The sequence below is a fragment of the Pteropus medius genome, unplaced genomic scaffold, assembly GCF_902729225.1.
Source record: "Pteropus medius unplaced genomic scaffold, Ma_sr-lr_union100, whole genome shotgun sequence".
Taxonomy (NCBI): Eukaryota; Metazoa; Chordata; class Mammalia; order Chiroptera; family Pteropodidae; genus Pteropus; species Pteropus medius.
Window position 1 is genome coordinate 127,583 of NW_024348532.1, and position 117,021 is coordinate 244,603.

The 117,021-nt window shown below is 50.4% G+C and overlaps 8 protein-coding genes and 2 pseudogenes across 33 annotated transcripts; 7 read left to right on the plus strand and 3 right to left on the minus strand.

The window, feature by feature from the left end:
- Positions 1–707: 707 nt before the first annotated feature.
- LOC120616496 (leukocyte immunoglobulin-like receptor subfamily A member 5) lies at positions 708–5,762 on the plus strand (annotated as a pseudogene).
- Positions 5,763–19,034: 13,272 nt separating this feature from the next.
- LOC120616471 (leukocyte immunoglobulin-like receptor subfamily A member 6) lies at positions 19,035–57,674 on the plus strand. Of its 11 annotated transcripts, none has more exons than XM_039879859.1 (11): positions 19,035–19,147; positions 19,362–19,397; positions 19,562–19,849; positions 51,617–51,922; positions 52,145–52,426; positions 52,714–53,013; positions 54,389–54,505; positions 54,862–54,901; positions 54,981–55,015; positions 55,241–55,287; positions 55,949–57,674. In XM_039879859.1, the coding sequence occupies exons 1-11, from the start codon at positions 19,075–19,077 to the stop codon at positions 56,087–56,089; spliced, it is 1,665 nt and encodes a 554-aa protein (XP_039735793.1). In that variant the 5' UTR covers positions 19,035–19,074; the 3' UTR covers positions 56,090–57,674. The 11 variants fall into 11 exon arrangements, with proteins under 11 accessions (XP_039735793.1, XP_039735803.1, XP_039735795.1 ...); XM_039879869.1 differs by lacking the exons at positions 51,617–51,922; positions 52,145–52,426; positions 52,714–53,013 and adding exons at positions 20,004–20,309; positions 20,532–20,813; positions 21,101–21,400 and having other exon boundaries at positions 19,772–19,849; XM_039879861.1 differs by lacking the exon at positions 19,562–19,849 and adding an exon at positions 51,180–51,467.
- On the plus strand, positions 32,221–38,058 carry LOC120616478 (leukocyte immunoglobulin-like receptor subfamily A member 5). The gene is given in 9 exon segments (XM_039879885.1): positions 32,221–32,781; positions 32,933–32,972; positions 33,144–33,226; positions 33,229–33,423; positions 33,562–33,821; positions 35,535–35,577; positions 35,679–35,731; positions 35,935–35,987; positions 37,983–38,058. Coding segments are annotated over 8 exon segments (720 nt in total). The 5' UTR covers positions 32,221–32,747; the 3' UTR covers positions 35,947–35,987; positions 37,983–38,058.
- On the minus strand, positions 57,435–62,312 carry RPS9 (ribosomal protein S9). Of its 2 annotated transcripts, none has more exons than XM_039879888.1 (5): positions 62,160–62,312; positions 61,793–61,914; positions 61,455–61,577; positions 58,654–58,840; positions 57,435–57,685 (listed from the first exon to the last, which is right to left on the minus strand). In XM_039879888.1, exons 2-5 carry the CDS (start codon positions 61,887–61,889, stop codon positions 57,508–57,510), a joined length of 585 nt encoding a protein of 194 aa, XP_039735822.1. In that variant the 5' UTR covers positions 61,890–61,914; positions 62,160–62,312; the 3' UTR covers positions 57,435–57,507. The 2 variants fall into 2 exon arrangements, with proteins under 2 accessions (XP_039735822.1, XP_039735823.1); XM_039879889.1 differs by having other exon boundaries at positions 62,155–62,251.
- A 4,445-nt stretch (positions 62,313–66,757) lies between these two features.
- Positions 66,758–72,217, minus strand: TSEN34 (tRNA splicing endonuclease subunit 34). Of its 5 annotated transcripts, none has more exons than XM_039879875.1 (5): positions 72,040–72,217; positions 70,952–71,198; positions 70,491–70,722; positions 70,085–70,290; positions 66,758–67,254 (listed from the first exon to the last, which is right to left on the minus strand). In XM_039879875.1, the coding sequence occupies exons 2-5, from the start codon at positions 71,192–71,194 to the stop codon at positions 66,868–66,870; spliced, it is 1,068 nt and encodes a 355-aa protein (XP_039735809.1). In that variant the 5' UTR covers positions 71,195–71,198; positions 72,040–72,217; the 3' UTR covers positions 66,758–66,867. The 5 variants fall into 5 exon arrangements, with proteins under 5 accessions (XP_039735809.1, XP_039735807.1, XP_039735808.1 ...); XM_039879873.1 differs by lacking the exon at positions 72,040–72,217 and adding an exon at positions 71,334–71,574; XM_039879874.1 differs by lacking the exon at positions 72,040–72,217 and adding an exon at positions 71,334–71,573 and having other exon boundaries at positions 70,085–70,342.
- A 320-nt stretch (positions 72,218–72,537) lies between these two features.
- MBOAT7 (membrane bound acylglycerophosphatidylinositol O-acyltransferase MBOAT7) lies at positions 72,538–84,557 on the plus strand. Of its 6 annotated transcripts, none has more exons than XM_039879852.1 (8): positions 72,538–72,912; positions 73,526–73,604; positions 73,752–73,881; positions 74,447–74,573; positions 76,400–76,559; positions 77,662–78,022; positions 79,816–79,992; positions 83,575–84,557. In XM_039879852.1, exons 1-8 carry the CDS (start codon positions 72,553–72,555, stop codon positions 83,960–83,962), a joined length of 1,782 nt encoding a protein of 593 aa, XP_039735786.1. In that variant the 5' UTR covers positions 72,538–72,552; the 3' UTR covers positions 83,963–84,557. The 6 variants fall into 6 exon arrangements, with proteins under 6 accessions (XP_039735786.1, XP_039735787.1, XP_039735790.1 ...); XM_039879853.1 differs by having other exon boundaries at positions 72,538–72,795; XM_039879854.1 differs by lacking the exon at positions 72,538–72,912 and adding an exon at positions 72,919–73,060.
- On the plus strand, positions 80,193–80,308 carry LOC120616503 (uncharacterized; annotated as a pseudogene).
- A 147-nt stretch (positions 84,558–84,704) lies between the features above and the next one.
- Positions 84,705–95,178, plus strand: TMC4 (transmembrane channel like 4). Of its 2 annotated transcripts, XM_039879850.1 has the most exons (15): positions 84,705–84,917; positions 85,323–85,536; positions 87,221–87,366; positions 87,476–87,708; positions 87,824–87,945; positions 91,398–91,545; positions 92,069–92,236; positions 92,405–92,568; positions 92,826–92,952; positions 93,220–93,317; positions 93,620–93,803; positions 94,166–94,296; positions 94,396–94,551; positions 94,754–94,832; positions 94,923–95,178. In XM_039879850.1, exons 1-15 carry the CDS (start codon positions 84,839–84,841, stop codon positions 94,989–94,991), a joined length of 2,118 nt encoding a protein of 705 aa, XP_039735784.1. In that variant the 5' UTR covers positions 84,705–84,838; the 3' UTR covers positions 94,992–95,178. The 2 variants fall into 2 exon arrangements, with proteins under 2 accessions (XP_039735784.1, XP_039735785.1); XM_039879851.1 differs by lacking the exons at positions 94,166–94,296; positions 94,396–94,551.
- Positions 95,179–95,460: 282 nt separating this feature from the next.
- On the plus strand, positions 95,461–99,663 carry LENG1 (leukocyte receptor cluster member 1). Its single transcript, XM_039879880.1, has 4 exons — positions 95,461–95,668; positions 96,652–96,831; positions 97,444–97,700; positions 98,328–99,663. Exons 1-4 carry the CDS (start codon positions 95,537–95,539, stop codon positions 98,545–98,547), a joined length of 789 nt encoding a protein of 262 aa, XP_039735814.1. The 5' UTR covers positions 95,461–95,536; the 3' UTR covers positions 98,548–99,663.
- On the minus strand, positions 98,583–114,598 carry CNOT3 (CCR4-NOT transcription complex subunit 3). 5 transcript variants are annotated; one of them, XM_039879849.1, is made up of 18 exons: positions 114,313–114,598; positions 109,798–109,872; positions 109,622–109,689; positions 109,328–109,402; positions 109,097–109,186; positions 108,863–108,991; positions 108,686–108,781; positions 106,573–106,792; positions 106,352–106,485; positions 106,024–106,080; positions 104,365–104,734; positions 104,161–104,284; positions 103,099–103,297; positions 101,552–101,651; positions 101,262–101,460; positions 100,894–101,026; positions 100,172–100,297; positions 98,583–98,957 (listed from the first exon to the last, which is right to left on the minus strand). In XM_039879849.1, the coding sequence occupies exons 2-18, from the start codon at positions 109,820–109,822 to the stop codon at positions 98,859–98,861; spliced, it is 2,244 nt and encodes a 747-aa protein (XP_039735783.1). In that variant the 5' UTR covers positions 109,823–109,872; positions 114,313–114,598; the 3' UTR covers positions 98,583–98,858. The 5 variants fall into 5 exon arrangements, with proteins under 5 accessions (XP_039735783.1, XP_039735779.1, XP_039735782.1 ...); XM_039879845.1 differs by having other exon boundaries at positions 106,573–106,795; XM_039879848.1 differs by having other exon boundaries at positions 109,798–109,875.
- Positions 114,599–117,021: the final 2,423 nt, after the last annotated feature.

The following is a 117,021-nucleotide window of genomic DNA, read 5'->3' on the forward strand; positions in this document are numbered from 1 at the left end:
TCCCCCATATAAGTGTACTAATCCACTCACTACTCCTGGAATCAGAGGGCAGAACCACAGAGTGAGGAGACGGCTCTGCCCAAGGGACAGGGATGCTGTGGAGTTAGATGAGCAGAGCCTTGTTCCTGGGAGGGTGTTATTAGGAAAAGGAGAAGTCCGTGAAGGGGCTGTGACAGAAAGAAAGGCACACTCCGGGACCACAGAGGGTTCACATTTTCTTTTTCATCTCCCTGCATCTCCCCTGCAAGCTCACTGTCACAGGGACGCCCTCTGAACTGCACAGCTGGATGCTAAACGTGTGTCCCTGCTGTTCCGAGCTCTGCTGGGCACAGGCTCCCACGTCCTTCTGAAGCATCTCCAGGGCCTGGGTGACCACTGTCCACAGCAAGGACCCCACAGGGATATGCTGGTGGATGGGGTGAGGGTGAAGGAGCCCATGGGGGAGGCGCTAGACGGAAGGCCAGGCCCTGGGTCCCCTCACGTGGAAGGGGCATCTCAGGAAGGCTCTGGGTCTCTGTGCTGCTCCATCTTGGAAACTAAACTCAGACTCCTGGGGGTGTTCTCCTTTTCCTGTGGTGCTGCTGGTGTGACAACTCTATGACAGGGAGGGTCAGCCACTGAGTGGCCACGCTCCCCGTGTCTGTCTGTATGTCTGAGGGCTTTGTGGTCTTCCCAACCTGCACAGGGGACCAGAATGAGGACACACCATGACCCCCACACTCATGGCCCGGTTCTGCCTTGGTGAGATGAGGATGGGAGAGAAGCCATGGTCCGGGGGTGCCCCACCCCACAGCCAGGCCATGGGCAGTCAGGGGAGCCCAGGACTCAGGAGGTTCACGGGGAGGTGAGGTTCGCTCAAGACTAAGTCTCTCATGGGGACTCTCTTCCAGGGCTGAGCTTGTGCCCGAGGTCCCGCGTGTAGGCAGGTGCGTCTGTCTCCACGGGTCCCTGGTCTCACTTCCTCACTGGGGACAAGGGGCCACCCCCAGGCAGCTGGAGACGGAGACAACATTCTGGGCTAATGGATGAAAGATATCTGGGAGGTTTGGGGCTGAGAGCTGGGGACTGAAAGTGAGGACTAACTATGACCCAGTCTCTGATTCCTTCCAGGGACTGTCTCCAAACCCACCATCTGGGCTGATCCAGGCCCTGTGATCCTCTGGGTGGGCCCTGTGACCATCTGGTGTCAGGGGACCCTGGGGGCTGAGGAGTTCCACCTGGATAAAGAAGAAAATTCAGCTACCTTGAACAGACAGACCCCATTAGTGCCCGAAGACAAGGCTAAGTTCTTCATCATACAGATGACAGAGCACACTGCAGGGAGATATCGCTGTTACTATCTCAAAACCACTGGCTGGTCAGAATGCAGTGACTCCCTGGAGCTGGTGGTGACATGTGAGGACACTCAGGGTCCCACCTCAGCCTCTGCTCTCAGGATGGGGGTCTGTTCTCAGGGTGCCCCCCTCACAGCCACCCTGCGGGAGTGGGAAGGTGTTACGCCATTTACATGCTTCCTCCCCCTCTCCTAGGATCCCACAGCAAACCCAGCCTGTCAGCCCTGCCGAGTCCTGTCGTGACCTCAGGAGGGAACGTGACCCTTCTGTGTGGCTCAGGGCAGGGTTTTTGCAGGTTCATTCTGACTAAGAAGGAGAACACAGGTCCCCTGGACTCTGAACTCACAGCGACAATACAGTGGGTGGTACCAGGCCCTGTTCCCTGTGGCCCCCCAGGACTCCCAGCCACAGGGGGGACATTCAGATGCTATGGCTGTCACAGGAACCCTCCAGATGTGTTCACACCCCAATGACCACCTGGAGCTCCTGGTCTCCGTGAGGGAGTCCTATCTTGACCCATCTTGGTTTTCAGGCATCAGACAGGTCACTGGGGTCTCTGCTGGGAGGGAAGCCCCATGTGAGAGGGTGGGGTGAGGAGACATGGGGGCTCATGGGCCAGAGACACAGAGTGAGGGCAGTGAGACCTCAGTGAGACCGGGGACCAGGATGGGAAGGGGTCGGGGGAGGAGCCAGGCCCTCCTTCCACAGTGTTTGGGAAGCCGTCCCTCCTGACTCGGCAGGGCTTTGTCACGGCCCTTGGACACTCCAGGGTTGCTCTGACGTTGGCTGTGACAGATTTGCTCTATCTAAGGAGGGAGCACGTGACCTCACACTGCACCCTGCCCAGCAGCCACAGGCTGGGCTCTTTCAGGAGGACTTCCCCCGGGCTCTGTGACAGGCTCCAACAGGGGCCAGTAGAGGTGCCACAGTGGACGCCACCTCTCCTCTGAGTGGCCAGCCCCCAGTCACCCCCCTGGATGTCCTGGTTGCATTTGAGGAGGCAGGTGGGTCAGTTAGGGGCCCAGACTCTGCAGTGACCCTCCCAGGGGAGCCCAAAGGGTACTGGCCAGACATGTTATATGGTATCTCCAGGGAGGGAGAGAGACAGACAGAGATGGGGTTCCTCAGAAAGGTGTGATGGTCCTCAGGTCAGGACCAGGCGGCCGCAGCCCCTCGCCCACATTCCTCTCTCTAGGGCAGCTCGGTGCCTCACCACCCTCTCAGTGCAGCTGAACCTCAAGGTTTTCTCAGGATTGAATATGACTCTGCTTTGTCGTTCATGGAGGCTGAGGGACACTTTCCATCTGATCAGTGATGGGGCAGTGCAACCCCTCATGCTTCTTAGAGAAAAATACCGAGCTGGGCTGTTCCAGGCAGAGTTCTCCATGAGTCCTATGCCCTCACTCCACAGGGAACCTGCAGGTGCTATAGCTCAAACAACATCGCTCTGAGGGAGGGCCTGACCTGTCCTTTCTGGGCTCAGTCACCCAGGGCCCTGTCCTCAGGAGAGTCTGGGACAGTAATAAATGCAGGGAACAGGGGGACTCCACAGAGGAGGACCCCCCATGAGAGAGCCCTCACACTGCACGCTACCGGCCATGTCATCTGGAACAGACCTGGCCCCCATCTCGAATCCCTGCAGAGGCAGAGTAAGATGCCATGGCCCCGGGAGGAAGTAATGAGACTAGAGGAGGGGACAGTCCCACCCTCACCTCCTGGTGTCCCCATCTTAGAGCCTGAGCCCTGGGGTCCCAGTCCCTACTGGATACTCTCCTGTAGAAAATTGTGTCCCCCGTGGGCCCCGCTCTGCACGGCCCCCGTGTTCCCCTGAGGCCTTTGTGTACCCATTGCTACCTGAGACTCAGAGGGACGTGCCAGGCTCCCTGGGTCACTGGGGTCCTGCAGGACGTGTCCAACCCTCTTCTGCTCTGTGGGCCTGTGCACACGTGTGCAGTATCGCTCTTTTTCTGAGGACTTTTATGCAGTATTTCAATAGATGAACTTACAAATTTAATTTATCATATATGGATTCAACATTCAAAAACAAATCATTGTACTGCCACTTTCACTGGGATTAGATTAAATTATACAATCATCATGGACAATAACATCCTGTTAATATCAGGTCTCCCGATCACACGCATTCTCAAATGAGGTTTATTAATGAACTTCAGAATTACTTTGAAACTTTTTTATAAAATTGAGTAAATTCATGGCCTATCTTAAGGATTGCTCAACATTATAATTTCTAAGTAAGATGTTTGAATTTTTTATACTTTCTAGAACACAGTAAGTACACATGAGGAAGCTGTTGGTTTGAGCATAGTTAGTGCATAGTTAGATCTGTTAATTTTCTATAGATTCTCTACCTTTTAATTGTTTTTCAATTCACCACTCTGACGTGCCGATACAATTATAAAAGCCATGGGTCAAAGGAAATGTCATTTCTTTATTCTCAGTTGTGTACCATTTTTCTAGCTCCAAACTCCATATGAAATGATGACAGAGTAAAATAGTCTAGGCTTTACCTCAGAAAAACAACTTAATTCTCACCCAAAATTATTCCAGGGCAAACTTATTAAGAAATCAAAGCACTGTTGACCTGGCCATGTTGATCCATTTCCCGTTTTATTAACATTTTATTTTGATTGCTTGCTTTTCCCGAGAGTTAAACATCTCCTGAAAATTATCTTTTCTCTTTGATTTATAACCACAGGAAACATATTACAAATCTTCTTAATTTCAACCATTTGGATATTAACCCTACTGAAAAATAATCATTCATTCGTATTTTCTGATTATGCTGATTTTCTCTCTTAAAGTTTGAAAACAAAAGCTGTGGACTTGCTCAGGTCTGGACCTTGTTAAATAAAGAGGGGTTAGAGGTTGTCTTTGGGGATAATTATCAAATGATGAGTCATCCACCCATGAAACCTTACCTGACTTTCTAGAGTTTGTCCAACAAGAGAGATGATGATGGCACTTCCCCTCTGAACACTTGTCTCTGACCTATCACCAGTTTACCATCGCCCTGTGTGCCAGGTTCTTTTTGTTTGCCCCTCCCACATTTCACAGACATGACTGTATTCCTTGTTGATGAACAGACTCTGACCTTTCTGGGGACCTGCTTTCTTGTAACCTGTTTTTTTCAAGTAATTGACCTGACTTGTCCTGTATGGACTAATTCACATATATCATTTATATACACACATATCATACATATGGGTGTAGCATAGGTATGCATGTGGATATATAATGTCATATATAGATATGCATGTGGACATATAATGTCAGTATTTATGTTAATAGTAGATAAATATGTAATTGTGTATACAGATATATAACTGTATACGATAAAATATATACATGATATATTATAGACACAACGCATCTGCAGTATATATCTGTGGATGTAGTTACACATATATCTATTGTTTTATAAATACAAAATTTACATATCTACAAGTATATCTACAAATATCCTTACACCCATGATTTTTATCTGGTAAATCTACCATTGCTGTTATTCTCAATTATATAAAAAGTGAATTCATGAAACAATAAATGGATGAAAAGCTCCAGGTGAGTGTTAAAATTCAGGCCCCTGAGAGGAGGATCCTGGGTGGGGTGAAGCAGATCCACTCCTGACATTTACCCCTTTGTGCTCCTGATTTCAGGAAGCCCTGATGCCATCCCCTCTTCCATGGGCCCTGGGAGCCTCAGCTGGATGGGAATAAGCTTATGGGTCTTGTGCCTCAGACGGAACACAGAATGCACCGCGCTCGATAATTTCTGTACTGAGACCATTTTTCTCTCCAGTCCTGAGCTCTGGGACAGCTAGCTAACTCTTATCAGAGTCTCTGCATTGGTTTTGAATTCAGACGACAGGGAGGTGAGAGAATCCAGTGAGGAGACACAGGGGACCTGGCAGGGCAGAAACAGGGTTCATTAAGAAGTGGTGTGACAGCCATGATAGAAGTGGGGGCACCGAGCACACAGAACCCAGGAGGGAGGTCGTGTCTCCCCAAGTCCTCACTCACACCCCCACTTCATGACCCCCAGGAGCAGCTGACGCCATCACCCCATCACAGCACCTGACGGCCCCCAAGACTAGTGAGAAACCCTCAGTATGGGGTGATGCGGGCGGTCTCGTCCTGTCAGGGGGCGGGTGCCCATTCAGGATCCTGGAGGACTGTGGTCTATACGACCTCTGTGACCCCTTTGTCCACAATTCTCAGCTTCCCAACCCCAAACTACACGCTGGGGAATCTCATCCAGATACGTGTGATTTCCCTGATCCTGCTGGTCTTCAGGGTGCTGCTGTTTCAGGCTCGACCCAGCCCAAGGGGACCCAGTGGGCAGCAGGAGGTCAATGCAGGAGGAGATGATTTTGCCGTTCAGAGTGGTGAGGCCATGGACTTCACCTGATGATCCAAGAGGTTCTGAGTCAAAATCTGGTACATAAATTAGGGGAGCTGTCTGCTGAGACTGTCAGGGGTAAACGTGGTCTGAGTGCAAAAAAATTATCTGGGGTGTCTGTAGAAGGCTCTTCCTCTATTAAACTGTGATGCTCTCCCCCTGCCATTGTTGACTCCTCTTGACTGTACCCCCTGCCTTGTTTTTCTCATTCCTATGACAGAGGGCATGTCTCACTTTGCAAATTTAGATCCTCACTTTTTATACCTTCATGTCTGGTCCACTGCCCTGTAATACATTTTGCTTTATTTTTATTTTCCACATTCACTGATGTGTTCTATTTACCTCCATCTCTTCAGGAGAGAAACAGAATGTGTTTTAAATAATTGAATAAATGGATGAAAATCAGGTCCAGTTTGGAACACATACATCCAAAATCATTCTCTAAAACCCATCCTGGACCCAGCAAGCATGGCTGTCTTCATCAGATGGTACCTGGTATAGATTTCCAGATCTATTATCAGTTTGAATGAACACACTGGTGTTTAAACAGACAGCCAGGTAGTGTGTGGGTAAACCAGCTCTAAGCAAATGTCATTAAGAAAAAAACCCTATTTGTCACATGTGCCTATTTTTTTGGTGAAAAGAAATGGCCATCCTCAAGGTGCTAGTGCGAACGCATTAAATGCACAGTTGGGATAGAATGGATAAAATGTCTTTGCAAGTGAGTACGATCCAACCTCAACACACTCACAGATGATCTTGCTGTGCAACTATGTTTTCTTCTACCCAGAAGGTCATGGTCATTTCCATCTCAATGTTATGTCACAGTTTCAGTGAAACTACGATTCCAAAATCCTAACACATCCACATGAGAGGCAAAGGAAAAATCAACTGCCAAATCAATAGTGAGAGAAAATGTTTGAGTGCCTGGCATCCCAGTATGTTACTGGTAAGAGTACAAACTGCTTCATTCGGGTTGGGAAATAAACAACTCTTACCAGGTATAAGGAGGAGCCACACAGCTCTGGCCCATAGCTTAGACCCTAGAGGAAAACGTGTGTGTGTATAGACGAGATACTCTTACAAGAATATTTGTAGTGGTGTCATCCATTTTAGACAAAAACTATAGAAATAAATCTCACAATGAATGCATATCTGTGGTTTACATACATGCAATGGAGTGTTGTTATATGGCAGTAAAAAGGCACGAACTCAATACAGATAAATTTTCAAACATGATAGTGAATAAATGAAGGGAAATTTTAAGAAGCATGCATGTATGTAATGTCCAAGAGGAGACAACACTTGTTGTTTAGGGAGGGATGACAAATTTTAACCCTATAAGGAAGGAAAGTTTCCCATGCAATCCATTATGTTTGTAAAGTATGAGGAGACACTGGAAGATCTTGTTCAAGACAAAACCACAGAATCTTGTGAAACGGAAGCTATGTGCTCTTTGACTGTCACTTTTTGAGTCATAAGCTCACTTGTTGTTATGGGTCAATAACACATTTCTATTTATAACCTGTGTTGACTCTCCATACAACTTAGTGAGGTGGGGTTAAAGGAGGATGGAGAAAACTGTAGCCTTCGCATGACACTGAATAATGTGATATTTTATCCAGATAAACAATGTTACCCCGATCTGTTATATCAAATATGTCACGTGTTGATATTATGGTTCCCTCAAAACGTGATCACCTTTTGTCACCATATATATGACACTTGAAACCTATATAATTTTATTTACCAGGGCCACCCCAGTGGATTTAATTTAAAAAAAAAAAACATGATTGCCACCTGCCTGACAGCATCTCCTGAATACAATCAGACGATGAGCCTCTCTCCCCATTTCTTAGTGAGAAACTGGGCCACCAAGCAAACGCTTTGCCCGATATCACAGGATGTGCAAATGACAATTTAAAATGGATTCTGTGAGTTTCTGAACTCTTATGATCCATGAATCAAACATCACCTCCTCACAGCTGACCTTCCACGATGCACAGACTAGTTGCATCTTCTATTATCTCATCACCAATCTCCAAGATTTATTCCATCTCACATATGTTATCGTGTGTAATCATATATTTTACTTGCTTATTTGACATCCATCACATCCCTGAAACTAGGATCAGAGAACAGGACCCATGGAAGTTCAGCACATATTTCAGTTTTCAGGATTGGTATGTTGTGTGAAATATAGTCAATATTTGTGTGTAACTTTTGACAGAATGGATTGGTTAGTGGATTTATTGTGAATGGGTAAAGATAAAGAAAAGAATATTTATTTAGTGTGCACACGCTCTCTCACACACACACATACACTGCAATGGGCACTAAACCAAGCCAACATCCTTTCCTGCTGACTTTTTCTTTTATTTCAGTAAATTTGGTTCCTCTATCAGCTGGCCGGCCCAGGGATTGTTTATTTTGAACTCCAAGAAGCTGGGACATAAGAAAGAGCTTACAAACTAAAAATGAGACAAGTAAGTCCAAAGTAAACCTGTAGCAAGCGGATCAGCTACATAATTTGCTGCCCAGTGCAAATGAAAGTGCAGGTCCCCATGTGCAAATTTCAAGTTGGGGACACAAGAGCATTAATCTAACTTGGAACGTCGTCTACTTGCACAGTTCACCACCCGTGAAGTGCATAGAGCACATGTGATACAGACCAGCATTTTCTGAGTGCTTCCTGGGTGCCAGGCCCTGGACTGGGTGCTGCAGATACCCTCACCATTGAGTCTTCACATAACTGTTAGATGGAGGTCATCTTCTTATTTGTAAAGATGACCTCAGACTCATGAAGTAATTTGCCTAAAACACACTGGATTAGGACAACCGTCAAAACTACACACAAGTCTCTCTCCAAGCTCCTGTCTGGCCCACCTCACTCCCTCCTGACTCAACCCTCAAAGCATTATCCCAGGTAGCGAGTAGTGAGTAGTGAGCAGGACTCTCACTCCTGGCTTCATGGTCCTGGTCAGGGTTCCACCCCCATCTCTGTAATGTCAAGGCCGGCAGCTGTGTGCAGGGGATGCCAGACTCTGGGGTTAGAGTTCTCTTGATTCCGTTCCCAGGTGGAAACTTACTGGACATTGTACTTTGAAGAGCAGACACAGAATCCTTCAGTCTTGATGTCATCATCAAAAGCAGAGATGATATTTGGGCTGTGGAGAGTTTCCAGCAGAAGCAAAGCTCAAATGGCAGGCCCTGAAATACTTGATACCCACAAATATACCTGGATCAGGTATAAAAAGTGCAGACCCTTAAGAGAAGCTCCATTTCCTCAAGGCTGTCTCTGCATCGAGATTCTAAGTCGGCCAGCCTTGTCTTCTAAGCACTGTGAAGATTACCAGCCGTGCTCTGAGCTCAGGATAGACGTGCATGTTGAGACCGAGACCGGAACAATGATTGCATCTGCACAATGACTGTGAACATTGTAAGAGCCCCCAACAGAAATACTTCCAGAGGTGGTGATGACGGGACAGGTGCCTGGATAGCCCACCTACCCACCCTCCACTTTCTGTTTCTGCACACACACAGAGTCCATGCGCATAATCAGCCCTCCTGGCAGTATCTGGGGACAAGCCTTGAGTCACAGGGGTGCTGAATCTCACGATATCTCCACAGATATATCACCATAATAATGGTCAGTGTCTTTCACATAACAAGGCTACATGCAATTTTGTGAAGTTTCAATTGTAATGAATTGGTTCTTGTATAAGTCACATGAGAATGTTAGTAATATTATCCACAGTTTCAAACTGAGGAACTTGAGGTTTGGAGATTGCGTAGCAGGCTCAGAGTCACAGAGCCTAACTAAGCATGGAAGACTCAGGAATAAGCTTGGGCTGCCAGATCCCAGAGCCCAGGTCTTGAAAAACATGCATTTCCACCCTGAATTGGATTACTGGGGATGTCCTAACATCGCCACACACCAGTTGGATTAAGCAACAGAAATTTATTCTCTTACAAGTCCAGAGATGAGAAGTCCACAGTCAAGGCATCAGGAAACCCACATTCATTTCATAGGTTCTAGGGAAAAATCTCTCCTGATCCTTCTAAGCCTCTGTTGGCCCCAGGCACGTCTTGGTTGATGGCAGCATCACTCCATCTCTGCCTCCGTCTTCACATGGCTGGCATCGTCTTACATATCTCTGTCTTCATATGGAATCCTCTTGCTGTGTCTCTTCTCTTCATCTGATGGGATGTTGAATTACTGTCGACCCTCATGCAGTAGGACCTTAACATAACTTGATTACATCTGCCTGCAAAGACCCTATTTCCAAATAAGGTCCCTTGCACAGGTGCTGAGACCAAAGACTTCAATGTATCCTTTTAGGGACCCAAATTCAACTCATAGCAGCATCCGGAAGAAAAATATACATGGAAATGAATTTTTGAAAGAAGGCACCATACTCATACATTAACAAAACAAAACAGGTGGAGGTCCTATTTGAAGCAAATTTGGGAAGACCTAAATCAATGGATAGACATCACAGGATCATGGCTCGGAAAGATCAACATTGTGAGATGCAAGACTCTCCAAGGAGAGCTACAAATTCAATGCAATGCCTAGCAAAGTCCCAGTGGGCTTTTCTGCAGAAATGAAAAAGCCAACCCTTCTATTCAAGTGGAATTGCAAAAGACCCCGAATGGTTAAATAACCGTGAAAAAGACAAGTTGGAGACCTCACACTTCCCGACTGCAATACTCAACACGAAGCCTCAGTGATCAAAACGGTGTTGTATTGGCATGAGGACAGACCTATCGATGCATGGATAGAAGAAGACAAGAAATAAGCCTATTCATAAGTTTCGTTGATTTTTGACAAGGGCGCCAAGACCATTCAATGGGGGAAAGAACAGTCTCTTCAACAGACTCGATATCTGTATGCAGAAGAAAGAATTTGTACCGTTACACACGTCATATACAAAAATCAACTCAAAATGGATCAATGCCAGAGCTAAAACTTGAAATAACAGAAAAGTTACAAGTAAAATAAAGCATAAGAAGGAGCTAAAATTATAAAACTGTTAGAGGATAATATAAGATAAACCTTTACAGCCTTAAACTTGACAGTGATTTCCTAGCTATTACAGCAAAAGAACAAGCAACAAAAGAAAAAAGTAGATGAACTTTATCAAAAATGAAAATTTGGGAGGAAAAAAATGCCGTGGGCGATACAGGCTCTGTTCATCCCTCTAGCAATCAAATCGAAGTTGTGACAGAAGCAAGGAGCAAACAGCAATGAAAATCACTTGGGATCTAGACAAACAAGCCATACAATTAGAGAGAAATCTAAGAAATCTAAGAAATTACACTGCAACGGCAGAAGGTAGTACAGGGCGAGGGCGTGAGGCTGCCGGGTCTTGAGCAGGTGAGACGGAAGCTGCGGCAGAGGCGGCAGCAGCTGCAGACGCCTATTAAAGGGGCCGTGTTTCGCGAGTGACAGACCTGCTCTCTCTGAGCAACAGTGCCAGTTGGGCTGCGCAGGGGGCACCAGGGACTTACAGGGGGACACTGAATTGTCAGAGTGAGGGCCAAGGCGAGACTTGCTCTGTACAGAAGTGCAGGCGGTATCCATTAGCTCTGCCCCATCCCAGTGCATGGTCTCAGCACTGCCATAGTGGAGACATCATCAAACTGGATAACAGGTTGCTCCACTCAGAGGATTCCCCGAAACTCCACCTCCCCCAACTCGCGGCCCCACCCAAGCCACATCCAGATGTAGCCTTAGCTAGTCAGGTGCTCTTTGCTGAGCAGGACCTAGACTCATACCGGTAAGTGATGACCTTGGTTTCTGGTGTGGCCTTTTGAGGCAACTATAAGCACAGCATCTGTGGACTGCTTGCTGAATTTTAACAGGTGGCCCCAGAGGGGCACAAACTGGGGCTAAATTTGGCCTGCAGCTAAATCTGTACCACTGGACGCCTACCACTCAAAGCCACACAAATAAGACTGGGAGACTTAAGAGCTTTGCTTAGTACATAGAAACATACAGAAAGGCAGCCAAAATGGGAAGACGAAGCAGAAACCGTATGAAAGAATCATATGAGAGAACAGAGCACAGATCTAGAAATAATGAAGTCAAGCAGTCTAACAGATGCAGAGTTCAAAACACTGGTTTAAAGATGCTCAATGAACTTATGGGAGTGTAGATGAATGCAGTGAGAACTTTAACAAAGAGATAAAAAACATAAAAATGGAAATGGAAATTATAAATGAGAACCAGTCAGAAATGATGAACACATTATCTGAGATGAAGAGTGTATTAGAGGGAATCAACAGAGTGGATAAAGAATAGGATCAAACCAATGCTATAGAGGATGGGGTAGCCAAGGACTCTCAATCAGAATGGCAAGGGGAAAAAAGCCAAGACTATAATAATAATTTAAGGAGCCTATGGGACACAATTAAATGTAAAAATGTCCATGTCATTTTCCTTCAGGGGTACCTGAAGAAAAACAAGAAGTTGAAAAGGTATTTGAAGAAATAATGATGTTAAACTTTCCTAACCTGGTGAAGGAAATAGACATATAACCCCAAGAAGCTCAGAGTCTCAAGAAAGAGGAACCCAAAGAGGCCCACAGCAAGACACAGTATAATTAAAATGCCAAAGGTTAAATACAAAGACAGAATCTTAAAAGCAGCAAGAGAAAACAGTTAGTTATCCACAAGGGTCCACCCATAAGATTGGCAGCTGATTTCTCAAAAGAAATCATGCAGAACAGAAGAGCTTGGCAGAAATATTCATTGTGATTAAAATCCAGGATCTAGAACACTTTATCTAGCAAAGCTATCATTTAGAGTTGAAGGACAGATAAAGAGCTTCCCAGACAAAAATAAGCTAAAAGAATTTATCAACACCAAGCCAGTATTACAGGAAATGTTGGAGGGACTTCTTTAAGAAGAGAAAACATGTATCAAAAACAGAAATAAAGAATGGTAATAACTACATTCCTATCAAAAATTCTGTCAAATGGAAAAGAATTAAGTGCTCCAACAAAAAGATGGAGTGGCTGAATGGATAAGAAAACCAGACCCCTACATATGCTGCCTACAGGAGACTCACTTCAGATTAAAAGACACACACAGACTAAAAAGAAGGGGACGGAATAAGATATAGCCTTGATAGACCTAGAGAGTATTGCGCTCAATTAAATAAGTGAGCTGGAGAAAGACAAATATCACATGGTTTCATGTATATGTAGAATCTAAAGAATGAAATCAGCAGCAACAACAAATATGGAAACAAACTCACAGATATAGAGAATATTTAGAGGGACACTAGATGGGGGGTTAGGGGGACAAAAGAGGCAAAGGGATTAGGAGGTACAAATGGATAATTACAGACTGGACATGGAGATGTAGAGTGTAGCATGGAGAAGATGGTTAATAATGTTGTAATAAATATTTAAGGCGGAAGAGGGGTACTAGATTTAGTGGGGTGATCACTTTGAGTATTATGTGGACCTCTGATCACTATGCTATACAGCTGAAACTGGTATATTATTGTATGCAAACTATAATTGAAAAAACTCATTGAGTTGTACAATGTAAATACAAGCAACTAATGGTCTATTATACTTCAATAAAGATGGGGAAAAATTAAAATTTGTGTGCATCAAATGACACTATAAAAATAAAATTGAGATTCTTTACTAAGGAAAAAAGATTGTAAAAGACAACCCACAAAACTAGAAAAAAATATAGGCAAATTATACACTTAAGGATCCTTTAATAAGCGTCCAGTATTCACAACATATAATGAATACCTTTAACTCAACAACAAAAAGACAAACAATCCAATTTCAAAAAAAAGGTCAAATGGATTGAGGAGACATTTCTACAAAGAAGATATGCAAATGCTAGAATCCTAAGAAAAGATGTTCAGTCCTAAGAAAAGATCATTAGTCATTAGGGAAATGCAAACAAAATCATAATGAGATACCATTTTGCACCCTCTAGATTGATGTAATTTTAAAAATTAAAAAAAAGAACAACAACAAGCTTTGGTGACAATGTGAAGAAAGTGGAACCACATACATTATTGGTGAGAAAAGGAAATGATTCAGCCTTCAGCTCCTGCGAAAATCAGTTTGGCAGTTCCTTAAATAGTTAATCCTAGAATTACCATATGAGAATGCCTTCTAGGTATATAACTCAAAGTTTTCGTTATGCAAAATAAATAAGTCCTACAGATGTGCTGTAAACACATCGCCTACAGTTAAAGATATTTCATTGTGCACGTAAAAATTTGTGACAAGGGTAGATCTCAAGTTAAAAAAGAAAAAAGAATTAAAACAGGTATTCAAATAAACACGTGTTTATAGAAGCACTATTCACAGTAGATAAAGGGTGGAATCAGCACAAAAGTCCTTCCACTCATGAATGGATAAACAAAATGTGTTGTCTCATATCACTAGAATATTATTTGGCCACAAAAGGAACGAAGTACCAACGCCTGCTGTACTGTGGATGAACATCGAAAACATGAAGCTATGTGAAAGAATCCAGACATGAAAAGATGCATGTTCTAGGGTTCCATTTTTCTGCAATGTCCAAGAGGAGGAAACTGATGAAGACAGAAAACCAACTGATGGGTTTGTCAAGGACTGAGCTGGAGGATGAAATGGAAACTGACTGCTTCGTGGATTATTTTGAGGTCATGAAAATCTCATAAGTAGGTAGATGTGGAGATTGCAACAAAAAGTGAATTGTATACTTTAAAGTGGTCAATCAATACTGGATGTCCTAGAGAGTACAACCAGGCAAGAGAAAGATGTAAAAGTCATCCGGATAGGAAATGAAGTAGTCAAACTGTCGCTATTGGCAGATGACATGATTCTCTATATAGAAATCCCTAAAGAACACTTCTATAAATAATAACAATACAGTAAAGTCTCTGGTTACAAAATCAATGTTCAAAAATACATAGCGTTCCTATACTCTAATAATAAAGTGTCAGGAAAAGAAGTGGAAAAAATAATTCCTTTTGCACTTCCAACAAAAAGAATAAAATATCTAGGAATAAATCTAATGAAACATGTGAAGGACCTATATAATGAAAACTATAAGACCCTATTAAAAGAAATCGAAGTTACAAAGAAATAGAAAGATATTCCGTGTTCTGGATTGGAAGAATCAACATAGTTAAAATGACCTTATTATCTAAAGCATTATACAGATTTAATGCAATCCCCATCAAAATCTCATCAGAATTTTTTAAAGAAATAGAAAAAAAAATCATCAGATTTGTATGGAAGTACAAAAGACCCCGAATTGCCAAAGCCATCCTGAGAAAAAAGAACGAGGCTGGAGGCATCACTCTGCCTGACTTCCAATTATACTACAAAGCAACAGTAATCAAAACAGCGTAGTATTGGCAAAAAAAAACAAAACAAAACAAAAAAAAATAGACACATGAACCAGTGGAACAGAATCGAGAGTCCAGAAGTAAACCCATATCATTTAAGCAAATAATTTTTGAAAAAAGAAAAAACAAACCCAAAAACATACAGTGGAAAAAGAAAGCCTCTTCAATAAGTGGTGCTGGGAAAACTGGAAAGTCACCTGCAAAAGAATGAAACTAGACTGTTGTCTATCACCACTCACCAAAATTAACTCACAATGGATTAAGGACCTGACTATATATATAGCCATTCTAACAGGTGTGAGATGGTATCTCGTAGTGAGTTTGGTTTGCATTCCCCTAATAGCTAGCGATGTTAAGCATCTTTTCATATATTTATCGGGCATTTGTATGTCCTCTAGGGAGAAGTGTCTGTTCAGGTCCTCTGCCCATTTTTTAATTGGTTCATTTGTTTTTTTGTTGTTATTGAGTCATAAAATGACTCAATAAAATGAAACAATAAAATGCATAGAAGAAAACATAGGAGCTATACTCATGGAATTTGGACTTAAAGAAGATTTTATGAATTTGACTTCAAAGGCAAGGAAGTAAGAGCAAAAATAAATGAATGAGACTAAACTAAAAAGTTTCTGCTCAGCCAAAGAAATGGTCAACAAGGTAAAGAGACAACCATCCAAATGGAAAAATATATTTGCAAGCAACGCTTCTGATAAGGGCTTAATTTCCAAAATATACAAAGAACTCATATGACTCAATAACAACAAAAAAACAAATGAACCAATTAAAAAATGGGCAGAGGACCTGAACAGACACTTCTCCCTAGAGGACATACAAATGCACGACAAATATATGAAGATGCTTAACATCGCTAGCTATTAGGGGAATGCAAATCAAACTCACTACGAGATACCATCTCACACCTGTTAGAATGGCTATAACCAACAGGACAAGTAACAACAAAATGTTGAAGAAGATTTGGAGAAATAGGAACCCTCATACACTGCTGGTGGGACTGCAAAGTGGTATGGCCACTATGGAAAACAGTATAGAGGTTCCTCAAAAAACTGAGAATTGATCTACCATATGATCCAGCAATGCCTCTACTGGGTATTTACCCCAAAGACTTGAAAACTCATATCCAAAAAGATATTTGCACACCAATGTTCATAGCAGCATTATTCACAGTGAACAGGACATGGAAGCAACCGAAATGTTGTACAATAGATGCTTGGCTAAAGAAGCTGTAGTACATATATACAATGGAATATTGCTCAGCCATAAGAAGAGATGAAATACTGCCATTTGCACCAAGATGGATGGACCTCGAGATAATCATGCTAAGTGAAACGAGCCAGATAGAAAAAGCTGAAAATCACTTGATATCACTTATATGTGGGATATAAACCTAAAAGCAACGAATGAACAGGAAAAACATACAGAGACTCATGGACATGGACAATGGACTAGTGATTATCAGAGGGAAGGTGGGAGGGGGAAAAATTAAAAAGTAAAATGTCAAAAATAAACAAACAAACAAACAAACAAACTAGTCAATTTTATGTTACGTGAACTTTGTATCAATAAACAGACATGCAAGTGAAAAGGACATGATTCCCTATAGGTCTGCTATACTTTAGAAACTGAACCGGATCCCACTGAGTTTTATGGGAGGCAGGATGCCCACCAGGTCAGAGGTGCCCTAAGCGACTCAGTGCTTGGGGTTAGCCACAGATGGGATTTTCACCTTCACTTGAGCACTGGGAGAGTGTGGGATGCCAGATGGCTCCACCATGCCTGCTCCCTTTAAATATGCGCTCAAATGCCATATGACCGAGCATTTGTTACACCTTCTGACTTACCCGATGGCTGGGAGGGCAGATGTGGGGCTTCCGAGGAGCCCTTTCCACCATGAGTCTCTTATTCCCGTGTCATCCTTGGCTCATGGGCATAAATGACACCAGACTGAGGCCCATCACATCTCAGGCTCTACCGACCCTCATAACAATGCCAAAGGTGATATTGCATCATTTCTACATTGAGGAAACTGGTTCAAAGTAAATGATCCATAAATGTTTCTCCGGTTGTAAAATAAACCCCATGACTTGTCTCCAAATAGCGCCCTTGCCCAAGGCACAGATAGAATCCAAGGGGTCGGATGAGAAGACTTGTCTGGGGAGGAGGCAGAGAGGAAGCAGCCATGACTCAGGTCTTGGCGAGAGTGACTAAGAGAAGGTGCTGCTTCGGGTAGACATGAGGAAGTCAGAGAGAGGGAGTGTGAGGGAGACACCCACACGGGGACAGGAGGGACATGGTGGTGCACTCCGAGAGTCAGGGACAGTGTTGGGAACATGGTCTCATCCCTCTCTGTGCTCTTGGGGTCATCTATCCTGTGATGGCCCCAGTGGCTCCTCCATCAGCCAAGGCAGAGTCAACAGCTCTACTCTGGGCCCTTATGTGCAAGACCCAGCCCATCACCACCATCAAGCCCAGCTGAAGGGACAAGATGCTTCGATGGTGCAACTCCACCACCTCCGTCCTGGCCTCTCTCCTCCAGTCCCTCACTCCCAGCTGAGGTGTTTATTCTCGCGGCCCCACACTTATCTGGCACTGACCACCCCCTGCACCAAACCTTGCACAGGTCTCCGCCTTATTCCAGTAATGTCCAAGTGTCTCTGCCTGATAGTCCATGCGGTTGGAGATGGGCTGAGCTAAACTCTGCAGCCCCAGCAGAGCCAGCTCCTCCCCACACAGCAAATATCCCAGCGAACACCTCCCCTCCCCAGACACACCACTACCTGGTCGTGACCACCCTGCGCCTTCTCCAGGTGCTCTCTGAGCCAGTCAGAACAGAGCGGACTCCTTTCCAAAGTTTCTGGACCATGACAGGAAGAGAAGTCTTCCTGCCTCTTCCCACTCAGCTGCAAACGTGATTGTGTTAAAGGATTTGTGTAACACGCTCTCATAACCACTTGGAATACTCATCACCTCATCACCCAGGGGTAGCATTGGTATTGAAGTTTTATTACCGTGATCAATACAGCTCTCCTACACAGTGGCAGCTTCTCAAAACAGCAATCTGTTCATACTTTCTGTGACCGACATTTTCTGTTACCTTAATGTAAAACCTAGGAGAAATTGCAGGGCGCACAAGAGCCTGAGTGACAAGGCACAGCACTCCTGATGACTCGGCTCTTACGGCGGTCACCCTCCTCCTGGCCGAGGGTGCCGTCCCCTCACCGCACATGTGCTGACCCCTATCGTGTCCTGCTCTCTCCTTCTCCAGAAGGTCCCCGCACTCTGGGACTAAGGTTGCTAGACATCCACCTGTCATTGAATCTCTGTCCTCTATTTGGCTCATCCCCAAGAACACACCTAACCTATAGCCAAATTATCCATTGTCTAAACGTTTGCATTGTCTTTGTCACTAATCAGAGCTCCATGCGTTCAAGGAAGGACTCGGTCACCTTCAGCAGTGAATCTCACACATGGACAGGGTGACTGCTCAGCAAACAACAGTTGGTTGCCAGGATGGTGGAAGGAAGGAAGAAACTTTGCAATTAGAGAAGCTCGGGAAAGGGAAGTGACTTGCTCAAGGTCATGCAGATTCTAGAAAGGCAGAGGCAGAGTTGGAACAGAAATTGGGCTGCTCCTAAGTCCTGCCCTGAGTCCTCTACCCTCATGTTCTGGCACCAGCCCTCCGGATTTGGGTTTGGCATGAGGTGGAGGCAGAGCGTGTGGGATCTGGTGAGACTCAGAAGTGGTCTCAACAGTCCCAGAGGCTGGAGTCTCCTCAGGCCACCCTTTAGGGAGAGCAGAACGGGGCTCTGGAAGGAGCTGTTCCCCTTCCTTTGAGGCCTGAAGAGGAAGCCGTGATGTGTCACAAGACGCCTGGGCCTTGTCACACCCTGTGTGTCTATCAGTCGCGCTGGAATCTGTGGACTTTATATGCCACCTGCACGACCAGGAACCAGGGGAGGCAGCTCCATGACTCTGACACTCACTGCCCTTCTCTGCCTCGGTGAGCTTTGGGGAAAGAGGTGGGATGAGGTCACCTCTCCTCCCAGGTCCTTGTCCCTGAGAGACCCCAGGACTCAAGGAGGCTCTGTGGGGACGGCACTTCCAGAGGAGGAGACACTCTCAGCCCCAGGTCTGGCCCCAGCACCCAGGGGCCCAGAACAGGCCTGGAGCTTCTGTGTAGGGGTGGGGACTGTTCTCATGGGACTCTCTTCCAGGGCTGTGTCGGGGCCCATGGGACCTGGTACAGGCAGGTGAGTCCTCCCCCAGACCTCCTGCTTCAGCCCCAAAACAGCAGCTAGGGGAGCACGGCGGGTCTGGGCTGATGGTGACCAGTGGAGGTGGGGCCTGGAGTGACAACTGGGGAAACTGAGGGGAGAAGGGTGCCCCTGACACTTCAGGTCTGATTCCTTTCCAGGGGACCTCCCCAAACCTACCATCTGGGCTGACCCCAGCCCCATGGTCACTTCAGGGAGCCCCGTGACCATCTGGTGTCAGGGGTCTCTGCAGGCTGATGCCTACCGTCTCTATAAAGAGGGGGGCTCTGGACCCTCAGCTAAGAAGACCCTAGAGGAATCCAGCAACAGGACAGGTTTCTCCATTGAATCCACGAGCTCCTCTACTGCAGGACGGTACCAGTGTGCATATCACATCAGCGGGAACAGCTGGTCAGAGTGGAGTGACCTGCTGCCCCTGACGGTGACAGGTAAGGGGATGGGGCCTTGTCCCCTCCCCACTCTATGCTCCTCCTTGTGGGCAGAAGGAAACAGAGTGTGGCCTCAAGGAGACCTCAGCCCTTAGCCCACACCTGGGGTGGGGGTGACAGTCCTCCTTGAACACAGCTCCCTTCTCTCCCTCAGGCTTGTACAGAGCACCCTCCCTCTCAGCCCACCCAAACCCTGTGGTGGCTTCAGGAAGGAACATGTCCCTCCTCTGTAGCTCAGAGTTCACATCCGGCACTTTCCATCTGCTGAAGGAGGGAGGGGCTGACCCACCGCAACACGTGGAATCTAAATGGCAGCCTAACACTAGGAGGTGGCAGGCCCTGTTCCCCATGGGCCCCGCAAGCACCTCCCATGGAGGGACCTACAGATGCTATGGTTCTCACAGCTCCTTCGTCTATGAATGGTCACAGCCCAGTGACCTTCTGCGTCTCGAGGTCACAGGTGAGGGGACCACCACTGCCCAGTCCCATCTCCTTCCTAGGCCCAAAATGACTGACCTAATCCTCGTGTCCAGTGGATCCTTGGGAATCATGGGAGTCAGTGACACTGACCTCCTGAGGACAGACCACAGGCGGGAGGCTGGGGAGGGACTTGTGAGAACTCTGCAGCCCCAGTAAGCAACGTGGGCGTGTTCCCTCAGTGCCACTGTTCTCTCCTCCCCAGGTGTGCACAGGGAGCCCTCCCTCTCAGCCCAGCCGGGCACGCTGGTGCTGTCTGGAGACCGCCTGATCCTCCAGTGTCACTCGGAGGCCGGCTTTGGCAGATTCGCTCTGACCAAGGATGAGGGGCTCACACCCCCACAGCGTCTAGATGGTCAGCACAGCCCTGACTTCCCCCTGGGTCCTATGACCCGCAACCTCGGGGGCCAGTACAGATGCTACAGTGGACACAACCTCTCCTATGCATGGTCGGCCCCCAGCGCACCCCTGGACATCCTGATCACAGGTCAGGTGCCCTACCTGGCCCCATGTCCTGACTGTCACCTCAGGGCACTGGGCCCAGGGTCACCCTGGTAGTGATGGGGAGGGTCCTGAAGCAGAGGCTGAGATGGGACGTGGTCTCTGGAGAGAGAGCGAGAAAAGGGTAGGGGCCCGGAGATAAAAGACGCCCACCCAAGGGACTGAGAGGGGATCATAGCCAGAGTCCCTGGAGAGGGACGTGGTCCCTCAGCTCAGGGTCAAGGACATGTGGAGGAGGTGACTCTAATACATCATGACTTTCCTCACCCCCAGGAATGTACAAGAAACCCTCCCTCTCTGCCCATCCTGGACCCTCAGTGCCCTGGGGAGGGAAGGTGACCCTGCGCTGTCGCTCTGAGACCTTGTCGGACACCTTCTACCTGCACAAGGAGGGTTCCCCTGCTCCTCCTCAGCGCTTCCGTCCGCAGGATACAGCTGCATCCTTTCAGGCCAACTTCACCATGAATCCTGTGACCTCAGCCCACGGGGGCACCTACAGGTGCTACAGCTCACGGAGCACCTCCCCCTACCTATTGTCACACCCCAGTGACCCTGTTGAGTTCGTGGTCTCAGGTGAGGAGTCCCAGCCCCACCCCTTGTATCTCATGGTCCTTTCAGAACCCTGTCCCTAAGGGAACTCTGGGCTGATGTGGGAGTGAGGGGGTCACAGGAGGGTCAGCTGGAGGGGTCTCTGGCCTCCCAAGGGTTGAGCAAAGCCAGAGCCACCCGCATCCCTGCCTCTTCATCCTTGTTACTGAGGCTGACAAGTCCCAGAGGGCAGAGGAACACTCTCGGATTTCAGGCTAACCAACGGAGAAAGGCCTGAGGTGGCCTATGCCAGTCCTCCTCCAGTCTCCAGGCCCACAGGTGTTACAGCTCAAGGAGCATCTCCCCCTACCTGATGTCACACCCCAGTGACCCAGTTGAGTTTGTGGTCTCAGGTGAGGGGTCCCCAAGTCCATTGAGGTGCCAGCCCCTCAACTCACAGCCCTGTCCCAGGAGAGCTCTGGGCTTGGATGGACATGAAGGAGCAATAGGGAGGTTGACCATAGGGGCGTGTGTAGGGAGAGTGCAGAGTGTGGAGGGCCGACTTTGGGGACAAGGACTGTTGCCACAGATGACATGAAGAGGCAGGCAGGGCCCCGCATCCTCCTGTTCCCACTCCATGCAGTTTTGGGGTCTGTAGACCCTCAGTAAGATGTGGTACAGAGGGTCACGTCCTGTCAGGGTTCAGGTGCCCTGGTGCACGTCTGGGATCTTTGAGGACTGTGATCTGCATGACCTCTGTGACCTCTTTGTCCACAATTCCCAGCCTCCCTCCCCCAAGACTACACGCTGGGGAATCTCATCCGGATGGTCGTGGCTGCCTTGATCCTGCTGGTCCTCGGGGTGCTGCTGTTTCAGGCTCGACCCAGCCTGAGGGGACCCAGGGAGCAGCAGGAGGACAACGCAGAAGACAACAAACCCACATTTCAGTGAGGCAGATCATTGAAAATAAATCTTGCATGATCAGGACGTTCTAGAAGAATATATGCAACACAAACTGAGAGAACTGTACAGAACGTCAAGAGCTGTAAACATTGCTGACACGATGACAAACATCTGGAGTGTTGCCTGTAGAGAATCTTCTGCAGCTAAGCTGTGGACAGTCCCTCCCTCCCATTACCGAATTTCTTGAACCATCCCCTTCTCTTCTCAGTCCATCGCAGGTTTGGATTCACACTGTCACGCCTGGTCCGCTTTCGTATGTATGTATGTATGTATGTATGTATGTATGTATGTATGTATGTATGTATGTATGTATATACACACACATATATATTCTTCTTCATTTTTAATAGCCACGTACCTTGATGCATACTTTTCCTCAGCTCAGAACCCAGAATCTGTCTTAGATAAGGGAACAAATGGGTAAAATCAGCTCCAGTTTGGAACAGATAAGTCCAAAATCATTCCCCCAACTCCCCTCTGGACACATCGAGCCAGGCTCCGTTCATCACATGATAGATTCTAAGAAATGCCTTCAGTTTGGATGTGCACACTGGTGTTTGAAGTGACAGCCTGGTGGTGTGCTGCTAAACTGACTCTCCGAAATAAGTTTTCAGAGTGCCAGGAGTTGTGGTATTTGCATATTTGTTTGAGGTAAATACTCCCTTCATGGCCAATCTGAAAATGCCAGTGTGAATGCAGTTGGGGTGGAGTGGATAGAATTGTCTTTTGCAAATGAGTACAATCCAGCTGTAGCACATGTCATGGATAGTCTCACCATGCATGTATACTTTCATCTCTATGAAAGATCATGGTTAGATCCATCTCAGTGCTATGCCAGTTTCACTGAAATTATGTTGCCAAAACCTAGTGCATCCATATGAGTGGCAAAGAGAAAACAATGGCCAAATCAATCGTGGGAGAAAATATTGAGTGCCTGGAATCCCAGTACATAACTGGTAAAAGTACAAACTGCTTCATTCAATTTAGAGAATAAACATTACTAGTTAAAAGGAAGAGAATGCAGTTCTAGCCTACAACTACAGACACTAAAGGAAAATGTGTGTGTGTGTGTGTGCGCACGCGCGCGTGCGTGTGTGGACACTTTCATGAGAATATTGACAAGGGTGTTGTGCATTTTAGACAAAAACCATAGACATCAATATCACAATTAATGAATGTTTTGTTACATATGTAGTAAAATATTTTTTGTCAAAAATGCTCAAACTGAAATGCTAAACAGTAACACGTAACTTTCAAACAAGATGTGAAAAAATAAAGGGAAATTTTAAGGAGCATGTGTGTATTTTATTATATACATAAAGTTCAAACAGAGAAACATGGTTTATGGAGGCTGAATTTTGTTTCACCCTTTAAATAATGGAATAAACAGTTTCCCGTGCCATACATTATGGTGAGAAACTGTAAGGAGACGTTGGGCGGTCTTGTTCCAGATGAAACCATGGGATCTTCTGGAACACAGGCCATGTTCTCACTGACTGTCATTTGTTGACTCATAAGTCTACCCGTTGTTATTGGTAAATAACGCACCTGTTCATAACCTATGCTGATTTCTCATACAATTTAGTGAGGTGTGATTGAAGGGAATGGAGAAAGCCATAAGCTGCACTTAACTCTGAATATCAAACAAAGTTGGACTGTGACAGCAAATTCTTCATATGTTGGCACTGAGGTTCCCTCAAAACAAGATCCCTGTCTACCTATTCAGCCTCACCTGAGTCTAGTCACATGTCTCTGAACACACGCTTTGCCACACATCCCAGGATATGTAATGAGGAGTTTAAAACAGGTTCATGTGAGTTTCTGAGCCTGTCACGTGCCATGAATCTGAATTGAGGTGAAGGTCGCCAATATGAACTTGGGGTTATTTCATAGTGGGGGTCCCTTGTCTTTGATTTGGGGTGTCAGAATTGGTAGGAACTCTTATCCCACCATCCTGCTGACCTCTCTCTGCTTTTTTTAGGTGGACATTCTCCAAGTCTTGATATGATGTAATTTCATCATGCCGTTTCTTTAATGAGTCATAAATTTAAACAAGTATTACATGTTTTAGTATTTGGCATATTTCATGCAGTAATTAGATTCTTTCATAATTTCTCTTTATTGCTGATTGCTAATTAAATTGCAGCTTTCTCAGGGAACTTAATGCATATGCCATCAACCTGGAAATAATTGAAGATAAGTTTATTTTTGTCTACGAAATACTTTAGGAGCAATATGGGCCTTAAATATATGCATTCCTTCCTTGTTGCTATACACATAATAACATATTATTTACTTCCTTATTTTGACACATACAAATCATTTTCTGCATATTTACACTACATAATGAAAGCTTTATAATATTTATACACATTGGATACATATTATTTACTTACTTATTGTTATACACATTGGATAACATTATTTACTTACTTATTTTTGACACATTACAAATCATTTTCTGCATATTTATACTACATAATGAAAACTTTATAATATTTATACACATTGGATCAAGAATTTAAGTATGCCCTTTGCTCATAATATTTTTCATCCCATTTATCTTATAAATTTAGAAGATATTCTAAATCTTATAATCTGATAAAGATATTTGTCTGAATCACCAATTACATATTTACTTATGCTTTATGTACTTCGTTGATGGTGATTGGAGAAATGTTTATGAGTGCCGTATCTTCAACATATATCTATTATTTAAGAAGATAAAATAATTTTTCTTCCAAAAACATTTTTGCCTTACATTCCATTTTGTGGAATATTTCTACAGTATCAGGTAATTTTACTAAATAACAATAACATATTCTCTATTGATTTCAAGTGTTCTGTAATGATTTTCTTTTAGATGAGATTTTATTGTTAGTATATATCTGTTTTTTTCTGAGTGGGCATATGTTGATCTAATCCTTAAGTCAGTCTGACTAATTTTTTAATGTTTATTAGTAAATGAATAACCTTGAGTAATTATCACCATTTTACTTAAGCGTTGCTTCATTATGGATTAAGATATCCTGCATTCTCATACTTTCTTTTTGAATTTCCAAACTGCTTTTGTTATGATCAAGACTTATTTGCCTTATATAATTACATCACCCAGTTTGGAGGTTATATATTGTATTTTCTAATGTTAGATCATTATCTCCATTTATAATGTTGGTATTTACATTTACAATTGGGAAGAATTTTTAAATTCATCCTCTTCTTTAGATAAGAAAAGAACGTTGTGAATTAGCTGAGCTGTTAGTACTTTCTTTCAAAAGCAATCCTGCCCCACCCCGTCTTTCTCTAACAACACAAAGAACCCACACTCCTAATATTTTGATTTACTTTTCTTAAATATAAATAAATATATATATACGTGTATGTACAAATATTTTTCCATGCATATTTGTTCTCACTTATGCATCTCACCTTATTTCGAATCTATATTTTCAGCTTAATTGCGTATTTTTTTATTTATTTTTATTTATTCTTATTATTTATGCCTACAGCACCTGGTCTTCCTAGGTGGTCTCCCATTCAAGTGCTAACCAGGCCTGACTCTGCTTAGCTTCTGAGATTAGACATCGGGCTTGTTAAGAGTGGCATGGCCATAGACCATGGACTATGACTCCACTGGGCCATGAACCCAGGACCTTCTGCGTGTAAAGTAGACGTGCTGACCACTATACTATGGAACCATGTCCTTAACTGAGTATTTTAATATTGCATTTTGTGAGTCCGTAAACAATATAAAGTCTAAGACATGTGTGTCTGGAAAATACTTTATTTTCACTGTATTTTTGTTAAGATAGTAGAAAAGATTTTCATGCTTCCAGTAGAGAATATGATCCAACTATGAGGAGGGGAGAAATATTTAATGGTTAAAGATCTACCCCAACTCTCCGCATCCGTCATGGAGACAGAGCCTGATATGGGAGATTTAACATGTGAGACATGAGATCAAAAAGGTTGGAAGTGCCCCAGGTTCTTTGTACTTATGGATTTCTCCCTTCTGACCCTTTCCCCTTTTCCCCCTAACAATAATAATTTGGGGAACTATAAAATTCTTCAATCACAATAAAATCCACGAATGGACTTTTCCCTATCTTTAGTATTTTTCTTTCATTTGAAAGTCAGCTTGCATCAATTTCCTCCACTTCCATGAAATATGAAGACACACACTTGACTATTAATATATTTGTGCACCCTAGTCCTGAGTGTTCTCTCTGCTTCTCTGAAAACTGTGCAACCATTGGCCTCTGGAATTGTGGCAGTGTCATCCTCACTGCTCTTCTCCTGAATGTCATACCATCACCACCTTCTCTTGCTGTTCCCTGTGCATCTTGGTTTTTTAATTCCAGTCTCTCTGTCTTGCTTCCTACAAATTTCCTCAGAGTTGTATTCCAGTTTCATAATTGTATCTTTAGCTGTGTCTTCTCCTCAATGAAAGGAGTATTTTGATTGTGTTATTTTAAATATTTCTTTATTTCCTCTAAGGTATTTGCTTAGTTCATTTCTAAAATTCCATATTCTTCTATAATATAACCCCTGTTTTGTTCCAATAATTCATTTTTTCTTTATTATTTCAGATATTTGTTTATACATGGTTGAAATAAAATGAGTTTCATGTTTTCGTAGTGTTCTAACTCCTCAAACATAATACCCTTATTGATAACTCTGCACACACTCACACCTGGGCAGACGCCAATGCCACACCAGACAGGATGGAATCAGTTTCACACACACGGGGGACGTGGCACGTTCAGACTGGGGGCTGGGTCCAGGGAAAGAGATGGCCCATGGCCCATTCCCAACATGGGAGAGGGGACAACACTGCCTCCAACTCTCACCTTGAGCCCAGATCTCCTCCTTCCTGTGAGGACCTGAATTCTGCTCTGTGTACACAGATGTGGGCACCTGCACTCTGATGACCCCTTGCTGAACCCAGGTGCCAGTGGCCACTCAGCTTTAGACTCTTTTGTTTGTTGTAGATGCCTGGAGATTAGGAACTTTCCTTTCCCTTTGTGTGCTTTGACTGTGGTACCTATTTCAGAAATATTGTAAATAGGACTTCTCAGCATCAAGACCAGATGGGGCTCTTAAGTGGGCACTGTTATCGTCCACCCTGATGACACATGGAGTCTGACAACTTATTCCATTCATGTCTCACCCCAAGCATCTTAATCAAATCTGGAAAAAAAACAAGGATGATCCCTCCATGTCCCAGGCACCACTGTCCCCACAACCACTCTGGAGATGGGGGCTCATGGCGACATGATGCAGATGAGGAAACAGGGGCTCAGAGGTGGATGTGGCTGCTCAAGGTCACATGGAGTGTAAACAATGGAAGAATATTTAAATATCACCTTTGTCCCACAATTAAGAGAACTACCCACTCACTATCCTCTAAATCAGAGGCCAGGACCACAGCTCTGCCTGAGGGACGATGGCCGCTGGGGAGCAGGACGACTCAGAGGCTTGTTCCCAGGAAGGTGGGTGGATACTGTCATTAAGGAAAAGAGATTTCTGTGAAGGGCTTGTGACAGAAAGAAAGCCACACTCTTAGGATCCCAGAAGGATCGTGTTTCCTTCCCCACCTCCCTGCATTTGCCCTGCAAGCTCACTGTCACAGGGACACCCCCTGAACTGCACAGCTGGATGGTAAACGTGTGTCCCTGCTGTTCCGAGCTCTGCTGGGCACAGGCTCCCACATCCCTCTGAAGCATCTTCAGGGCCTGGGTAACCACTGTCCATGGCAAGACCCCATAGGGAGGTGCTGGTGGACGGGTTGAGGGCGAGGGCACCCATGAGGGAGGTCCTAGAGGGAAGGTTGGGCCCTGGGTCCCCTCACTTGGAAGGGGCGTCTCAGGAAGGCTCTGGGTCTCTGTGCTGCTCCATCCTGGAGACTAGAACCAGGCTTCTGGGGGCGTTTCCCCTTCCTGTGGGGCTGCTGATATGACAACCCTATTGCGAGTTGGGGAGAAACAGACTCTGAGTGGCCACACCCTGTGCATCTGGCTGTCTGAAGGCTTCATGGTCTCCCCTACCTGCACAAGGGACCAGAGGGAAGACATGCCGTGACCCCTACCTTCAAGGCCCTGCTCTGCCTGGGTGAGATGAGGACAAGAGGAAAGCCCTGGTCTGGGTGGGACCCTGCCCCACAGCCAGGCCCCGGGCAGTCAGGGGACCCCACGCCTCAGGAGGCTCACATGGAGGAGGAGTTTCAGCTCAGGACTCAGGACTCAGGACTCAGGGTCAATCTCTCATGGGGACTCTCTTCCAGGGTTGAGCATGGGCCCGAGGATCTGCATCCAGGCAGGTGAGTCTGTCCCCTGGGGTCCCTGGTCCCATGTCCTCATTGGGGACAAGAGACCACCCCTGGGCACCTGGAGATGTAGAACAGCAGGTCATGGGCTGACAAGTGGGGGATGTCTGGGAGGTTTGGGGCTGAGAGCTGGAGACTGGTGTTGGGGACCACAGGGATGAGGCCGGAGGGCACTCACCAGAGAGATCAGACCCCAGGATGTCAGGAGGGATTTTTCCCAGGCTAGGGGCTGACACTGAAGCTGGAGGAGACACGGAGCCGCCCCACCGTGCACCTGCCTCCCGGGGAAGGGGAGGGGAGGCGGATGCTCTGAGGACCTATTAGGTCCTCGGAAGCTCAGCACCTACAGGTCACCCACAGTCCTGCACCCAAGGCCCTTCCTCCATCTTCAAAGCCAGCAATGGCAGGTCAAGCCCTTCTCACGCCGCCTGTTACTGACCCCATTTCCGTCATCGCATCTCTCTCTGACCCTCTCCCCCTGCTTTGTCTATCCACTTTTAAGGACCCTGTGATTACAGGAGGGCTCCCCAGAGAATCTTTACACCTCAGTTCCTTGTTTCAGCACAGCTGCCAATTCTCTTTTGCCAGATCAGTGATTTACTCACGGGCTCTGGAGATTAAGGTGTAGGGTCTTTGTGGGGCCATGGTCCAGCCCACAGCGTGCTGTGTTCTAGAAGTCACAGCACGAGTTCTCGTAAATCTTTGTTATATTCATGGCCACTTTGTTCTCCAGATACCATTAAATAGTTTTCTTTCTCTGTTTTCTGTTTTTTTATTTAATTAAAATATATTGGACATATGCCAATGTATAAATCTAAAGTGTACAAAATGTTAATTTGATACATTAATATATTCTAATATGATTGCATTGTTGTGCTAATTACCACCTCTATCATGTTACACAATTACCATTTCTTTTTAGCAGCTGGAATAAAGTTATAGTCTCTTAGCTAATTTGGTGATTATAATACAATATTTTTGTCCGTATTCACCATATGACGCATAAGATCTACAGGACTTATTTATTACTCATTGCAAGTTTGTCCCCTTAACAGCCACTGCCCAACCCCCCTACCCCCATTCCTTGGTGACATCCATTCTAAGCAATGTTTTTACAAATTCCCCCTTTTCAGGGTCCACATATAAGTAAGATCATATGGTATTTGTCTTTCTCTGTCTGGCTTATCTCATTTAGCATAACACCCTCCAGATCCATCCATGTTGTCACAAGATTCCCTTCTTTCTCATGGCTGAATAATATTCTATTTTGTGTACAGATATGCCACATCTTCTCTGTCCAGTCATTCACTGATGGGCACTTAGGTTGATTCCATAGCTTGGCTATTGTGAATGATGCTGCAGTGAATATGGGAGTGCAGCTATCTCTTCGGTACCCTGTCTCATTTCCTTTGGATATATGCACAGAAGTAGAATTGCTGGATCATATGATGGGTGTATTTTTTTTTTTAATTTTTAGGATCCTCTGTACTGTTTTCTATAGTGGCTGCACCAATTTACATGTACACCAATGGTTCGAAGGTTTCACTTTTCTTCACATCTTCACCAATATTTATTACTTCTTGTGTTGATGACAGCCATTCTGACAGGTGTGAGGTGGTATCTCGTCGTGGTTGTGATTTCCATTTCCCTGATGATGAGTGACACTGAGCGCCTTTTCAGGTACCCGTAGTCCCTTTGGGTATCTTCTTTGGAAAAAAAAAATGTCTATTTAGTTCCTCTGAACATTTTTATTTGGATTGCTTGCTTTTGTTATTGAGTTGTATTAATTCTTTAAATGTTTTGAGTAGTAACACTGTAACCGATATATGGTTTGCAGTTTTTTCCCCATTCTATAGGGTTTCTCTGTAGGGGTGGAGTCCTATACAGCACTCACTCGCTGCTCTCCCTAGGGGGAGGGATAGCATTGAATACTTTCTCCTTGCCCTCTCAAATGCACCTTCATTTTCTTAATTCACCACGTAAGGTCAAGATACAGATTTCATTTTTAGATGCATACACCCTAACGCTTAGTTGGTCTTTGCTCATCTCTGTAAAGTGTTCAGTTATTTATCTCTCGAGGTGTAACTAGGCATCATTCTCACTTCTTTCCTTCTGTCACTTACAATAGATATGACATTGACCTTGCCCATTCTAGTCCCCAAGTATCTTGAATTTCCATTTCCACTTCCATTTCTATGCTGTATTCTGGATAATTCCCTCAATATTGTATGCCACTTTCATAAATGTCTCTTCAGCTATGTCTTGTCATTGACGGAATGAATTTTTTTAATGTGTTCATTCTATTGGATTTTTCATCTCTAAAATTTCTAAATCATTCCAATAATTGCTTATTTTTCTGTACTATAATCCATATTCTCACCTTAAAAATTCAGTATCCCCCTTTATTTTTTCAGATATGTAAACGTGTTTAATTTTAAGTTATTCTCATATTTTCCTATTGATTCTATTTCCTCGGGCATGACAGCGCCCATTGTCAGTAGTCCATAGCCCTCTTTGTCGTCATTAGGATTATTCTCCGTTGTCCGCTCTTGGAAGCCTGTCCTCCTCACACACCTGAACTTCCGAGAAGGTTTCCCCCCCACCCCCCAGCTGTCTAGGGAGTCAGGCTGACAAGGGGCGGGGGCTGGAGTAATTGCAGCTTCTCCTGCTCTGTGGTGTTCACTCCCATACTTAGCATCTGCTCAAAGTTGTGTTAGGCAGGGATGGGTCAGTGCTGGCTTCATGCTCACGTGTCAGAAGAAACTGCAGTGAGTCTGTTTCACACTCTCATAGGGGAGGTGACTCAGTGCTGACCATGGACCCGTGTCAGCGAGCAGAGACATTCTTGTGCCCACCTGCAAACACTAAGCAGGAGGACCACAGCTTCCAACTTGTACTCGGAGCCCTGACCTGTCCTTCCCATGAGGGCCTGGGTTCTCTCTCTGTGTCCACACAGCTGGAAGCCTCCATTCTATGGCCCCTTTGATGGTTCCTGGCTCTGGCAGCTACTCAATTTTGTTCTCTGTTCTATCTTGTGTTTCCTGTTCATTTGGAGAACTTTCATTTCTCTTTTCCTACAAACGACTATTTCTACATATTTCAGAAATATAAATAGCAATTACTGGTATTCAGAGCAGCTAAGAGCTCTTGTATAAATTCAACAAATCTTCATCTTGACTGTGGAGTGCAACACCATGACCCTGTTATGTCTTAGCCCGGTCTGATAGTTGAGAGTGACTGATCCCTCTCCTGAGCCAGGAACCAGTGACAACTACCACTGCTGAGGACTGGGGCCATGACAACATGATCCAAGCAAGGAAGTAGACAAGGAAGTAGATAAGATGTTATTGTCCAGAGCACACAGGCAGTGGAGGATAGATGAATATTTAAATAAAGGTCATCTTTTTCTTAAAAATTAAACCTCTAACCCAAGTAAAAGTCCAGTAAAGCTTACATGCAGAACCACTGGATGAGGTGACACCTCTGCTGAGGAACAAGGGACATTGAGGAGCAGGAATGATTCAGAGGCTTGTTTCCAGGAAGGTAGAGTGGATGCTATTGAGAGAGAGAGAGAGGCGATAAAGGGGGCTGGGTCCACAGAAAGGTCACGTTTCCTTCCCCATTTCCCTGCATTTTCCCTTCAAGCTCGCTGTCACAGGGACACCCCCTAAACTTCACAGCTAGACGGTACACGTGTGTCCCTGCCATTCCGAGCTCTGCAGAACACAGGCACACACACCTTCCTGAAGTGTCTCCAGGGGCTCGGTGACCACTCGGTGTCTACAATGAGGACTTCACAGGGAGGTGCTAGTGGACAGGCTGAGGATGAGGGGACCCCATGGAGGAGGCTCTAGTGGGAAGGATGAGACCTAGGTCCCCTCACCTAGAAGGAGCATCTCAGGAAGGCTCCAGGTCTCTGTGCTGCTCCAACCTGGAAAACAGAGCCAGGCTCCTGGGGGCATTTCCTCTTCTTGTGGGGCTGATGTGACAACCCCGTGATGAGAAGAAACAGCCTCTGAGTGGCTACACCCTGTGTGCCTGTCATCAGCCTGAGGGCTCTGTGGTCTCCCCGACCTGCACAGGGGATCAGAGGGAGGACACGTCATGACTGCCACCCTCACGGTTCTGCTCTGCCTCGGTGAGCTGAAGACAGGAGAAAAGTTCTGGTGTGGAAGGGACCCCACCCCACAGCCAGGCCCTGGGCAGTGAGGGGACCTGTCAGGAGGCTCACAGGGAATAGGGATCAGCTTGGGACTCAGGGCCAGTCTCTCACAAGGACTCTCTTCCAGGGCTGAGCGTAGGCCCAAAGACCGACGTGCAGGCAGGTGAGTCTTTCCCCAGGAGGCCTGGTCCCACGTCCTCGCTGGGGACAAAGGGCCACTTTGAGCAGTTGGGGCTGGAGACAGCAGTTCTGGGCTGACAAAAGGGGGACATCTGGGAGGTTTGGGGCTGAGAGCTGGGCACTGGGAGTGGGAACTGTCTGTGACCCAACCTCTAATTTCTTCCAGGGACCACCGTCTGGGCTGAGCCAGGCTCTGTGATCCTCTGGGGGAGACCTGTAACCATCTGGTGTCAGGGGACCCTGGGAGGAAGAAGTTCCATCTGGATAAAGAGGAAATTTCAGTATTCTGGTACATGCAGAGGCCACAGGAGCCCAGGGACAAGGCCAAGTTCTCCATCACACAGATGACAGAGCACACTGCAGGGATATATCGCTGTTACTATTTCAGCCCCATTGGCTGGTCAGAGCATAGTGACCCCCTGAAGCTGGTGCTGACAGGTGAGGGGACGCTCAGGGTCCCACCTCACGCTTTGCCCTCAGGAAGGGGGTCTGTTCTCAAGGTGTCCTCTTCACAGCTCAGCCCTGGGGGAGTGAGGAGGTATGATCCCATTTACATGCTGCCTCTCCCTCTGTTAGGATCCTGCAACAAACCCAGCCTATCAGTGCTGCCGAGTCCTGTCTGGACCTCAGGAGGGAATGTGACCCTCCTCTGTGTCTCGGAGCAGGGGTTTGACAAGTTCATTCTGACTAAAGAAGGAGACCACAAGCCCCTCCTGACTCTGGATTCACAGCAACGGCCCAGTGGGTGGTACCAGGCCCTGGTCCCTGTAGACCCCGTATTCCTCAGCCACAGGGGGACTTCTAGATGCTATGGCTGTTACAAGAACACCCGAAAGGTATGATCACTCCCCAGTGATCCCATGGAGCTCCTGGTCTCAGGCGAGGGGCCCAAACCTATTTCCTTCATGTCTGTGTGGTTAGCTCAGGACCCTGTCCAGGATAGCTACCATCTAGAAAGGCAGTGGAAGGGGCTCTAAGGAGGGTTATCACGATGCGGCTCTGTCCCTCAAAGGGATGGGGAACAACAGGGCCCTCTCACCCCTGCCCTTTTCACAGATCTACCACCAGAACTCCCTAGGTATGTGGAGTGACATCCTTGTGGGGGCCATGGGGCAGGAGAGTATGAACAAATACAGGTCGCCATGAGAAGCTATCTCCAGGCTCTCAACCTTCTTTTCCTTTACCCAAAACTCTCAGGGGACCCTGGTCCCTCATCCACTGGACCCACCTCAACAGCTGGTGAGTCACTGGGGGCTCTTTTCTCAGAGTGGGCACAGACTACCCCAGGGCAGTTCTAAGTCTCTCCAAGCATCTAATGCCCCTAAGATACTCAAGGACAGGCTTGTGTCCCTAGGAGTGGTGCTGGGCATTAGGGAGAGATGCCAGGGTGCACCACGGGGCCCCAGGGGTCTGAGGCCAGCAGATGACAGGTGGGGAGTCAAGGCAGAGGGAGATGTTGGGGTGAAACCAACTGGCAGTGGGGGTCTCAGTGCTCCCAGAGGTGGTGACTGCACAGTTCCTTGTCATCTGGGCCTCAGTTTCACCCTGTGTAATAGAGGAGAATCTTCACTTGGATCTCAAAGGATATCTCAGTTCTGACCTGCAGGACGCAGCCCCACGTCTGCAGAAGTGAAGGACAGGCAATGTAGTGTGTTCAGGTGGCAGGGAAGCACAGAGCAATGACACAGGTGACATCCCAAGCACTTCCCTATCAGCCCTGTGTGGTGCTCAGCCTGTTCTTATCCAAGAAGAAACATTAAATTAAATAAAAATAAACACAGGCTTGGAGACCAAGCTCTACAAAACTGAAATCCCAGCTCTGCATTTCCTGGCCATGGGACCGTGGACAAGCCACATTCCCTCTCTGAGTCCCAGCGTCATTGTCTGTGAAATATAAATGGCTCCTGCTGTCTCATTCACAGGTTTGTCTGGAGATTTCGGTGAGGCCCCAGAAGTAGAAGCCCTCAGCATGGGTGGCCCCACCCTGTGCTTAGGAAATATCAAATCCCTCCTCATGTCCCCTCCTAGATACACACAGAGAAAAGTCCAGGCAGGCCCTGGTTGGGAGTGTGGGGTCTGTAGAACAGAGGACGGATCTTGGCTAGATATAGGAATTGAGGAGGGCACAGAGTCCAACCCACGCAGACCCTGGCTCTGAGTGGTCCCATTTAGGTCCCCCAAAGTCTCTGATGGGTTGGTGAGTAGAAGCCATGGTGTGGAAGTTGCACTGTGTGTCCCAGCTTTGTCCATCCTTAAGACAACCCGGTAGAAACAAAGCATACCAGCCTTCCAGATCTTGACTTCTAAATACTATCTTCTATTAGAATGAAGAGATTTAACAAGAATAGACTTAGACTTTTGAAGATGTTCTTTCTGTTTCATAAGAATTTTTTAAAATCATCCTCACGACTTTCTCATGTTACCATTTAGTCTGATTTATGTTGAATTTCAAAGGACCCAGAGTGGGGATCAAAGCCTCTGAGATCTCAATGCAACCCTCGGGGCCGGGCTCTGGGGTAGCTTAGAAGCTCATTTCTAATTTTGTGCAGGTGCTTCAGACCCCAAAGTTCAGACCAGAGCACTGCAGAAAAGGTAAATTCCCCTCAAAGTCCCTCCCCCGACTTCCCAGCTCTGCTTATGGCTCTCTCATCACTGCCTAACTCTCCTGTGTTCTGCCCCTCCACTGCCTGTAGCTTCTGCTCCACCGCTCAGGCCCAGGAGGAGAACCGATGTAACTGGGGAGGAGGTGAGGTCCTGGAGGGAGATGGGGCACAGGAGTAGTTGAGAGGGTTCTGGGCTTAGGGGAGAGGAAGCATGAAAATTTCCAAATCTGTGTGATGCCAGGCACATCCCTGACCCTCAATGGGCCTGTCCTAAGATTGAGAGAGGTGGGAGGGACCTCAGAACTTCAGGAATCTTGGCGTGAGATAGAGCCTTCTTGTTCTCCAGATACTCCCATGAGGGATCCCCAGCCCAAGGAGGACAAAGAGAAGGGCAGTTGGGTAAGCCCCCTGCCCTGTTCAGGGGCCCTGCACAGGCTCATTAATAAGGTGCATCCACGAGATGCTTCTCTCTCCTCCTGTCACTCAACTCTCAGCAGTATCAGACTTTGCCCTTCCTCCTGAAAGATGGTACATGCAGGCTGCTGAGGCACACTTCTCAGTGGCTTTTACTGATGCCACTTGGGCCTCTCCTTTTTGGTTCCCCTATTTGGGTCCTTTGTTTTTATATAGCACTTTCGTCAACTTTATTGAAAATTTATACTATGGGATTAGTTTGACTAAGCATTGCTTCGTGGCATAGAAAACCCCTTCCTCCATAAATCCTTAAAAGCAATATGTGGATTTAATTAGCTGTTAACTGTTTGTGTCCTTTTAACGGTTGGTTGTCCACGTCTCATAATGGTAGTGCTGCCATGGACAGTTGTACAGTTTGCGCACTGCACAATAAGACTTGTAGGGTTCAGGACCCTACTGGTGGGGTCTGAGCTGTGTGCCTTTTCTTATTCACACAAAGGCCCCCTATAGCCTAGCCCATCAATGCACATGGATCCTCTGCCTTCCTCTTTCTCTGTTTATGCTCTTCACTCTGGTCCCATGGGTTTTGATGCAGTGGAGCTAATGTGCCTTGGGTGCCATCACTGGCATTTGGCTTCTCCCACAGGAAGTCCACCCAACTATCTTGCTAACCTCACTGCGAGACAACTCTGTATTTTATATTGTCAAATTTATTTAACCCCAGGCATAGCTGGACCATCTCTATGCTCATGAACTCACAATTATTTCTAACCCTGACCTATTGCCTGAGCACCAGCCTCATCTAAATCCCTGTGAGCCATCTCTATTGTCTACCCAGCAGGCATTTAACACCACACATACAACCATTAAATCTCCCCCAAAATAGTTGTTTCTCACACAATGTTTACTACTTCCAAGAACAACCAGAAGTCTTTCTCAATTCTTTCCTTTCTCTTGTCCACCTCCCCAACCCCAACCACCAATGTCTAGAGACGTTTTGTTTGTCATAGCTGGGAACAGAGTGCCAATGGCATCTAGAGGCCAGGGATGCTGCTAAACATCCTACATGTCAAAGGACAGTTTGGCAACAAACACTCGCCTGGCCAGAGGTGTTTGTTCCTCTGAGTGGAGGAACTGTCATAGCTGAAGTACTTCCTTCACACTGCCTTTGCTCACCAATCACACCACCACTCCATTTTCTCCCTAACACTTGTCACCATCCCAAATTACTTGTTTCCTTGTTTGTGGGCTGTCCCCAACCCAGTGACCATGAATTCCCTGAATGCAGGGCCCTTATCTGTCTTCTTGGCCCCCTGGCAAATGCCTTGTCTCTCTGACTCTCTGTCTCTTTCTCTGTGTCTCTCTGTTTCTGTCTCTATATAGAGAGATAGATAATAGATGTCTACAATATATAGCATTTATAGAGTATGTGTACTCCCTCGATATATATGTATATAGTACTCATATATACACACATGTGTGTGTTCATGCATGTATATTGGGTGAAATGAGTGAATCATAAGCCTAACTGAATGTCCTTCAAGACCCCTCGTTCCCCATTCATCTGTTCATTCATTTTTTCAGTGACTCAACAAATACTTATTAAGAATCTCTATTTGCAAGTCTCTATAAACATGAATGAAGATATATCTGAAAAAGGGATTCTGGCTTCTGGGTGGAAAATGAGCAGAAGAGGGATGAGTGGAAGCGAGGAGAGTTCCACTCCTCACTGTTGTCCCCCATCAGAGCCCAGACAACAAAGACCCCCAGGGAATGACGTGTGCCTAGCTCAGCTACGGAAAGCTCAGACAAGGGGAGGTCATGGTGCCTTCCATTCTGTCAGAGGGATTGCTGGACATGAAGGACAGACAAGTGGGAGAGGACAGACAGATGGACAGTCAGGTGGACCCTTCCTGCTCCCAGTGCCCTGGTTTCTCCCCACCCCAATCATACACCTGCCTCTCACTCTACTGCCCACAGGATACTCCATCTGATGCCCCCCAGGATGTGACCTATACCCAGCTGAACCACCTGACCCTCAGACGGAAGACAATACCCCCTTCCTCCACATCAGAGGTACCCCCAGATGAGCCAAGCATGTATGCTGTTCTGGCCTTCCACTAACCCAGGAAGTGCCCGCACCACACACCCCAGGGAGGGGCCCTGGAGGGACCCCTGAAGGCACAGGAGCTGCCTCAATGGACACTCAGCTAGTGACCCTGAGCCTGGGGACCTTTTGAAAGCAAGCAGGACAATCCAAGTCCTTATAAGGCACCTAATTCTGTAGATAAGATAAATATGAGCCCTATATTTTTGAAAATAGGCCAATACACTTCTATATAACCAGCAATTGAGAGAAGAAAACCACAAACGAAGACAACTTATTTTACTTAAAAGAGAATGTGACTCTTGTACATCAGCACATATTTTCACATGACTGGTAATGCAAATGTTAAACACCAAAATCAACTGTCCCTAACGGAAATTGTTAGAAAGAAAAGAGAGTCTGGAACCCCACGGCCTAGGCAAACGTCTAAAGAAATTGGACAAAGAATCGCCAATTCATCCCATGACGGTGGGTGAATGGACATAAGAATGAAAAGAACATATAGCTATATGGAAAGAATCAAAAACAGAAAGATCAATTGTGTTAGTCTGGTTGGGCTGCCATAACAAAGGACCACAGACTGTGGCTCACACAATGGAAATCTATTCTCTCACAGTCCTGGAGGCTGGCGGTCCGAGATCAAGATGAGGGCAGGGCTCATGTCCTCTGAGGCCACTCTCCTTGGGTTATGGGTGCTGCCTTTCTCCCTCTGCTCACATGGCCTTTCACTGGTGTGTGAAAGAAGGGAGAGAGGGAGAGAGATCCCTGGGGTCTCTTCTTCTAAGGACACTAACCTATTCAATCAGGACCCTACCCTTATGATTTCACCTTAACTACTTTCTTAGAGGCTCCATCAACAAATACAGCCACACTAGGGTTGGGGCTTCGCCATGAGTTTTGTGGAGGGACATAAACAGTCAACAACATGCCACACTTGTGCTCCCCAAATTCATGTCCTTCTCCCATGCAAAGTACATCCATTCCATTTGTACAGCACCCCAAATCCCCACTCATTTCAACATCGACTATCCAAAGTCTCATCTACATGTTGTCTGCATCAGACATGAGTAGGTCTCGGGATGGAACTCATTCTAAGGCAGAATTCATCTGCAGCCTTGAATCTGAGACCCAGACAAGTTACATTTCCTTTGGGAATCCCCATTCCCAAAGGGAGAAGTTGCAAACACAGGGTGACGGATTTCAAGCATATTCCAGCAAGGCAGCATCCATCAAATTGTAAGTCTCCAGAATAATCTTCTCGGTTCAATGTTCTGACTCTCCAGGTTCTGTGGGGTGGCAGTGTCACCTCCATGGCCTGGCTGGGGGGCACAGCCCCTTTATCTCCCTGTGGGGGTCCCATTCCCAAGGCTTTGAGTGGAAGCCATCTGCCCTGTTGAAACCAAGCAGTGACCCAATCTTTGAAACCAAGGAGGCAGCCCTGGTGGACTCTGTCTTTGGGTCATTCTTCCCCTTTCTTGCGGAATAATAGCACACATGTACACACAGATAACTCTGTTATCCCATCCCATAGAACTGGAGCAGTCTGACACTTTTCATTCCTTTTGTCTATCTCTAACCCTTTCGGTTCAAACGGGCAGTGTTTCTGTTCCTACAAATCCATCACCTCTTTCCCAACGAACAGTCCTTCCCCACCTGTGGCATTCTCTCCCAAACACGCTTTCTCATTTGTGGCAATAGGGACAGCCGGGAAATTTCCACCTCTTTGAGTTCTGGGTCCATTCGCTTAGCAGTTCGTTCTTCCATTCATCCCTCACCTCCCAAGTGTCTTTGCAGGCACTCAGGACAACCCAGGCCACACATCAACTTTTTGCTTAGGAATCCTTTCAGCTAAAAAGGCAATTTTATGGCAAGTTCTATCCTCTAGAAGACAATTCAGCCAAGTTCTTTGCCACTTGATGACAGGACCGCCTTTTCTCTGTTGTCTAGAAGCATGTTCATTGTTTGTGTCTGAGGACTCGCTGGAATGTATACGACCATCCACATTTCTACTAACGTTCTGTTCGTATTCTCTGGGAAGATGGAGGCGTTCCCTCCACCTCTCTTTTCTTTCTGAGCCTTCACTAGAGTTGTCATAGACGTCCATCTATCTCCTGGCAGTCGATTCACAGGACCTTGACTTTTTCTAGCATGTACCTATTCCCTAACCAGTTGCTAAGCTGTTTCCAGGTCTTAGTACCAAATTTTACATTATTCTGCTCAGATTTCTATAACAAAATATAGATTGGGTGGTTTAAGCAGCAGAAATTAATTTACTCACAGCTCTGGAGACTGGAAGTCCCAGATCAAGGTGCCGGTAGGGCTGGTGTCTCCTGGGGGCTATCCCCTGTGGTTGCAGATAGCCCCTTCTTGCTGTGTGCTCACATGGACTTTTCTTGGTGTGAAAACATAGACAGAGATGGAAAGTGAATTATCTGGTTTCTCTTCTAATGAGGACACTAACCTTATTGAATCAAGACCCCACCCTTATAATCTCATTTAACCTACTTTCTCAGAGGCCCCACTTCCAAATACAGCCACCCTGGAGGTTAGGGCTTCACTATATTAATTTGGGAGGACACATGCATTCGATCCAAAGCATTAATAAAGCCAAAGATATTTACCACTGACTATTCTTAAGATGTATAAAGTCCTAACACCACAGAACAGAAAATAGAGATATGGCACCAATAACTCATATCAGGAATGAAATGAGACATCGCTGCAGATCACACAAACTTATCTAGTGTCAACCCTAAATACAAGAGGTAAACTGAGGCACGCTCCAATGACCAAAAATTGAGTTTATTTGAAAACAGCAGAGGAATTAAAATTTGAGACATGCAAACTGTAGCAAGCTATAGGGAGTCCATTGAGGTTTTAGGACAGGCTGCGCTTATGGGCAAGGAGTGCGAAGAGGATGGGTAGCTGCAGTCCAAGCAGCAACTTCACTGGCTTGAGGATGGGGAGAAGTTCATGGCGGACGTTCATTGGTCAAGGGTTATGTTTCAGGTTTCTGTAAATCAAGGGTTTGTGGGACACCGCTCTCTCGGTATTTTAGTTTTCCAGAGAACCCATATTGAGATTCTTCATTTCATATCCTCTAGTTCTATTTTAAAATAAAATATGTTCACAATGAATATAAGTGAACCTAAAGAAGAACTTTATCCAATTTTGATGAAATGGACTAATATCCCCCCCAAAAAAAACCTGTTTCCAAGATGGCCCCAAGAATAAAAAGAAAATCTGAGTCACCATTGAACTAGTAAATAAATTCCATCTGAAAATTAAAATCTCAAAAAATTAACTCCGGGCCCATTAAGATACCCAGTAAGTTCTTCCAAACAACTGTGGAAGATTAGACATTGGTTTCACAGACATTTTAGAGCAAACACATTCTCCAAACATTTATACAGGCTCGACTGAAAATCTGAGAAGTTATATTTTAAGGGAAGAACATCGTATTTAGCTTTCCAACATAAACTTAGAAGCAAAAACTTTTTAAAATGGGAGTAAGTCCGATCCTGACTTTACCACTCAATTCACACACAAAATGGGTAGTAGAAATATTTCAATGAAGACAAATTTTCAACAACAAATCAAAGCTGTAGCTCAAATCACTGCCCCATAAGTTTTCGGACCAGGAAGCCATGGGATCCGGAAAACAGCTCTGCCTGAGGACAGGGGCTCTGCGGAACAGAAACAACACAGAGGCTTGTTCCAGGAAGGTGGGTGGGTGCCATTTCAAGAAAAAGGGAAGTCCGTGAAGGGCCTGTGACCAAAAAAAAAAAGGCCACGCTCTGGGACCATAGAAGAGTCGTCTTTCTTTCTCCATCTCCCTGCATTTCCCCTGCGAGCTCACTGTCACAGGGTCAACACTTGAACTGCACAGCTGGACGGTAAACGTGTGTCCCTGCTGTTCTGAGCTCTGCAGGGCATAGGTTCCCACGTCCTCCTGAAGCGTCTCCAGTGGCTGGGTGCCCACTGTTCATGGCAAGAACCCCAGAGGGAGGTGCTGATGGATGGGCTGAGGGTGAGGGAGCACATGGGGGAGGCACTAGAGGGAAGGACAGGCCTTGGTCCCCTCACCTGGAAGGGGCATCTCAGGAAGGCTCCAGGTCTCTATGCTGCTCCAACCTTGAAACCAGAGCCAGGCTCCTGGGGGGCGGGGGTTTCCCTTCCTATGGGGCTGCTAATATGATAACCCCATGGTGTAACGGGAAGGGACAACGTCTGAGTGCCACACCCTGTGTGTCTGTCTTCTGTCTGGGGATCCATGGTCTCCCCCATGGGATGACCCAGAGAGAGGACATGCCATGACCGGTACCCTCACGGCCCTGCTCTTCCTCAGTGAGATGAGGATGGGAGGGAAGCCCTGGTCTAAGGGAGAACCCTGCCCTATGGCCAGGCCCTGGGCAGTCAGGCGACCCCTCAGAAGGCTCACAGGAAGGAGGGGTCTCCTCAGGACTCAGGGCCAATCTCTCATGGGGACTTTTTTCCAGGGCTGAGCTTCGGCTTGGAGACAGGCATGCAGCCAAGTGAGTCTGTCCCCAGGGGTCCCTGGTCCCGGGTCCTCACTGGGGACAAGGTGCCACTCCTGGAAAGCTAGGGATGGAGACAGCAGTTCTGGGCTGACAAAAGGGGGACATCTGGGAGGTTTGGGGCTGAGAGCTGGGAAGTGAGGATGAGGACTGTCTGTGACCCAGCCTCTGATTCCTTCCAGGGACTGTCCAGGCTCTGTGATCCTCTGGGAGAGACCTGTGACCATCTGGTGTCAGGGAACCCTGGGAGCCAAGGAGTTCCATCTGGATAAAGAGGAAAATTCAGTAATCTGGTACATACAGAAGCCATAGGAGCCCAGGGACAGGGCCAAGTTCTCCGTCGCACACATGACAGAGCACACTGCAGGGATATATCGCTGTTACGATTTCAGCTCCATTGGCTGGTCAGAGCGCAATGGTGACAGGTGAGGGGACGCTCAGGGTCCCACCTCATGCTCCGCCCTCAGGAAGGGGGTCTGTTCTCAAGGTGTCTCCCTCACAGCCCAGCCTGGGGGAGTGGGAAGGTGTTACCCCATTTATACACTTCCTCCCCCTCTCCTAGGATCCTACAGCAAACCCAGCCTGTCAGCCCTGCCAAGGCTGTCTGGACCTCAGGAGGGAATGTGACCCTCCCATGTGGCTCAGGGCAGGGTTTTTGCAGGTTCATTCTGACTAAGAAAGGAGAACAGGCCCCCCCTGGACTCTGGACTCACAGCGACAGCCCAATGAGTGGTACCAGGCCCTGTTCCCTGTGGGCCCCCAGCCACGGGGGGATGTTCAGATGCTATGGCTGTTACAGGAACTGCCCCCCCCAGGTGTGGTCACCCCTCAGTGATCCCCTGGAGCTTCTGGTCTCCGTGAAAGAGTCCTATCCTGACCCATCTCGGTTTTCAGGCACCAGACAGGTCACTGGGGTCTCTACTGGGAGGGGAGCCTCATGTGAGAGGGTGGGGTGAGGGGACACAGGGGCTCATGGGCCAGAAACACAGAGTGAGGACAGTGATACCTGGGAGCCTGGATGGGAAGGGGGTTCAGGAGAGGAGCCAGCTCCTGCTTTCACACTGGTCTCCAGGTATGCTTGAGAAGCCATCCCTCCTGACTCAGCAGGGCCCTGTCATGGCCTCTGAGCAGAGCCTGATCCTCCAGTGTCACTCTGACATTGGCTATGACAGATTCACTCTGTCCCAGGACAGGGCATGTGACCTCACCCAGTGCCCTGGCCGAAAGCCCCAGGCCAGGCTCTCTCAGGCAGACTTCTCCCGGGCTCTGTGACGGGCTCCGACAGGGGCTGGTACAGATGTCACGGTGGACACAACTTCTCCTCTGAGTGGTCAGCCCCCAGTGACCCCCTGGACATCCTGGCGACAAGTGAGGATCCAGAGGGTTCAGTCAGGTCCTGTGGCCCTGCCGGGGGGAGCCCAGTGGGTAATGGCTGGGACGAAGGATGTGGGGTCTCCAGGGAGGGAGATAGTGAGAGATAGGGGTGGGGGAGGGAGAGACTCAGAGGAAACATGGACAGAGATGTGGGTCCTCAGAGAGGCCTGGTGACCCTCAGGTCAGGACCAGATGGCAGGCTGCCCCTCATCCATCCTTTCTCTCTCTCTCTCGGACAGCTTGGTGCCTCACCCTCCCTCATGGTGCAGCTGGGCCCTACGGTGGCCTCAGGAGAGAATGTGGCCCTGCTGTGTCAGTTATGGCACCTGAGGGACACTTTCCTTCTGACCAAGGAGGGGGCAGCGCATCCCCTCTTGTGTCTTAAAGCAAAGGACAGAGCTGGGCTGTACCAGGCCGAGTTCTCCATGAGTCCTGTGACCTCAGCCCACGGGGGGACCTACAGGTGCTACAGCTCACACAGTACCTTCCCCTACTTGTTGCCACACCTCAGTGATGCCCTGGAGCTCATGGTCTCAGATGAGGGGTCCCTGTCTCCAGGAGAGTCTGGGAAAGTAATAAATGAAGGGATGCAGGGGGGACTCCACAGAGGTGGTCCTACCCATGAGAGGGTGGGCGAGACAGGACCTCCCACTCCTGGCCCCCATCCCAAATCCCCGCAGAGGCAGAGTAGGGAAGTAGTGAGACGTGGTGGCTCCAGGAGGAAGAAGGGAACCGACCCATCCTCACCTCCTGGCATCCCCATCTCAGAGCCCTGAGCTCTGTTTCCACTGGACACTCTCCTATAGAGAGATGCGTCCCTCCTTTGAACATTGCTCTGCATGGCCCCCTGTGCTCCCCTGAAGGCCTTCATGCACTCAGTGCTACCTAAGACTCAGGGGGACGTGCCAGGCTCTCCAAGTCACTGGGGTCCTGGCAGGACGTGTGTAGCCCACATCCACTCTGCATTCCTGTGCACACGTGTCCAGTATTGCTCTATTTCTGAGGACTTTTATACAGTATTTCAATATAAGAACTTACAAATTTAATTTATCTTATATGAACTCAAGATTCAAAAACAAATAATTGTACTCCCATTTTCATTGGGATTAGATTAAATTCATACAATCATCATGGAGAATAACTTCCTGTTAATATCAGGTCTCTCTATCACATGCATTCTCAAATGAGGTTTATTAATGAACTTTAGGATTACTTTGAAACTTTTTTTTATAAATATGAGTAAATTCATGACCTATTTTAAGAATTGTTCAACATCATAATTTATAAGTAGGTGTTTGAATTTTTTATACTTTCTAGATCACAGTAAGTACACGTGAGGAAGTTATTGGTTTGAGTATATTTAGTTCATGATCTGTTAACTTTCTAGAGATTCTCTCCCATTCGATTGTTTTTTCAACTGAGCCCTCTGATGTGCTGATACAATTATAAAAGCCACAGGTCAAAGGAAATTTCACCTTCTTATTCCCAAATTGTATACCTATTTTTCTTGCTCCAAACTCCACATGATAATGATGACAGAGTAAAATATTCTAGAACTTCCCCTCAGGAAAACAGCTTAATTCTCACCCAAAATTATTTCAAGGCAAATTTATTAAAAAATCAAAGAATTATTGGCCTGGCCATTTTGATCTGTTTTTCTGTTTCATTAGCATTTTATTGGGATTGCTTTCTCTTCTTGGTGGTTGAACATATCCTGAAAATTATCTTTCTCTTTGATTTATAACACATGAGACACATAACAAAGCTTCTTAATTTCAACTATTTGTATATTAACTCTACTGAAAAACATGATCTGAATTGTGCAATCTCATATTTATTTAGAATTTTTTCATGGATCTTTGTAATTAGTTTTGGTCAGTGATTTCTCTCTCCCTCTCTCTCTTCACTGTCCTGGTTTTTATAAGAAAAATGAGTAATAGATTAACATAATTTTCTATTTTTTGTGCTCACTCAATACTATAATTAAGCTTATTTCCTCCATTCTTTCAAGTTTGAAAACAAGAACTGTGGACTTCCTCATGTCTGGACCTTGTTAAATAAAGAGAGGGTAGAGGTTGTCTTTTGGGATCAAAATCAAATAATGACCCATCCATCCATGAAACCTTGCCAGACTTTTTAGAGTTTGTACAACAAAAGAGAGCGATAGATGACGATGATGGCACCTCCCCACCTGGACACTTGACCCTGACCTATCACCAGTTTACCAATGCACACCCCTCCACCTCCCTACCTCCCACCCCGTCCCAGCCGGCCCTTCTCCTCTGCCCCTCCCACATTTCACAGACAGGACTTATTCCTTGTTGATGAACAGACTCTGATCTTTCTGGGGACCTGCCTCCTTGTCACCTGTTTATATTTCAAGTAACTGATGTGACCTGTACTATATAGACTAATTCACATATACAATATATACATATATAATATATATAGGTATAGCTCAAATCTATGTAGATATGCAGCATGTGGACATATAATGTTAATATTTATGTGTAACTGTGTGTATAGACATATACTTATATATAATAAAATGTATCCATAATATAGTATAGGTACAATGTATCTGTAGTATACCACTGTATACTTAGTTACACACATGTCTATTGTTTTATAAAGATAAAATGTACATATCTACAAGTATATCTACAAATATTCATCCAAATGCCCATGTTTTTCATCTGGTAAGTCTATCTATCCACCATTGCAATTATTCCTAATTACATGAAGAGTGAATTAATGAAAGAATAAATGGATGAAAAGTTCCAGGTGACAATTAAAATGCAGGCCCCAGAGAGGAGGGTCCTGGGTGAGGTGGGGTGAAGCGGACCCAACCCCGATATTCACCCTTTTGTGCTCCTGACGATCAGGAAGCCCTAAAGCCAACCCCTCCTCCAGGGGTCCTGGGTCCCAGCTGTGGAGAAAGTGGGGGCTCTCAGCTGTATGGGAATAAGCTTATGAGCCTTGTGCCTCAGACTGAACACAGAATGCATGAAACTTGATCATTTCTGTACTGAGACCATTTTCCTCCCCAGTCCTGAGCTCTGGAACAGCTAACTGTCATCAGAGACCCTATGCAGGTTTTGAATTCAGATGACAAGGAGGTGCGAGAATCCAGTGAGGAGACACAGGGGATCTGGCAGGGCAGAGACAGGGCTCATTAAGGAATGGGACGGTGTGACAGGCTTGAGAGGAAAAGTGGGAGCACTGAAACCACAGAACCCACGAGGGAGGTCATGTCTCCCCAAGTCCTCACTCACATCCCCATTTCATGACCCCCAGGAGCAGCTGATGCCATCACCCCATCACCCACCTGACAGACCCCAAAACCAGTGAGTGAGAAACCCTCAGGACGGGGTGGTGCATAGGGTCACATCCTGTCAGGGGGCAGGTGCCCTGGTGTATATTCAGGATCCTAGGGGACTGTGGTCTGCGTGACCTCTGTGACCTCTTTGTCCACAATTCCCAGCCTCCCACCCCCAGGACGACATGCTGGGGAATCTCAACCAGATGGGCGTGGCTGCCTTGATCCTGCTGGTCCTCGAGGTGCTGCTGTTTCAGGCTTGACCCAGCCAGAGGGGACCCAGGAGGCAGCAGGAGGTCAGCGCAGGAGGGCACAGTGTGCCGCTGAATGCTGGGGCCTTGGAGCTCACCTGATGATCCAGGAGGTTCTGAGAGAAAATCTGCACCATGAGTTGGGAATTTTCTTGGGAGAATGCCCAGAGGAATGGGCATGGTTTGGGTGCAGGAGGACATGGATGTCCCTGTAGACAACTTCCCCGCCCTGCCATTAACAGCCCTTTGGTTCTCACCCCTATGCCAGAGGGTCCATCCACATGCCAGGTTTGGATCCACATCTGTACACACTACCTTCAGATAAACACAATGTAGTGTCTCCATAACACTGAGATTTTTTCTAGCCATAAAGCACAAAGTGCTGACACCTGCTGCAATGTGGGGTCAAAAATATGCAGCTAAGCGACAGGAGCCAGACAGAAAAATCACATTTCATATGATTCCATTATATGCAATGTCCAAGAGGAAACCCACGGAGACAGAAAGCCTATTAGCATTTGTCAGGGGCTGAGCTGGAGGACAAAATGGAGACTGGCTGCTTTGTGGATCATTTTGGGGTCATGAAAATCTCAGAAGCAGGTAGATGTTGCGATTGCAATGAAAGTGAATTGTGTACTTTAAAGTGGTCAATTTTATGTTATGCAAACTTTGTATCAATAAACAGACATGCAAGTGAAAAGGACATGATTCCCTATAGGTCTGCTATACTTTAGAAACTGAACTGGATCCCACTGAGTTTTATGGGAGGCAGGATGCCCACCAGGTCAGAGGTGCTCTAAGAGCCTCAGTGCTTGGGGCTAGCCACGGATGGGATTTACACTTTCATTCAGGCACTGGGAGAGTGTGGGATCCCAGATGGCTCCACCATTCCTGCATCCTTTAAATGTGTGCTCATATGCCATTCAACCGAGGATGTGTTACAGCTTCTGACTTACCTGATAGCTGGGAGGGCAGACGTGGGGCTTCCAAGGAGCTCTTCCTGCCAAGAGTCTCTTATGCTCATGTCATCCTCGGGTCACGAAAATGACACCAGACTAAGACTCATCATGTCTCAGGCTCTACTGACCCTCATAACAACCCTGAGAGGTGACATTGCATCATTTCTACAATAGGGAAACTGGAAGAGGGGCCGTTACTGGCTCAAAGTAGATGGTCCATAAATGTTTTTCCAGGTCGTAAATTAAACCCCATGACTTGTCTCCAAATAGCGCCCTTGCCCAAGGCACAGATAGAATCCAAAGGGTCAGATGAGAAGACTTGTCTGGGGGGAAGGCAGAGAGGAAGCAGCCATGACTCAGGGTTGGCGAGAGTGACTAAGAAAAGATGCTGCTGTCGGTAGACATGAGGAAGTCAGAGAGAGAGGGAGTGTGAGGGAGACACTCACACGAGGACAGGAGGGACGAGAGTCAGAGACAGTGTCGGAAACAGGTCCTCAAGCCTCTCTGTGCTCCTGGGGTCGTCCATCCTGTGACGGCTCCACTGGCTCCTCCATCAGCCAAGGCAGAGTGGTGGAGGCCTCGTGCTTTACTCTCTTCCCCTCACACACAAGGAAAGAGTCAAAAGCTCTACTCTGGGCCCTTCTGTCCAAGACCCAGCCCATCACCACCATCAAGCCCAGCTGAAGGGACAAGACGCTTCGTTGGTGCAACTCCACCACCTCCGTCCTGGCCTCTCTCCTCCAGACCCTCACTCCTAGCTGAGGTGTTTATTCTCGCAGCCCCACACTTATCCGGCACTAACCACCCACTGCACCAAACCTTGCACAGCTCTCCACCTTACTCCGGTAATGTCCAAGTGTCTCTGCCTGATAATCTGTGCGGTTGGAGATGGGCTGAGCTAAACTCTGTAGCCCCAGCAGAGCCAGCTCCTCCCCACACAGCAAATACATCCCAGTGAACACCTCCCCTCCCCAGACACAGCACAAACCTGTCATGACCACCCTGCGCCTTCTCCAGGTGCTCTCTGAGCCAATCTGAACAGAACGGACTCCTTTTCAAAGTTTCTGGACTATGACAACGGCAGAGAAGTCTTCCTGCCTCTTCCCACTCAGCTGTGAACGTGTTTGTGTTACAGGATTTGTGTAAGGGTTTTATTAGACACTCTCATAACCACTTGGAATACTCATCACCTTATCACCCAGGGGTAGCATTGGTATTGAAGTTTTATCACCGCGATCAATACAGCTCTCCTACACAGTGGCGGCTTCTCAAAACAGCGATCTGTTCATACTTTCTGTGACTGACATTTTCCGTTACCTTAATGTAAAACCTAGGAGAACCTGCAGGGCGCACAAGAGCCTGAGTGACAGAGCACAGCACTCCTGATGACTCGGCTCTTACAGCGGTCTTACAGCGGTCACCCTGGTCTAGGGTGCCGTCCCCTGACTGCACATGTGTCCTGCTCTCTCCTTCTCCAGAAGGTCCCTACACTCTGGGACTAAGGTTGCTAGACATCCACCTGTCATTGAATCTCTGTCCTCTGTTTTGCTCATCCCCAAGAACACACCTAACCTATAGCCAAATTATCCATTGTCTAAACGTTAGCATTGTCTTTGTCACTAATCAGAGCTCCATGCGTTCAGGGAAGGACTCGGTCACCTTCAGCAATGAATCTCACACATGGACAGGGTGACTGCTCAGCAAACAACAGTTGGTTGCCAGGATGGTGGAAGGAAGGAAGAAACTTTGCAATTAGATAAGCTCGGGAAACGGAAGTGACTTGCTCAGGGTCACGCAGATTCTAGAAAGGCAGAGGCAGAGTTGGAACAGAAATTGGGCTGCTCCTAAGTCCTGCCCTGAGTCCTCTACCCTCATGTTCTGGCATCAGCCCTCCGGATTTGGGTTTGGCATGAGGTGGAGGCAGAGCCTGTGGGATCTGGTGAGACTCAGAAGTGGTCTCAACAGTCCCAGAGGCTGGAGTCTCCTCAGGCCACCCTTTATGGAGAGCAGAACGGGGCTCTGGAAGGAGCTGTTCCCCTTCCTTTGAGGCCACTGAAGAGGAAGCCGTGATGTGTCACAAGACGCCTGGGCCTTGTCACACCCTGTGTGTCTATCAGTCGTGCTGGGATCTGTGGACTTTATATGTCACCTACACGACCGGGAACCATGGGAGGCAGCTCCATGACTCTGACACTCACTGCCCTTCTCTGCCTCGGTGAGCTTTGGGGAAAGAGGTGGGATGAGGTCCCCTCTCCTCCCAGGTCCTCGTCCCTGAGAGACCCCAGGACTCAAGGAGGCTCTGTGGGGACGGCACTTCCAGAGGAGGAGACACTCTCAGCCCCAGGTCTGGCCCCAGCACCCAGGGGCCCAGAACAGGCCTGGAGCTTCTGTGTGGGGGTGGGGACTGTTCTCATGGGACTCTCTTCCAGGGCTGTGTCGGGGCCCATGGGACCTGGTACAGGCAGGTGAGTCCTCCCCCAGACCTCCTGCTTCAGCCCCAAAACAGCAGCTAGGGGAGCACGGCGGGTCTGGGCTGATGGTGACCAGTGGAGGTGGGGCCTGGAGTGACAACTGGGGAAACTGAGGGGAGAAGGGTGCCCCTGACACTTCAGGTCTGATTCCTTTCCAGGGGTCCTCCCCAAACCCATCATCTGGGCTGACCCCAGCCCCATGGTCACTTCAGGGAGCCCCGTGACCATCTGGTGTCAGGGGTCTCTGCAGGCTGATGCCTACCATCTCTATAAAGAGTGGGGCTCTGAACCCTCAGCTGAGAAGACCCTAGAGGAATCCAGCAACAGGACGGGTTTCTCCATTGAACCCACGAGCTCCTCTACTGCAGGACGGTACCAGTGTATATATCACACCAGCAGGGACAGCTGGTCAGAGAGGAGTGATCTGCTGCCCCTGGTGGTGACAGGTAAGGAGGTGGGGCTGCGTCCCCTCCCCACTCTGGGCTCCTCCTTGTGGCCAGAAGGGAACAGAGTGTGGCCTCAAGGGGACCTCAGCCCTTAGCCCACACCCGGGGGTGACAGTCCTCCTTGAACACAGCTCCCTTCTCTCCCTCAGGCTTGTACAGAGCACCCTCCCTCTCAGCCTACCCAAGCCCTGTGGTGGTCTCAGGAAGGAACGTGTCCCTCCTCTGTAGCTCAGAGTTCACATCCGGCACTTTCCATCTGCTGAAGGAGGGAGGGGCTGACCCACCGCAACACGTGGAATCTAAATGGCAGCCTAACACTAGGAGGTGGCAGGCCCTGTTCCCCATGGGCCCCGCAAGCACCTCCCATGGAGGGACCTACAGATGCTATGGTTCTCACAGCTCCTTCGTCTATGAATGGTCAGAGCCCAGTGACCTTCTGCGTCTCGAGGTCACAGGTGAGGGGACCACCACTGCCCAGTCCCATCTCTTTCCTAGGCCCAAAATGACTGACCTAATCCTCGTGTCCAGTGGATCCTTGGGAATCATGGGAGTCAGTGACACTGACCTCCTGAGGACAGACCACAGGCGGGAGGCTGGGGAGGGACTTGTGAGAACTCTGCAGCCCCAGTAAGCAACGTGGGCGTGTTCCCTCAGTGCCACTGTTCTCTCCTCCCCAGGTGTGCACAGGGAGCCCTCCCTCTCAGCCCAGCCGGGCACGCTGGTGCTGTCTGGAGACCGCCTGATCCTCCAGTGTCACTCGGAGGCCGGCTTTGGCAGATTCGCTCTGACCAAGGATGAGGGGCTCACACCCCCACAGCGTCTAGATGGTCAGCACAGCCCTGACTTCCCCCTGGGTCCTATGACCCGCAACCTCGGGGGCCAGTACAGATGCTACAGTGGACACAACCTCTCCTATGCATGGTCGGCCCCCAGCGCACCCCTGGACATCCTGATCACAGGTCAGGTGCCCTACCTGGCCCCATGTCCTGACTGTCACCTCAGGGCACTGGGCCCAGGGTCACCCTGGTAGTGATGGGGAGGGTCCTGAAGCAGAGGCTGAGATGGGACGTGGTCTCTGGAGAGAGAGCGAGAAAAGGGTAGGGGCCCGGAGATAAAAGACACCCACCCAAGGGACTGAGAGGGGATCATAGCCAGAGTCCCTGGAGAGGGACGTGGTCCCTCAGCTCAGGGTCAAGGACATGTGGAGGAGGTGACTCTAATACATCATGACTTTCCTCACCCCCAGGAATGTACAAGAAACCCTCCCTCTCTGCCCATCCTGGACCCTCAGTGCCCTGGGGAGGGAAGGTGACCCTGCGCTGTCGCTCTGAGACCTTGTCGGACACCTTCTACCTGCACAAGGAGGGTTCCCCTGCTCCTCCTCAGCGCTTCCGTCCGCAGGATACAGCTGCATCCTTTCAGGCCAACTTCACCATGAATCCTGTGACCTCAGCCCACGGGGGCACCTACAGGTGCTACAGCTCACGGAGCACCTCCCCCTACCTATTATCACACCCTAGTGACCCCGTTGAGTTCGTGGTCTCAGGTGAGGAGCCCCAGCCCCACCCCTTGTATCTCATGGTCTTTTCAGAACCCTGTCCCCAAGGGAACTCTGGGCTGATGTGGGAGTGAGGGGGTCACAGGAGGGTCAGCCAGAATGGACTCTGGCCTCCCAAGGGTTGAGCAAAGCCAGAGCCACCCGCATCCCTGCCTCTTCATCCTTGTTCCTGAGGCTGACAATTCCTAGTGGGCAGAAGAACACTGTAGGGTTTCAGACTGACCAAAGGAGAAAGGCCTGAGCTGGCCTATCCCAGGCCTCCTCCAGTCTCTAGGCCTGGTGGCCTCACCCAGAGACACCAGGACAAGAGCAGCGACTACCTGTGGTCTCGATCCCCAGGGGACCTGGACCACCCACTGTGGTATGGGTCTCTCCCAGGAAGGCTGGGAGTCTGGGAATGCTGCCAGGGGACCACAGGGTACCCGGGGTTCTGAAGCTGGGGGATGACAGGTGGGTAATCATGACAGATGTGGTGGCCTAGCCTGGGGAGGAGCAGCTGGGCAGAAGTGGGGGGACAAGCCCCACCTCTCATCCCATCCTGACCCCGAGGAGACTCTGAGCAAGGCCCCCTACCTCGCAGAGCCAGCCCACAGAGGGTGAGGTGAGTAAGAGTCTGGGAGGTAGCGGGTAGGAGGAACTCAGTCCTGGTCTTGGCTTCTTCTCACTGGGCAGTTTCTGAGGCTGCCAAGAAAGCTGCCTGGACACTGCATTGTGTTGGGGATACAGGTGGTGTCAAAGCTCTCCTCTGTAAGCTCAAGAGAGTCAGGGAAAGAAGCCACACCATGGTTTGATTCCCAGCTCTGCTCCTCCCTAGCCTGGCCTCAGACAGCGTGTTCCTCCGAAGTCCTGGGTTTATGGCTGTGGACAGGCCCCACTCCCTCCCTCAAAGTAAAACTCCTCAGCACCTGGCCTGGCCCTGTTTAGCGGTCAGGAAGGGCAGGGCCCTCCCTCGTGCCTTTCCCAGACACACACACTCCCTGTGCACACAGGCCCCAGGTAGGGGCCTCAGGCCACTGCATAATGGGAGATGGGGCTGGGGCTCGGGACTGATGACAGGTCTCTGCACTGCTGTTCGGCCCAGAGGGTAAGGGGACAGCATAATAATTAAACACACATGCAAGGGAACCCGCAGTCCCAGGTTCCAGTCCCAGAGCTGCCTCAGCCAGGCTAGATGACCTACAGCACGTGACTAATCTCCCTGAGCCTCAGCTTCCTCATCTATGAGTGGGTGGGTGGGGTCAGCGGTCCCCTGGGGCATGACTGTCATGAAGGTTCGAGGACGTAGTGACAGACCCAATGGCACACGGCAGGTACTTGATTAAATGGCACCATTGGCTCATCCATAACATCACTCGTGTCCAAGGTCTCAAAAGGTACCTGAACATCCTCATTGGGGTCTTGGTGGCCCTTGTCCTGCTGTTCTCCCTCCTCCTCTTCCTGCTTCTCCGACACTGGCGTCAGAGTAAACGCAGGATGTCAGGTGAGTAGGGAAGAGGTGGCCCGGTTTAGAGGATGGGGTAGGCTCAGGACACCGGCCAGAGCTAAACTAGATGGATGGGGAAGGTCAGCTGAGAAAACCTCCAGCATTTCCCAACGAGAAAAATCTGAAGATATTACACGTGACTGTACGTGTACTTTCCAGTATTCTTTTGCCTTTCCTAAACTTACAGAACTTTGAAAGCGTGCAGGCTTTGTTTTGCATCATTCAGACTGCTTTCTCTAGCGTTGTGTGGAGGTGGGGACTACAATAGTAGTTGTTAGATCCTCTGCAGGTCTTAGTGTAGCCCCAGGGGAGGCCTCTGGGTGGGCTGGAGGCTGACTGCCACCTTCCCACAGTGGCTGCATCAGAGCCCGAGGACAGAGGCCTGCAGAAAAGGTGAGCACCCTCAAAGACCCCAATTCCCACTCCCCCACAGCCATCTCACTGTCCCCTAATACTCTGTCTCCTCCCCCAGCTCTGGCCCAGCTGCTGACATCCAAGAAAACTTGTGTAAGGGGGTCAGGGGAGGCTGTTCTGAGGGGACGACACGGGCCCAGAGAACGTGGGTGGGCCACGGAAGCTGGGAGTAGTTTGACATGGTTCTGGGCTTCAGGGTGACAGCAGGGATCTGATACTGTGTGACCCTGGCCACACCACTGACCCTCTCTGGGCCTCTGCCAGTGAGATCTCAGGGCATCTTAGCAAGAGACGAAACCCTTCTTCTGTCCCCACCAGATGCTGCTGTGAAAGACACACCTGATGACGGACAGCTGGACAGTCAGGTGAGCTCCGTCCAGTCCTGACTGGGGGCTCCCTAAAACCATCCTCACATCGCTCAACTCTGGGTAGCCACTCCCTTCCAGAAGCACACGGCTCTGTCACTGCAATCCTGCAGCCTCCCTGGTCTCCTCCACTGGCCCCTCTGCCCTCCTAGCTGTCGCAGGCTCAGGTGGAGGTGGCGACGAGGCCAAAAGTCAGGGCTGAGCACAGAGGGCTGACATCCACACCTTGGGCCTACAGAGGCCGGAGGGTGCCTTCTAAACCTGTACAAAGGGCCCTGTAGCCTTGCTCACTCTGCCGTCTGTCCCATGAACCCAACATGGGTGATGATTGGCTCTGGACGCCATGGCAGGCTCACTCAGCTCACCATAGCGAATGGATGACACTCCTCAGGAGTGTAGCAGGGTTTGACTATCTCTCCATGCTGATGGCTCCACACCCAAATCCTATCTCCAGTCCCGACCTCTCCCCAGTACCAGACCCACACCTCTAACCTCACATCCCTCCTCCACCAGACCCCCTGATATGTTGACTGATGGACTAGGACCAAGGCTACCCCCAAATCCAGCAGAGCCCTGACAAAGGTCCTCAGGACTGTCCTTTCCTCTCTGGCCTCAGGCTGCCCCACCCCAACTACTCATCTTCATTCTTCCCCCACTGCAGGCTGTAGCATCTGAAGACCTCCAGGATGTGACCTACGCCCAGCTCAACCATGGGACCCTCAGAAGGGAGATAAGTGCACTCCCTTCCTCCTCAGAGCCCCCGGATGAGCCTAGCCTGTACGCTGCTCTGGCCATCCACTAGCCCAGGAAGGACACAGACCGCACACTCCTGAGTGGCCCTGCAGGGACAGCAAAGGAGCCACCCCCATGGATACTCAATTAGTGGCCCTGGCCAGAATGAAGCCCTCCTGGGACCTTGCAGAAGTTAACTACTTCCAGGGACTCCATCGTTACACAGCTCATCTTACAGTCCCTACCAAAGGGACCCCACTGATTTCAAGGACCCTGTGGAACTGCCATCGAGGCTGTAATTCCACAAGTGACAACCTTGGGCTGAGGGAGACAGGTCTACTACCAGCCCGGTACACCACAGCCATCTCTCTGAAGCTGGGCACTCAACCAACCTCAGAACCTGAAAGCCCCATCAACAATGACCCACTACAGGGTGCAGGGTGGCTGTGGCCGCAGAGGGGTTGCTTAACTCCATGTTTCTCACTTCCTGAGACCAAGTCCCTTCCTTCTCAGCCTGATGTGGCTTCTTAGCAAGGCAGATAAAAGGGAAGCCTGCTCACTCCTGACCACGAGTCTTCAAACTCCAAACAAAGGAGTAGGGGCGCCTCCCACAGCCTAACCCATTCCCTACTTCGCAATTTGCATTAAGACACAGAACTGGGAACCTGACCATCAACCACATCCCTAACAAGCTATTAAAATCAGCCTATAGATGTTATTAAATCCTTCCCACCAAAAACCAACCAAAATAATTCCAGCTTCACCAGCAATGGAGGTGGACAGGATCAGCTCTCAGCTCTGTCCTCTTACCCTGACTTCTCCTGCCAGGGGTCAGGGTTACAGGGCTGGGGCTGCTGGCTGACACCTCCCTCCACTTGCAGCTCTTCAGCCTGGAAATGACTTCCCCATCCCCATCACAAAATGTTGGCTTTCAGAACTTCCTTCTCAATTTTGGCTCTTCCCTCTAACATCTTGGTCTCCCGCTGTGATGTCAGTATTGATGTTTTGTTCACTACTGTACCTCTGCCCTAGGACAAAGACCAACCTGGCAAGAGATCATGGGTTAGCACACACAGAAACCAAAACAGGTACGGGTTAGAATGGCCCAAGCAATGGTGACATGCAAATTCGCGAAGCGGTCCCCATTTTTTGATGGATAGTAACTAGACTTTTCACAGGTGATCATTTTGTAGTATACACAGATGCTGAATTACGCTGTACACTGGAAACGTAATTTTAAAAAAGCCCACTAGGACCTGACTGGACCGGGCTAGCCAGGCCTCTCCTCCACAGGGGGCACCGTCGAAGTGCGAGCTGGCTAAGGCAGCCTGGAGAGGGCTGCCTGTGCCCCTTCCCACTATACCAGATCCTTGTTCAGAGCAGGGAGGGGGAGACGCACCAATAAAGACCAGTTCCACAGTGGTGATCTGTTTTATTAGCTGACTGGAAAACTAGACTCTCCACCAGTCCAGACGGGGAATCACGATCTTAATCCTCCTCCTCATCGTCGCCAGCTCCGGCCCCACCCTGGCCCTTCTTGGCATTCTTCCTCTTCACGCGGCCTGGGCGGCCGCCTCCATATGGGGAGCGGAGGGAGAAATCGATGTGCTTCTGGGAGTCCAGGCGGACAATGAAGGACGGGATATTCACCACCTGCTTGCGGACCCTGGAAGCGGGGGGCAGGCAGGTGAGGGGCATAGATGCCACTCCCCTCCAGCTGGGGCTCTGCAGTGGGGTGGAGGGAGCTGGTGACAGTGGCGCTGGCACTGACACAAGCAATGCCACAGGGCACCCTGACCCCACAGACTGTGTTCACCTGACCTGTGGGCACTATGACAAGCATCTCCCATTTCAGAGGGAGATTCAGGAGTAACCACACAATACCACAAAGCAAACGAGGCAGGGTGGCAGCATACAAACCCAAGATCTGTGCTGGGCACTGAACGCCATTATCACACAGCTTCATGTTGGCAGCAGCAGCCCGAGTCTAGGCTCTACGAAATTATGTCCAACTCAAAATGGGAGTGAGGCTCTTGCCCATGAAGCGCAGGGCTGGGGAAGGGCCAAGGCAGCAAGCCAGCGTGCAGCCACCCTGCCCGCTATTGCAAAGCATCCCCTTATGGGGCCTGGCGTATGGAGGGCCAGCAGTACCACAGAAGGACCCTGGCCAGTCTCGCTGCGCAGCATCTGCGCCCCGTCAGAACCTGGACTGTAGTGCATTCCCCATTACGCTAATGGCCACTGCACAAGAATGTAGCAACACTCAGGGTCTGTAATGACCTCACAAGAACACTCAGGAGATGGCTGACCCCACCCAAGCCAGTTAAGGCCCAGTGATACCTCTCGACTGGAGGACACTAAAGCCATTACCTGTCTAGCTGCCTGCATACTCGGCAGAGGCCTTCGCAAGGTGTACGGCTCAGGCCGCAGTGACCCTTGCACTGGACTATGGGGGGATGAGGCAGCCCCAGCCCCCCATGAGCTGTTTGTAGGGGTCAATCTGTACCCTCAAGGTGAGCTCAGATCTTTGTCACCTCCAAGGGCTGCACAGGAGACAGGAGAGGGACAGCAAGCTTAGTGAGGGCAATGTTCAGAGGGGATGGAGGAGGCCTCGGGGAGCCTGCCAGGTATTACCTGATGTGGCGCTGGCGGATCAGCACGCGAGCATGATGGATGGACTTGGCCAAGCCCAGCTTGAAGACCTGGGTCTGCAGGCGCCTCTCCAAGAAATCTTCGATCTTCAGGCCCAGGATGTAATCCAGCTTCATCTTGCCCTCATCTAGCACCCCGATGCGGACAAGGCGCCGCAGCAGGGCATTGCCTGGCGAGGGGAAGGGGGCATGAATCAGGGTTTTGGCTGAACTGGTACCTGACAGGTTCAAATCCTCCAGCAGCTCCACACATGCTGGTGGAACATCGGTGGGAAGTAGGAGCTAATTCTGACATAGGACTCAATGCACCAGCCACTATGTGACTCACATGGCCCCTCGCACAACCCTAAGGCAGGATCCTATGGCTATATCCACCTGACCACGGAGGGCGAGTGATCTGTGTTCTCATTTGGAAAAGGAGAACCGTCCTCAGAGTTGACAGCAAGAGAAAATGAGACAATCCCTGTAAGAGTTTGGCTTTCACTATAATATTCACTTATGGCTGTCATGAAACTACTTCCCATTAACAAAGCACAGTGGGTGACAGCTAATACTCTGGAGTCAAAACAGCCCTACTGGTCTCACCACACAGGCTCCTAGCTCATCAACACCCAACACGAGGGTAAAAAACCCAAACTTCTGTTCTTAAAGGATTAGTTTCAGGAGCAGGTAAAACAGGGTAAAGGAGATCAAATATATGGTGACCGAAGATTTGACTTTGGGTGGTAAACACGCAATGCAACATACAAATGTTATCATAGAATTGTATACTTGAAACCTATAATTTTATTAACCAATATCACCTCGATAAATTTAGTTAAAAAAAAAATAAAAAAATAAAGTTCAAAGGAAAGGATTAGTTTCACCTTTTATGAAATAGCTATCATCTTCCATTTTGGCAAAACAAAATTCAAGCAAGTTCCATAAACAATGGACACACTTACTGGACACTTCCTTATCCCCCCAGGGAAAACTTGAAGGAAAGCTGGCTGATTTCGTGGGCACTCCAGTGGCAAAGGGGCCCTTGTCATGGCACGAGGCAAGTACTGAAGTGCCTTAGTTCCTAATACGAAAAATAGATAAACCTATCCCTAAGCTGTTGTGAGGATAGAGTTTATACTGGTCAGTGCCTGACTGAACCACCAGCCAAATGCTGGCTGCTGTTTTAAAGGTTAGTCTTTAACAGATGAGACTCAGGGCTGACAAGTCACACAGGTGACTGATCAAAAACAAGGAGGGTTTGTACCAGTGAGGACCTGTGCAGTAGTAGAGTTCTCAGGCTTCTCCTTCCTGTCCTGTGGTTAAATGCTGCCTTCCCCCTGCAATGTCTATTTCCGCCCTGGGAAACCACAAACAACAGTCCTTGAACACCTACCTCTCAACCTAGCCCTACACCATCATTTTGCCACAGGACTGTCATCTAACCCAGACTTGAGTAAATTCAATTAGCCCTGTCTGTGGAGTCCTCCCCAAAGCCAGGACCAGCTGGGGCCTGCTCTCTACAGCCTCTGGGATAGTCTCACCCAGGAACTTTCATAAGATTGTCAAAGGGGTTTATGAACTAAGGAAAGAATAATGAACCTCTAACATCTGTGAGCCTGAAATAGATTTAAGTGCGATAAATCTGTGATGATTACACAAGCTCCAGCCTTTCTCAACCTGATGTGGATGGCCACTCTCCTGCTCACAGTGAGAGCGCAGCTCTAAGAGCACCCCTTTAGTCACAGGTTGGGAGAAAAACCACACGAGTGACACTAACTGAAAATTAAGAGAAACGCCAGGTATCCAAGGAAGCCAGGCCTAATTCCCAGGCCCTCCTGCTTTCTATACATCAGGCTAATAGCAGTATCAGAATGACAGATGTCAGACAGCCAGTGGTAGCAGTAACTAAAAACTTGTAGAATTTTGGGTAAATTGTATGATATGTAAATTTCATCCTAATGTCATTACAAACAACAAACAAATTACAGAACCACTTAAAGCCAGACTCCACTTCTGTTCAAATCAGATCTACACCCAGGATACAATGTAGGGTATACTTGCCAAGTTAGAAAGCCTCTGAAAGAGTAATATCAGTTGCCACTCCTACAAGCCTGCTGTGCAGGTTAAATAATATATGAAGAGCTTAGAAAGACACTTAGTCCAATCCTTATGAAATATCAGCTATTTTAATATTATTGCTATCTTATAATGTTGAGATAACTATTAAAATTTGAGTGTGATGTCAATCTTTGCTCTGGAAAGCCCTCCATTAACTTCTAATCTCAAAGTAGAAATTTAAGACCTTAAGCTAGTCTAAATGTTCTTTCCTGTGACATCCATAGGTCCTTCCCTGTTCAGGCCTTTGCTAAATGTTACCTAAATGTCCTTGACCACCTTATTAAAGCAGGCAAATGTACATAGCCAAGTCCCTCCCCACAATCACCATGAGATATTTCAGAAATTTCACCATCTATTCTCAGCACCAGCATACACCGATAAGCTGCAGAACTGTTTTGTTACATTACATAGTGACAGCAAGGAGCCCAAGCTTGCTTGGCATCCCTAGTTCTAGTCAAGAGTATATTGAAACTCCAATATTTGGGTAAAACAAGGTCACACGCATAAAGAATAGGGTAGAGGTTTGGATCTTGATCCACTTCTCCTAGTCCACAATTTTCATTATACGCCAGGTTACAAGGCTGGTTCTACTTGTTTAATGTCCTCTGATCACTCGACTAGGAGGCCTAGAAGAACGGAAGCAACTCTGCACCTAATCCCTTCCCTGAGGGCTGCCGTACATACCCTCAAACAGACGTCGTGGGTCTTTCTCGTCCAGCGTCAGCAGCTCCCGGGCAGCCTTGCGGATCTTAGCCAGAGTAAATTTGACCCTCCAGACCTCACGTTTGTTCCGGAGCCCATACTCACCTGCAAAATAAGGGAGTGGTTGACGTGCAAACAGGCACAGTCCCACAGGCTAGTACAAAAGCTGGACTGCTGGCTTTGGGAAACAGGAAAATCAAAACCACGCAGTCCTAAAGGACACATCGCAGGACTCGAACTGACAGCACAGCACATGGGCAGCACTCACATGCTAGCCTTCCCTCGACCCCGGAAGCCGAAACCTTGCCCTGGCCACTCACCGATCAGCTTCAGCTCTTGATCGAGTCGGGATTTCTCGAAAGGTCGCCGCGGGGTCACGTAGGTTTTACGACAAACCCAGCTCCGGGCCACCGGCATGTTGGCTCCGCTTGTCCGTCTGCACCTGCGCGAGAGGAAATGCTGAGCGTGAAGACTTCGAGCAGCGCCTGCGCAGTCCCACAACTACGCTAGAACCCCATGGCGTTCAAATCGTCCCTAAAGCTTCTACAAATGGCTTCATACCACAAACGAGTGGCCGCCTTGTCCTCATCTTACCCCCAACCTCTTCACCGTTATCATTAAAGCTCAGAAGGCTCGCACAACTTTACAACCCACAATCGAACTAGAAAACACAGGAGCAAACCTTACACACAGACTCCGGTAACTGAGAAAGAGGAGCCCACACGGTCGGGCCGCGCTCTTATAACACCGCTGCCATTCAGTGACGTCAGCACGCAGGCGCACGCCTACACCAATCAGAAGAGGCGTTGGCGGGCGGAAAAGCGGTGGAGACTAGAGGTTGGGCTAGAGTGGCGTTTGCTGAGCTGGGAGGATCTCGTCCCTGCCTGACGGGGAGTCGCCTCCGCCCCTAGGTGGTGACGTAAGTCCAGCCAACTAGCCTGAGTCGGGTACAAAGTTGGGGTGGTTGCCTCCACTCTCTCCAGACCTCAGCGGGCTGAGGCTCCGCGAACTCACAGCTTCTTCCAGAAGACTCTTGGTGAGGTGAATTCCGAGGTGAATTCCGTGAATAATGAAGTCGTATTTCCCGTCAGGATAATGTCACCCCGAAGCATAACAGAAGCCAGCCTGCCCTTTAGAACCCTGACTACACATCTGCGGGGTGAAAGCAAAAAGCAAGGTTCCATCGAGTCACAGCTCTGTGACTTGCTTAAGGAGACACAGCTCAGCTTTCCATCCTGTCAGGACTCCAATTTTGCCTTCTTCGCTTTTTGTAGACGAGAGCGAAAAAAGCCTTGGTAGAAATTCGGCCATTCCTGGAATGTTTATCATTTAGTGGCTCTAGCTACCTCCAGGGACAGTCGCCCTCCCTCAGTGTGAGCCTCGTTGACTGATTTACGCAGCAGTTTATCGAGCAGCATGAAGAATTGTTCTATTCGGTGGCCTATAGCCGTGAGTGAAACAGCTCCTCTACTCGTGAGCTGAGAGCCTTAGGGAAACGGAAAAAATAATAAGTTGAACGAAGTAAATCGCTTCAGAGTGGGCGCCATGCGGGAAATAGATTTACTGATAATGATGGAGGAAGATGGTACTTTGGTTAGGATGGTCAGGGGTGGGCTCTTTAAGGAGGTGACTTTTTTTTTGTAATTCGAGACCCAAGTATATAAAGGCTTTGTGCCCCTTTATCAAAAAGCAGTTTATATCCTGAGGTTTCCAGAACAGGGAAAATGTTCTGAAACCTCTCGCTGTATGTTCTGCTCCACCTTGGTGCCATTTGTCACCCTGTTTTTGCTCTTTGTCAACATCTCACCTAGGATTATTTCCTCTAGTCCTTTCCTTTCTGGAGTAATCCCAGTCACACCAAGGGCTTTACTTATCATTGTTAGATAATGTTTAATGAGCACTTTAAGTATACTAGGCTTGGAGCTAAACACTTTATCTGGGTTTTTTAAAATTCTTATGATCCATGATTTCTATCACTAAAAGTAATAGATGGCATTCAGAAATGTTTACTATGTACAAGGCACTGTTCTAAGAACTTTACATGTATTACTTATTTAATTAATACATACATACTTGAGTAGTCTCAGAGAAGTTGCCCTCTTTCATCATGGTACTATTAGCAATACCCACCTAAGGAGTACTAATACTGTTATCAATCCTATTTTACAGAGAGGGCATTGAGGCACCAAAAGGTGGTTACAGAACGCCCAAGATTTCACGATGTGGAATAAATTAAGGCCAGCCAAATGAGAACAAACAAAGGCCATTTATTCAGAGTAAGCACGTCGGTCACCTTCACTTCCGTTTTGGCAGAGAGACTCCAAGTTGTAACAAACCTCCATAAAAACCCCAAAGGAGAGGGTTCGGTGAGCTTCCAGGTTAGTGAACACAAGATTTGGACAGAGTGGTGTACCTGGAATTTCATGACATCAGCATGATTAATTAAAATCATTGGCCTTGAGTGACTGAACTCAATCTTCAGCCCCTCTCCACTGGATGGAGGGGAGATATGGAGATATTGAAAGTTAAAAAAAAAAGAAAGAACAAAGAAACAAAGTTCCATCCCTCAAATCACATGGTTGGTTTTCCTGGCAACCAAACCCCAACCTTAGGTGTATTCCAAAAGTTGCTTCATTTACATAAACTTGGGTATGGTTGAAGGGGGTTTTTGTTGTAAATATCAAAACACCTTTACTGCTCTTATTACTTTAAGAAATTCCAAGGGTTTTAGCTTTGTGCCAGGAACAGGGACAAAGACCAAATATATATTTCTCATTATAAATTACAATATCACATTAGTGCTAACTGGTAAGGCAAGTAAATCAAGAGGGGAGGTGCACGTGGGAGTGTTAAATTTGAAGGAAAGGTGACTGCGGATGGCCTGAGAAGGAAAGACCAGCTGGCAGTGAGGGGCAAGACCACATGGCCATCTAGGGAAAGCATGTTTCAAGTTGGGTAGCAGGTGCAAAGACAGTGAAACAGGATTTTGTGCAAGAGGCTGATGCACAGAGAGGGGGATGGATGCATTGGGTCAGAGTTAAAGAGGAGCCTACAATGTAGGGCCTTTGCTTTGACCCTGAGATGGGAAATGGCTGGAGAGTTTTAAACAGAGGAGTGACATGGTCTGACCTACCTTTTAACCCAGTGGTTGAAAACAGACAATAGAGGGGCAAGAGTGAAAGCCAAGGGGATGAGTGAGGGAGCTAGCAATCATCCAAGTGAGCAATGTCCTGGCTTTTGGCAACATGTTGGCAGTGAAGGTAGAGCGAAGTGGTCAAATTCTGGGTCTGCAGTGTTTAGAAGTTAGCACCTATAGGATTTAGTGAGTGATTGGATGTGAGGGCACCAGTCACAATATATTTTTTAAGGTTTTTTTTAGAGCAGTTTCAGGTTTACAATAAAATTGAGGTCAAAATTTCCAATCCACCCCTACCCATCATCCACATGCATAGCCTCCCCCATTATCCACATCCCTCACCAGTGATACATTTGTTATCACTGATGAACCTATACTGACACTTAACACCTAAAGTTCATAGTTCAGAGTTCACAATGTGGTACATTCTATGGGTTTGGACAAATGTGTGAGGACATGTATGTTATTATAGTACCATACAGTCGTTTCCCTGCTCTAAAAATCCTGTGCTCCAACTATTATTCATTCTTCCCTCCCCACTCCAACCCCTCATCTTTTCATTCTCTCCACTGTTTTGCCTTTTCCAGAATGTCGTATAGTTGGAATCATACAGTATATAGCCTTTTCGAATGGTTTCTTTCACTTAGTAGTATGCATTTATGGTTTCTTTATGTTTTTCAGAGCTTGAAAGTACATTTCTTTTTAGCACTGAATAACATTCATTGTCTGGGTATACCATACTTCATTTATCCATTCACCTCCTGAAAGATATCTTGGTTGCTTCTAAGTTCTGGCAGTTATGAATAATGCTGCTATAAAAGTTGCAAGTTTTAGTGGGTTTGTTTTCAACTCCTGGATTTCAATTGCTGGATCTTATGGTGAGAGTATGTTTAGTCAGAACCACCCAACTGTCCTCCCTGGTGGCTGTGGCATTCTGCATTCCCACGAACCATGAACAAGAGTTCCTGTTGCTCCGTATCCTCACCAGCACTTGGTATCAGTGCTCTGGGTTCTGGCCTTTCTAATAAGTGTGTAGTGGTATCTACACACTTGATTTGTATTCCCATGATGGCATTTTTCATATGCTTATTTGCCATCTTTTATCTCCTTTCGTGAGGTGTCTGTTAAGGTCTTTGGCCCATTTTTTAATCACATTGTTTTCTTATTGTTGAGTTTCAGGAGTTCTTTGTATATTTTGGACAACAGTCCTTTATCATATATGTCTTGTACAGTATTTTTTCAAAGTTTTTAATTTTAATGAAGTGCAGCTTATCAATGCTTTCTTTCATGGATCATGCCTTTGGTGTTATATCTAAAATGTCATGCCAAATCCTAGGTCATCTAGGTTTTATTCTAGGAGTTTTATAGTTTTACATTTTACATTCAGGTCTATGATGCACTTTGAGTTAAATTAATCCAAACATACAGGAAATTAAGATTCTATCAATTTTGTTTACCAAGAAGGACAAGAACGAAAGAAATTGGGGGGGAAATTAAGGAACTAAAGAGAGACTTTCAGCCCCAGGATTTTTACCACAGGACTGTATTACAGTCATAAAATCTATGTGATAAGACTATACATTGTTTCAATGTATGTATAAATATTTGAAGTGGGTACTGATAATATTCTACTAATTTCTCAAGCAGAAATGGCGATATAGCAATCATTTTATACGTTTTAGCTTTTATAAAAATAACATATATAAAGAATCTAGAAAAATATGTACAGTATAAAAATAATTCTCAAACCCTGAATAAACACCTGTCAGGCTAACAAAAAGAACATTGCCAGTATTCCAGAAGGGGAATGTTCAAGAGCCTTTCCTGACATTCCCTTCCTCACTCCAAACTCCTGTCCTACAACAGCAACACTCACCTCCTTCTCTTCATGTGTTATTTTTATTTACCTCTTTGTATGCATTTGAAATGTTTTGTAAAAACTTTTTCAAAAGGAGGTTTAGTGCAGTAGGAAGAGCTCAGACTTCATTGAAAGTCACAAAGACCAGGTTTTCAATCCCAGCCCTGCTACTTACTATCTGTGACCTTACTATCTGTGACCTTGGGCAAGTCATTTTTCCTCCTCCAAACTCTTCCTCAAATGTCCACACTTCCCAGGACTGTCCTAAGGATTCAAACCACAAACTCCACATTTATTCAACAAGTTTATTGAGACCTCTTGAGACCTAAGCCCTGTAGAAAACAGAAATGAATCAAACCCAGTCTTCATTCTCAAGAAGCTCAACGTTTGGAAATAAGTAACTACAAAAACGACAGAGCCAATAAGTGTTTTTGAAACAGGGAAGGACATAAGAAAGATGCAGTTTTTATAAATCTGGAATCAAAAATGAACTGCAGGGAGAGGTAGGAGGGAGTTCTAGCCTCCCATGCAGAGGTGAAAATGGGACCATCTGGAAAGGCTCTTGTCACAGACATAGCCACACCCATAGGTCTCTGGAGTTCACTGCAGGCTGGCCCACTGCAAGGAGGTATAGACCACCTTACCATCAGGCTGTGGAGAGCACAGGAGCAGCGTCTTTTTGACACTGGTTCCGAGGCGGCCAGCAGAAACCAGATCCTGGAGTGGGATGGAGTCCCCAGGAGCCCAGCACTGGGCAATGTAGTGGGCATGGAAACGGAGTGGGTCACCTGGGTGAGGAAGAGAGACATGCAGCAGTTTCCAATGACACGGGGCTGTTAGATATCAGACTGCTCACAGGTCGGAGACAGAGGACCAATTTAGCCATCACTATGAGTATTTTAAAAGATACCCTTGAACCCAGAAAGTCTTCTCGAAATTTTTCTCTTAGAAGTATAGTGACAATAAAATCTACCTATAAAGATGTTCATTTTGTTGTCATTTACAATAGCTAAGAAGTAGAAACATGGAACTGGTTAAATTCATAGTATATCTATAAGATCAAATATTATACAGCCATTAAGATTATATAGGTTCTGGTCAAGATGGTGGATCCAGGAATTCCAAAAGCAGGTATACTAGTGACTTAATTCTGTCAACCACGAATCTGGTTAAATTTATGTTTGAATTCTAAGATATTAAGTGCATGGTATGCTTTGTCTATTAAGCCCCCTCTCCATTTCTGTAAATTTATTCAACCACTATAAAGACCAAAGAAAATAAAAACAAAAAGCCAACCTATATATACAACTTTACTTCAAATCCACAAAATACCCCAATGGGGTGGGAAGAGATGACGGAGTAGAAAATGAATGAATGTCAGTGTAATTGAAAAAAAGATTAAAAGAATGTACCAACTTGGATGGTGGTCAAGGATACACTGAGGGGGAGGAAAGGGGAAGGAGGCTGTCACACATGTAAAGCATAATCTTATTTAAAGCAGAAACAAATAATCGACTATATCATTGTCATGACCTGAGAAACAGGACTACGAAGTCCGTTGAAGCTAAAGGACATTATGTAAATACCCAATGAGAAATTACTCTAACAGACTAAAACAAATAAGACAAGAATTTATAATAAGATGGCATAATAAATAGATGGCATGAGAGTCAACAAAATTTTTATGAAAAGGGCTAGACAGTAAATATTTTGTTTTATGGGCCATGTTGCAAATACTCAACTGCCACTGTAGCACACTAGAAGCCACAGACCATATGGAAACAAATGGACAAGACCATTTCAATAAAGCTTTATTTAAAAAATCAGTCCATGGGCCAGATTTGACCTGGGGGGCTGTAGTTTGCCCCCCATTAGATGACTAATCAATTAGAGTAGGACCATAAGTGGGACACTACACAGAAGATTAAGTAACACATAATGTAAATGTAAAAGGACAAGGCTCTGAGACATGCCATCTAAGAGAACTATGACAGCAACTATAAAACAAGGCAGTTTCCAGGAACTTCTCTGGTTGTTATGATACTTCTACCAGCTGAAAAGGAAGCAACAAAATGCTTGAGAAGTTCCTCCAAAACTCAGAACTCAGAGGCTTAGCATCTCTTGACATTAGGAAAATTTAGTATTAGACTTATTAGAAATATTTAAGAGATTCTGACCTGGGATATGAATCTTTAGGGGACAAGGATTCAGTGCATATCTGGTATATTGAGTATTTGCTATTTTAAAAATATTAATCTATTAAACTAACAGGTCAGCCCTGTGGTTGTTTCAAATGTGTGACTGAGTAATTGATGGATTTAAATTTACTTTAACCTGAAGTATTAATAAGTCTATTAACAGTGTTAAACTTAAACTCACCCCATTCATAATTAGATTTAAATTACAGCGAGTTCCATTATCAGAAAAATACAGAACTTAAAAAGGAAAATACATTAAAATTTTAAATGCAGCTTACAATATTTAAAACTAATTCCTTTTCCATATGGGACCAAGCATGAACTAATGACCCCCTTAAAAATCTGAAAATTGAACTGAAAACTTAGAAAAGAACTACATATCAGCATTTGTATGTTTCATAAATTGAAAATTAATTTTCAAAACAAAAATAATCTTTTTTTGCATACAAGTCACCAAAAAACAGTAGCAAAGTAATGAAACCATGGTCATCTGTGGAGAATGGGGCAGGTAAACTGTTCTCAGCTCATAAATAAGTCACTTAAATTATGCTTTTAGTGTAAGGAGAAACAAAGGCTCTCAGATCAGCAGAAGACTTAGTGGACAGTCTCCAACCAATAGCTAAGATCTGACTACTCATTAAGTAGTTTTATCTTTCCATGTTCTTATGAGGAACAAAAACAGTGTTCTCTGCAGATTTATTTAACCTTTTAGTTACATAATAAAGGCACCCTTACTACAAATTCAAAAATGAACTGACTCGTCAAAAGTCCCCTTTACCTATATTTGATGCAAATTACCTCCCAGAGGTAAACCGTTGCAGTTGGGCTGGAGTATATCCTTTCACCCGTTTTTCTACTTGCTGATAGGATTCTCTTAGCCTGCTTAGTATTACATTTTAAGTTCTTTTCATATTCTTTTATTAGACCCACAATTTTTAAGGCTACTTAAAGAATGAACAAATAACTGCACAACAATACAAAATGATTTACTTTTTACTATATGCATTTTCTGCAAGCTGTTATTTTTTTCTCCCATTGGTCATTTTTTAAATAAATACATGGACCTATATCAATCTGACAACTAACACTGTTTCTTTAACAACTAACAGTGATGTTTAACCACTAACCTATTAATCACCATTCTGGTTGTTATCAAACTTTTCAATACTGTAAGAATCCTGTAATAACTATTTCTTCTATGTTTGGTGCACATATCTAAGTATTTCTAAGTGAAACTTGGATGTAAGGAAGTGCTAATAAGATTTACTAAACTGCCTTCCAAATGAGTTTGGGTTCCCAAGTGTTTCCTGTCCTTCCACGTGTTTCAGAGGCTTAGAAAGAGAGGCAAACAGGAAAAACACAGAATGTGGTGGGATTGTAAAGAAAGGGACAGCAACCAGAGGTCTGGAGCCAAACTCACCAGGATAGACCAGGAAGTCGCCCCCAAACTTGCCAGCGGCGCTGAGGAAGAAGCCTCGCTCCCATAGGTCTCTATAGATGCTGTAGCGCAGCTCATGGGCCGGACGGCCAGCATGGGGCCAGTCTTTGGACTGGACACGCCAGTCCAGGGGCCGCGCCTTGATGGGTCGAGGCCTAGCAGTGGCCAGCTGGACAAGCAGAGCAGACCTGGGCAAGAGAGCCACCCCATCTGAAGGCCCTGGCTGGGGAGAAGGGTAGCCTGGGGGAGGGGAATCCAAGAGTTTGGTGAATCCAAGAGGCAAGGTCTTTCCGTCCCCCAGGAAAATCCGGGCCCTAAAGTTATGGCCAAAGTTAAAAGATCTCTCCCCTCCTTAACGTGGTCCCTGGACTCCACTTCTCATCCTCACCTGCTTCATCGTACTCCCTAGAAGCCTGGCCAACACTGGCTTCATTCTCTCCAGCATTGGCCTCCTGGCTCTCGCTGGCCCCCAAATCTGGTTCCAGCTTCTGCTTCTTGGCAGCCTGGCCCTCTGCAATCTTCTCTAAGATTTCCTGGCGACGGGTCTCACGGGCCTCAGCTGCCAGGGCGCTTTGCTCCTGGAAGCCCTGCTCTTGTTGGAGCTTGAAGGATGCCAGAGCCTGAGAAATAAACTCAGCTGGAACCTCAGGATCCAGGTCAGCACTCCGTCGAGAAGCCAGAAATCCTGACTCCCTGGCCCCTCCCGACTTAAGCGCTAGCATTCGGGAATCCCAGTCACCTACTCCCACATTATTCCAGAATTCAGGACTCCCAGACTCCCTCCACTCGGGTCTCCAGCCTCTGCTCCCGCAGGTCCAGGAAGTTCGCACCCCCAGGCCACCCCCTTACCAGGCTGTGTTGGCGGGAATCCGTACGCGGGGCGCTGACCAGGGTAACTGCGCCAATCTCGGCCAGAAGCCGCGCCTCTTCGGGCATCAGCAGAAGCGGAAGGCCGAGGCGTGAGTTCTGGCGAGGCCCGCGGGGCAGGGAGCCCACCGTGCGGCCCCCCACTCCCAGGCGCTCCCGCAGCGCCTGCACCGCCTCGGCCCCCCAGACCAGGGAGCAGCCGTTCGCCACCTCCACCACCAGCATCCTCCTACGGGAGTAGGGGTCACAGCGGTAGCATGGAGAGCCGCCCACCTCCCAGAGCTCACCCACCGTCTTGGGGGTCAGGCGGAGCTCCGCCCCTTGCCCTCAGGGGACTGGGCACCGCTCACCCCACAGTTGCTACCTGCCGAGCCAGGCCCCAGGCCCCACCCGCTGGCGCCCGGCTCCGTCCCCGGATATCCTGCCAGGCCCCGGGGCCGCCCGAGACCAGGCCCCACCCCCCGGCGGGCTGCCGGAGCCTGGCGGGCAGCGTTCCGTTCTCGGCTCACACTGCCGAGAAAATGCTCCCGCCGGGCCCACGCCCCCTCTGAAGCCCATTTGCACCGCTCCTCTCGCAAAGCGGTGTCTCCCATCCCGCCAGGAGCCGGGACCTGCCGAGGCCGAGGCCGAGGCCGAGGCCACGCCCGCCTCAGCTGCCACTGGACTTGGCTCCTCCCCTTCCTAGGCACCAGAGGTTCGGCCTCAGGGCCTCTGCGCAGCCGGACTCCACCGCACGAAGCCGCGCCCATTTCCGAACATCGGCGGTTCCGCGTTCGGGAGTTCTCGGCTCGGCAGTGCACAACCGCGCCCCCTCCCGGCTGCCAGCGGTTCGGCGTTCAGGCGTTATGGTCTCCGTCAACCCGTAGCCAGAAGCCCCACTCCCTCCAGCCGCTAGCGCTGCCCAGTTAGGGAGTCACCGCCCCACGGCCGAACCCCGCTGCCGAGGCCCCGCCCCCTGAGCGCCAGCTGTTCGTTCTCCTCTTCGGCGGGCTCACCCCACTCGTGGGCGCTCATTCCCCCTCCTCGCCTCTCTTCAGACTGCATGTCCTCTGACAGAACCAGCTAGTCACCTCGTAAACACCGACTCGCAGTCCCAGCGGAGCCACCTCTTACGTAGCGCGCCACGCGCGGCTTTCTCCACCGGAGCCCATGCGGATCCCCCCCGAGACAATTTCGCCACGATACCACCTTCGCAGAGCGGGAAATCTGGAACCCGCCCTCATGGCCGTAGCCCTGCCTTTCCCCTGAAGAGTAGCACCTTCACCCCGCCTCCCGAAGCGCGCCTCCCTCCGCCGATCGGTTCCTCGACTTTGGAACACGAGGCGTGTTGCCCTGACCCTGCCCTCCTTGGCCGACTAAGCCCGGGGCCCCTCCCCTTCAGAGCTGGGCGCTGTTGGTCTCGCCCCCCGGGGATAGGGTCTGATCACCGCCTTTTTCCTGTTACCTAAGCCTGAGACTCCGCCTATCAGCAAACCCGGGTCACTCATAGCCGACTGTCTCCGAAGGAAACCGAAGCTCGTGGTCCCCCCTCTACACTGCCGCCCGAGTCAGCCCGAAGGAACCCGAAGCGGAGGCCCGGTCTCATGCCAAACGCTGCCTGGCCCCGCCTCCTTCCCGGGTCCCTCTGCGTCGCTCAGAGTCCGAAACTCGGACTCCTCCTCTTCCCGAGCCCGAAGCCCCGCCCCCTGTGTACTGCGGCTGGGCATATCCGGGGTCCAGGTCCAGCGGCCGGCGTGTGCTCCTGGTGCCGCGTGCCAGCTCCTTCTCTACCTCTTCCAGAGCCTGACTGGGGCCCCCACGTGGCCCCGGATCGCTCAGCTCGGCGGGTCCGCAAGAGAGGCTGGGGCGTGCGAGGCGGGGAGGCGTGGCCAGACCCGGGTGGACTGCGGGCGGGGACCGCTCGGCCGCCTCCTGCCCGGCAGGCGGCGCGGAGCCGGGCCCAGGTGGGCCTGGATGGGGGCTCCCAGAGACGCGGTGGCGTCTCTGCGCATCCGCTACCTGACGGGGTGCGGGGGCGGCGCCGGAGCGCGGCCGAGCTCCGGATGGCGTAACCGCCTGTGGCTTTGACCGGGCGGACCTGACAGCCACTGGGTGCGCGTAACCGAAGTGGGGCTAGAGAGGGTGCCTGAGACCCAGGTGGGGCCCATTCTCGGGTTTTAGGCAGGAGGGGTCCGGAGCTCCGAAAGAAGTGGAGGCTGGAGTCTTGGGCTCCTCTGAGTCCTCTCGAAGACTGGCTGGGGGTGTCTGGAGACCTGCGTGTCGAAGAGGAAAAGGGCCGGGGACAGAAGAGAGCTGGGTCGCCAGATCCTCGAAGGAGGGGGGGGGGCTGGAGGCTGGATTCTCAAAGACGGAGCTGGGGCTGGAATCCTCTATCCTCAAAGGAAGAAAGGCCTAGAGGTCTGGACTCATGTTCTCTCAGAGGAGAGGAGCCAAGCGCGGGACTTCTCCGTCCTGGACAACTGAGAACCAGGGGGCAGATTTCTGAATCCTCAAAGGGGAAGAGGCTGCGGACCTGGACTTCTGGGTTCTCACTACGAACCTCTGTCCCTCCCCCAGACCATGTCGCCAGAAGAATGGACATATCTAGTGGTTCTTCTTATCTCCATCCCCATCGGCTTCCTCTTTAAGAAAGCTGGTGAGTCAGGTTCCCTCCCCAGTGGATAATAAAATGGAGGGAGCCGGCCGGAGCGGGGGAGGGGGGGGTGGGTAGGGGCGGGGGAGACGGGGAGGGCGAAGTGGGCGCTGGAAGGTCTCAGGCTTATGCTGTCTCTTCTCCCTGCAGGACCTGGGCTGAAGAAATGGGGGGCAGCAGCTGTGGGCCTGGGGCTCACCTTATTCACCTGTGGCCCCCACACTTTACATTCTCTGGTCACCATCCTTGGGACCTGGGCCCTCGTTCAGGCCCAGCCCTGGTGAGGATAGGGGTGGGAGAGAATGGTGGGGGTGAAAAAGCAACCTGTTTCTTCTTTGGGTCTTTCTCTGTTTCTGCCTCAGTCTCTTGTTTACCCCTTGTTTCTGTCATTTGTCTGGTTTTTTTTTCCTCTTCTGCCTTTTTCTGAGTCTTGTCCCTGTCTATCCTTATCTTCTACATCCATGTTATGGATTCATTTGGGAGAGAGGAGGATATTACTTGTCTGCTGGCCCTGCCACCATTCATATCCGAATTCTCTCTCCCTCTCTCCCCCTCCTCACAGTACAAAATGGATTGAAGGGTCTTCACTCTGAAGCTTCTCTTAACCTCTTCTCATTCTCTTTTATCTGTTGCTACGCATTTCTACATGGCTGTGCCTCTTCTCTTGCTGCTTCAATCTTGTTCATTCAAAATTATGTTCATTCTGTCCCCATCCCTTTGCCCCCATTTTCTATCTCTGAAGGTGGGAGGTTGGGGAGGATTTGTAGCTAGAATCTGAGGGAGGCAGAGGCGAGGTCCCCTCACTCAGCACTGCCCAGCACCACCGCCTCCTGCCTCTGCCCCAGCTCCTGCCATGCCCTGGCCCTAGCCTGGACCTTCTCCTACCTCCTGTTCTTCCGAGCACTCAGCCTGCTGGGCCTGCCCACTCCCACACCCTTCACCAATGCTGTCCAGCTGCTGCTGACACTGAAGGTCAGACTCCCCACCCGCTTTGTGCCAATTAACCCCTCAACTTCACCTCCTCCGCCCTGCCATTCCCATTGGGGGGAGGGGAAGGGAGACCAGATTTTATCTGCCACACTCCCCAGGGGCAGGACTGGACATCTCAGCTCTTCCCCAGGGCAAAGAGGTATCCCAAGTAATGTCCACGTGGGTACCAAAGGCCAAGCTGAGTGCTCACCAACTTGCACTCCTTGCATTTTGGAGCAAGCCATTTTGCAAAGGAGGAAAACCTCTCTGGGGAGAAGGCACTTATCTAAGGGCACAAAACCAGGTCTGGCTCTAAATCACCTGGGAAGATGGGTGACAACAGATACATACCCAGGCCCCATCGCAGACTGAAAAGTCGTGAGTTCCCACTGTGCGCTGGGCTCCAGCGACATACTGGTGAACAGAACAGTCATGCGAGGAGCAAACCACGTCTCTTCAGGATGGGAGCTCAGGACAGGCAGGCATTGGTTAGCTGGGAGAAGAGTTGGGCCTTTCAGGATGCAGGGACAGCAGGCTGACTTCCAACATGGCTGGTTTTTCAGCCACATGGACTGTTCAAGAGAATGAAGGAGAAGGGACACCAGGTGCTGAAGGGCCTTTTCAGCCAGTGTAGAGAGCTTGGGCTTCTACCTGTGGGGGCCCAAGGTGCCCTGGAAAAGGTTTTTGGGTTTGTTGCCAGAAGAGGTGATGTGACCAGATTTACATGTTTAAGTAAAGACTCGGGGTGCTTTGATGAGATTGCAATAGGGAGGGAAGATGGGATGAGGTCGGGCTCCTTAGTCAAAACCTAGCTGGTAGACATGATGTCAACTTGACCTGGATCTTAGTAGGTCAGTCAGAGTCCCACAGGAAATGCCACATCCAGGATAACTTGAGGAGTTACTTACAATGGGATGGGCAGGACATGGAGGAGCCACAGGGACAGTGCAGGAGACTTGGACCAGTAGTCAGAGAGCCCGCCGTACCAGCCCTGGGCCCAAGAGAATGGGAGGAGGGTCAGGTGGGGGAGTCTGGGAGGACAAGTCTTGTATAGAGGCACCTACTTAGAGACAATCTATTCAGGGTCATGCTATCTCAGTGTGACCTACAAAACCCCAGCTCTTAGTCCTGCCTTCCTCCATTCCTGCCTGGGGCTCTCTGTCGACTCAACCAGGAGAAGCTGGAAGACACAGAGGCTTGTTGACCGAGGGCCGGCCTTGGCTCTGTGTGGAGAAGGGTACAGAGCAGACCTGGAGGAACAGGCTGATCATATTCAGCCTGGTGATGGAGGCAGAACAAAAGGGACAAGCTGGAGAGACTTAAGGGGATAAGGGGAGTGAGGAAAGTTTCTGGCCTGAGTGAGTAATTGGATGGTGGTGTCAATGCCTGCAGGGAGAGCCTGGACGCAATCCGCACTGGGGTAATACCAGGTTCTACTTTGCATGTGTGAAATTTTAGGTGCCCAGTGGACACCCGAGTATTAATTGATAAGAGGCAAGTTGATAAATAGGTTAGGGGCTGGAGGAGAAGTCCTGGCCAGGGGTCAAGTTTGGGAGTCATGAGAGTAGGATGTATCTAAACCCCCAAACTGCAGAACACAGAAGGATAGAGCACAGAAAGAACACAGGTGGGCCCAGCGGTGAGTCCCAGGGCACGCCTTCCATCAGAGAGGCACTAAGATGCCCTTAATCCCAACTCCAGTGTTCCCCAGGGGTAGACCTCGGCTCCCAGCTGCACGGCCAGCATCTCTTGGTGCTGAGAGGGCTAGCTTGAGGGAGATAGTGTGAGGAGTCCCAGGTCTGACCTGTTCCCCCGCCCCTTCCTCTCAGCTGGTGAGTCTGGCCAGTGAGGTACAGGACCTGCACCTGGCCCAGAGGAAGGAACTGGCCTCGGGCTTCAGCAAGGGGCCCAGCCTGGGACTGCTGCCCGATGTCCCCTCTTTGATGGATACACTAAGCTACAGCTACTGCTACGTGGGAATCATGACAGGTGAGTATGCTTGCCTCCAGGCCTGCCTCCCCTCTGTCTCCATCACAGCATCTGCTGCTCTGAGGGTGGGCTTCTATGTCCGACTCTCACACTGGACCCTGGGCTCCCCCAGAGGAGGATAGACTGCTTTCAGCCTAAGCGATTCCTTGTAGCTTTTTGGGAGCAAACAGATAAAGAGAAAAATCTGTTCACATGGTGTTCCTGCTGCCCCGGGAACAAACATTCACGGCTTGTGGTTCTGTTTTAGTTTCAGAAAATATTTGTCATTATTGTTGACCTCATAGAAGGTTTTCTTTTTGATGGTAATTTTGTTGAGCATAACTGACATAGCCATGTCCAGTTGGCTAGTTTGTATTATGTTCATGGAGTTGTGTAACCGTCTTCACTACCTACTTCTAGAACAGTTTCGTCATCCCAGAAAGAAACCCTGCACCCTTTGGCCATCATCCCCCAAACTTCCATCCTCCCTCAGTCACTGGAAACCACCGGTTGACTTTCTATCTGTAGATTTGCTTATCATGCACATTTTAGAATGGAATCAAACACTATGAGGCCTTCTGTAACACGTAAGACTTCTAACACCTGTCCCTCTGTTAATCCCCACTGTTCCCTCTCTAGGCCAGGCCATCATTTTATCTAAAATACTACAACAGCCTCCCATTTTCCATCATTGCCCCTCTGCTGCCCCAGGCAGCTCAGCTCTTGTGAAAGGTGAATGGGCCACGTGGTTTCCTAGCACTGAGAACAAAATCGTGAGCCCGCCTGGTTCCGGGTCCAGCCCCTGCCACACTGCTATGCTTTCTTTCAGTCACACCGGGCTCACCCCCTTCCTCAGGGTCTGACTCTCCATCTCAGAGCCTTAGTTCCCCTCACTCAATGGGTCTTTGTACCTCTCTGTAAATGTCTGGCCTGCTTTCCTACTGAGTCCTTTGTCCTCCCCTCTGTTTCTACGTCTCTGGCTGTCTCTCCTCTCCCTCTGGATGTCACATCCCACCCCTGTCTCTACTTCCTTCTGCCTGCCTTTACTCGCCCCACCCCATACTTGAGCCCTTCATCCCTCCGGCCGTCCCATTTCTGACCAGCTGCCCTTCCCCTGCTACAGGCCCGTTCTTCCGCTACCGCACATACCTGGACTGGCTGGAGCAGCCCTTCCCGGGAGCCGTACCCAGCCTGCGGCCCCTGCTACGCCGGGCCTGGCCGGCGCCGCTCTTTGGGCTGCTCTTCCTGCTGTCCTCGCACCTCTTCCCGCTGGAGGCCGTGCGTGAGGATGCCTTCTACGCCCGCCCGCTGCCTGCCCGCCTCTTCTACATGATCCCCGTCTTCTTCGCCTTCCGCATGCGCTTCTACGTGGCCTGGATTGTGGCCGAGTGTGGCTGCATTGCCGCGGGTTTCGGGGCCTACCCCGTGGCCGCCAAAGCCCGGGCCGGGGGCGGCCCCACCCTCCATTGCCCACCCCCCAGCAGGTCAGGTGGCGGGAGGGAGGTGGCCCAAGACCCAGCAGGCCCCATCACCACAGGCTGGCCCTGCCCCTAATAGGGAGGAGAGCAGGGGGCAGGTCCACCACCTGTTGTTAGTGTCGCCCCTGGGCCACCACAGCCCACCTTCCCCTGTCCTAGAGAACAGCACTCCTGATACCTACAGATTGCCCCTTGCTGCTAGTGCTTGTCACTCCTTGGTATGGCAAATTGCTCTCTGTTGCTAGGAAAAGGAAAGTGGTATCTTAGCAACCATGGAAGTGTCACCCCAATAACCCAGTTGTTTCTGGTTTCTCAGGATGCCATCGTTGGGCAGTGATGGGTTACCCTTTGTTGCTAAGAAAACAGTTCCCTGGCAACTGGACCACCCTTATTTGCTTGAGAACCAGGTTCTCTAGCAGCTATAGCGGTTTGCCCCTTCCTGCTAGACCGGTTCTTTGTTGCTATGGAAATGTTACCCCCTAAATTGCTCCTTTGCTAAGAGCCAGTATCTCCCCACCCCTCATTCCTCCTATGTACTGTCATCACATAGCCTGTAGTTGCTCTCTGTTTCTAAGAAAATGGCATCCCTGACTGCTGGCCTCTAGCAGAGTGGTGGGCACCATTCCTAGCAACTGCAGATCACCCTCCTACTGTTGCTGAAGTTTATGCCCCTGGTAATGATGAATTGACTTTGTTGCTGGTAATGCTACCCATCTAGCTTCTTCACCGCTAGGTAAGTCGCATTGCTGATAACACTGAACTGTCTTGTTGCTAAGGAAGTGTTGCTCCTGTGTTGCTAGGGAAATGGTGCCCTTAGCAACAGGAAGGGCTGCCTTCTGTTCCTATCATCCATGGTATTCTGCCACAGCTGGGGCTGGGGGAGCAACCCCCTCATCAATGTCAATTATAACTTACTCCTTGACTAGGGCCATCCCCTAGTAGACAGGAGCTGCCATTCCATTGTGGGGGAGGTGGCACCCCCACGTGAATTTATTTTCACTGCCTTAGTAACCATAAGTGGACCTCCAGTTCCTGAGGAGGGCGTCCCCAGAAAATGTCAGGTGGAGATTGAAAGCTTTTTTAAACCCGCTCACCCACTCCTAGCAGATGCCCCCGCCCCCATTATCAGATGCCGCCAGAGGTTTCACTGGGCCAAGGATGTTCCCCTACCACCACCACGTGGCAGCAGTGCCCCAGGAACCACCATATTACTGGAGATGACACTTCTTGAACAATCATAAGGCCTTTTCCAGAAGCTTTTCTAAACATCCCGGCCTTATTGCTAAGGAATGCCCTTTCCCTAGCAACAGAGACCACCCAGGTGTCACACGGGCCTAGAACAGCCATGGCCCACCTCATTGCTGGGGATGCTACTTCCCTAGCAACTACAGTGTCCTGCAACTCGGAAGGGACCACTTTCGGAGGCTTCTCTGAATACACTGAGCTTGGTTGCTAAGGTAAAGCCTTTCCCTAGCATGGGAGACTATGAAGGTTCAGGTTGCTAGGGACTTGTAGCCTAACAACTGTAACCCTTCAAAGGCTTTTTGAAGCTGTTGTGGGCCCCATTGCCAAGAGAGCCCCCTCGTTGGTGAACTATGTGGCCCCACCTGTACCTTCTTCCTCAGAAAGGCTCCCTCTGGGCTACCCTCCCCTGATGCCCTAGCCAACGTGACAGCCAGAGGGCTGTTGCCTGCACGCAATCCCCTCCTTAGCATTGGGGCTGGGACAGTAGCCAGCGTTGAAAAGGGACCTGGCTGAGCTGCATGTCTGTCCCCTACCCTCACCCTCCACCCCCCCAGTCTGGAGAAGGCGGCCGCCCTGGAGTACGACTATGAGACCGTCCGCAACATCGACTGCTACGGCACTGACTTCTGCGTACGGGTGCGGGATGGCATGCGCTACTGGAACATGACGGTGCAGTGGTGGCTGGCACAGTACATCTACAAGAGCGCGCCCGCCCGCTCCTATGTCCTCAGGTGAGCCCGCCCACCCGGGACCGCCCAGATCTACATCTCCCAGCAGCGCCTGGGGCCACCTACGCCTTCCCTGGCTGAGCCTCTGCCCCGGAGGACCATGAGAGTTGTAGTTTCTTAAGCCTGTTCAGCTACTGATATGCGTTACTCTGGGCCTGTGTCTACTTCTGGAAAGTCAGCCTGGTCAGAAGCAGTGTACTGTAGTCTACCGCTCTACCCTGAACGAGCCCCATCCCATCTGATCTCGGAAGCTAAGCAGGGTCAGGCCTGGTTAGTACTTGGATAGGAGACCACCTAGGAAGACCAGGTGCTGTAGGCATAAAAAATAAGGGATTGTAAGCTAACAAGGTCCTTGCAATCTGTGAGGTCAACCAAGGGTTGCCTCACCTAAAAAAGAAAAGAAAAAAGAAGCAGTGTACTGAGCCCCCTGGACTCAGTAGCTAGGCTTTACAGAATATCAGCCACCACTTACTAAGAAACCTTGAGTGTGTTCTGCATCCTCTTTTAAATGGGGTACTGCTGTTACCTGCTTGCTAGGTTCGTGTAAGGATTAAGCAAGGTAAAGCATGAAATGTACTCCATGTGAGGCCTTCCAGCTGAGTGCTCACGATATATTAGCTTCTGTTATTCTTTACTCATCTGATATTTCTTGAGTGGAGACTTTGTGCCAGACCTTATCTTCCTAACTTTAGGAAGTAGGAACTCTTGTTCCCCTTTTAAAGATAAGACCAAAGCTCAGACAGGTTAGGTAACCCTCGACGTTCAGCCTTCCTGAAGCCACCAGATGAGGTGAGGATTCACCCTGACACATTCTCATAATGAAGTCATTGACAATGGCAGCTCTGGAGCTAGGCTTACCTGGGTATACGATCCAATTTAAAAATGGACTCTGGTGTCATGTGGGGAATATAGTAGAAGTAGAGGAAGGGAGTGGGCAGTAAGCTGGAAGATGAAATCAGAGGCCTTCGGGGCTGGCCAGGCAAGAGGTAATGGTGTCCTGGAGTGGAGAACAGTGGCCGGAAGTGGATGGATTTGAGAGGTGGACTTGGGGCTTGATATGGACTGGATGTGGGACATGAGAAAGACAGGAAATGAAACACAATGCCCGAGTGCTGGGTGTGAGTGACTGAGAGCATGGAAGAGCCATTTCCCAAGAAAGGGAGGCCCAGGCACGAAGAAGTTTCAGGAGTGAGTGGTATAAGGAAGCGAGCCTTTGGTTTAGTCTTGCTAAACCCAAGTGACTTTGGAGTGACTGTTAGATTTCTAGCTGGGGTTATTGAATAGGCTGTTAGTTATGTGATTCTGATGCTTAAGAGAAAGGCTGGTAAGAAGTGGACACTTGAATGTCATCAGGTATAGACAGATGATACTTAAAGCTTGGGGGCTGAGAGGCATGTCAAAACCCAGGGCACACCAGTGTTCAAACCAGGCATTCTCAACTGGGGCGTTTGAGCCTCACCTGCAGGGGCATTTGGCAATGTCTGGGGACTTTATATATATAAATATATATATATCTATATATATCTATATATAGATATATATAGATATATATAATATATATATAATTATATATATATTTATAATTTATATAATTTATAAATTATATAATTTATATATAATTTATATATAATTATATATATATAATTATATATATATAATTAATATATATATATATATATTATAATATATATATATAAATATATATATATATATCTTATATATATATATATATATATATATATATATATATATACACACACACACACACACACATACATATATATGTATTTTTTTTCATTAACTTTATTGGGATGACATTGGTTAATACAATTATATAATTTTCAGGTGTACATTATAATTTCACATCTGTATAGTCTATTGCATATTTACCACCCAAAGTTCAGTTTCCTTCAGCTACCACATATTTGATCCCCTTTACCCACTTCACCCTCCCCCTATCCCCTATATTTGACCCCCTTTACCCTGTCTACCTTGGGGATGTTTTTGTCATAACCAGGAGGTTATGGCTCTTGGCATCTAGTGGGTAGAAGGCAGGGATGCAGCTCAACACAGGACAGCCCCCCACACCAAAGAACCACCCAGCCCCAAATGTCAGTAGTGCCTAGGGTAAGAACGCGGACCAGGGGGAGGGGCAGCCGAGACACAGCCATGAGATAGAAGGACCGTCAGCAAAGCACTCCTGGAAGGCAGCCGAGGACACCAATGTTTCAAGGAGAAGGGAGTGATCACTTGTGTCACATGGGGCCAGGAGCTCAGTGTGATGAAGGCAGGGGGGACCACTGGGTTGGGTGTGATGGAAGGAGGTACCCTTGATGGGGCAGTTTATGGGGCAGATGTGAAAGGCAGGTTGGAGCAGGTTCATGAGAGAACAGAAGGGGACGTGCCAAGGAGGAGCACAGATGAGTCTTTGGAGTGTGTTTGCTGCACGAAAGGGCAGCAAAATGGGGTTGGACGCAAATTGGATAGAGGACAGATTTGAAATCCCTGGGTATGTATCCTCCTGTCCTGTCCCCCATTGAGGATAGCATCCTGCCCCAGAGAATTCTCTACCGTAAGTATGAAACAAAGATCATAGTTTTGTTATTGGATATGCATTAAACCAGATGGTGTTGTGCATCACAAGTCACCGCTAATGGTGTTACCAAGACAGAAATAAATCTCATCCTTTTACACCCTGCCCTTTACTGGCCTTTACACAGCATGTTCTCGAGAGAAACCATAACTTGTCTGCACGGAAGAGGGCTCAGCGGCACTGTTTGCCCTGCCTCCTTTCACGTCCATCCCTAATTCACCTGGTAATTGGGGTACCCCTGTGCTAAACAGTGGTCTTTACCTGAAGAATAAACTATCTCTGACAAACAAGTGGCTACAGTGGACCAGGCCTAGGATGCACCCCCACAGTGGCCAGAAGACAGGGCTCGCTGTCTTCTATGACGATTAGGTTTCAAAGAGATGGCTCTCAGGCCCCGAGAAAAACATCCCTGGGCTGAAGGCTTTCTGCAGGCTTATTTTGCCTTTTCAAAGATTTACATCTGTTTCCAAAGGACCGAGGAAAGATTCTCAAACTTTAGGTTTTTCGAGGAGATGGCCAAGGAAAATGCAACCATCTTATGGACACTTACATCTTGAAGGACGTGGTGTTTGGCACTATTGTCTTAGGTGATTTTTGTACTTCAAGCCCCCTGATGTGCCAGAGGGAAAAGTGGATGCCATGGGCAGGAACAACCTTCACACCAGCTCCCAAACTCCCAGAAGGCCACTGTCTCAGTTTTCTGTGGAAGCTGCAACCGGAGTCTGAGTCTGTGGATCTTCAAAGGCTAGCATTTGGGGTCCACACAGAGAGATCACCATGGCTGGAGATTTCTGAGTCTTTGTGGAACAGGAATTATACTCCATGATCCCCAAAGGGGAAGCAGCTGGGGGCCTGGATACCTGGGTCCTGAGAAAAAGGGGTGCTGAGAAAGAGTTAACAGGATTTCTGAAAAGAGAGTAAAGACTCCTAGATCTGAGGGAGAAGGGGCTAGGGGCTTAGACCCCAGAGTCTGACTCCCTTTCCTCCTGCAGGAGTGCCTGGACCATGCTGCTGAGTGCCTACTGGCATGGCCTCCACCCTGGCTACTACCTGAGCTTCCTGACCATCCCGCTGTGCCTGGCAGCGGAGGGGCGGCTGGAGTCGGCACTGCGGGGGCGGTTTGGACCTGGCGGGCAGCGGGCTTGGGACTGGGTGCACTGGTTCCTAAAAATGCGTGCCTACGACTACATGAGCATGGGCTTTGTGCTACTCTCGCTGGGCCAGACCCTCCGTTACTGGGCCTCCATCTACTTCTGCATTCATGTCCTGGCGCTGGTGGCCCTGGGCCTGGGGCTGGCTTTGGGTGGGCGCAGCCCCAGCCGGCGGAAGACGGGGTCCCAGGCCACCAGCCTTGCCCCGGAAAAGCTCAGGGAGGAGTAAGCCAATCGAAGGCTTTTCCCCGGGAATTCCGTGAACCAGGCTACTGGCTCCTTTCCCAGAGTCCTTGATGTGCTCGAGGCCTGGAGAGGATTCCCTGTCCCTGCCCAGTGTTCCGCCTTTCATTAAGCACTGCTGAGGGTTCTCCCGCTTTCCTGCCTGCTACCTGAGAGTTCCAGAAGGCCATGTCCCTCCTGTAAAACCCAAATGCTTTCCAGACAAGACTTTTCCTTTATCCCTGCCACAGCTTGTGGATGTTCAGGGAGCCAGACCACCGTCCCCTGCAACAGCAGGGGCCGAGAGCAAGTTCCCTTCTGCTTTCCACTGGGGGAGCAGCCCAGGGCAGTTTCTGGGTGTGAGGCACCTCTGGTGGCTTTGCCCCTCTTCTGCTACACCAGTGTTTCAGGCCTGGAAATAAACACGAACTTCCCGCTCCACAAAGGGAAAACAGGCTCAGTCGAGCAAGCCTGGGGCCCACCGTTCTTGCGGCTTTCGTCTGAGCCACCTCAGGGTCCCAACACTCCTGTCACTCTCTTGTTATCCTGTGGCCTAACAGCGTCAGAATGTGTGACTCACCCAATAAAGTGTTGCACACAGACCCTGTGAATGTGGGGTATCTGGGTGACCAACTGATGTGGGGACTTGTGCCACCGACTCCTGTGTGCTGTGGTGCCCCAGCCCCCAGCAGCCACACTGATACATGTGGACTTCAGTTCCCAGGGGACCTTTCGGAGCAGCGGCCCTGACAGGTTATAGGAAATACACGTATTCCCTCCCAGGCCACCTGGTTCCCCAGGTACAACCTGTCCCAGTCCCCGCCCTTCCCTCCGGCAAGCCCTGCCGCTGGACCCTAGAGACGGAAACAACTACGCTTGCGCCATGGAAAAGACCCCTGCATGGGAACCTGAGGCGAGCGGCTCTACCACGGGGTGGCCAGCACCCCGGGAGCCCAGGGCAGGTGGGGGAGCTGGGAAGTTCGAGTCGAACCCCTGGGGCTGGTGGAAGTTCCCAGGGAGGTGGAGAATGAAAGGCTGGATGCCAGGGTCCAGAGAGCAAATGGGGGAAGGGTTTCGATGATTGGGTTTCTAGGAGAGAAGGGAACCGGAGGCTGGGATTCCTGGGTCATGGAGAGGGGTCTGAGACCTTGACTGGAGTCCAGGGGGTGGGAGGTGGGGGATGGAAATGGGAAATCTGAGGAGTGGGAGGGGCCATGGTAGCAAAAGTCCGCATAAGAGGGAACAGGAAATTGAGTAATGGACTCCTCAGCCCTGGGGTAGGAGGGGCCTGGAGGGTCCACCTTAGTGCTTAGGGAGGGACTTGGGGGCCTGGACCCCTGGGTCCTCCCAGTCCCTGTCCTTCCCAGGCCCATCACTGTCCTCAGTGCTCAGTGAGCTCCCCAGTGCAGCCACCCTTCGGTACCGAGGCCCTGGGGTGTTGCTTTCGGGGGCACTGGAAAATGAGGAGGATGATGGAGAAAGGAGCATCCAGGCCTTCGCGGAAGGCTTCCCAAAAGAGCTGCGGGACCCCCCTGCCTCCCGGGAGCTGCCCTGGCCCATGCAGGCCAGACGGACACACAGGTGAGGCCCACCTCCCACCTGCTGGGGTCTATGTGCGCCCCTCCCTGTCCTCCCTGCCGATCTGGGTCTCCTCTTCCCCATCAGTGCCTCTGCCTCTCTGACTCCAAGGAGTCTTTCGTGGTTCCCGACTCGCTTCTCCCTCCCAGGTTTGCATTCTCTTCCTCCAAGCCTCTCACTCTCTCTGAGTCTGAAATCTGTCATTTTTCCCTCTCTGCTTTGTGTCTTCCTCTGTCTTTGCCTCCTCCACTTCCGAACCTGACACTCCTCTCTCCTTTCTTTCCTCTCTCCCTCAACATACATTGTAGGGTCCAGTGAAAAATGGAAACACTGGGTCTCTTGTTTAAATCATTATTACACATTTCAAGATCACAACAGCATGACACTCGAAGCCCGGGCAAGGCCTTTCCAAGAATGGGGCCCGTGTGGCTGCTCAGGTGGCCCTTGAAACTGACTCTTGTTTCTTTGTCATTCTGACACAATTCTAATGGGTGTGGGAGGGGTCCCCCCCGACCATGCCATTAGGCAATTCTCCTGGTGTCCTACAATCTAACACAGTTCTGACATTATCTACCTGGAGACAGCATCAGAACCCATAGGTGAAAGGCTCAGTCCTACAAAACTGCCCCCAGTCACAAGTCCAGGTTGTCGCCTGAGCTTCTGACCCACCGACTATAGATTGGACGTTCCCACAGCCCCCTTCTCAGGTTCAATTGCTAGAACAGGTCACAGATCACAGAGAAACAGTTTATTTACTAGATCATTGGTTATTGTAAAAGAATATAATTCAAACAGCAAAATGGAAGAGATTCATAGGGCCGGGTATGGGGAAGGGAACAAAAAAGCTTCCATGCCCTCTCAGAGGTCACCACTCTCCCCAAATCTCAACGTGTTCAACCAATCCACAAGCTCTCTGAATCTATTCTTTTGAGTTTTTATGGAAACTTCCTACATAGGCGTGATCGAGTAAGTCATTGGCATTGCTGACTGATTCAACCTTCCAGCCCCACTGTGGCGATGAGCAGTCCAAACTCCCAATCACCTGGTCGGTTCCACTGGCAGCCAGCCCCTACCCTTGGGTGCTTTCTAGCTGTCACTCATTAACATAACAAGACAGCTTAATTGTTCTCAGCACTTAGGAAATTCCTCGGGTTTTAGGAGCTGTGTGCCAAAAACGGGTTGAAGACCAAACATATCTTTCTCATTAGCAGTCAGGATATCACATCTTCCTTTCTTTTTTGTTTTTGTTTTTTTAATGTTTACTCTGATATTTGCCTACAGGTAAGTGCAGGGAAAATGATGTACAGATGCAAAGAGTATTCCTATAGTGCAGGCACACGTGAACCTCACCTAGAATGAGAGACACCACAGTACCCCAAAGCACCCTACAAGCCCCCCTCACAAGATTGTACACCATCACTTTCTTGCTCTTCAGAGCTGGGCCCTCTGGGTCTGCACACTTCAGAGCAGCGCTCACTTCGACCCTTGCTCTGGGACCCCAGTCAGTAGACCCTGCAGTCCTGCTGTTCCTCCTGGCTGCCTCTGCTTAGCATCATGTGTTTCTTTTCATCGCTCTAGAGAATCCCTGTCAAGAACTCACCGCAATGTACTGTCGGGTTACTTCTGCATCTGGGTGGTTTCCATCTGGGGCTGCTAGGCCCTTCATTTTCCACCTGTTTCCTTCCAGGCAGAGCTACACCAGGGACCAAGTGGCCCAGGGCTCGGGGTCCAGAGCGGCACACCGGGCCCTGATGCTTCGGAGGTCCAAGGAGAAGATGTGGGAAGGCTTGCGCAGCTTGGAGCCCTGGGCATGGACGCTGAAGAGAATTGGGGGTGCGATGGGGCTGGGGGACGGCCGGACTCCCGGGTCTCAGGGAGGTGGGGTGGAGGGGTCGGTCCCGCCTCAGAAAGAAGCCCGACTCCTCTCTGCCACCCCCTGCAGGCCAGTTTGGAGCCGGCACCGAGTCCTACTTCTTGCTGCTGCGCTTCTTGCTGCTTCTCAACGTGCTGGCCTCCGTGCTAAAGGCCTGCATGACGCTGCTGCCCGCCTGGCTGGACGGAGCTCCCCCGGGTCCCCCTGGCCCTGACCCCTCCTCACTCTGCGGCTCCTACAACCCCCACCCCCAGGGCCTGATCACCTTCCCATCCCAGGTCTTCAACCTGCTCTCGGGGGAGGTGAGTGCCTGGACCTCCTCTGGGAGACCTCCTCCGAGCCGCAGTGATCGCACAGCTCCGTGAACCCGCCCCTGCCAGTCCCACGGTGACCCCTGCTCCTCCTTTCCATCCCCAGGGGTTTCTAGAATGGTCCCCTCTCTTCTACGGGTTCTACCCTCCACGCCCGCGCCTGGCAGTCTCCTACCTGTGCTCTACCTTCGCCATCGGTCTTCTGTCCCTGGTGCTCATCCTGCATCGGTCAGTGACACCCCTGCACACCCAGACCCTGGACCACTGGGGTAGAGGAGAGCAGTGCTGGTAGAAGTCCCTCCCCAGGAACCCTGAGTCTCACTCTGTGATCCCGTTTTCTCTGAGTTGAAGTCAATTTTTTAAATGCTTAAGTGCTCAGGGCCAAGGATAAAGATGGGAACTTTTACCTTCTTGTGGCTTAGAGTCTATTAGGGAAGGTATGTTATTCAACAAGCAAGCAAATTAATCACATCTTTTCTGGAAGGGAGATGCAAGATACCGAAAACAAATATCAGTTAGTCATTCATTTATGCAACAAATATTTATGGAGCAGCTACTATGTGCCAGCCATTGTTCTAGGCAGTTGGCAAAACACACAGTAGATCAAACAAACAAAAAGCCAGCAGATCATGTCCTGGCAGAGCTGACATTTTAGCGGGGAGACAAGAGATAAGCAGTAAGCCATAAATGAGTCAATTATGTGTTGCATTACAGGGCAAGGTTGTTGTAGCAATTCAGGTGGGAGATCATGGTGGCTTACTTGGACCAGGGGGGTGACAAGTAATCAATTTTGGATTTCTTTTTACATCGAACTTTCTCAGCTTTTTGAGATAATTGATATATAACATTGTATACGTTTTAATATACAGCCTGTTGATTTGATACATGTATGTATTGTAATATGATTACCTTACAGTTGATTTGACATACTTATATAGGATTCCTTCGTCATATCACATAATTACCCCCTATTTTTTATGGTGAGAACTTTTAAGATCTACTCTTTTAGCAAGTTGCAAGTGTGTAGTATGGTGTCATTAACTACAGTCACCACACTGGACATTATTCAGCTCATAACTGGAAGTTCGTCTCTTTGACCCACATCTCCCCATTTCTCCCACACATCCCCACAGCCCCTGGTGACAGTTTCTTTCCATGTCTTGGCTATTTTGAATAATGTGGCAATGACCTTGAGAGTGCAGATACCTCTTGGAGATAATGATTTCAGTCCCTTTCAGTAGATACCCAAAAGAGGAATTACTGGGTCATAGGGTAGTTCTAATTTTAATTTTTTGAGGAACTTCCATATTGTTTTCCATGGTGGTTGCACCAACTTACATTCCCACCAACAGTGCATGAGGGTTCCCTTTTCTCCACATCATCGCCAGCACTTGTTGTTTGTTGATTTATTGATCATGGCCATTCTGAGAAGTGTGAGATGGTGTTTCATTGTGGTTTTCATTTGTGAAACTGGTGAGTGATGTTGAACATCTTTTCATATACCTGTTGGTCATTTGTACATCTTTAGAAAATTCCTTTCAATTCCTTTAACCATTTTAAAATCAGGGTTTTTTTTGTTTTGCTTTTGCTTTTCTTTTTTTGCTATTGAGTTGTATGTATTTTGGATATTAACCTCTTGTCAGGTATATGATTTACAAATATTTTCTCACATTTGGTGGACTGCTTTTTCATTTTGTTGATGTTTTCTTTTGCTGTCAGAAGCTTTTTAGTTTGATGTAGTCCCACTTATTAATTTTTGCTTTTGTTGCTTGTGCTCTTGGTGTCACATCCCCAAAAACTGTTGCTAAGACCAATTGCAAGGAGATGTCCCCCTATGTTTTCTTCTAGGAGTTTCATGGTTTGGGGTTTTATGCTTAAGTCTTTAATCCATTTTGAGTTGATATTTGTGAGTGGCATAAGATAGGGATCCAATTTCATTTTTCTGCATGTCATCATCCAGTTTTCCCAACACTGTTGAAGAGACTGTGCTTCCCCATTGAGTATGTGGGCTCCCTTGTCAAATATTAGTTAACTGTATATATTTTTATTTTTAAAAATAGCACACACATCCAGAAAAATGCACAAACCAAAGAGGAGAGCTTGGAATGTTCCCACTCATAACAAGAAATTGAACATGACCAGCCTCCAGAAGCTTCTTCAAGACTCTTTCAGCTATCACACTGCCCACACAATCTAGTAGGGGAGATAAACTGTGAGATAGACTTAAATTACTAAACAAGCAAATCAACCATTTCAGTTTGGGAGCAAAGCTATGTAGAAAACAAATGGAATGATATGTCCAGCTTTTTTTTGATATAATCGATATATAACATTGTATAACTTTAAGGTGTACAATGTTCATTTGCTACACTTGCACATTCCATGTGAATACCTTACAGGTGAGTTGATACACTCACATAGGAGGCCTTCATGATATGATATAGCAGAGATCAGCATATTTTTTTTGTCATAAAAAAGTAAAGAGCAGCCAGAAAATATTTGCATCTTTGTGGGCCATAGGGTCTCAGTTTCTACTCTCCACAGTGGCAGGGCAAAAGCATCTGTAGACAGTACGTATGTGATTGGGGATGGCTGTTCCAGTAAAACTTTATTTACAAAAAAACAGGACTTTGTCCTTGGGCTGTAGTTTGCCACCCCGTAAAATAGAGAATAAAATAGAGAATAGAAGGCTGGGGACCCTCATGAGGTGGAGGGGTCAGTAAAGAACTCTCTGAGGAGGTGACCTGTAGATGGAAACCAGGACGAAAAGGAGCCAGCCAGGTGGACAATTGAGACAGGGGTATTCCAGGAAGAAGTAACTGTTAGTACAAAGGTCCTGTGGTGGAAAGAGCTTTGGGGTGATCTGAGTAATGAAAGGACAGGAGGAAGGGGAGGAGGGACAGAATCTGAGCTTTGAGAAGTAGGTAGGGCCAGATTGGGTGGGCCCTGGCTGTGTGATGGAGCCTCCATGTCAGGAACAGGGAGAAGCTGTGGAGCAGGTTTCAATAGGAAATCCCATCTGATCTGCACTGGCTCAAAAACAGAAAGGATTCCGAGGGGACAGGTGGAAGCATGGAGACCTGAGAGACGTCTATGGCCATCCACTGGAGAAGTGGTGGTGGAGGCTTGCACCAGGGCGAGGAAGGTGGAATGGGCTCCCTCTGCCCAGTTTGCTGTTTGTTTCCCTTTCGCTGGCTCTGTTCCCTGCCCCAGGTCCTTTGCCCCTCTCTTCTTTTGCCTCCCCTCCACTTCTCTGAGTCTGTCCTTCTCCCCTGCCAGAAAGGGAAGGTATCTGTCCCTCCCCTTCCCTCAGTCCTTGACCCCTCTTTCTAGGTCTTTTTCTCCTCACTGAGTCTTTTTCTCCCTTTCTCTGACTCTGTCCCCTTCGGGGCTGTCAGTCCCCCTCTACACCTCTGTCTCTCCCCAGGGTCTTTATCCTGGATCTGGGTCCCTGTTTACTAGGTCTCTGTCGGGTGTCTGATCTCAGGGTTTATCTCGGAATATCTCTTGGTCTTCGGCTCCAAGGATTGTATCGTGTCTCTGCCTCTGACTTTCTCCACCAGGTAGCAGTTCGCCAAATGCCCAAGGTCTCAGGATGTATTTTTCCTGTTTGCCTCCCAACCCCCACCCGCGCGTGGCCGCCCTGCCACATCCCGTCTCCCGCATCTCGCCTCTCTTAGCTCGGTGTCCGGACTGAAGCAGACATTGCTGGCTGAGTCCGGCGTCCTGACCAGCTACAGCCACTGGGTGTTCTCTGCCTGGGACTTTGGCCTCAGCGGGGATGTCCACGTGCGGCTGCGCCAACGCATTATCCTATACGAGTTGCAGGTGTGCTTAGGGTGCGGGACCCACAATCAGATAGGGGCCAGAGGGGGCGGGGATGAGACAGTGGGCGGGGCCTAGAATACGGGTGGGGCTTCAGAGGGGATACTAGGTATAGCTATCTTCTAAGGAGGTGGGCCTTGGGGAATGAGAGGAATGGGAGGAGGCTGCGGGGATGCCTGAGGTCAAAGGGTACAGGAAAAAGCTTGCGGCAGGAAAGGGGCGGGATCTAAAGCTCCTGGTTCGAAGTTGAGAAGGGCGTGGCCAGAAAGGGCTCGATAAAGTAGAACAACTGCAACAGGCATGAGCGATGGGCAGGGCCTTGGGTGTGGCTTCTGGTGCTGGGCGGGGCCTGTAAAGGCGGGGCCCGGAGACCTAAATTGTCACCTGGAGGGCCCTGGAGGGACTGAGAGGATTACAGAAGTCCTCAGAGGAGTGTTTCTATATCAGTTCTAGCTGAACCAGGGCTCTGGGCCCCTGGCTGGGCCTGGGGGAATGGCACCCAAATGGACATCTCTCCTGGCCTCAGGTGGAGCTGGAGGAAGCAGTGGTGCGGCGCCGAGCTGCGGTGCGGACCCTAGGCCAGCAAGCCCGGGTGTGGTCGGTGCGGGTGTTGCTCAACCTGCTGGTGGTCACGCTCCTGGGGGCAGCCTTCTACGGCGTCTACTGGGCTACAGAGTCCACTGTGGAGCTGCAGGTGTGGAGACGACTGGGGTCTAAGATTCCTGGGATCTTAGGAGGGATGGGTGGTTATGTTTGGCCTTCAGACTTCAGGGTGCTGAGGGAAGAAGAGGCTGGGGGAGGACATCAAGCTTGGCTTCTCCAAGACCCCAGAGCCTCTTCTATTGGTCCCTCTCCCTCCTAGGAGTGGCCCCCTGTCCAACAGATGCCTCTGTTAAAGCTTGGGGTGGATTACCTTCCGTCCATATTCATCTCAGTGGTCAACTTTGTGCTGCCACCCATGTTCAAGCTCATTGCCCCACTGGAGGGCTACACCAGGAGCCGCCAGATCGTATTAATCCTGCTCAGGTTCCAGCCTTTTGGGGTGGGCTGGAGATGATGGCGGGGCAGGTCGGTCGAGGGACGTTGGTTCTGGCAGATAAAACACGGAAATCCCGAAATATGGGATCCAATTAGGTCTGGATTCAAATTCCAACCCTCTCTGCCACTGAGCCTCAGTTCCTTCATTTGTGAGATGGGGAGACTCGTGAGTACGTTCTGCGCAGAGCGGCCTGGCACGCGCCAGGCACCTGGTGAGGGCTGATCCCCTTTCTCTCCCTTTCCAGGACCATGTTTCTCCGCCTGGCCTCCCTGTTGGTCCTGCTCCTCTCCCTCTGGAATCAAATCACCTGCGGGGGCAATAAGGAGGCTGGGGAGTGCAAAACCTGTGGCTACAACTACAAAGAACTTCCGGTGAGGAGGACAGCGGGCCAGGATTCCCGGGGCCTTGAAGGAAAGAAGGAGCCGGGTGGGTCCAGACTCCTGATCTGGGAGGAGAGAAGAGCATGGGGTGCTAAAGCACCCTCCCCTTGAGGACAGAGGTATGGATGTTTGAAAAACTGAAGACCCGCAGAGGAAGTATTGATCGAGTCTCATATACTTGTGATTTTGAGACTCGGATGCTTGGGCTTCGGGTGCCTGGGTCCTGAGGTCTTTCTGACTCCTGTTTTCCTTCCTTAGTGCTGGGAGACTCGGCTGGGGCAGGAGATGTACAGACTCCTGCTTTTTGATCTGCTGACTGGTGTGGCTGTTATGCTGCTCATCCAGTTCCCTCTGAAGTGAGAGCCCAGACCCCGCTGCGGCCCCGCCCCTTTCAGAGAGGGCCCCACCCAGCGTCCTGTTTCCTTCCCTTGACCCCGCCCTCTTTCTAGCCCTGCCTCTGCTACTTTGTTTCATTGCCCGATGTCTGCAAACCCCGCCCTTTCACGTGTTAAGTAGTTACTTCCCGTCGGGCACACCCCCTCCAGAACCTTGACAACTCCGCCCTTCCTCGGATATGCTCACTTCTGATTGGTAGGTGGGATGGTGGAGGCGGGGAACCCCCCCCACCCCGCTGACTTGGCATCCCCCGGCTCCTCAGACTGTTCTGTGGCTTCTGTCCCGGGACACTGCGTCGCGTGGTGGGGACCCAGGAATTCCAGGTGCCCGATGAGGTTCTGGGGCTCATCTACGCGCAGACGGTGGTCTGGGTGGGGAGCTTTTTCTGCCCTCTGCTGCCCTTACTCAACACAGCCAAGTTCCTACTGCTCTTCTATTTGAAGAAGGTAAGGGGTGGGGAGGAACATCGGTCTGGAGCTGGAGGTATTGGGGCCTGGGCTTCTGGGCGCTGGGGGACGAGGAGACTGAGGGGTGTGACTCGTGGGTCCTTGGGGAGGAGGATATTAAAAGTCTCGGATTACTGGATGCTGAAAGAGGAGGGGTCTGGAGGATAGACTCCTGGATATAGGAGGAGGGGCCTAGGGTATTCCATGTTTAGGTCTGAGAGAGGAGGGGACCGGGACTCTTGGGTCTGATGGTGGGAAAGGACTGGGACTCCTGGATCCTAAGAAGGGGGCCAGGACTCATGGATGGAGAAAAGAGTCTGGGGATCACTCTTGTGTCTCAGATTTCCTCCTTCCCCCGCCAGCTTGCCCTCTTCTCCGTCTGCTCTCCGGCCTCCCGCACCTTTCGGGCCTCCATGGCAAATTTCTTTTTCCCTCTGGTCCTTCTCCTCGGTCTGGCCATCTCCGCGGTTCCTGTACTTTATAGCATCTTCCTGTAAGTGTGAGAGGCGCCTACCTCTCTGTCCCTCCCTCCACCCTCAACCAGCATTACGACTCTTGGCCATCCTTGAGCTCCTCCTGCCTCTGACTTCAGGATCCCACCTTCTAAGCTGTGTGGTCCATTCCGGGGACAGTCGTCCATCTGGGCCCAGATCCCTGAGTCTATTTCCAGCCTCCCTCAGACCATCCAGAACTTTATCTTTTTCCTGGGGACCCAGGCGTTTGCTGTGCCCCTTCTGCTGATCTCTAGGTGAGGGGGCCCTGCTACCTGTATCCGAGAGGAGGAGGCTGGGGACCTAAACTCTGGGGTCGGAAGAAAGGAGGGGTCTGGGGACGTGGACTCCCGGGTCTGAAGGAGGAGGGGGGAGTGTCCAGATCCCGGGTTTCTAGAGAGCCATATGAAGATATCCTAAGAGCGTTTGTACAGTGGCTTTTATTCCTGTCTCCTCTAGCATTCTGATGGTGTATACACTGACACTGGCTAACTCATATGGACGCCTCATTTCTGAGCTCAAACAGCAGATAGAGATGGTGAGCCAGGCCGGATCCCTGGGAAGGGGTCTCGGGGAATATGGAAAGGGACATGTCTGTCTCACTGCCTCTCTCTACCCTTTACCACAGGAGGCGCAGAATAAAGTCTTCCTAGCACAGCGCGCTGTGGCGCTAAGCTCCGCCAACAGGGCTCTTTGACCTTCTCAGTCTGGCTCAGACTCTCACTTTCAGATCCAGACCTGCCTAGACCACGTCATCTGTGAAATGAGAGAACTGGAGAAGAATGTACTTCCTTCCAGCCTTGGGTTTCTGAGATTTCCAGGGCTCTGAACACCCTGACTGTAATGAACCTTATTCTTGTATCAATAAACACAGCAGAGACTACTGTGCGCTCTTTGAAACTTGCGTCCCGATGCCGGAGGCAAGGCTTCTGCGGGATACAGGTCAATGAAACGTATTGGCTTTGTGAGGGCCTGACAGGGATTCCAGCCAATCAGAGGTCACGTCCAGCGGGTGCAGGTACATTTGTGATTGGCTCAAACCGTTGATGCAAGGCGGTCGCTAGGCGACACCGAGCGTGATTCAGAGGGAAATGGGCATTTTGGCCAATTAGCTGTCGCTACAGACCCTGGGGGGGCGTATCAGTTAGCCCAAGGCCAATCCATGGCGAGGCAGGAACAAGAGGGCGGGGCATCATCTCGCCTATCGTAAGTGATACCTAGTCTGTGGACGGCTACGGCGCCATGAACATCTTGCCGAAGAAGAGCTGGCACGTCCGGAACAAAGATAATGTCGCCCGCGTGCGGCGGGACGAGGCCCAGGCACGAGAGGAGGAGAAAGAGCGTGAGCGGAGGGTACTGCTCGCTCAGCAAGAGGTAAACTCCGAGAGCGGCCGGGCGGAGTGCCCAGGCCAAGCGCGCAGGCGCTCCGGAAGGGCCGGATGTGCGGTCGACACGCAGGCGCAGTGCGTCCCACGCGAAATTAGGTGCGGAGCACGCATGCAACCAAATGACAGTCACAGGGTGACACCCCTCGCCCTCGTTTCCCCTACTCGTGTTCTTTGCTTGGCCAGAGCGGTGCTTGGCACAGAGTAGGCGCTTATGAATAAAGGGACCCCTGGGCATTTCAGGGAAACTCCGACTTTTTAGTTTGCGCAGTCAGTCGTGCGCCTATTGTATGCTTGCCCCGCGCAGGACGCTTGGCTGGCGAAATCCCTGCAACATCATTAGTTCTTAGAGGGCTGCTGCCAACCCCATAGTGCAGAGGAGTGAGATGGCTTCAGAGAGGAAGCCACAGCGAAGTGACAGGGAGACAAGCCAGCGCTGCTCCGTGGGGCAAGTCTTTTTTCTGACAACCACCCCCCCCCCCCCCCTGCCAAAAAAAAAACCAAAAAACACGAGGGGGTCTGTAAAGCTTCTTCACCTGCTGGGTTTACTTACACCTGGTCGTCAGTCCTTCAGCTGATCTCACCTCAGCACTGGCTGGGAGGTAATCTGGGCTTTTTGAATTCACGTTTTTCAGTAGAGAGTGCAAATCGACTGGGGTTAGTGACTTGGAGCCCTGCCTGGAACACAGATCGCCTGTCCTAATACGTGTTTTGGCTGCCTTCATAGTTGTCTTTATTGTGTCACCATTCTGGTTTGCCATTCGAAAGGCAGCTTACAAATTCAGGTGTGGCCTCACTCCCTCACCCTCTCCCCAGGCTGGGACTGGTGCCTCTTCTGGGCAGTGCCCTGCTCTCCTCCCCATAGCTCCCAGCACCATAGACTGTGATTCTCTGTGGCCAGCACCAGATTCACTGTTCTTTGGATCACATTTAGGTTCTGAATGTTCTGTCTATAACTTCCTTTTCCCCCAGGCCCGTACAGAATTCTTAAGGAAGAAAGCCAGGCATCAGGACTCCCTACCTGAGCTTGAAGCAGCAGAGTTAGGAACGCTGAGTTCTCGCCCTGTGGACCTTTTTCGGGAGCTGCTGGAGGAAGGGAAAGGGGTGACCAGAGGCAACAAAGAGTATGAGGAAGAAAAGCGCCAAGAGAAAGTAAGCTGGCCTTGCCTCCTTCATCAGTTGCCCACGGATAGAGCTAGGACTAACAAGAGCATGGAGAACAGGTGGGGATTAAATGAGCTAATTTAGACTCAAAGGAACCAGAACGTAGCACTCAAGGAGTGCTGGTTATTGCCATCCAGCCTGTGGGGGCTTGAAGTGGACACTGGAGCAGTTCCAAGGCTGCAGGTACAGACCCCTCAGGTCTCCAGCCTGATGTCAGGACCCTGTAGGGAAGGGATTCAGGAAGCTGAAGGCACTTTGTAAAATGCAGTTTGGGTCCTGTCACCTGCACTCACAGATTTCCCAACAGACTCCCGCTTGCCCTCCACCTGCCTGGCTGGCTTTAAGATTATCTCCCCTAACAAGCCTGCCTGTGAACTCTGAAGCAGCCCCATCCCATCCTCATCTTTCTGTGCCATTTCTGAACCTGCCATTGTACTCCCAGTGCAGGACACCCACTTGTGGTCTCACATTCCCAGCACCTGGCAGAGTTAGCTGAATGACTGGTTCTGCCTCCCCAGCCGTGGGTGTCCCTATTGTCACATCCAGGGCCCACTAAGGGGAGACACTTGACATTCTCTCCCATATTTCCTGTCCCCTCAGGAGAGGCAGGAGAAGGCTCTGGGCATCCTGACATACCTGGGCCAGACTGCAGCGGAAGCCCAGACTCGGCCCCCTTGGTACCAGCTCCCTCCAGGGCGAGGGCCCCCCCTACCAGGCCCAGGACCGGATGTGAAGATCAAGAACCGCCTGGACCCTCTGCGAGAGATGCAGAAGCATTTGGGGAAGAGAAGGCACAGTGGCGAGGATGGCAGTCACAGTAGAAAGGAAAAGGAGGGGTCTGAGAAACGGCCCAAAGAGTGAGGAAGGGGTCGTGTGGGCACTGGGTCAGGGGCTGACTGGGCAGACATGGTTTCAGAGACCCTGGGCCCTTCAGGAGGTCTATAAGGTTAAGGCTGTTTTCCTAACACTACTTAGCTCTCAGGCTTCTCCAGTATGTGGTGGTTTCTGAGGTGCCTCTGCTCTGATAGTTAGTGGGACATAAACCTGTTCTCAAGAATTGTTTTCATTTTTACCATGCTGAATGTTTGTAGATAAAACCCACAAAACCATAGCTTTCTGGGATCCTGGAGCTTTGAGACCAGAGTTTGAGAACAGTGGGGTTAGAGTAAAAGCAGGTCGGTGTCCCTAGGATGCCCAACCTGAGTATACTGTGGGAGTACTGGCCAGCCTCCTACAGAAAGAGAAACTGAGGCACCCAGTTTGTGCTCAGTGGCACAAAGCTGATTTCTTGACACGAAGGGGCACCTGACTAGAAAGGCTGGGGAGGCCCCGATTTTTGCCTATGGTTTCCAGGTCTCATGGCTTCAAGTGCGAGGCCAGGAACTTGTCGCAGGCGGGGGTGGGAGCCAGGTGGTAACTCCCTGTAGGAGGAGGCTCATGCCTCCTGGGGCTGCTAGCTTTCTAACCTGCCTCTTCTCTCCCAGACCCCCATCCCTGGATCAGCTCCGGGCTGACCGTCTCCGGCGGGAAGCGGCTGAGAGGGCACGGGCGGAGGCCCTGCTGGCCCGTGTCCGAGGTGGGGCGGGGGCGCCCGAGGAGCAACAGCCAGAGGAGGCTGACGACAGGCGAAGGCGGTACAACTCCCAGTTCAACCCCCAGCTGGCCCGGCGCTCTCGCTGGCAGGACCCCCCTCTTGCTCACTGACTCCTGAGGGTACAGTAGAGGCTGCTACCACCAGCCGTCATATAAAACTATTTATTCATAAATATTTTCCAAAATGAAAATAGGTTTACCAAAAAATGTCCCTCACTGGGGAGGGGAGGAGGGGGCAGCCCTTGCCCCTGGGGCCCCTAGGGTGGAGCTGAGAGGAAGAGAAAACCTCCCAGCCCCTTCCCTGCTTCCTGGGGGAGGGGGCTGCCCTGTGGCCTGGGGCTTCCCCATCTTCCAGGGCAGGGCCCCCACCTGGGCAGGGGATCAGCATGCGGGGGGGAGGGGTGGGGAGGGAGGGGCTAGTGTCACTGGAGGTCCCGGTCCTCCAGGTAGCGGTACTCAAAGGTGAAGCCTTCCTTCTTCCGCTGGCCCCACTTCTCGTAGTCAAAGTAGATGTAGGTGCCCTGGCCGGGGGAGAAGGTGGTCAGTGAGTGGATGGGGAGCTGGGCCAGAACGACGGACCAAGGGGACTGTGCTTAGGGCCACAGACACACCAGACACCAGGCCTGTGCAGCCAGCCCTCTCAGCCCTGGCCAGTGGTCTTCTCAGGAAGGGCCATCATACCTGCTTCAGAGGAAACTGGCTGCAGAGCAGCCTCACGCCAGAGCCCGGCCTCGGCCCTGGTGGTGGGCACGTTTGCCAAGTCTTACTACTGCACAGGATGGCGTGGCTTTAGGGCACGTTTGGATGCAGAGCAGTGGTATATGTCCCAGCATGTAGCTTCTACAAACCCCTCAAGGCCACTACCCTGTCCTAGAGATGGAACAGGCCGAGTCTATGGGACAGACATTTTCCAGGTGACAGCTGTAGTGGTGCGAGAATTTCTGAAGGAGTGATTTCTGGAAATACACTAACTTGACTGATTACTTTGGACCAACCCAGGAGAGGACAGGAAGTCTGTAGTGTCAGAGAAGGCACAGTGGGGTTGAGGCTGGGTTCAAAGAACCTGGAAGAACCAAGGGGAGGGGACTGAATTCTCGGAGGACAAGAACCTTGTTCAGTACTTGGAATTAGGCAAATATTTGGTGGAAAAAGTACTATGGAACCAATTAAAAAGTTACTTGAAACAAAATACAATATGCCCGTGACATATGTAGCAAGCACCATGAAGTACTTATGTGTTAACTGATTTAATCGTCACAACTGCGTAAGGTGGGTCTTGTTACCCCGTTTTTACAGATAAAGGAAGTGGAGACAGAGGTTCAAGTAACTTGCCCACGGCCGCCCAGCTAAATCTGGGCCCAAACCCAGGTAGTCTCTGGAGTGGTTTTAAGAAGTGGGAGGTTTCAATCAATTAATTGGAACTGGAAAAGGTTGTTTAAACAATGGTTTCCCTGTTTGTATTTGCTGAGTATTGGGGACATGGGGGAAGGAGACTGTCAAGCTCCCTGTTCCGTGTGGTCTCGGGTGGGAAACCCCACATATCCCACCCACCCTACCATGACCAAGAGGCCCCTCTGAAAAAGGGATGTGCAGGCTAGGACCTACAGGATGACTAGGAGCTGGCTGAATGAAGGACGACAGGCCAGTGCCTCAAACAGAGCTGGCCAAAAGCGGTGCTGAAAGGAGAATGGACCAGCAGGGGTGTGGGCCCGCAGGGCGCAGGGCGGGGTCTCACCTGCTCGAACTCGTCAGTGATGGTCTTGGGCTCCTCGTGCCTCTGGAACCACATCATATACTTGGTGTGGAACCGCCACGACTGCTTCTTCAGTGCCTTGGCCGCAAGGTACTGCGCCTTAGTGCCCTGGTGGGGAGGGTGGAGCGGGGATCAGGGGGTACCAAAATTGGGAGGGGCGAGGGGGACAGGGTGGGGCATCAGGGCTGACCCCAGGCTCCGCCACAGACCGAGGTGGGGCTGGACACTCCACTGGAGACGAGCGGGGACATAAGACATACCAGTGCTGGTCAGAAGGACAATGAAACAGGAGGTGGAAAATGCTTCTAGAGAAGCTTTGAGAAGAGAAACTAATACACATGAGGGCTGAGGATACTTAGGAAGGTCCCAAGGGCGGGATGAAGGGGGAGGTCATCTGTGGCACCCTGGGGTCACAGTGATGCTGTATGTGTCCCCGGTGATCTCCAGGGAGGCCTGAGACTCAACTGGGGACGGGCGCGAGAATTGGGTAACCTAGCCCTCTGCCTCAGCAGTCTCGACACCCCTGCGCTCAGTGGGGATGGGGACAGGTTTAGTCTGAGAGACCTGGGACTGGGGGATAGATAGGTAGGGGTACGGTCCCGGTGGCCGCAGTGGGGCACCCACCTCACCCCTGTAGCCCGAGGGGGACGGCGGCAGTGGTGGCGACGCCGGGGGCCCCAAGCTGCCCTGGGGCCCTGCTGTACCTCCAGATAGTAGAAGATGAAGAAGAGGGTCTCGGTGGACAGGCGCTGGTAGAACTCCACAGTGTCCGAGTGCGGGGGAGGCATCTGGTGGTGGTAGGGGGGCGTCGGGCAGGGGTTCCGGGGCAGGTACTGCCTGTAGGGAGCGCAGCATTAGTAGCGCCCATGCGGTCCCAAGGGTGGGTTTGACTTTCCCCTCCCTGTCACCACTGGGTCTGTGGGAGCTTTGCAGTCACCTGATTGATCAGCCCAAGGTCCCCACCTACTGTGGAGGCCCAAACTGGGTTTCCAGCAAGGTCCATGTAGTCTCAGGACCAGACACCAGATTCCCGGCCACAGATTTGGGTCCCAGCATTCCTGGGGCCCCTCACCTGATGCGCTCAGAGTCTGAGGGGTGAGGCATGTGGTGCCATGCGGCCTCTTCCATGGCCTGCTGGTAGAGCTGCTCCTTGGTGAGAGGCACTGGCCCCAGTGGACACACCCCCAGTGACAATGGTATGTTCACCTCCGATAGCTGCAGGGGCGGTTGGGCCGAGGCTGGAGGGGCTGATGTGTTGCTGATGATGATGTCTGTGAGGACGGCAGGGCCGAGCCCCTGGGTGAGGCTGGAGTGGAGCAGGGCCTTCCTCGCTGGGCTGCCCCCACCACGCCGGACCCTCACCTCTCTCGGTCAGGTGCAGCGTTGGCACTGGATCCTCAATGCCGGAGCTGATGGCTGCTCGCTCTGCCATGGACTTCAGAGAGCTCAGAGGCTCAGGGGCCTGGGGCGGGAAGAGGTACCTGGCCTCAGGCCCTGGGCGGAGGGCTGGGAAGGGGTACTCCAAGGTCCAGGCACTGGCCTGCTTTGGCCGGAGGGCACCTAAGCCCCGGCTGTCAGTTTGAGACAGTGTTCCCGACGCCCTAACCGAGGAAAACGGCATGGATGCAGCCACTCTGGCGCCCAATTAGCGTGGGCCTGGCTGTGCGATGCTGTGCACGGGTGTTGCAGACACACTACAGAAAGTGACAGACTGAAGAAGACACAACACACTGGCTCCTGTCACAGCTCACAGGATCACACGCCGCTCTGCGTGCACCCAGCCTCCATCCTGCATCTGGATCTCTCTCCCTCCGCCCTGTGTTCACCTGTCCACCCACATCTTCTGCCCCTTCCTGCAGAAGCGTGCACACACCGTGCACCTCCTGTCCCCGCACCTCTCCACCCTAGTGCTCTCTGGGCTGGGACCTCCAGAGCGCTGTGTGTGGACTACTCCACTTTCCAAGCAGTCTGTCATATGTGGTGACTTCTGTGCTCACAGAAGGCAGTGCAGAGGATTGGACTCGGACAGTCGGGCATGCCTGCTGCCCCTAGTGGAGCCAAGGTCAACATGCACTGGCCCAGGAAGTCAGCCCCACATCCTGCTAATGCCATTTCAGACTGTGGCAAGCAGAACCCCCTGCCCTCTCCAGGGACACCCCACCATCTGGCCAAGCAGCCAGACTATACCCTCTCCTGTAGTGTATACCACTTTCTTCTTTGGTGAACCCCACTCAGCCTTCTGCCACCCGACATCAGCCCCTCCTAGAACTCCAACAAGGAGACCCCCTTCTTCCTCGTCAGCCATTTCTGTCCCATCCAGGTCCCAGCTGAGACACCACCCCTAGGAGGCCTTGCAGGGCATCTCCATAGGTTAAGTCAGATGCACCAAGTGGGCACATGATGCCTCTGCCCAGCCCTGCCTGGACACGCCAGGCCAGTGTGCTCTGCCCCCTTGCACAGGAGGCAGGGACTAGGTGCTTTCACTTGGCAGTGTGGCCCAGAGCAGCCATCAGCAAGTGTTCCATCAACTCAGTTTCTCAAGGAGACAGAAGGACAGTAAGCCAGATAGTGGTTTGTGTGAATGAAGTACAATATGTCTTAAGAGGAGAAATGGAGAGAAGACAGAGGGCTGGAGGGAGATGGTAGAGGGTGCCTGGAGAGCAGACAGTAGGTAAGCCTGGACCAGCAGGAGCCAGTGGAGACCAGGAGCAGATGAGGCGAGGGAGGAGGCGTGTCAAGTTGAGGGTGTGGGCAGTAAGAAAACAGAGAGAGAATGTGCCAAGGGGAGAGAGAGCCAGTGATGGAGTGTGAGGGGTAGAGATGGGGGTGGTAACAGGCATGAAGGAGGGGACAGTGGAGAGCTAGGGCAAAGGTGGCAGGGGCAGGACACAGACAGGCTCTGCACCCACCTTGATTTCCGGGGCAGTGCTGAACTGCGGGGGTCCATTGAGCAGGGCACCACCTGCCTTGGCTTCACTGAAGCTGGGCGTCGGGGAGCTGGGAGGGTTCACAGGAAGTGGCACCAGGAGGCTGGGTCCCCCGGCGTTGTTCCCTGAGCCTGGAGTCACACCTCCAGCACTTGCTGGGGCAGCTGCAGTGGGTTCCTTCCTGAAAAGTGGACAAGAGGAGGGAACTCAGAGGAGGGTCCCCAAGAGTGAGATGAGCAGGAAGGCCTGGGTGATCAAGGGCAGGAATCAAAACAGGGAGAAGACCCAGCAGTTGGGACCCAAGATGGGGAGTTTGAGGGGCGCGGATGAGAGGGAAAGGCCCTCTGGGCAGAAGGGAAGAACTGAAAGGCAGGATGAAGGCTCTAAGGATGCTGTGTGTGGCCAAAACCACTAAGCAACAGGTGAACCTCTGGAAGAGCCTATGAGGACGGTGTGGGAGTTGGTGTTCCAACCACATGCAGGATGCCTTGGGCAGATGCCCCCTGGGGAGGCCACCCAGAGCCCAGGACTGAGATGGCCGGGAGCAGCCTTCCTTGTTTCCCACCTAGGGGGGTTGAGCACTCTTGTGGGGCACTGTTCTGGGCAAAACAGGGACCGAGTGGGAGGGTTCGATCTGAGAGCTGGAGGGTGAGGAAGAAAGGAAGGAGGACTTTGGGGTCTTTCATTTTGAAAAGCAGACAAGGAGCCCCCCGATGGAGTCAGGTGTCCTTGGGGCAGGAACAGAAAATGGGGGATGGGGGCCAAACAAGAGCTCCGCAGGAAAGGGGAGGTCAGTGCCCAACGGTGTATGAGGCTCTGAGAACTACCCCACTAGATGAGGAATGCTTTAGAACATTCCAAAGGGCAAAGGTGGGGGCATGTAGTGTCCTAGAGGGAAAGAAGAGAGAAACAGCTCGTGGGGATGTCCCAAAGGGCAAGGGCAGGGCCTATGTCCGAAAGATGTGGTGACAGTGGGGGTGGCCCCGTGCCTGTTTGTGCCAGAAGGCTGTCTGTCCCCAACCCTGCCGGAGGCCGGACACTCACGAGGTGCTGGGGGGTGGGTTGTGGGGGCCAGATGGGGGTCCCAGAGCCTGGCTGCTAGCGTTGTTGCCCCCACTGCTGCTGAGAGCCACCTCTGCCGGGCTGTCTGCCACGACTGAGCTGTAACCTGAGGGGAGGAGGAAGGGATGAAAAGGGGCCACCAGCAGCTACCTGAGGAACCCTCCCAACTCTTAGCACCCTGCTTACTGGTGGCACCGTTCTGCTTGCTGGCACCTCCACCTCCACTGCTGTTACTGCTGTTGCTGCCTGCACCACCTCCCCCGCCGGGCTGGACGCTGGGAGGCCGAGGCTGGGCAGCACTGGGCCCACTGGGGGCTGGTGGGGCCACAGCCTGGGCGTAGGGGGCTGGGGTGCCCGAGTTGTGGCTGGGAGCTGGGCTGGCCTTGGGGCCCAGGGCACTTGGGGGTGCTGCCGGGGCAGGGGCCCCATTATTGCCAGAGGTGGTGCTCAGGGCAGAGGCAGCAGGCAGGGGGCCAGGTGGGTAGCTGGGCGGCACAGCTGGGGACTGAGGGTGCTGGCTGCTGTGGACGGGCTTGGAGCCATTTTTGGCGGGAGACTGCAGGTGGAAGAGAGAAGAGTCAGGATCTAGTGGGCCAGCAGGTCTGCCAAGCCTCCCACCCATCCCTCCTAGGGACCTGGGTGACTGCACCCTTGTGGCTTAAATTGCCACCTTCATGCTTAAAACACATATGCATTCGTAGCCCACACCTCGCGTCTCACATCCTGCCTGCACATCTGCCCATGATGGCCCCCAGACACAGGACTCTGACAGAGCCTGGATGTCAGTGAGAGCAACCCTATGTCTGATGACAGGAGAGCAGTGGGAAACACTAACTGTCCTCAGGACCAGATCGGCTGGAACCAGCCCAGTCCAAGAGGACAAAAAACCTGGAAACCGCACAGTATTTCTGAACAACACTTACTGGGTCACCAAAGCAACTCATGAGGTGTTAACAATCAATATCCCAGAAAGCAGAGGTCAGTGATGTGCCCATGGCACCCCTCCACAGCTAGGCTGCTGGCAATCATTCTTGGCCTCTTCAGTCTGCCATCTACATGCCCCACAGCACCTCGCGCTCACTATGCACCCAGCGGGACTCATGACCGACTCTTCCTGGCACCTCGCCTGCTCACCCGGGTCCCATACTTGCCTCAGGGGCCCCGCTGGCCCTCCTGTCAGCCCATGGAGGAACTTTGGGTCTGTCCTGCTGCTGCCTAAGGACCTTGTCTGGAGTGGTGTCCGCACAGGGCATCCCATCCTGGGAGATGCTGACCACTCACAGGTTCACTAGCAGCCAAGCCAGTCTCACAAGTGCTTCCTCTCAGACATTCACATGCACGTCATGGCACAGCCAAGGCCCAGAGACCTTGTTCCACAGAAGACACCTGTCTGACCTTTGATATCTCAGGTCCCAAGCTTGCTGGAGTCTTTCAGAGTGGGTGCATGGGGTCTGGGCCCTCAGCCCAACAACCCAAGATCCTGTGTTCAAAGCCAGCGCTGCACACCTGGCCAGGCTCACTTCGCAACACTTCAGGCAGGACTCACCTGTTACCTGCCACTGCCTTGCCCAGAAATGCCCTCCCTTCCCTACTAGGTGAGCTCAAGTCTCGCTCTGAGCAGAGGGCAGACATGCCCCACTCCCAGAGGAGCTGCCCTCTCCAACTGCCTCAGCCAGGCGGGTGCCCGGGGCCACAGCACCAGTGAGTCACCTCTCTGCCTGCCCCTAAGGTCTCCCTCAAGGCAGCAGTACCTTCTGATCTGTTGGCCATACTCAGGCCTCAGCAAACCCTTGGGAACCAGAGAACGAGTGACATGCCCATCAGTGTCATGTCCACTGGACTCACCTGGCTGACTTCACTATCTGTTGAGCGCCCTCTCTTCTTGTCATCTTCAGAGTTTTCCTGAGGTGGAAGATGCACAATCAGAAACCTGTGTGACCCCCGCGGGCCCCGAAAGACGCTAGTCTCTGAACATCCCAGGGGCCTGGACCCAGGTGACCGTCCAGCCCCGGAGCGCCCTAGTACCCGTGACCTTAATTTCGCTGGGAACCTACTGGAACCCACCCGGGTCCTCGTCTTCAGGAAGCCAGCACCGCCCGACAGCTCCCTTACGGAGCCCAGCCCGGCCCCCCACCTGCACACCCGGAACCCTCATGGGGCCCCCTGGCCTCACCGTGGTGCAGTTGGCCGGGCTGGGCGGGATGGGTGAGCTGGAGGTGGTGGAGGTGGGCGTGCTGCTTGACTGGTTGAAGACCTCGTCCTCCATGTGACTGTGGCTGGGAGGGGAGGTGGCGGCCAGCGCCTGTGCTGTGGGGGGGAGGGGCGCTGAGCTGGCTGGGGCGCTCCTGCCCGACCCCCACCGCCCTGCACTAGCAGGTCACCCCTGGGCCTCACGAATGTCCTCGAGGTCCAGGTCGTCGTAGAGAAACTCATTCTCCTCAAAGTCGGGGTCCTGGGAGGAGTCGACGTAGTACTCAACGTCGTCCTTGATCTTGCGGATGGCGTCCACCAGGATGGAGTCATTGTCCAGCATGCGCAGGATGGTCTCTAGCATGCGCACATGGTAGCGATGCTTCTCAATGTGCCGCTTCAGGCCCTCGATCCGGTCCTGCTTCTGCTGGGGAGCCCAGGGCCAGGCTCAGGGGCTGCTGGGTGCTGCCCCAGCCCCTCCAGCCCCCCCACAGAACCCGTCCCCAGTCCCTGATCAGCATGGGATCCTATGGAGTCTGCCCACCCTCTGACCCCTCAAAGATCCCACAGCTTTTCCCAGACATCCCTGCAGTCCTTGAGAGGACTTGGGGACCTCTGGGTCTCCCAACCCGACCCCTATGTGTACCCTACCTTATACCTCTTCGAAAACCATTATCAGCTCTGACCACCTTCAGGGGTACAGAAGCACCAGCCCCCATCTGGCTATGACATAATAATGGTAATCCCTACTCAAAGAAGCTTGTAGTTTATAATCATGACCATCTTTGCCATCACCTCCTGGCCTAGCCATGTCCCCCTAAGGAGCCCAGATTCTGAAGCCTGGCTCCTAGACTCTCTGGGTGCCTGATCCTCCCAAAGGCTCCAATTCTCTCCCGCTAATCCCAGTTCCAAAGATCCTCTCTGCAAGGACCTATTACATGGTCACGTGTCACATAACAGCAGGGACATGGCCTGAGAGGTGCGTTGTTCAGTGTGGGTGAACACCACAGGAGCACGTACACAAACCCAGATAACACAGCCCACTATACACCTAAGTTCTACGGTACAGCCCATCTCCCGGGATGCCAGGTTGTAAGACAAGTACTGTACTCAGTACCATGGGCAACTGTAACACTGTGGGAAACACTCGTGTATCTAAATGTATCTAAACGTAAAATGCACAGTAAAAATATGGTGCAAAAAAAGTGTATGTGCGCACCCACATGTGTTGAAGGAACAGGGCTGTGGACAGAGATTAGTAGACATCAGGAGGAAAGGAAGAGAAAGGAGAGAGAACAGAAAAGCAAAGATTGAGAGGGACCAAAGATAAAGTGATGGGGAGAGGACAGTAGAGAGAGAGAGATAAAGAGAAAAGGGGGGAAAGGTGAGGAGAAGTTAGTATGCACTCTAATGTGTGTGCCTGTGTGCAGGGGCAGGCTCCTGGTCCCCCTCCTCCCAGTGCCTTAGCTGCAGGGGCTCAGGGCAGGTAGACAGCAGGCTGAGCCACTGCTCCTTCTACTTAACTAGCCCCCTCTACTTAAACCACCCGGAGCCAGCGGAGAAGTCAGCACCATCGTCATTGCCAGTGCCAGGCTTTCAACATCACAGACATACTTTTTGTTTATAACCTATTACAGTCTCACGTGACTACTATTATATACTTTGGTCTGTCATTGATCAAAACATTATTCAGCAGACTGAATCTCCCCTCTGAGCCCCTGGTCCCCAGACCCGGGTCTCAGACACTCATCTCTGGCACACTTCCCACTACCCAGGCTATGCCCCACCCACCAGCTTCGCAAACCCCAGTCCCATTCCCTGTATTTCTTGTACTAACAAGAAGAAACGGTCTGCATACCTGTGAGCTCACACCCTACAATCCCGGGTTTCTGGAATCTGGGCCCCTAGCATCTGGCTTGGTCCCTTAGAAGCCAAATGAACCACTTCTTTGTGTCCCACCTTGTTCATACCCATTGTCCTCTCCTTAGTACCTGGGCCCTGCAAGTGCTACAAGGCCACAGCTTCAGTTTCTGGACCTCCCCACCCAGGTGCCAGCTCTCACACACGCCCTGCAACCCAGGCCAAACATGGCACCTTCCCCCAAACTGCCCCTCTTCCCCCTAATGTACAGGCCACTCACCTCTTCCCTGAGCCTCAGCCAGCAGCTTGGCCTCCCAACCCCACCTCCTGACCCCTAACAACCCCAGCTAGCCCCGTCTGCCCTAGGAGACCAGACCCCAACTCCTACAGGCTGAAGAGCCAGCCTTTCCTACCCACCAGCCAGCCACTCCCATGTCATGGGTGCCGCCCCACTCACGTCCTTGTCGCCCTTCTTCTTGCGTGTCTGCACCGACAGAGATTCCACTTCACTCTCAAACTGGTCCACCTGCATGTTCAGGGTGTCGATGGTGGTCTGGGCAAGAAGACAGGGAGCGGGTGGTCACCAGAGTCCTCTGGACACCTGGGGTCACCTCCTCTCCTCTGCCCAACTCACCGTGAGCCACTGGCCAACCTCCTCCTTCTCCTTCTGGGCAGGGTCCACCTTCTGTGCCAGGCCCAGGCCCTCCTTGCTGTAGGCTTTGGTTTTGGTCTCTCGCTCCACAACTTTGAACCGCTCCATTTGCTGTAGAGAGAATAGTTGCCAGGGGACCAGCCCACCGACCCTCCCTTCCCCAGTGTGCAGCCTCCAGGACCGGCCATCCACCCAGCCCAGGCTCTGGGCTCCTACCGTCTCAATGAGCTTGCGGTTATCTATGAGCTGCCTCTTATCCTTGATCTCGTTGGAAGCCACCCATGTCTTGATCTGGTCCCTCAGCCGCTGCAGGTGGGAGAAGCCAGTCCGTGAGACTGCATGAGGACCACGCCGAGGACCCAGCTCGTCCTTTCCCTGGAACCCAAGTGTCCACTCTCCCCATTCCTGCCCTCAGGACATAGGTGTCCAGGTCCCCAGCCCCCTCACTTGAAGCTTCTTAATCTCCTTCTTCAGGTCAGCCTCATACTTTTCCTTCTGGTTCGCGTTGGCAGCATTGTGGAGCTGAGGGATGGGGAATCCAGGCATCAGTGGGACTGGCTGCCCCAGTGCCCCCTCATCTTTCTCTGTGTGCTGGGGATACCACTCCCCAGTCTATCTCAGAGCTGCTTCTCTGAGGTCTTCATCATCCCCTCTCCCTAGTCGACAACACCAGAGACCCTGAACCTCTTCCTGTGCTCCCCCCAACCAGAAACCCAGATTTTTAGGGCCCAACCCCTGTACCTTCTGCCAAATATCTTCGAACTGCTCGACACCCTCGGACACTTTCTTGAGGCAGCGATCAATCTCACCTGGTTAGGGAGGGAGGCAGTTAGCGCTCTGCTGAGGCAGCAGGCAACCAAAGCGTTCTGAGGTGAGTAAGCACATGGCCCCATGGGCAGCTGGCAGTCACTGAGTACCTTGGAGTTTGCGCTTGTCCGCCATCTTCCCTGCCCTACAGATGCGCTCTCTTCATACTCTCCTGGAGACGGAGGCTGCTGGGGGAGCGGGAAGGAATGCACGTTTATTCCGTGGCTGCCCAACCCAGAGACATGGATGAGGCTGGAACAGTGGGGTGCACAGGACGATAAAGGGAAGACCCATTTACTACCTGAAGACAAAGACCTGACCTTGGCACAAGAACATTCTGGAAGATTGCTGAACTGAGAAACATATACACTCATATACCTTTGACCCAGGAAATGGACAATTCCTAGAGCATGGAGCACCTTCTCCCCAGATGACATTCAAAAAAGGATTTTCCAGAATAGAAAGAAGTCACGCAGCACACAGCTGACTGCCAGGGATGAAGGCATGAGACCCGGAGACGTCCCTTCCCACTGAGGGGTCGAGGATACAGGTGACTAAATCCGAATACCAGGAGAGGTTACCCCTTAGTTGAGTCAAGAGACAGAGCAGATGCACATCACAGACAAGGGCCTGATATTGTACGTGTATGAGCTATAAGGGATGGGAGGAGGTCGGGGACAGGGCGCACCTGACCTGAGAGGCAGCTGGAACCACAAAGAGCCAAAACTACTCACACCAACAGGGCTGGGTCCCAAGTAGAAGAGACCCTTAGGACAAGGAGACATTTATCCCAGAGCAGAATCCTTAAACCAAAGTAGGTAACTCTTTTAAGCCTGAGAGAGTGGAGGCTTGGGAGCAGAGAGGGGTGTGGGGGAGACTAAGGAGGGTGACAGGGTAGGAGACCTTTGCTGTGAGGGAGCTATCTGCACACACAAAGAAATTACGTGACAAAGTGCCAGTAACATAGACTCAGGGAAATAGACTGGCAGGGCAAGTGCCCAAAACACTGAGAGAGGAGCCTCTTCACCCAGAGGGAGGTTATATGCAACTCAGAGGTGACTGAGTCACCAGGAGTTTTGTTCAGGAGAGGCTGAACCTTAGGGCCCGACATTGAGACCAGAGGTAGCAGAGCTCTGGAAGAGAGGGTCAGGACGCCTGCTGGAAGGCACAGCCCTGATCGGGGCTCCCGCTGCACAGGCCAATCAACAGGAGCCCTACAGCGGGGACTGAACCTCAATCTAAGAGGAGTTGTGCCGACAGGGTCCCCACCCATGCGGAGGGCACGTCTCAGGAACAGTCCTATCTCACAGAACTGTCTGCAATGACAGAAATGTTGTTTCTGGGCTATCTGTGACACTGAACACTTGAGATGTGGCTAGGGCAATGGAAGAGTGGAATTTTTCCTTTGTATTTTCACTAGCTGAAATTTAAATCATGCATGGCCAGCAGCTATGGGTGGGACAGTTTACCAGAGAGCACACTGAACCGGAAGCACATAGAGGTGGGGTAGGTTCCCTAATCTCAGAGAGGCTGTGCTAGCCCCTCCACGTGGACACATTCCACACAGTGACAGAAGGTATGGCACCCTAAATTAGGTTTGAGGGAGCATAAACCTCTGCAAAGGGCCAAGCAGGAGAACTGGCAGCACCCTCAGCCCAGGGGAAGCTGACACACCAGTGGGGCTCAAGGCCAACCTAAGGGATATCCTAGCTCTAGCAAGATGGAGTGGGCAGAAAGAGCCCCGGGAGATGGCTGCAAAGAGGGGACTCATGCCACCAAGTGTGCACACCAGGGCCCAGCCCTTAATATTGAGGTTGCAGGGATAAGTCTTAGCTCCAACACCCTGATCCAGAAAAGGCCCCTTACTGCCTAGGGTGGGGTGGCGGAACAGGGACACTACACAACAGCGTGTGCTCCCTGCCTCCACCCCAGGAGCCCAAAGCAGGGGCAGGGGCTCCAGCCAAGAGGGAGAGGATGCCCAGTTTACAGATCTAAACAAGGCACTGTACTCCTTAAGGAGGGGATGCCCTCTCCAAGTCCCTACACTGAGAGGTCGAGAAGCCTGGCCTAGGGGAGTAGTTGATACCCCCAGAGAGACAGCCTGGCAGTCCTGAAGGAGTTGGAAGTGAGGCACCAAGGGAACGAGAGCCCTAGCCTGGGGAGGGCACATCTGACCCGAGAGGCAGCTTCTCCAGAGAAGGGTGGGTGGCCCGAGGTACTTGCACCTGAGAAGCTGGGCACTGTGGTAGGTAGAAGCCTTGGCTGCAGAGGCGGCAACACCCTCCACAGAAAAACCCAGTTGAGAGGGAGAGAGGGCTGCACCTTAGATCCCCCAGCAAAGGACCAGAGGAAAAGGGAGCTAGAGTTTGAGTCTTGAAGTAGAGATACCACAACAGAAGAACCCTGCTGAGACCCTGGGGGGTGGGAAGGGGGAAGTAGGGGACCATGGCCATGGGCCCACGCCCAGACAGGTGGGCAGCTAAGACACAATAGAGCCTGCATCTCACCATGAGGGGTCTCACTGTCTGGGAGCCTTGGTCCAGGAGACTTAACCGCAAGAAGTCCCCTGTCCAGAAAGAAGGCACACCCCACAAAGAAGGAGTCCACACTGGGCTGAGGGCAAGGGGGTGGGGGAAGGAGGTGAGCAGTGCGCCTGACTCACAGGAGCCCACAGTCATGAAATGAGGGTCCAAACCAGTGAGACCTGGTGAGAAGGGCAGGAGGCCAAGTCTCGGGGAACATAGGCCAAGCGGCCCTTAATCCTGGGGCTGTCACATGCCCACATGGAGAGACCATGCACCGCTGGTGAGAAGTGGAAGGCAACACTAGCCTGGGGGGCCGCTGCCACTGCCACATAGGACCTATGCCTCCGGAAGGTGGCTGTGGTAGGTCCTGGGGCATAGGTAGCCCTCTCTCCACTGGGAGGTCCACACCGGGAGTGGGGCACTGAGAACCCCACCTCAAAAAAGGCACAGCACAGGAGCCTTCAGCCTTAGGGAAGGTGACAATAGCGGGGTCTCTCCTTCAAGTCTCAGGTGCCTCCCACCCAACAGCAAGGAGTCTGTGCCTCAGGGGCCGGGCAGAGGCCTCATTCCTGGACTAAGACATCACCAGGGGGCAGAAGCACTAGCCCCAGGCACCCACACCTGAGGGGGTCTCAGCCTTACAAGAGGGATACACATACAGGGGCCGGCACCAAACTCCAAAGAAGGTTCCTTACTCAGGAGAGAGCACAGCACGGCCCCACAGCCCTCGTCTCAGAGCACAGGAACCTTGGCCCCGGGAGGCTCAGCCTCCTGGGGGGTTCCTATAAGGTGGGTGCGACCCCTGACTCACTACTGTGGGCACCAAGAGGTCTCTTTAGTGCTGGCAGTTATGCGGCCGCAGGGAGGAACCTGACACAGCAAGACACTTGACATAGATACCTAAGGGGGCTCCTGCCTCCTGGGAAGAGTGCATCTCAATAATAAGAACTGACGTGAATGGGGATAGAAGCCTCAGACCAGGGAAGTGACAGCCTCTATGGTGAGGGTAATGGAAAAAGGTGTCAAAAAAAAAAACAGTACCAAAAGGACAGGAGCATTAACTAATCTTGGGGGAGGTGGCAGCCCCTGAACTGAAAGACCGGTACTACTTAGAAGAAGGAGAGTTTGCACCGCCCACAACAGGAGGTCCTTAACACAGACAAAGTGGGAACTTCCGAGATGTCATTGAGACAGGACCACCTGAGACCCAGGGGAGGTAAACAGCACTCCCCCACCGACACATGGGGAGAGTGACACCAGAGGTAGATGGTCTGGATCCAGGATCGCTCCCAGACACAAAGGCAGAGGCTGACACCCAGAGTAAGAGCTAGGGCCTAAAGCAGATGACACTGGGGCCAGTCCTGACTGCTCCAAGAAGGGTGACACTGGGGCTAGTCTTGATTACCCCGGAGGGGTGACACTGGAGCCAGTTCTGACTCCTCCGGAAAGGGAAGGCCGGGGCTGCGGCAGCCTCAGACCACCGGGGCGTTTTACTATGAGGAAGAGCTGCGTACGAAGCAGTGCAAACTCTGACTGAGGCTCCAACTGAAGAAGCAGAGTCCTCAATCCAGGGGGTCATCCCCACCACATCCCCGGAGAGGAGAGGTGGCACCCGCGCTGGGGGGAAGCGGCCCTGGGAGAGGTGACCCCACCTCGCACAAAGGTGCCAGTCCTGAGGAGCTCGCAGGCCCGCCCAGAGGCCACCTCCCGCAGAAGGGACGGCTGCGGGAGGGCGGGCGTCTGAGCCCCGGGGAGCCCGTATCCACACGACGAGGAGCCGACGCGGAGGGGGCGGCACCTCGCAGCCTGCGGGGCCAGACGCGGACGCCACGCGGGGCCGGGGTCGCAGGAGGACCCCGGGCGACGCCTAAGGGCGCGGAGGAAGGAGCTGGAACAGCAGGAGGAGGGGGCTGCGTAGGGCCAGGACGGCGGACGCCGGGGCCCATCTGCCGCGAGCCTGCGCCGCGCTGGGGACCGGGGGCGCCCGGTGGGGCCGGGGGCAGCCATGTCGCGACAGGAGGCGGCGTCGCGGGGACGGCGGCCAACGGCGCCGGGGGAGGAGGGGAAGGGGTCCGGCCCAGTCGAGCCTGACGCTCTCACCACAGGAGCTGGCGCCGCCGCTGAGGAGCGTATCGCGATAGGCAGGGGAGGCGAGCGCCCACCGCCTTTTTCTCGCGCCCCGGGCCCGGGCGCTATCGCGATAGCGGCACGAAGCGGAAGTAGGGTAGGGGGAAGTGGACCCGGGGTTGTTCTGACGACAGGGTCGGGGCTCAAGGGAGGCCGCGGCGTCTGCCGATGGCTCCGCGGAAGCTGACGGGCCCGGTCCAAGATGGCGGCGGCGGAGGCGGCCTCCCCTCCTCTCGTCTCGACTCTGGCGCCGACCCGCCCCGAAGCCCCAAATATAGGCCTATCATTGCTCCTGCTGCACGTCGCTCTTGCCCTTCGGGCGCGCCTTATTGGCCGATGGCGGGGACGCAGCCAGCCCCCTCTCGCCGATTGGGCAATCCTTCCAAGGCGCGGCGCTTGATTGGCCTTCCGGGCAGGCTGCTAGGATTGGCTCAGGTTTCTTCTCGGTTCCTCCTCCTCCTCCCGCCTCAAGGCACAACATGCCAGCGCGAGGGCCCGTGCGTCAATCAAGGGGCCTGTGTCCTTGATGATTGGGTCCTCCCGCCCCCCTTTCCAAAGTCAATTGGTCGGGGGGAGGGGCTAGGCTGATCAGTCGTCCTTCAACTTTAAAGCCGTTTTTAATTGGTTGTGGTGGAACACTCTGCCCTGAAACCATTGGTTGGTCCTGGAAGTGGGTAAGGAAAGTGGAGGAAGGCATGGGGAGTGGGCGTTAAAGGCCGCGTACCTAAAGAGGGACAGACAGGTGGCTTCAAAGTGTGTGGCGGGGGATGGGGGGGCGAGCCGAAGTCATCTGCCAATCAAAACAGCCCCTGGGCCAAGGGGGAGGAGCTGGGCGAGAGGATCGACTTTTTTCCCCTTCGTTGGTCGTGCCTGTCATCATTCATCTCACTTCGTCCTGTAGCATTGCGAGTGGGCAGTGCCCGCTCTTAGAGCGTGTGAAACGGCGCCGCAAGCCAGGCTTGGTAACTGGCGGCTTCCTTCTGCATCCTTAGCGTCCCGTTCAGGCAAACTGGTCCTTGTCGCTTATCTGAATTGCCTTTCTCCAAGTGCCTTCCTTCAGTCTTTGCTGAAGGAAGGCGAGAGTGAAGCAGGAGACGGTGCCCCTAGTCACTGGCAGCACGCATAGCTGACTTTGGAAGCGCACAGAGTTTTTGTTCTGCCTCGCATGGTTACTGTGGCTGTGGGACGGTAACGCCTCTGCACCTCCGTTTCCTCGGTGTCCTGAGGACACTGCAGAAAGTCACCCGCCCACGGTCACCTCCAGGGCTCTCTTGAGGGGGCTACTTCCCACGCCGAGTGCTCACGGGAGCCCTGTTCATTTGGACTGCCTTTTGCTCGTCTGCCATCATTTTCATGATTATTCGAGTATCCCCCTCCGTATTTTGCATCCCCAGGAAGCCCTGAGTAACCCTTTGCTGAATGAATGAATGAACGAACGAACGAACGAACGAACGAACGAACGATGACTTGTGGTTAAGACTTGTTAGGCACTGGTGCTTTTATCAACCTGGAGGCCTTCACCCAGGGTCACACCCGTCAATCTAGGAAGCTAGATCTGCCCATTTCCTCTGTAGAAGAAAGTCAGATAAATCCTAGGGAGATGCCAGTGAGAATTGGCTGGAATCACCTGTGGCAAGGGAGGGACGGATGCTTGTAAAAAGGTCAATGTCCTTGGGTCCACACAGACCTGGGAAGTGAAACCCAGAAAGCTGTAGCTTTACAAACTTCCCAGATGATCCCATTAGAACCTGCCAGTTATTGGTCTAGAGCTTTGCTTTATAAAGTATGGGCTTTGAAGAGGGCAGTGCCTCTTACTTTCCAAGGGGTCGTTTGAAATGCAGATTCTGGTCCAGAACATCCCTGATTCTGCTTTTCTAACGAGTTCCTAGGTGATGGGGGAGGGGGGGTGGTTCCCACAGCTCAAGTAGCAAGGATCCAGAGCACTGGTTCTTAGACTAGGCTGCGCATTAGAATCACTGGGTGGCTTAAAAAAAAAAAAAATCCAGATCCTTAGACCAATGAAATCGAAATTTCTGGGGATGGGAACCAGATAGCAGTAATTTCAAAAACTCCTGAGATGATTCCAACATGCAGCTAATCTGACGCAGGATTTTCTAGAGCGGTGGTTCTGAGTGTCATCCTTGATCAGGGGCATAAAGATTGCCTGTGAACTTGTTAGAAATGCATATCTTTGAGCTCCCCTCCCCAGACAGAATCACAAACTCTGGTGCCTGCAACCCATTCTGACAAGCCTTCCAGGTAATTCTGAAGTATATTAAACTTCCAGGATCTTTGTTGTAAATATACACAAGATGGCAGGGCCAGGTGACTCAGTCTTTCCTGAGTCCCTCCAGCCCCATTAGATCTACTCTGGCCAGGAGAGATGGGGGTTCTGAGGAGCTGTGCACAGAGGGCCCTTCCCCATAGACCCCTAAGCAGAGATCAGCAAAGGCTATACCTTTACACAGGGCTATCTAAAGGCTCAGGGACAAAGTCGAGAAAACAGTCATGTGACTTGGGGTAACGGCCATTAGATGAAAGCTACCAAGTGTGCAGACTGGAGGAGACAGTCACAGAACCCCTGAGATCCAGAGACAGAACCTTAGGCTAAGGGAGGGACTGGGGTCCAGGGACACACGTGGAACCCTGAGTGGAAAAAGGGGAGGCCCAGAGAGGAACATA

Excerpts from the sequence above, each read along its gene's own strand:
- RPS9 (XM_039879888.1), bottom strand. The coding sequence starts at position 61,889 with ATGCCGGTGGCCCGGAGCTGGGTTTGTCGTAAAACCTACGTGACCCCG. Across the intron at positions 61,578-61,792 it reads TCAAGAGCTGAAGCTGATCG|GTGAGTATGGGCTCCGGAAC; the intron begins GTGAGTGGCCAG and ends CTTATTTTGCAG. Across the intron at positions 57,686-58,653 it reads ATCCGCCAGCGCCACATCAG|GGTCCGCAAGCAGGTGGTGA; the intron begins GTAATACCTGGC and ends CCCCGCTTCCAG.
- LOC120616471 (XM_039879859.1), top strand. The coding sequence starts at position 19,075 with ATGCCACCTGCACGACCAGGAACCAGGGGAGGCAGCTCCATGACTCTG. Across the intron at positions 51,923-52,144 it reads TCTGCGTCTCGAGGTCACAG|GTGTGCACAGGGAGCCCTCC; the intron begins GTGAGGGGACCA and ends TCTCCTCCCCAG. Across the intron at positions 54,506-54,861 it reads GAGTAAACGCAGGATGTCAG|TGGCTGCATCAGAGCCCGAG; the intron begins GTGAGTAGGGAA and ends ACCTTCCCACAG.
- LENG1 (XM_039879880.1), top strand. The coding sequence starts at position 95,537 with ATGAACATCTTGCCGAAGAAGAGCTGGCACGTCCGGAACAAAGATAAT. Across the intron at positions 95,669-96,651 it reads TACTGCTCGCTCAGCAAGAG|GCCCGTACAGAATTCTTAAG; the intron begins GTAAACTCCGAG and ends CTTTTCCCCCAG. Across the intron at positions 96,832-97,443 it reads AAGAAAAGCGCCAAGAGAAA|GAGAGGCAGGAGAAGGCTCT; the intron begins GTAAGCTGGCCT and ends CTGTCCCCTCAG.
- MBOAT7 (XM_039879852.1), top strand. The coding sequence starts at position 72,553 with ATGCCAAACGCTGCCTGGCCCCGCCTCCTTCCCGGGTCCCTCTGCGTC. Across the intron at positions 76,560-77,661 it reads CTACGTGGGAATCATGACAG|GCCCGTTCTTCCGCTACCGC; the intron begins GTGAGTATGCTT and ends CCCCTGCTACAG. Across the intron at positions 78,023-79,815 it reads CATTGCCCACCCCCCAGCAG|TCTGGAGAAGGCGGCCGCCC; the intron begins GTCAGGTGGCGG and ends CCACCCCCCCAG.
- CNOT3 (XM_039879845.1), bottom strand. The coding sequence starts at position 109,822 with ATGGCGGACAAGCGCAAACTCCAAG. Across the intron at positions 109,187-109,327 it reads AGGAGATTAAGAAGCTTCAA|CGGCTGAGGGACCAGATCAA; the intron begins GTGAGGGGGCTG and ends TCCCACCTGCAG. Across the intron at positions 100,298-100,893 it reads TCATCTTCTACTATCTGGAG|GGCACTAAGGCGCAGTACCT; the intron begins GTACAGCAGGGC and ends CCTCCCCACCAG.
- TSEN34 (XM_039879873.1), bottom strand. The coding sequence starts at position 71,527 with ATGGGCTTCAGAGGGGGCGTGGGCCCGGCGGGAGCATTTTCTCGGCAG. Across the intron at positions 70,291-70,490 it reads TAGGGAGTACGATGAAGCAG|GTCTGCTCTGCTTGTCCAGC; the intron begins GTGAGGATGAGA and ends TCTCTTGCCCAG. Across the intron at positions 67,255-70,084 it reads CGACTTCCTGGTCTATCCTG|GTGACCCACTCCGTTTCCAT; the intron begins GTGAGTTTGGCT and ends TTCCTCACCCAG.
- TMC4 (XM_039879850.1), top strand. The coding sequence starts at position 84,839 with ATGGAAAAGACCCCTGCATGGGAACCTGAGGCGAGCGGCTCTACCACG. Across the intron at positions 91,546-92,068 it reads TTATCCTATACGAGTTGCAG|GTGGAGCTGGAGGAAGCAGT; the intron begins GTGTGCTTAGGG and ends TCCTGGCCTCAG. Across the intron at positions 92,953-93,219 it reads ACAACTACAAAGAACTTCCG|TGCTGGGAGACTCGGCTGGG; the intron begins GTGAGGAGGACA and ends TTCCTTCCTTAG.